At 39.6% G+C, this 144,179-nt stretch overlaps 2 protein-coding genes and 1 long non-coding RNA gene across 4 annotated transcripts in view; 1 reads left to right on the plus strand and 2 right to left on the minus strand.

Moving 5' to 3' along the window:
* Positions 1-2,785: 2,785 nt before the first annotated feature.
* On the minus strand, positions 2,786-112,121 carry LOC109632124 (uncharacterized). The gene is made up of 3 exons (XR_002202891.2): positions 110,744-112,121; positions 18,854-19,002; positions 2,786-2,920 (listed from the first exon to the last, which is right to left on the minus strand). It is a non-coding gene; the product is annotated as an uncharacterized lncRNA (long non-coding RNA).
* Positions 112,122-123,264: 11,143 nt separating this feature from the next.
* On the plus strand, positions 123,265-130,261 carry nrsn1 (neurensin 1). 2 transcript variants are annotated; one of them, XM_020091069.2, is made up of 6 exons: positions 123,265-123,415; positions 126,266-126,381; positions 126,630-126,722; positions 126,845-126,963; positions 127,270-127,457; positions 127,609-130,261. In XM_020091069.2, the coding sequence occupies exons 2-6, from the start codon at positions 126,283-126,285 to the stop codon at positions 127,710-127,712; spliced, it is 603 nt and encodes a 200-aa protein (XP_019946628.1). In that variant the 5' UTR covers positions 123,265-123,415; positions 126,266-126,282; the 3' UTR covers positions 127,713-130,261. The 2 variants fall into 2 exon arrangements, with proteins under 2 accessions (XP_019946628.1, XP_019946629.1); XM_020091070.2 differs by having other exon boundaries at positions 123,276-123,415; positions 126,263-126,381.
* Positions 130,262-133,514: 3,253 nt separating this feature from the next.
* The window catches only part of LOC109632123 (doublecortin domain-containing protein 2-like), a 21,037-nt gene continuing 10,372 nt past the window's right edge, over positions 133,515-144,179 (minus strand). The window contains exons 8-9 of the mRNA XM_020091251.2: positions 135,803-135,873; positions 133,515-135,031 (exon numbers count right to left, since the gene is read on the minus strand). Coding sequence (XP_019946810.1) covers positions 134,123-135,031; positions 135,803-135,873 — 980 coding nt within the window. The 3' untranslated portion in view covers positions 133,515-134,122. The remainder of the gene's footprint in view (positions 135,032-135,802; positions 135,874-144,179) is intronic.

The raw sequence follows: 144,179 nt of genomic DNA on the forward strand, positions 1-144,179 counted from the left end.
ATGAAATTATGTCTGTCTTCTCCCAGTACAGTAAGTACAGTACGTAACATGTGCTGTGGAAAAAAGGTATAGCTGTTGTCAGTCCTAATTCTACCTCTCTCTCTCACACACACACACACACACACACACACTTCCTTTTTCACCGTGTCTCTGTGCTCCAAAGGATGACCCTCCTGGTGTGTAACAATTTGTGTTGCCACTAACAGAACCTCCGGGGTAATGGAGAGGTAGCTGTTGTGTGCCTGTGTGTGTTGTATGAAATATATTCTGTGTGTGTGTGTGTGTGTGTGTGTGTGTGTGTGTGTGTGTGTGTGTATGTGTGTGTTTTCATGCATCTCTTGGGGTACCCCAGCTGAAGCCAGCTGTATATCACAGCAGTCTCCCATGTGTAACTTCAAAGTCGCAGCTTGCTCGGTTCAGGCTATTTATGACTCAGTCACAGGAAGGACACACGTGTTTATGCTGGGCTTTGTGTAACAAAACCTGGACATATATAAAATACTGTTCACCTTCCTACTGTCTCCATGTTCTTCCTTCAAGGATATCATGTCAGCGAGTTTTTTTTTCTCCGAGATTTCTGGATGTAGGAGTCTCTCTGGCTTGGCACAGCAGAAGCATGCATGCATGCCATGTGTCCTTCACACAACTTAAAACTAAAATATCCATGCTCTGAAAACTGCCTCGCCACAGAGATTTCAACTCTCTCAGTTGTGTTCTCACATTGTGTTTTCAGTTCTGCCTGAAAACTTCAGGACTGCTGTAACTTGGGAGTGGATGAAAAGAGAAAAAAGAGGACAAAGGAAACAGAATAAAAAACATATGGAGCAAAAAAAGAAAAAGGAAGAATCTGTAAATAAACATACAGCAAAGTGCTTTTGCGTCTCTACAGAATACATTTCCACAAAAACACAAGAACAGTTTGGTTCCTAACGGGCGGTAACACGACCTCTTCTGCTTATTTTATTCATCCTGTGTGTGATGTTTACATTGGTCTCAGTTGGTTTCTTCCAGACTCCCATGTTCTTCTCGTTGTGGCCGTCCATCATGAGGTGTTGCCTTGAGATGTGTATCTGTATAGAAGTGTTATCCAGCCAGCTCGGGCCTAGTCTCAATGTTCCTTTGTATATACAGTAGTTGATGTCAGAGCCAAGTGCTGGTAAAAGAGCCTGGAGAGGGGCTACTCAGTCATGGGCCAGAGAATAATGTGGAATACGTCAAGGAAAGTTCCGATTTTTTTGAAAGCAGAGACAGTTCAGGTTGCCTGGTTTTGGATCTGCAACCCAGCTTCCACAAAATGCATTGCATTTATAAAACTGACTATCAATTTCCTTTGCTTGGAGTTAAATGTCTGTCTGAGCTTTTAAAGTATGACAAACTATTTTATATTTATGTTTGAGTAAGTCCTTCTATTAATAAATGACACAATTGGCCATCTGTTAAAGCAGCTCATTAGCTATAGAGACATTTTACTTGCAGTCCAAAATAAAATGTTGATGTTGTTAAAGCAACAAAGTTCAGTGGTTGCCATAGTGTTTATTAAAAAAGCAAAGGAAAAGATTTTATGAAGTGAAAATGAGGTCAGCATTGAACTTTAACACGGGAGACGACTGTTCATTTTCAACTTCAAACTGACATGTTGGTTTTGTTCAACCATGACAACAAGCATTCAATAACCTCAACCACATCTTAATCATTGAAACCATGATGACAAAAGTGGTCTAACCTTATCCAAGTGTTTATTTTAATCCAAATTCTAATTAATAGTTTTGAGCCAGAATCTAACTAAACCATTATTATCTTATATTTTATAATATTTTCCACCTGCGGTATTTAACAGGTTATCCTTGGTATATCTCCTGTTGCTACTCTAATTAATATGCATTTTGAAAGAGGGTAGGGACAATTGACTGAGGACTTCAGATCATGGTTACGTAGAGTGGGTTGAAAAGTACTGAAAAGTTCAATGCACAAGATGGTGGGTGAGGAATTCAATTTCAAAGACCACTTCCCTACAGTGTCTTTGTGGTAGAAAAACCTATAGGAGATAATTGACTTCAACCTGAATCAGGGATTGTGTTCCCCTCAACACATGTTTGGCAGAAGGAATTAGAAATAAATAAACATAGATTGTTGGAAACAGGGTTGTGGACTGGTTAGTTCCCACAGGCAGCTTGTGTAAGAGGTGACACGGAGGAGGGATGATATTCGAGGAATTTGGGATGCTGGAAACAATGTGGCTGCAAGATGGATGTTTAAGGTTGAACCATTCCCTAATTCAAAGCAAATTACAGCAGTATTTAGAATGGGAATGTATCTATCTACAGTGGATCCAATCAAAAAAAAAACTTGTCAAGAAAAACAATCAGGTCACAATTTGAGTCATATATTTCTTCTGGTATAAAACATTTCTTACAAGCTGCAGAACCCTGATTGTTATTGTAACATGTGCAAACTCTAAAATCTAACACACTACTGTCAAGCTCTCACATTCTCTCCCCCCACCCTCTGTCTCTCATTCTGTCTGTTCTTGTGTGACAGAGTCAGTAACACCACAGCAGGAGGTGAAAGAAGAACTGGAGGCAGGAAGGAGGAGAGGTGAAGGGAGGGAGAAGGTGCAAAAGTGCAGCGCGCTCAACAGTAGAACAGAGCAATTCAGAAACGTGTGACACAGCAAAAAGGGGGACAAAGAGGGTCAACATTGTCTGCATGTCTCTGTGTGGGACAGAGTGTCGCATGCATGTGTGCGTGTCATTGTGTGAATATGTGTGTCTGTGCTTAATAATGTGTGGTTGTGTGTACACACTGAGCGGGGTGCCAGGCAGCAGCAGCTGGGAAGGCCTTCCTCTGTTCTCCTGTCATCAATAAATGATCAGAGTGGGCCATCTGGAGAGAGGGAACCACCAACCACCAAGACCTGGCACTGAACGAAAGACAGAGAGAGCGATACAGAAAGAGAGAGGGAGAATGTGAGAAGATGAAGAAGTGGGAGGGAGAGGGACAGAGGGACAGAAAGAGAAAGAAGGGGGAGAAGAGAGTAAAATAAAGGAGACAGAAAGTCACTGAAAGAGAAACATGGGTAGAGAGTAAACCAGGGATTCTGGGTTTGCTAATCCATCGTGGAACTTGTTTTACACTGGTTTTCTCCTCTAAATTAATTGAGAACAAGTACAAAAATCCATACCAATGTAACAAACCTGTATAAGAGGTAACACACAGATCTTTCCTGCGATATTACATTAGGAAAACAGTTTGGGGCAGTTTGAATTTAAAGCCTACAAGAGCAGATGAGGGAATACAACAAAAAGGGGAGAGGAAGACAGGAAATGCAGAGAAGAGGACAGGCAAGAGAGGATGGCGTGAGATGTCAGGAAGCGCTAAGGGCACTCTCCTGATGTTAGACCTAAAGGCGCACACACACACACACACACACACACACACACACACACACACACACACACAAGTATATTTTTGATTTCTCTCATTTCTTGAGCTAACAAATTAACAGTCTACAGTATAATCACCTAAACAACAATAAGACTACAATAATTTAACAGTGTGATTTTAAACCAACATCCAAAAAGATCTGTGGAGCTTTAATGTTATTGTTTATCTCAATCCCTTACTTTAACAGTGCATCACAAGTGGCTTTCTTGCTCAAAGCCCAACGTGCTAATCTGCACCAATACACACACATTAATGAATATCAGTCTGATTATTTTCATCAAGATCCACGACTTATTCACTGAGGAATAAAGAAGATGTTGAAAAGCACCTATTTCACGATGTTAAAGGAAGTCAAATAAAAATCTTGAATCTGCACCAAAAAATTGTGAAGTCCATTCTCACAAAAACCAAATCGGGTTTTATGGAGTTGTGGAAAATCAGTTTAATTTTTAAAAATACCCTTATATGTTTTATTCACAAATATTATTCATCCATTCCTAACTTTTTTTCCATATTTGCTTATTCCTATTCAGGAGCAGTTAGAGGCTGTTCCGGAAGACACAGAGGAGGGGACAGCAGGGAAACCCATCATGCACATTCACACCTATGGATAATTCACAACCTTCTATTCACCCAACCTGCTCCTTTATGACTATTGGAGGACATCTCTATATTTGGGCTTCCAAAAATAACAGTCTTACTGTAACTTTATCATTGTGTTTTCATTTGATAATTGAGAAGCACCTGACTTTATTTTCTTGTGAAATCCTAGGATCATTAAACTGTGTACTACTACTACTCCTTCTGTAGCCCTAATTTGCATTACATGTTTAAGTTAATGTACAGTCCTCAGAATTTAAGCAAAAACACATGCAACATCAATGATATGATGATGATGATGATAGAGAGAAAACCATTAATTAAAGGAACAAGAGAAAAAGTTTACCAACTTGAAGTTCTAAGTGTCTAATGCAGTAACACCCAGTAGACTGCCATGCAGCGAAATGTTTTGACACTCCCTTGGCAGAACAGCTTCATGAAGTCTCAACAACAACTGAGCCGAGTGTGTCAGTGGCCGTACATCTGTGCTTCAGTGTATTCAGGAGGACGATGACACATATTCAGCACACACCAACTTGTACAGTGGAATTACATCAGACTTGTGTTCTTCATCATTTTTCTCACACATATAATGTTTAGAAATACACTAATATGCAAATTGTTGTATCCCATTATTAATGTATTGAAATATTCATACAATATTGGCATCATCAACTATAATTACTCGGTAGTAATCCTTAGTATGAATGATTATTTTCTATTATTATGACTAAGCAAGTAAAACTCAAGTCATTTTGTCTTACTAAGTTATAAAGTTAAGCAAAAATTAAACCCATTTGATTCGCAAATTGCTCTATATTGAAAAAAACATTTGAGAAAAGAGTTTTTACATGTGTAAAAAACACAATTATGCTCCACCATTAAGGTCTTTTCTATAGCAACACCACCTAATTTGTTGATCACATTTCACAATATACATATATGTGGCCATTTAATTTTCCAAGCCTTCGCTGGAAGATGTATTCAGCTTCATTTAACAAATTATTGAAGTCATAAATCAACATTTATTTTACATTAATAACATATTGTGCATATTGGAATATTTTATTGCCCATTAATGTGTTATTTTATCTTTTTAATATGCACATTACGTTTTTTTTTAAATCACATAAACACACTTGGCTGGGCAAATTATTATGCTTTAATGGCGAAATGTGGATATTTGTTCCCTACGTCCTCGTCATTTTAACATAATAATTTTACAGTGGGCTACCTCTTACCCTGGAGTTAAAACGCTAAATTAGGAATTCATATTAAACAACCCCCAGCTATACTTTTTCTGAATGTGTGTCTGTGTGCTTGTATATGTACATGTGTGCCTAAACACATCCCTAATTTGAATATGCATGGTCATTTCAGATTTAATTTGCTTCATCGTGAGACTAATTTGTGCTCCAATAAGTAGCATATGCCCCAGGATATATAACCTAGCAATCCTTACTTTCTAAATAAGCGTTTATCATTCTCAGATGCTACAGATGTGTGCAATGATTAGCTGTTATAATTCAATTAATCTATTAAAGGTCAGTATGAATAAGGACTATGTAAGTCACACAGCCTGTAACAAGCATTTACTGCAGGATTATGAGATGGAAATGGGAAAGAATAATCCTAGTTTTGTGGATACTTTATGAAGTGCAGGCTAGAGAGAGGTAAAGGTTGCCACTTTCTTGCCTACAGCTTCTTCCTTTAAGGGAGGCCTGTGTTTCCCTTAAGAATGTTAAGTATGTTTTGGTAAACTGGTGAAAAGTGACAGATTTTGGTGCACGCTGCTTTAGTAGTGAGACAGATCTTCTATATGCAGCATTTTATCTCTTACTCAAACATCAATGGTACTTTAATGTCATTTTCCGGAATTCTGGCACTTTTTCGTTCCGTGCCTTGTTCAAGGACACTTCCATATGCAGACTGGAGGAGCCAGGGATTAAAGCACCTCGCTTCCAATTACGTGAACACCTAAACTAACTCCAGGGCCAAAGTCGCCTACTGGGTGCATAGCAAGGTTATCAATGTTGCTTTTGACTGATATATAAACATGTGAGGTTAATTCTAAATGAAAAGAAGAGCTGAGGAAGGAGATGAAGGATGACTGGTGGAAAGACGTTATGAATCGTTTCAACTCTTCATGTGCATGACTCAGTCAAATCCAGTTAACAGTGGAACATAGATCTCACTGTAATGTGTGGAACATAGTGAGGGCAGATTGGCTGAAATATCCTGAATCTGACCCGAAACGCAACCGCTGTGTCGCGTCTCTAGCTAATTTTACACATATGTATTAGTCCTGCACGTCCACATCTACAGTGATTCTGGTGTTCTACCATTCCCACAGTTATCTGTCTGTTATTTGGTGTGCCATTGAAACCATTGGAACATACAAACCAAAAGGGAGATACACCTGCCTTGACAACACTGTTAAGTAAACTACAGATCACCTCTGTAGTTTGTTCTATTTACTCCACTAAATAATGTGTAACTTACTGATTTAAATTTTAATCTTTTTTTCTTGAAACTTTGTGATGGCAGTTTGTCACATCGACACACCCCAGAATATTCTTCTTTCTATTAATCATTCTATTATTATTCTATCTTTAACAATCAGTATTGAGAAGTAAAAAAAAAGTAATGGAAACCTATTAACAAAAAAAGTTTTTGGGTGATTATGGTGATGTTTGACATTTAAATCAATTCACCATTTTATATTTCAACAGTGCAGTAACTCTATGTCTCCACTAAAAATACAACACACACCCACACACACACCCACATGCACACTCACATGCACACACTCTGACACTTATCCTAGGTACCAGGAAGAACATGATGAATTGTCTTAATGTCTTCATCCCTTAGTCTCTAGAACGTGTAATACAAAGACAGACGTCGATCCACTGGGGATGAGCTTCATATAATTTAATCCTCTGTGGCTACTTAACCTGTCACTGCTGCTCTGTGCTGTGTGGGTGGAACATTGTGAAGCCCTCTAACCTTGTAGTCAGGTATTGAAGTCCATCAGAAAGAGGCCGTATGCCATGGTGCCTTGTAAAATACAATGGTGGCCTCAAAGGACAAAAATTAAACAAGAGAGAAGAGAAACACTGACGGAAAGATGCTGAACATACAAACACATTGCAAATACAAAAACAAATTTGAGAGGAAATGGAGAGGAAAACCCAATTCCAAATCCAGAAATGCATCAGCTACAGGACAGCAGAATCAGTTAATGTTCAAATTGTGTTCAAATGGTTGTTCCCAGATGATCTGGTTTGCATTGTTCTAATACTGCTGATCTCCTGGGACTTTCACAAGGGAAACAAAAACATCCAACGAGCAGCAGTTGTGTGCACAGAAATGTCTTACTGATGAGTGAGGTCAGAAGAGCAGGTGAATTGCCAGACAGGCTTGATCTCAAAAAAGGCTACAGATAACTCAGATGACTTCACAACTGCAGTGAGCAGAAAGGCATCTCAGAAAGAACATGACGTTGAACCTCAAGGAGGATGATCTGGATCACGTCAGGTTTTACTCCTGTCTGTTGGAAACAGCAATCTGAGGCTGCAGTGGATACAGGACCACCAACTAGACATGTGGAGACTAGAAAACGTAAGTGGATGTCTGCTGAGATTACAGATATCAGAATTTGGCATCAACAGCATGAAACCATGGACCCAACCTGTCTTCTGTCATTTGTCCACATTAGTGGTGGTATAATGGTTTATGGAAGGTTGTCGTAGCACATTTTGGGCCCTTAAATACCAGTTCATTATGGTCATGCACATTCATGCTGCAACCAAGTCAACATGGAGCAAAATCTCATGTTTCCAACATGTGGTGGACTCTGAACTGTTTCAAAAGCAAAAGTAGGCCCTACACAGTATTTACATATTGTTCCTAATAAAGTGCTTATTAAGTATATACGTTTTTATCCGAATGTGATGATTTATCGAACATTTAAGAACCCGCAAGTCTGCCGAGGCTGTGCTGTTCAATAAACCCATGTTTCATGTTTAATGCTGTTTGCACCGGGGATTAGAGGGAAACGCTATTTCAATTCTCTGTATGTCCTGCACATATGGCATTATTGATAATAAAGTTGACTTGACTTGATATATTTATTATATTTTCAGAGAAACTGGCAGCAACAGAAATTCCAATTCTTTGACCAAACATTATCTTGCGAAGAGAATTATATCAACTATTAAACTGTCATAAACAACAGAGGCAGAGAGAGCAGGCTGACCGGTCATCTCGGGAGTAGAACTCATCGAAAAATTCTCAAGAGGCAATTTTTGGATAAACTATATTTCAAATCAAAACACTCTTGCCTTGAGAAATATCACAAAGAAAACACGGTAATAAAAGATAAGGCTCTTTATGTCTGTGCCTCTACTCCTTTCAATGACTATATTGGTTGCTTGTCCTTAACGTTGAGTACAACCCATAGGAGTGTACCAGCAGCAGGGGTATTGCACCTTTGTCATATGGTAACAATAATACGCACACGGCTGAGGTTGTGGAACAGTCATGGATAAAAGACAGAATTTTGACAGTTTCACATTTGTCAACCCATGCACCCTCCAGATGGGAACTTTGTTGCTCTATACACTATATCACCAAACTATGGGTCACAATAACCTGCTTGCACAGATGATCTATAGGATTATTTTTTACAGGGGGAACAATCTCTGTTTCCATCAATCTTTACACTTTGATACTCACATCTGCAATGTCTTTCACAATGGAAAAAAAAAAAAAAAATCACATTATAAATTCAACATCATGTGATTTACTTGCTTTTCATATGTGAAAACTATATACCCTGTTATCATGAAATGGACAGATTGTGTAACTACTAAACAATGACATGTAAACATCAACATAATGTGAAGTGTGCATTCATATGAAAGTGTTAGGTGAAAACCTAAATTATGTCATGTCTTATCGTGATTATGTTTTATGTGATGTTTGTGCTATAATTTCTACCCTGTGCCACTGCCTGATGTTTAAAGAAAAGAACCGTTGTTCTTATTGTTCGCACTATTCATCTCCCTCATCATCCAGACCTCCCCTCATCCATCTCCCTCTGCATTCATCTCCCCATCCTCCTCTGCTGTCTTTCTCTCACAAACACACATCAGAAACGTGCCATATGCACCAGCAGACGCTGCTGCCACAGTGTATGCAGTCATAAATCTCCTCCCAGCAGGACGGCCAACTGTACTGTATGTTTATTAGTGAGAGCATATCACCTCGATATTAAATTCATTATTTATTTAAAGCCAGTACCTTCCAAACTGTCTGTCAGCTCTTGCAGCAGTGCCACTTGTAAGGTTTTAAGAAACTCTTTGAACAGTGTTGTGGTGAAGGGATCATGTTTTTGTTATCATGGTTTTCCTTCTTCTACTATTTCTTCTTTTCCAGGGTATATTTTTCCTTTCTCTCACCTTGCTGGGTGTGATCACTGACAGAAAGTGTCACATTTTTGGGCATTCACATGTAATGGAGACCACCTGCAGAGATAGAGCAGCAGCTCTCTCTGTCTCTTCCACACGCACACACACGCACACACACTTAGACAATCTGTGATGTAACCTCTATCCCTCCTTGTCAAGGGAAGTTATTTTATATAAATGTTTATGCAGGATAAATAGGTTCCCGCCACCTCCTGTTTTTCACTTTCTCTTTCAACAGGAAACAAAATCCAGGACATTTAGAGCAAATCAAACTGCTTCAGATGCTTATTTCCGTCCTCTGTGCTCTCAGGGGGATTCAGAAGACTTTAAGAATTCAGTCTTTGATTAAGTATGTTTAAAAACATCCTGTTTAAATGAGAATGTGTGCAGAATCAGCAGATTAACATGTTATTAAAAATATATATTTTTTTAAGTAACCTACTTACAGTAATATAAAAATCTGTTTTATTCAGTTAAACATTATATGTACAGATATCACTAACTTTAACATATGGGACCAAAACAAATGGTTTGTCAGCAGGCTGTGCCTCATCAAGGGGTCCTGTTCCTATCAATGTCGATGAGTCTCTGTGGGACAGGCCTGCTTGGCTGATAGAAGTTAGTTAGCATGGCAAGCATAATTAGCATATCCATTCCACGCTATTTGTAGCCTGTAGATCATAAACGGTGTCTCAATTCAGAGATCTCCATCTCTGATTTGCTTCACCAGTTGTCCTGGCCCTTCTGTCACCTAGCAACACAGATGCAGTGGGACACTACACTGATGTTTTAATGCCCCTTGGTTTTTTGAAAAGGAATACTGTTAGTTGTTGAATTTTACATTCAAAATCGTAAGCATGAGATGTTTTCATGTCATCGTTGCTGCCACCATTATCTCTTTGATAAAACAGTTCACCACTGAAACGCAATGAATCCTGGGATAGGTTGGCCTCAGAGGTATCCACCCATTGGAGCCTTTGTTGCTCAGGAATAAAAGAACGTATTTGTCGGCCGCATTTGAAGGAGCCTTCGAAATGTGACAGCCTAGTTGTGCTGCTGGGATGCAAGTGGCCTTCAAAAGCAGCCTCCAAATCATGTGACCCTGAATTGAGACACAGCTATAATATTTCTGCCTCAACAGCACTGTGGTGAAGGTGTGTTAATATCATTTTTTAAAAAATGCCCTTAAACTCTCTGTGATAAAGGATGTTGATAAAACAATCGATCTGATCCTTAAACGCTTTCTTTTTTTGCAGTCCTCCACAAAGTTGGAGCAGATCAATATTATATATCTGTAATATTACTGACAAATAAAAAGACAAAACAGCAAACAGACATGGGTAAAACACAACCCTACTGCTAGAGGATATCTGGGGTTTACTGCACAAGCTTGTGTCACACTTGTCCATCAAGGCAATCTTAAACTGACACATTGTAGCGAGCTGACAGTTGCCTACATTGCATTTCTCTCAACCCAGTAACCAGAATGGTACCTGCAGGCTGCACGGGAAGCTTGTTCTGACAACTGTTCATGACTATGAGATTCCTAAGATGCCAGCTTTGTCTCCCTGCTGGAGAAACTCTGTGGACGCTTCAAACTACCCCAGTCTGATCATGCAAAGCAACTGGAGGCCACTGATGCAGCCTTCAACCTCCAACGTAGGGTGTAAAAGGGAGTTTAGTACGATTTCTTTCTTCTGTTTCTCTGGGATCATCACATAATGTTAGGAATGATTGGCAGCGGAGTAGTTATACATAAATCAACCCTCAGGGAGGCAGACGCCGCTACACAAGTTACAAAGACTGGCGCACAGCATGTAACTGTGGAGCAGTTATCGGTTCCCTTTGTTCTGCATAGTCCACGTATTTGGGAACACTGAACGCGGGAGGTGGCCATCTTTCCAGCGGGAATCTGCCAGACAGAGAATAAAATCTGAACATGCAAGTCATCACTGCCATCATCTCTGCATTACTGTAGTCACAATGCACTGCTCTTATTTTGGAGTGGATTTGCTGACAGTGGGGGCAGGTTGAGAAAATGCAAACTCAGAGATTTTATCATTTTAATATCAGACTCACAGAGAAAATCCACTTAAAAGAATATTTCACGACTAGTTATTCTTTCAGTATCTATCTTGAATGAAAGGTATACACTATCTTTTCCACATTTGGTAACTTTGCATGGTCTGTGACAAAATGGACATATCATAGCAGTAAAATTGTAACAGGATTTAATATATTGATTACAAAACCAAGTTTTTATTCCTTTTAGGACAGTAAGACAGGTTTGACACTGCAGGCCTGAAACAAAGAGTGACACAGCTCATCTATTGCAGTCTCTCAGGAGACTCTGTACGAAATGATGATTATTTTGAGAAAAAGCCTCTGAAAAGCCTCCTCATGAAGGTCAGAGACCCTATTATGTCAGCAGGGAACCGTCATTGAGATGTGGATTGAGTAGTCTACATTATTTTGTGTGTGATTGTTGTTTCAAAAAACAGTCATACTTTACTGGAACTGTGAATCCAAATTAGCCTCATTATCTGGTGTTCAACCTCTTGCCAGTAACTACCATAACATCATCTTTGGATATAATTCATTCAAATGTGTTTGTTGCTGTGAATTTACTTGATAAGCCTTTGTTTGTATTACAACCAAAACAGCAGGATTTAGAACAGCATGTATTTTATTGCAAGCCATTGAAATGCCAGATTATTTTCAGCACAAAATAATTGTAAAAGAATTGCAGCCTGTGATGTAAATGAAGCAAAATAAATAAATAATAAAAAATCTGCCTTTGCTGTAGGCATATTTTTAATAGGTAATCCTTGATTGTGTACAGTACGCGTCTTTCATTTTCCTGACATTTAGCCGACCATCTCAAGCTCGATGGGGCATGAAGACAGAGTAACAAGCACAATAATTTCCTTATTTTTTCCTTCCCATCCTCCCTCTCTCCCTGCTTCCTCTTTCTTTCCCATTCTTTATTTGCCACTTACATTTTCACTGTTAAATGGAATTATGATCAAAGTGTTTGTGGCTGCGTATTGTGTGTCCTAACGTTAGTCACACATCAGTGAGTTGAATTTTGATCTGCCTGGAGCGCCGCAGACTAAAAAGCAAGGCAGACGGAGGGAGCAGTGAGGAAGTGGAGGAGGAAGAGGGGGTAAGAAGTGCGAAAATAGGAAACAAGGCAAAGAGCGAAAACAATGTACTATGGTGCCAGGATCCTTTTGGTATAACACTGCCTCTCTCTACCTCCTTCTCTCTCTCTCTCTCTCTCTCTCTCGTGCCATCTCTTTATCTCTCTGTCTCCCTTGAAGCTTCTCAGTTTGAGCCTTGGCTGCCACCAAGGGAATTGGAGGATAGAGGGTGTGTGTTGAGGAGTGGAGGAAGGGTAACATACAGAGAAAGTGAGATGAAGAGAATGGAAGGAGGGAGAGAGAGAGAGAGAGGGAGGAAGAGTCATGGTTGGGTTGAATAATGAGGTAATGTAATAATGTTTGAATGTTTGTCTTCTCTTTGTGATGACACTACTGAAACATAACTCTACACATATGCTAAAATGTGCAAATTCCCCTGTCACATGTTAAAATGTAGCTGGAAAATGCCATTTGGCCAATAAATCCATCCATATTATTACAGTATAATACAGTGTGCAGCTTCCAGGCAGCCTTAAAAATCTTTTATTTAGATTTTTGTATCCACTCAAAGGTAATTCCCTGAACCACAGACTAATGAATTGCACGACATGTCTCCACTTTCTCTCACTATCCAGAAATGAAGCCAAAAATACCAGCTACGAACGCCAACATCTTGCACACTGAAGTCTGCGCAGTGATCGGGGATGGAACCACCGAATCAAGGTTCCACCGATAAAGTGGAACTGTCAAATAACAGAAAACACTTGAACATACATGGATTTAACAGAAACTATATCTTACAAAAATATATTCAATATAATTTGAGTTATTAGTTTGTCCCATCAACTAACATGGAGGAGACTGGGTTTATGATCTACACTGCAGCCACTAGGGGGCGGTTAAGATGCTTTGGCTTCACTTTTTGGGACATTTCGTCTTTTTGATCAGTCTATGATTTGACCAGAGTAAAAAAGTTTTTCTTCGAGCAGTAATCTTTTTCTTACAGAGTAATGTTTTTTAACATCCTGAGCAGACCACAATAAATTATTCATCACATTTATTGAAATTACCTTCCTGATGTTAAAGCTGGAATTGCTTTTCTTTGTGGAGGCGTCTGATTACAGATGGTGATGATGAGGATACTACTCACAGCTGCTTTCAGTCATAACAACTTGCTCAAATAAATCATCACCTTTGGTAGTACCATGCGTACCTCACAATTCCTCAGAAGTAATAAAAAACAGCAGTAATCCTTCATAAAAAATGTGTAATTGGGCATACATTTTCAGGCCTGAGAGAGAAAAACTGGATATTCCTTGTATTGTAGTTTAATTTAATTTAATTTAATATAATTTATCAGCAATGCTCATTAAAACTGAGTAACATTGTGTAAGACTGAAATTCCTGAATTTCTCTTGTGCGCAGAGGGATAGCGTAGATGTGAGATTTCTGAGGAATACTGACGATATTCAAATCAACAGTTTCTGTGTGTTGCATGAAAACAACTACCCGCGGCGTGCTCGGCCATGTTACACATTTAGTTGAGTCATAAATGATGCCATCACGGGCCCTTTTGCCCTCCAGACTGATTATTATTAGCCTTGCCTCTGGTTTGGAAGCGCCATGCTGTTGCTCAGGGCTCTGTTTGCAAAGTGAGCAAGAGGTTGATATACTGTATTCACTAAACTGTCCTGTGTTAGTGCTGTACTGAATAAGGAATTGTTTTTGAGCCTTTTTTGATAAATATGGCAGTTTACTGATTTGTTTCTCTTGGCTTTATTCTTGACAACTTGCCTTGCTCACTGACACAGCAGATACTTGTAAGTGCTCAGTTCAGCTCGAGCTTTTGTATTTTGAAGGATTCAAGGGGCTGCTATGTCACAGCACCAAACCCGAGCTGTCAAAGAGCTGGTGTTTATACAATATAGGCTTGCTAAAAAAAAAAACTTCTTAGTAGACGTGATGAATAACAGTGACCACTTGTTTTCAGACTACTGTAACCAATACACTTAACGTGCAAAAAATGTATGCAAGTGCACACACACACGCTCACTATTTCACCCCTGCATAACTCGTCCTCAAGTCCCCAGAGATTTTACTTTGAACCCCTAGTGAACTCATTATTTTGCAAATGCCTGTGCAGTATGCTTGTGTTTGTGCATGTATTTGCATGTGTGTGTGTGTGTTTGGACTTACAACTGTCTGTGGGCATTCCACAGGCAAACATAACACTGGCTGGTGATGAAGAGATACTGAATTTGAGGGATGCGAATGATGATGGGCTGCATGTGTTGGTTCGTATGAGTGTGTGTGTATGTGTGCCTGTTTTATTCTGCTCTTGCTCGTACATCTTGCAAAGACCATGACCCTCCCCAGGCCCACTCCTCCATATCTCTTCCGCAGAGGTTCCGGGGGTCCCTGCCTGGGGAAGATAATTGGGAGCCATAACACAGACAGGCTAAGACAGAAATGCCATGGCAGTAGTTTATCATGGCTCACAAGGGCCACATCACACTCGAAGCCAACCTGGACCCATAGAAACCTAAACCCATGGATGAGTTCAATCCTGTGGTTATCCGCATCATTAAAATGTTCAAAGAAATTAGCAAACATTACAAACACTGCAGCAATTATGTTTTCCTCTTCCCAATTGTGCAAAACAGCTGTGTGCACTTGTCTCTCAATATTCAAAGATGACCCACAGCAGAAAAAGTTGGGTATTGGCCCAACTTCACATGACACTGCGTTTGTTCATTCAAATACTACGAACAGCCGCAAGCAGGCAGATGTGCCATCCCTTACTGAAGCAATACTGACTGTGCCAACCTTCAATGACACAACTACAGCACACATGGGATCATCAAGTCCATCCTGGAAGAAGAGAGTTCAGGGGTCCTGGCTTGGGGAAAATAATTGGGCAGCAGACAGACAGGCGCTAGTCAAGCTGGGGCCAAATTTATACAAGCAACAGACAGACAGACATAAACCAGGCAGTTAGAGAGTCCAGTGAGGCCAGAGCAGCACTGACCGGGCCAACCAGTGTGTTGACATGTTCTCACATCCACAACACACCAGGGGATGTACAGGGTCTGCTGTGAGATGGATGTGTGAAGCTGCTCTTAGAGCGGGGGAGGGTGAAGTTTCACTCATTCCTCTTGTACCGATACGTCCAAAACATACGGTTTTATCAAAATGAAAGAAATAAAATGGTGCACCTGTGTTTAATAGCTTAAAATAACAATTTGGTATGAAGGGCATAATTCAGTTTCTTCATGAAGAACAGTATTCTAGCTTTCAGCTCTGTTAAATAAAACAACACACATGGCAAAAAGAAAATAAATCATGCCCTTCTTTCCTGAGCAGACTGAAGGGTATCATTTGGAAAGAATACATTTTCAATAAATTTTGTGAGGGCAATTTTAAATACAAACCCCCAGACACTGGCCAGAAGACAGACTGACAACATTGTCATGGAAATAAGTGCAGTATTATTTATGGATAGCTTCAAGAAACCCTATAAAACTGGAATGTTTCACAGAGTTTAAAATTTTAATTTCAGGCAGGTACTGTTTTGTCAAGGCAACAAGTCTTTATTGCATGTCATGAGCTCTTAAACCATTTTTTTACTGCTCTTTTAGCACAAACAAGGAAATAAAAGAGTTGTAAAAGTACAACATTTAAAGAGTCAACCACTAAAGGATTAATGAAAGTCTTTAAAAAATCACTTTATTTAGATTCGGTGGCCAAAAGCCAGTGTGCACGCGCTCCGGCCAAAGCATGAGTAGCTGACCGAGCCAGCCTGTCGGATGACATATCCTCACCATGCCTTCATATCCACAACACACTGGGGCTCCGTGGGGACAGCTGGGGCAGACAGGGTGAGAACCTCTGTTCTCCGTGCTGAGAGAGATACAGTAATTGGCCAACAGGCAGAGACAGACTGCATACCTTGCCCAACACAGATTTCCACTAGAGTAAGTCCACTGTTTCTGTCAAAGACCTCCCTCACCATATATCTGTAGCGCTGAATTATAGCCTCACCCTGGGAATCTTTTAGATACAGAGGAAGCTGTGGTCAAAACTAATTCAGTTTAACATTCAGATGTAAATTATAGATTTTTTTTTTTTTACTATTAAATTGTTTTTACTTTTTCTGCCAAGGTGCTTAAACTGGAACGTTTGACTTTGTGTCAGTGGCAGTCTACCACCTCAGTCTAGACTGAACTATCTCAACAGCCATTGGATGGATCTCCATAAAACTTTGTTGGACATTATTGGTGTCCACAAGATGAATTCTCAAGACTTTTCCATTGCAGATTATTATTTACATCTTTAACTGCAGAAGATTGAAATGAACCATCGAGATGTGTCTTTTAATTTTTGTTTATAAATTGCAACCTCTTGCTCTGTTTTCACAACACTTGGCTCTATTGCATGTGTTTCCTCTTAATGTCATTTTGAAGAACACACCCAAATATAGAGTAACTAAGTAGATTTGGACCAGGTTTGAGTGGGTGAGTGTGTGTGTTGGTCATGTGTGTTGTTGGCTCCAGGGAGCCCAGCTCAGACCAAATTACCTGTCAGGGGTTGACATCACCTACCCCCAGGCCAACCATACACAGAGGACAACTGGGCCCTGCTCCAAGGCTCCTGTGATCTGTCAGCTCAACTAGCCTTTCCTTCTTTCTCTCTCCATTTATCTGAAACTATGCTCTCTTTCTTTCTTTCTTTTTTTCTTCAGTCAGTCTTGACAAAAAAGGTGCCCAATGTCTCCCTTTGGTACGATTTACTGCTGCAGTTTGCTGACCCCCCACACACACACGCATAAATGCTGGTGTCTCTTTCTGACACACTCACCTGAAGGCAGTTGTGTCAGGGGTCTTTGTATCCTCGGGTCCAAAGGCCCTCGGCTGTCCCTCATCATGCCACTATCATCGGTTGTGAATGGATGCCCTCAACACACAGATACTCATTCAGGCACAGCGATGCACCACAGAGTGCCCCAAAACACGCCAACACACACATAACTGAAAATGAATGTCACCTACGGTATAAGCCATAATACACAGTTTCCCAAACACATCTTTCCCTCACACACACACACACACACACACACACACACACACACACCCTATGACCCCCCTCCTAGTCACAAGAGAGCGAGAAAACGGAGCCTGAACCAACATGTCTGATTGGACTGTACTTGTCAAAACAGCATAGGACGCATGGAATGAAGCTGAATGTTCTCAAGACTGTTCTCTCAAGGTCACTGATTTTTCAACTAGACTTCCTACAGGGAAAATACTTAACTGCCTGCAGATACAGTATATAATATGTATAATGTATTTTAAACCCCAATCGGCCAAAGTTAGATACAGCTTTTTGTGTGCAAAAATATGGAAGCAACCCTGTGCCACGGACGGTCAAGAGTCATTTTTTCAACCCAACCATTAACTAAGGCAGCAACTTTCACAAATCACACAAAGAAAATGATCAAATTCTTAGGAGAATAATGCAATTAGACTTATTCCTGTTTAAAGAAATAATAAAATAATACAGGGATCCGCTGGATTCAACAGCAAAAGACCCTTTTCCAAGACTTTATTATTCCAGTTACTGGATAAATCCTTTAGTCTATTGGTTTAGGATAAAATCATAAAACAGTTTTTCAAATATGGTTGAGTCCTATTAATACTCTTCAGTGTAAAACTAAAGCAAAATGCCAGAAAAATATATCGTAAATAACTGTTGAGAAAAGAAGTTGTTAAATTTCATGTTTTATATGCGCGGTGGAGCAAATTTAACGGTTATAATAAATCTAAAATGCCTTTTAGCAGGTTGCAAAAATAATAAACGACTAAACAGTAAAAATTTGTTATAAAAAGTATAAATTTTCAATTCTTAATTTTTATATAATGAAATGGTGAGGTATACACACCCTTTAATGACAGAAGGAAAGATTATTATCATCATTAGGAGGCAAACTCAGTGCAGAAAAATAGAGATCTTATTAGGCATCTGAGGAGCCTCTGAAATGATGTGGACATGCACTGCAAGCTGCAGCCGTTCAGTGAGGTAGCCACTAGACAAGCAAGGTGATGCAAAAGGTCCGTCAACTCATTCCTGCTTATCATATGATTGCTGGTCGTGCCTCTGGGAAATGTAGTCGTGCCCACCCCTGACTGATCTTACCTTTTTTAGCCTGGCAGGAACCTGGTGAAGTAAATTCTGGAAGGTGTTGCTTGGTAGTGGTATCTGCCATCTCACTTTATAATTGTGGTGATCGCCAACAGGTTCACAGCGAGGGAATCACATGCACCAACATGCATGCACAGCTGGAGCTGCAAACAGAACAAAGAACAGAGAAGCTTAGGTTACAACAAACATATTTTCTACTTAGGAGCCATTACTCCACTACAGTAAATTGTTGTTTGCTACTTTATTGCCAACATTTAACATATACAACAAGTACACAGAAAAGAATATGATTGTTTTAGTGGTTCTTCTGCCTGACACACATGACTATTTTTGATATAATCCAAAAGTGGGGTAATGCCTTTATGATCATATACACTTATTTGCAAATAATACATATAATTTTACTAATTTTTATAAAATAAAAAAATTTAACCTGTAAAACATTTTATATGAATCTAAAAGTGAGGCAAAGACTTCTTCAAGGCAGTAGACCAAAGGATAACAAACACCTAAGCTTAATAGGGGATTTTTTGCAATACCACTGATATTGCCTGATAAATCAACTCCTGCATGCACACAGAAATGCATCATCTGATTTATCCAAGCACCGTGAAAGACTGAAATTGCTTTTTTTTTTCTCCCTGTGTGACAACACTCTCGCTACATGCTGCGGGGCTTCTTTTAAGACCTAGGAGCTTCAGCCAGTTTTTCGATGTGTCAGGATTTCTATTCATTTGGAGTCCAGGCATGTAAAAACACCACAGGCTCACCCTCATGTAAATGCTCTGAGTACAAGTCAACATAAACCCATTTCCAGTCTGGGACAGCTGGACTTAAAGTTATTTAGTGATGCTGTCAGGTGATTTATTCCGACTTGGTTTAATTTACATGGAGCTTTCTCCGTCTTGAGCTACGCTGCTTCCTTGGTGAGATTGAATGTGTATGGGAAAGATCTGTCCTTTAAAGCAGACCGGAGTTTCAGAATTGAGTCTAAGATTGACTAGCTGTCACCAGATATTGATTTCCTCTCGCCTACTTAGTTCATAGCAATAAGCCAAGGGTAAATCCCAAGGTACGGTTTCTGTAAAGACAGGAGCCTGCAATTCACTAATGCAGTGTTTTGGTCTTATTTTTATCCTGTAATGTAAAATCTATGTCACACTAAGTAACTCTAAAACGTCGTCCATGCGGCAACAGTAACGACAGAATCATTCAATTTTATCTCCACATGCATTTTGTTAAACTTTTCAGGAAGTTATCAGGATAAAACTGAGTTAGAAAAGAATGAATGTGTGTTAACGTGAGCCCGAGACATAAACAAGTTTTATCGTCCAAAGCAGGTAGTACATGATCAATTAAAGTTTTATTATTAAAACGTCATCAAGACAAACGAGGCTTACAAGTTCCTGAATTATGATGTTGTGGAATTCATCGGCTGATTAGTGATCATGATCGTTACGATCTCAGTAGTTAATCGGCCCTCTAAAAGAATAATGAGGGGATGCTTGTTAGCAAGCCAAACACCTGCAAGGGCAGACACTCCGTCTCTCCGTCTGTGCACGAGTGTGTGTGTAGGTGTGATGTGTGTATAGCTGGATGTGGTCCAAGTGGAGTACTATTACCCACACTTGTTGCCACTCTAATAAGAGAATCTGGCACAACTCCATTCATCACCCACAGCAGAGCAAACAATATCATTTCTCTCCTGCATTTGTTGCTTCTTTTTCAAACAGCAGCGCATTTTCAAACTTTTTTCTTTTATTCCAATTTGTTTATCATTTATTTTCACAATATTCACTCTGCTCACGTTCGCTTTCTTTTCTATAGGTTCTTCACAAAACCATGAATATCGAACCTACAAGAGCAAAAACAGACAGAATACAATAAATCTACGTAACAGATCCATTCCCACTGTGAATGAAGCTTTTTCTCTATTAGGACAATATAACCTTTATGACACTCACCCTATTGAGCTTTTTACTGAGAATTTATCGGAAAGGTGTTGATTCAATTGCAATGAATATAAGGTGATGGATTCAATTGTCATGTAGTTTGTGCTGCAGCATATTGAAAGGTGATTCTTGTATTATACATTAACATAAATGAGGCTGAAGCGTTCAGCAACACAAACTCTAACAGAGTGGGATCACATGCTGCAGGAAGAGGAAGATAGATGTAGTAGATGGAGAGAAATATTGCAAACAGTGTTTTCACTGTTGTGGCAGCTCAGCAGGAGAGCAACATTTTTCCCTGCTAGTGTGAGCCCAACTAATAAATGTTACATACAGCATGTGTGTGTGTGTGTGTGTGTGTGTGTGTGTGTGTGTGTGTGGTATAGGGTGGGGGTGGCAGTGATTTTTGTGTGTGTGTGTGTGGTGAGGTGATAGTAATGTATGCAGGACCACAAAGTCAGATCAAATAGAAGTCTAGCATCCTCCAGACCTTCTCAGCATCTAAGCAGCATCTATCTGAGGTGACCAGCAGAGGCCTATATGCATTGCCCAAGGAGAGACACAAAAGTCTATCTTCACTTGCAATTACATCTCGCCGCCCTGGTTTCCCCCAGATTTGCTGCTACACACAGTCCAAGCTGGTTAGCCTTTCATTTTCCCCGTCCTCAAATTTCTGGCAGCACAAATATAGTAAATACAATAAATAAAAAAACTGCTAAAATGTTAAATTTATAAAGGAAAGGAAAAAAAAAAATCTTTAAATCTGATTCATTGAGCACGCCTAAGAAATGTTGCCAGGAAGGATGGAATGGAATGAAATAATCCGAAAAATATCACTGTTGATAAAACATTTTCTATTTTCTCTTGATCGATTATAAGCTAACGTGTGTCAAGGTTATTTCTTGAAATGATCTGCCAGAATAGAACAATAAATAAGTCACAATATAACCTCGAATTTTCCCACTTGCCATGTTCCTCAGTGTCTCACTGGATTGGAGCATTGTTGGCACATAGTTTCCTAAGGAAATCTCCTTTTCTGCATTGTTTCCCAGCTAATGTCATATGAGATTAGGGCCAATGCAGAGGTACAGTGGAGGGTGAAGGGGTGCGTTTGACGTGCATCATGGGTCGAGGCAGGCAGACCCCCTGCCTGGTGGCCTTGGCTGTCGTAACCTTTAATTACAGCTACATTGACAGGGTTGCAGATGGTCCAGCTGAAGAGGGATTAAAGACACAGGATAGAATACATCCTCAGTGACTCCACCGCTATCTTTTTTCTCTGTGCATTCTCCCTTCCTGTCTGTCTGTGCTTTAGCTTTTATTTATGTTGCACTGACTCTTCTCCTTCTAGATCTAGAAAAGCTTTATTATCTGACATTCAATTTCACAAATATCATTTTAAATTGCAAAGAGTAAGATCGTTCTTTGTGAAAGAAATGTTATCTTCAAGTGATTTGTAGGCTCGTAACCTTATGTAACCTCCATTCTGTTTTATAAAATGCAGTGTGATGTTCGTATAGTGAATAAACAAGACAAGGTCAAAACCTAATATACTGTATGTCTGGACTGTGTTGTCAATGTGTAAAACTGAGGATGTGGTTTAAGCCCTTTGTGTGAGTGCTGTAACCAACTACTTTTAATGGAGAGTAGCTAAAGCCTCCTCACATAAGCCCCTTTTCCCCGGTCAAAAGACCCACTAACACCCGCTAACATCAGGCTTTTGTCTGAAATCGCCATTCACACTTGGGTCAAACGACTCTGCAGTAGACCAAGCTCTGGCTTTGATTGACAGTGATAAAAACATGACAGCCTGGTAAACATGCCAATTTCCTTTTTTTCTGTACATGGTTCTGTATTTGTATAGTGCTTTTCAAGGCTTGACAATCTTTAAAAGCTCTTTACAGTGCAGATTGCTGCCAGTCATACATTGCATCCATGGGCAGCAATTCGGGATTCAGTATCTTGACCAAAGGACCTTCAGCCTGTAGATGAGTGGTATCGAACTGCTGACCTTCTCTACCCCCTCAACCACAGCAGCCCATAAATATTATTTAGCAGTCTCGATGCTGATGCTGCACCTTTTCTGGCACATTGTTATGATGCGTAAATAGACATGACCATTGGTGAAATTAGTGTGGAAAAAGGTCTTCTTTCATATTGGGCAAGATGCAAGACAGCAAAGTGAAAGAGCTTCTTCATTTCTGATGCGTACGTGACATAGAGCAAACACTTGACCAAACAATAATCAATCGGTCATATTCATGTTTCTAGGGCTGGCCTCACTGTTTCACCAGTCCCACCAGAAAGCGGATCTTGGTGATGGATTCAACACTGCCATTACAAATATAAATACTGAAATGTAAAATATTTAACAACCACAGTGGGGGTTCCTACCAATCCACCCCTTACACCAATGGTTCTCAAACTACTTCTCCAACTGATGAAATGAAATTCATATCTTGAATAACGTTAAAGGAAAAACTTAACATAAAAACATTTAATGAAACAGTGTTTCTTTCAATTCTCCATTGCATTTTTCCCCTCTTCCTGTATTAATACAAAACCAATTCATGCTCCTGAAAGCCCCTCATGCCACATTCATACAATCATTAGTTGTGCTTTTACTTCTGTGGGATGTTCTAAGGAAAAGCTTTCAGTAATTGATGTCATTACCATGCATCACCTGTCATCGCCTCCCTAAATGCACAGCCACAGAATTCACCTAAATGGCAGCAAGAAACAGTCGTGCTCTGAGGAAGGTGGAACCAGACAATGGAGTGCGCTTGGATAATTGTATGCATTTGTGCCTGTGAGTCACATACAGATGTGAATAAGGACAAGGAGAGAAAGAAGTAAAGAAGGAAAAAAAAGAGAACAAAGATGAGGGAAATAGAGAGGAAACACTAATGAGAGAGAAGAGAGTAATCATTTCTTCAAGTGATTGCATGGATGAGGGATAATTTATTATGAATGTGTTCCTAGCTTCCTTTGACTTAGATGCATTAGCTTTGCCCCACAACTGTTTCTCAAGAGATCGCTGCAATCGCAATTTAGTCCCCCAGTATTATGCAAATAGAACCGCTGGCCAGCTCCTAATTCATAGATTGCACTCAGTGGCCCCTCGCCAAACCATTGTCCCATAATTAATAGCTCTTTTCCCGGTCTTTCCTCCGCTAAGGTTATTGGTATTTACAACATATAAATCGAAGGGGAGAAGAAGCGAAGACAAACCTGTACACGATCAATACAACAGGGATTTAAAACTTTTCAACAAACATTGTATTAATAACATGTAGATGATACTGAGTGCAACATGTAATTTACAGATTGTCACAGCAGTTAGTGTCATGACAACGCCACCTATCATCAGCACATGACAGCCCGGTGTAATAAACGCCATTTTAATTCAACACAAATGAATTAACTGTTTATGAAATGACGCGTCTAAGCAGACTGAATTCTACCATCTGGGGTTTATGTGGTTTTCAGGCTCTGGGGACAGTTTAGTTTGCTATTGATGTGGAGCCATTGTGGCTACAGTATATCCGTATTGCTTTACATCTATACACGCAAACACATTAACACAAACTCTTACATTACATGATGAAACGCATGAATCATTCAGGAGTATGTTTTCATCAACTCCTCCGACATTATGTAATGCTGGTTGAGCTATACTTTTAGTGCACTACCACAGATTGATTTGTGTCGGCTACTGAAAGTATTTCATTTCTTCTCTATCTTTAACAAGCTTTTAATTTTTTCTCCCCAAATGTGTTTGCTGTGCTTTACATACTGTATGTGCATCGTCTGGCCTGGGCTGCCTCACATATTTGCAGAATGTGAGAAACAACGTGGAGCCTACAGTAGGAAATGGTCCAAGCAGAAATCAGATCTGCCCCTCTGAATAAATATCATCTTCCCGTCTGAGACACATCGCTCTGAGATAACCTGTCTGCTGAACACAGCTGCTTGACGCACAAACACACGAGCACACACATAAAAACAATAGTTGTTGCCTGTATATATTCGTGCACACTGGCATACACATACATGCACACATGCGCGTACACACACAGACCCAGGGTGAAAAATCAGCCTTGGACATGACAGGAATGCAGACAGACAGCCATGTGTAAAAATGCCTATCCAACCATCCATTCACCCATCCACTTATCCAACCATCCATTTGTTCATCCGTCCATCTGTCTGCCAATTCGTTTATCGGTCCATCAATCGCCACATCCATCTGTCTGCTCATCCATCCATCACACTTTTGAATTAGGGTCTGAGGTATCAGCTCCAACCTGGAGGCTCGGCTGATATAGACGGTTCATGAAAGGATTTTAGAGATGTGAAGAAGGTGAAAGTATTGACAATTTTCCTTAGCCCCACACTGAGCGTACTGAGTGTAATAGCATTTAGCAAAGTTAAGGAAAGAAGATGGAAAAGAGAATACGTTTCTGACAAGGGGTCAGAGCAAAGTTCATGTATGTAAGAGCAATATGGAGGAAAACTGCCACTCGATAACATTATATTTCATAAATAAATGTCATCGGTTGAAGTATCAAGTAAGTCTTAAGAATTGCATCCCAAACACTGCATGAGCAGCATGGAGTGGGAGTGAACCACTGTGGAGATCTTTTTGGGGTGTGTTTGTCCAGTTTGGCAAATTGTTCCGATGCAATGTGAAGTACATCTCTGGCTTGTTTTTACTTTTGCAATCTGTATTAATTGGCCAAACATTTAATGGATGAGTTCTCCAACTGAGGGTAAGGATGTAATAAGACTGTGAAAAAATAGAAAGAAGAAAAGTGTTTCTCAGATTTCCTCTGAATACACAGCTAAACATGGGTTTGCTCATCCTGACACTTTTCAACTTGATCAGGCAGTTGTCTTTTTACACCAGTCTGAAGGAACTAGAGCACATCTTCTATTTACATGTGAACGAATTGATTTGACTCCAGCCACGGAAATCACCAAGATTTCAAGTTCACACACGTTCACACTGTAAAGTAGGGAATACAACTACCAAAATTGATTTTTGATTTGTTGGCAGATTTTTGATTTCTTGTAAACTGTTAAAAAACATAAACTGCAAACCACAAAAATAGGTTACAGCAGCTGTGCAATGTTTGGTGCCCAACAAGCAGCTTCATGAGACCACATTCTGACAGACAATGTTAGGCATGTGAGTTTTGCGGTGAGTGAGTTAATCACCAAGAGGCTGAAACCTCATTCAAAATGAGAATTTATGAAGGAGTGCCTGGTTGCAGCTGCAGGGCTTCCCGTAACTACTCTGCAAAACCCCTTCAGGCCTTTGGTGAGAGGTTTCACCACATGAAAAGTAAATAAAGGATGATGATGTCCCTGACCACACAATATGAGATCATTGTGCTGTGAAACTCAAAACTAGGTACCACAACCTATCTCCGCTCTGGCTCTTTACAGTCATGAGGATGTCCCCCATTCTGCAGGGACATGCAGTGAAAGTTTGCATCTGTTTGGGACGACCTGGTGCTGAGAGCAGTAATAATCAAAACTGACGGATCTAAAACCTGTAACTCTGAGGCTCAGGTCCAGTCATTGCATTAGAGACCTCAGAGCAATGTGACCTAAACATAATTTCAATGGTAATTTTTACATTTTGGAAAGTGATTGTATTATATCACAGTGTTACTTCATCCTCCATGATCCTGAATCAGTGGCAGTAAAAATGGACAACAGAAACTTTTCTCTCCTGTGGCTGCCTTGGTGTCCTGGTCTGGTTCTGACACTCCCCAAATCTCTAAGTTTATTCGGCTAATTTTGATGCTTTATACTACACACCTTCCATGAGGGCAGTGGTTTATATAGAAAGTTTACTCTTTGCTGAAACAAGGCTGTTGATTATGGTGATGATGGTACTGAACAAGCCTTTGTGCACAACCTCACTGCTGATAGCGTTGTACTTCTTACTGATAGCAAACAAGTTCCCAGCACCTATAGGTAAGCAACCAAGTACTATCAAGCAAATAGCTGAGACCTGGTGTATTTGGTGCCAGGACTTAATGTACTCATTCAAATATATTAATGAAAACTTAACATTGAAATGTGTTTAAAGATTGACTAATCAGCACATTGTAAACCCTTTTTATTCTTACTTTTATGTGCCAGTGACAAAAAAGATTAGTCATGCACTTATCCCTTATAAAAAATAACAACAAGAAAACCTATTTGCAGGTTCAAAGTTTAGATCACACAGCACATATTATTACATTAGCTGCATGAAAGCAACATGGAATATGGTAAAATACATACATTCTTGGTTTATGGTCTAATATGCAATTGAGCTGGAAAAGCATTTGCTTAATAGCAACTATTTCGGACAGTCCCCATGGCAACCAGCAGTCATTTTGTGCTACATTTTATAGATTGCAGATTATTTTAGTGTAATAGCCTGTTTGTAACCAGCAATTTTTGTGAAGGTGGCCTCCCCAAATCAGTTTGCAGTATGTTAAAAGGTTGAAAGACTGCATTTACCCTGAGATTAACTACCTGCGCCTGTCGTGCCTGCACCATTCATAGGTAGACCAGCATTAGCACCGATGACAGGAGCTATTAAGATCAGACTGGTTCAGCCGCGGCCCACCTACACACACACAAATACAAATATAAATGTATTCTGCACACATGGAATATGTTCACAATTAGTGTGTGTGTGTGTGTATATATGCCTGCAATAAAATATTTGCAGGCTTGAACAGCTTGTATTCTCACACACACATCCACATGAACTAACCTGCCCAAAGCCAAGGTCAGAGGGCTGCAATATAGATGAGCATATTAGATCAAACTAGGAGAGGTTATGCAAATAGGATCCCTGCAATTAAACCAAATTCATGCATAATACATCAAGCCTCTGCACTGGTCTGTCCGTGTGTGTGTGTGTAAATATCAGCCTGTCTGCAGCTGTATATCCTTGGGACAAAAAGGGGTGTGGCCACTTCTCATTTCTCCAAGAGTGGTAACAACACGATAGATGAATCACTTGGAAACCAAATGTCAGCAAGTCAATGGAGCCTGACATCCACCTCTCACGTGCACTAACAAAGTGTGTGAATATGTGAGTATGTCACATCACCTCATTGGGTGAACTAGAAGCAGACGATGGAAGCCGGAGTTGGTGTCAAGTCAGACAGAAATTAATAATACAATATGATTTGTATTTTCATGTTTTCTGAATAATGTATGCACACATCAATTTCTTTTTCATGCTACATTCTAAGTTTTTCTTATTTCATATCTAAGTAAATATTTTTTTTCCCGCATAATGCAACTGCAAAAAAACATTCTGACAGAAAACGGATGATTTCTGATAAAATTGATTTATAAGAAAAAGAAAGACATGACTGTAATGTTATATAACATACAGTATCCCTGTGTAAAGTGCTTCCTCATTGTGGGAACTGTTGGGCTTCACTATAATTATTAAGGTCTCAATATGTAAAGTGCCTTGAGATAATGCATATTATGATTACAAATAAAATTTAATTGAATTAAAAGTAGAATAGTGGAGCACTTCAGCCTCTGGTGGTCATAATGAGTATTACAAAAACAGACAAAATAAAACAAACCAACTGTTCAGAGTGCATGTGAATGTATTGATCACTAACATGTACTTTGCTTGTATAAAGGCGGCAGAAGAAAAACCTGCCTATATTTCCACTGCAGATTCCTAACATGAAATCAACAAACTGCTGTTTTGCCCAGTCGAAATTTGTCAACATATAATTGTTTGATATGCATATATATAAAAACAAAAGCTTCGGCATATATTCTATGGTGGTTGAGTGCTCACATGAGGCCATATGCTGTGCCTAAATCACTTTCACTACACTGAATACATGCCAAGTCAAGATTAAAAGACATCCTAGCTGTTAGCTCTTTTGTGTGGTTAACTTCTGAGCAGACCGCACAGATAAAAGCATGGATCAAATGCATTCATGTCGTTAAGTGACTCTGCAGAGGGTGATGCTGTAAAAACAAACAGCGTGATCAGCAAGTGTGCCTGCACAAATAGAAAGTTACTGATATTCAGAGTGGAAACAGGGCAGGGAATAATGCCCACTAGATATGTGTGTATGTAAAAAATACTTTCCAAACGATATGTGGATTCCTCCGTCATTGCTGATATTTGCTAATAAAATAAAAGTACTCAAACATTGTGATGAAGATATTTAGAAAAATACATGTTCCATTGGTGTATTGCAGTATCATAATATACTATATGGCAGAAACTGTTTGAAAGGGGCATCAAATATATTTCGGCATTGAATTGTAAGCAGACTGTACAGCACAGTATCTCTCTGACTGGGACAGTTGCTTACAGACTTCACCATTCCCCAACTGTCTTTCTATCACACTGTAATTATGCTTATCCTCTTTTGGGGTGACCCCCACCCTCTCAGCCCCATTTGCCCCTGAAATCTTTATGGCTCCTGATCCGGTTGTCATGGAAACAAGAAGTACGCCAGGCACATGCCCCCCCTTGAATACAATTAATATGCAGCCTGATTTATCCCTCTTTCTTCGGATGGGATGCAGGGAGGGGTAGTGTGGTGGGGGGTGAGGGAGGGTCTGGTAATTGGGCTGAGAAGAAAAAAAAAGGAGGGGTGGGTGAAATGAAATTAGCAGGTTTTTTTTCAAATGCATCTAAATTTTGGGGTGTGATGGTGTCGGGATGTGAGGAGGACGGTTGCGTGGATGGATTGATGGGTGGGGATAAAATGGGATAAGGGTAAGGGAGACGAATGAGGTGGCTTTAAATCAATCTTTAGCTCCCAGTTTTTTTCCCCCTTTCATTTTGGAATTGTGACAGCTGTGACAATGCAGGGATGTAAGGGTCGCACGGATGGTGAAATGAATGTAACTGAAAGAGGAGTGACGTGAGTTGTCATCAAACTGTGTAGCCGCTATAAAATGTGACTTTTTAACCATAATTCCTAATTAGAAAAATTAAGCTGCAGAAATAGCTAGAGTCTGGTGGACAGAAAGCTTACATAGCAGTCAGGTGGACACAAATAATAATAAAAGAGAGGAAAAAAAGACAGGCCATCTCTGAGACATTCCTGGTGTTTTATGGGAAATCCACCATAAAATTGTTTTGTTTTATCTAAGTCAAAGTGTCTCTATACCTATATTTCAATTTTTGTCATTCTGTCTTGGATTTTCTGTCCATCTATTCTGTCTCCTATCCATCAACCACAGCCGCACACATTATCCTCCCTCATTAGACACAACGTGAGAGTCCTCCAGCTGCAGCACAGGGCTTGATCTTACAAGGGGGCCACGACACAGAGAGAGCAGAGAGGGGTGGGTGGTGGAGGGGAAGAAAAAAGGGGAACATAAAGAGGAGTGTGAATGAGTGAAAAGCATAGATGGGGGGGTGTGGGGGTAAAAGAAAGAGAGATGAGAGAGAGTGAGTGAGAGAAAGAGAGAGAGAGGCGAGAGCAAGAGCCAGGTGACAGCCACACAGACGCAGTCGAGCGGAAAGAGCCAAATGCTGGAGCCAATTAATTCCCTCTACATGTTTTGAGACAAAAGCCTGTGCACTTGACCCTCCTGCGAGCCGAGGGAAGAGAGGGATGGGTGTAGGCATGGAGAGGAGTGAAGGTGACAAACTGTGGACTGCAGGAGGAGTAAAAGGATCAAGGGGCTTGAAGAGAGGGATAGAAGAGGGATACAAATAGAGGAGAGCGAGAAAAAAAATTGGGGGTGTGAGCGTGGGTAGTGAGCGAGTTGATGTGAGGGAAGGTGAGGGATAAAGGGGGAAAACATGAGCATGGAAGGAGGTGGAGATATAGACGTAAGAACACAGGAAATAGGGCGAGAGATAGAAAAGGACAGCAGGAAAAAAGAGGCCTAGATTTAGGGAGGGTCAGGGTTTTTTTTGTTGTGTACGCTTGATGCAGCATTTAGGATGGGATGTCCTATTAGGACAGTGTGCAACACACAACAGCTGCACATGGCAACGTGGCACTGAGGAACCCACTGGGTTGTTTTCTGCCTGCAGGACACTGGGCAGCTCCACCTCAGCTAGCCTTCAGACAGAAGACAGAGGACACATCAGGAGGTTTTAATAGAGAGTAAATATAGTAATCCCAGAGAGGGGATGAAAGCCATGTTCATACTGGTAATCACTGCAGTTGGAGAGGTAATGGGCCCCATTGGAATGGCCATGATGCTACATGGCACAGTAGATTAAGTGTCCCTTTAAGCAGAAGTGTATTTGTAGATAGGGTAGTTTACTGACTCAACCTCCTCCTCATCAGCTGACTTTAAACAGACTACATGAATTTTGTAGTAAATGTGAAATGGATGTAATACTACTCTAAGGAATTTCAACCTAGACTTACCAACTTTGTATACAACAACTAAGATGGAAACATTCGGACTAGATTTATCTGACAGTTACTATCGTATAAAATAGAAGCACTTTAAATGCTCATTTATGCTCAATGTTAAATGCATATACAGAAACATATGGAGCGTTCTGACTTACTCTAAGTTAATGTTGTCCATATTTGTGTTTCTGTCTTCTGAAAGCTTATGGATATGGATCGAACAGCCCAAATGGAGCAGTACAACCAGATATCGTAGGGGGCAGTATAGCCAATAGTTAGAGAGAGACAACGATTGGAACAAGGAAGAAATTGCAACCATGCAAGTGCAGAAACTATAGTCATTAATATGATGCTACTTCACCCAGACAAAGGGACAAACAGCTGCTTTTGCCTCTTTTTCTGGAGTTGAATGACAAACTCCTCCACCGTCGCTATGTTTGCTGTTGTCAGCAACTCTCAACTTTTCTCTGCCCTCTAGTGGATGCATTGCTTAACACCCATTCCAACGAAAATGATGGCAGTGGTGATTGCATCGTTTGAAATGGAACCATCTCTTTTTCTACATGAATGAGCCAGTACTGCCCAGTACGACACAGTATATGAAATAATTATAAGTAGCTCCACCTCAATGAACTACATCAGGAGAATGTTGCCACAACTTTAAAGCATTGGTAGTAAAATAAAATGCCACTCACGTTTCAGTGCACAACTTTTATGTATATACAAATAGTTTTCTATTTTATCTGTGCTATGAGTTTCTTCTTCTAAAATACCTTCTCCCAACATTTAACACACAATCCCACATCTGCCAGTGTAAAGTTGTTACCTAACATTATGTTCACGGCAGCTTCCGGAGATCTGTCTCCCTGCAGGCTGTTGAAATATTAGGTGTAATCTTAACCAGATGTTTTTGTCTGCTCGACAAGTTTAAAAGTGCATGGATGTGCGTCTGTCTGCATTAGTCTGAACAATAGACTAACCAATAAAGATGGACATGAGGAACATTTCTCCAAATTCCCCCCACCATCCAGAAATTTAATCCTAAACATCCTGGTTACAATGTCCAGGTGGTACAAATGCTTGACCAATCACGAGTGAGTTTCAGCGGTCAATCATGATGTTTCATCTAGATTTTATAGCATCAAAAAAACAATTACAATTAAACTTACCCAAAAAGATCAGGGGTACATCAATGTATTAAGAATTACCTATCATGGAGCCACCTTTGAAAAAAATGTATTTGACGTGTTCTTTCACTTTTTAATTTAGTCCATGTCCCATCCACTAACATTGAGGAGGCAGGGTTTATGACAGCCAGCAAAAAGTTGGTGATCAAGATGTTTTGGGCAGTCATATAGTCCATCTTTTTATACAAGCCATGATCTGAACCAGGAGGCTGATGGAACCAAGGGGGTTGGGAAGTTAGTTACTTGAATCTTTTCCTTGCCTGTCTCCCCAACTTGGTGCAGTTATACTGGCGTTCAATCGCCTGAGCTGAGGCGCTACCTTAAAGGCTAAAGTCAGGAAACTGAAGTCAGTTTGTAAAAACCAAATCAGAAATGGGTTCTGCAGTGCAGCAGCACATTGACTTTGAGTTTGAACTTGTGTCAGCTGTTATAAAAGCTGTGTTAGGTGTAACCTGGCAACGGCTCAGGAATCATGTTAGAGAAGTGGTGGTGTCAGGATGTTTTGCAATAAAATGGCATTAAAGGTTCAGTGTGTAGAATTTAGTGACATCTAGTGGTGAAGTAGCATGTTGCAGCCGAACACCCCTCACCTCACCCTCCCCTTCCAAACATGAGAAAGAACCTGTGGTAGCCTTCAGTTGTTATGAAAACTCAAAATGTTTGTCCAGTCTGGACTACTATACATAAGTACATAAAGAGAGGACCCGCTCCTGATTTAATCATAAAGGGCCCATTCTATGGTAAAGAAAACACAAATATATACAATTTAGAAGATTGCACACTAGTGAAAATATCACTATAATTATTTTATATAAAATTGCTTCCAATAGATCCCTCTCACCTCAATCTTACACACTGGACCTTTAAATCAACATCAAAACAAAAAAGATTTATTATACATTGTGCATGAAATTATTAGATCCATAAACAGATTTGCTTATATTCTCCCCACCTGGAAGCACTCTGGTAATAAGCGTAATGTACTCGCTATTGTACTGCGTAATTGTAAAGACACATGGAAAGAGAGGACGTTAGGGGGTTGATTCACATGACTGATTGCTGCCACCAGGCTTGTGTGTGTGGAACAGCAGCTGGAGTGGCGAAGGGAGTGAGGGAGAGAAAGACACATAGAGAGAAGGTGAAGAGGGAGAAGTCTTTGTGTGGCTTTAATCTGTCAATGAATCGCCTCAAATCAACAATTTAACATCACTAGGCATTAGGTGATACAGAACAGAGGAGTGGAGAGTTTTCCATGATTTAATAGGAAATACAACATTTAAAAAGATAAAATAAATATGATAAAAGCCAACCTTGATATCTAAAATGGAGAATCTGTACTAATGTGCTGTTCAGCCTTTAAAAAATTCTGTTGATGCAGACTTGAGTTTACCTCATTTCCCTTCTCCTCTCCTCTCCCATCCATTTATTTTGCGGTGGCTTGTGCCTGCGATGCCACCAGTGGGAACAGAGAACGCCTGCCGCTACAGGTTCTGGAGAAGGCATTGCCGACAGGAAACCAAACTTCATTCAGAGTTTCTTGAGTCAACCGGTACAGCTGCTGGAAGTGCCAGTTACTGACCTATTAACAGGCACCGCTACGTCCTGCCACATTTCTTGCGGCAGCATCACTTTTACTGCGTCCTCAGAGAGGAGGGAGAACAAACTATGCTCAGGAGTAGGATCGCCCTCTTGCCATTTTTTGTGTTCAGTATTTTTCTGCGGGTGCTAAAGGTTTGGATTAAGAAAAATATTCTGCTCACCTGAAGGTAGATATAAAGACTTTTTTGACTTTTTTTATAGGTATTATACAGATACAAAGTATTTTTCATCTGCCGAACCTCCAGGATTTGCTGGTTGTGGATAAAGGGAAGTGAGGCACTGGTATTAAGATTTGGGGAAGGAAGAAATTAAAGACTGGATCAAGATTACTCATCAAAAAAGGACAAAAATGATCTTTATGGACATGATGGAAAAAAGAGAGAACCGGAAAGTGCATGTTTCCTTTTTTAATTTTTAATCCGTATCCTTCATTCACAGAGAAGAGGAAAAAGAGACAAGCTATCCAAAATGATTGGAATAAAAAATCCTATCATTTGATTGTCTGACAGACTGCGTCCCCCCTACCACCACCTCCACATGTTCAGCACCCCATGTTAGGAACAGCTCTCTGGGACAATAGACTGAAACAAGTAGTCTAGTGGGGGATGCAATCTGATGCTGGAGATGTCATTAGCGGGGACCTAAGAGCAAGCGATTGAGCAGAGAGTGCTTCCCCGGAGAGACGGTAAAGTCTGTTCTTTCACTGAGATTTCCCCTTAGCACCCCTCTTCATCCTTTCTTTCTGGCTTGCTTCTGTCAAACATGTGATGTCTTCACAGATTTCATAAATACATTTATCCACATGAATGCATTAATACTACAAGAGTGTATCTGTTCGAAAAAATGTGGCTCTTTCACTAGAGAGAAAACAACTCCTGTAATACTCCAGTTCTGTTGTATAAACTTGTCTAATAAACAGACTGCTCATGCATAATGACTGATCAGTGTTGTCTATCTTTTAAAAACACAATGTCACACAGAGAGACACACAACGTACAACAAATATTGCTCAGTCATTGACAGAAATGTCAGTTGTACTGATTCCAACATGAAATCTGCTGCATAGAATGAGATCTTTTGTGGTTATTGTTACATTTTGTATGTTAAGATAATACATATGGTAACAGTGTAGTTACAAGTAAGGAACTCTAATTACATATTGCCTGCTGTAATTAAAGTCTGCTTGTTCTGACTGGACCAACATGAACTGTCCTGTTACAGTCATAGTTCAAACCCAGAGAAATACCCTTTGTCATAAAAAGTTTGGATAACCAGGTACACAAGTCAACAAAATGTATGTTTCAGGTCTAATATTTGGGGGAAATTTTACATCTCTAACGTCAAGATTTAAGATTTTCTGTAGATCACCACACATTTTAGTTTTTCTAACTTTCTTTTCAGATCAAGTGATATAACTAGATTCCACCTCGCAATCACATCCATCCTTAATCAAAGTTTAAAACGCATGTCCAAGTATATACATCAAAACCAATTTCCAATGCCATATGATGATTCCTGTGTAATAACATTTCCAAATGATAGCTGAGCCTTTGACCAGGGACCAGATGGTGTGTACATTAACCATATCACACACTATTTTATTACTGATTACTATCCCCTGCTCTAACAAGAGGTTAACTACTTAGAGCGAGCAGGGCTCTGGAGTGTGTCCCTTATGGCAGACTGTCAGAGAGTCTGTGGCCAGAAATATGTCTGGCTGATCTGCCTTCTCTCCAGCCACGTAATATGTCAATGTGTCACTTTTAAATTGAGGTTATTATGTCTTTTCTAAGGTTGGGGAGACGCTCATGATATGAACTGGAATACATGCGACCAACTGTATGCAAAGAGCGGAACATATTCGGTGGCAGGCAAACACAATTAGAGACAGAACAAACAAAAAAAAGACCAATTTACAGACACTATTGCAAGCATGAACACACACTCATCAGACAGCTAGGCAAGTCAGGTCAGCAGACCGTGGCGTTATTAGAAATGCAGGCCTGACCTAGTTTAAATTCCCTTTAAAGTTAGGATGTGCCTGTCACATGCAAACACACCAAGACAGGAACAGACAGATCACAGATAAAGTAATGCAAGAAAGAGTCATATAGTTAAGGGAAATGGGAAAGAGGGTGTAGTAAAGATAAAGAGGAAGTAAAAAATAATTTAAAAAGTATGGGGAAAAAAGGTATACAGGAGAGATTTGGAGAGAGGGAACAAGAGGTGAAAGAGAAGCCTGTAGAGAGACTGATGGGACAGAGGAGGTCACACAGGAGGTTATGAAAGGATAGGCAGCAATTGGCAAGAGAGGGGAGTTGGAAATGGATGAGCGGAGCTAAACTGCAAGTGAAAAGAAAAGGGTAGGAATGAAGGACATGTATACAAGAAAAAGAAACTAAACCTGAAGTAAGAAGGGCGACTGCAGAGAGCTGAAGTTTAGGGATTTATCAATAGTTAAAGTTGTGGCTCTTTACAAGGGTGATGTAAGAATTATTTCTACCATAGCTTGTATGTAAAGATGGACGATGTGGCACTACCCCGAGGTGACGAAATCACCTCAATGGCAGCCTGGTTGTTTGATTCATTATTGGATGCTATAAAAACAGGGTGAAATGTCATGATTGACAGCAGAGACTGACTCATGATAGGTCAAGTGTATGTATCACAGGGAGTTTGATACCTTGGCTTGACTGGGATAGGATGGGATGGGATAGGGTAAGGTAGGACAGGATAGGATACGGTAAAGTAAGGAGGCAGAGATTGTGTGAAATAGCGTAATTATGACAGATGAAGATGCTCTTTCACCCAATTTCAATTTCGGCACAACACACATGAAGACACAAACATTTACCACATGCATATTTAGTTTTTTTTATCCCCCTGAAAAACAGGCTGCAGACACAAACCCAATCAAATTGTGGAAGCGCAAACATCAACCTGCGTGACCAGCAATTGTTTTGGAGTTTTTTGCGACCACAGGCGCTGTCACAATCCAGGTGCAATCACGCTCAGCTGGGTGTAATGTGGAAGAGGGGCTGCATACATTATTAATAGGAGGAATACAGAATCAGCAGGTGGACTTGGGGCGAGGACCAGTAATGACTAATCACATGAGTTCCTCTCACACAAGCAGGATGGGAGGGAGGAAGACTGAGGTCACTTGGGGAAAAAAAAAATACAATAAAAAATAAATAAAATACACAACACCCGAAATATTCTGTCAATGGAGAATGAACCGGATAATTGTTGTGGAGCAGCTGCTGGGATATCAGCATGGCTGGATACTGTACAAACAGGTTACAGGCCAATTAATTTTAAGTAAAAAATAACACTAAGACAAGATAATTGAAGGGTTTGGACATTTTTAGGTAGTATTTTGACAAATGCACAAGGTCAGTTCACATTAAATCCTTGATGATGGTAATATTTAGTGAAAGTATCTAAACTGAGTCAGCAGGATTTTCAAGAGCTGGTTCTGAGCAGAAAAACAAGTGAACATGCAACACTGAAATTAAGGAGGGTGTTTCTACCTCTGCATTAATAGTCATATATTTGTATTAATAATTTATTGCCTTGACCATCAAGTAAAGCATTGAGCTTATATCTGGTTGAGTCTAGATATTTGCAGCTCATAGATCAGTTCATGTTAAGTTTGCCTAAAGTTTCTAAAACTGCATGATTCTGCTCCAGAGATGAAAACATCTTTTTTTATACCTTTCCTCCCATGTCATATAGGTTTTTTGTGTATATTCTACCCCACATAATAACACTGATCCTAAAATGCCTTGTCAGTAGTCCAGCAGAGACTTCATCATGATATCACAACACTTCACAAAGCCCCACAGTTGCATAATGCATGCATTGCAGCTAATCTGCTACACCACCCTAACAAAGCCAGGTAAAGCGAAAGCAGAGGCTGGCAATTCAGTTCAATTCATAACAACTTTATTTGTCCAATTCTAAGTATTCTGAATCTCCTACACCACAGGAAGGGGATGACCTCTGACAGCTGGCCAATCAGAGCAGACTGAAGTTTATTTGGCAGGGGGCCTTAAAGAGACAAGAGATAAATCCAATTTCAGACATGGAGTGCCCTTCGCCAGTATTATCCAAACCGAGAGGGAGAGGTCAAGAAAAAATGTTCCCCTAGTAATTGAAATTTTGCAAGATTTCATAGTTACATTTATGAGCATTTCGTGTGCTGTGGTCACCATCTTGATTCACTTTGTCCGTTCGTAAAGCACTCATGAATTTCTGTCTGCCCCTTCATATTCAGTGGGGCTTGAATTCACTATGGTTGAGGGGGTGTTTGAGAGGCTAGATGGCCACTACCCCAACCTCACATGGAGAAATGGGACAACACTACCCCTTCATGGCCACGTGCAAAACAAAGGGGTAGGGCTAAGGGGTGAATTGGTACAGGGCCAGGTACAAGTGCTCTAGACAGAGGCTGAAAAGAAGAGCTGCAACAGTTTGAGGAAACTGATGTGTTTTCTAAACAGAGCATGAAAACCTTTATAAATAATAACCCAAATTAACGTTATCAACCTAAATATGGGCATATGTCTTATTTTAAAATCTTTTGCTAAAACATTTATTTTTGTTTCATGCATATGGGATATTGTTTTGTGATGTCACTAATGACAAAGATAATGCTTTTTCTTGTGTGTGCTACAACTGCAAATATATAACAACTTTGTTTTCACCACATTTATGACTTTTGACTTGAATAAAAATGTCTTCTGAGGACAGATGCATTAGTGATTGATGATTTTACTGTAAAAATGGGTTTTGCTCCGAACTGATTTATTTTAGTAAAACAGCTTATTTAAGGTACGTCTGGAGATTTGACTTGACATATTTATTATATTGCATTACATTTTCTAAAAGATATATCTCTTCGCATATGCCTTGCAAAGAAACTCATGTGATTTACGTAGTTGTATATTCTCTTTATTACCTGCCACAAACTTTGACCGGATACATTATTTTAGTAGACTCGTGGTTTGGCCTGAACCCAGTGATTTCTTAGGCAGACTTTATTACATTACCTGGATAATTGTGTCCCCATTTTGGTTCTCGTAGTATCAATCAACCACCAATGGTCACCTGTTTCATGACTTTCTCTCTATTGTCTGTCACTCCCTCTCAATGTCTAATTTAACCATTATATTACTGTAGCACATCCATATTTCTGATCTATTCTCTGGGTATTTCTACTATCAGATGTGACACATCATCCATCAGTAGCACAGGCAGCTTTACTTCCAAGATGGACACTCTATCACTAGGCCACCATCAAAAGGGGGGGGGGGGGGGGGGGGGGTCGGAAGTAGTGCACCCCCAACCCCCTATTTCTCACAGACACACACTCACTCACACACCTTTTCCCCGGCAAAGATGTCTTTCTTTCTTGGCTATGACAACTTGCTGTGGAAACGTTTCCTCAGCATAGATCAAGGCTTCATTGGGGCCATATAAATCATCCCGTCAATGCAGGGTATGAAAGATGGGCTGACAACCCTTCATCCACGAACTGATTCTTTAAAAAGTTAGAGGAGGCTGGTCTTTGAGAACAAAAGAAGTGCAAGAGGGTTTGTACCGTGTCTAAAAGATGATGAAGTACAAATTTAAGCAGACAAATATCAATTGCAAACAACACCAATTACTCAACATGCACACACTACAATTTTTTTTTTTTTACCTTAATTAAAATTATTTTTCAAAGTCAAGTGAAAAATCTAGCACAAATTGCACTGAGTACCTTGGATGTGCTGTATATGCGGCAATTAATTAATATGTTGTACTGGCACAAATGATGCCACTTATGCACTTTGTCTTGCACTCTGGATTTCTCATTTCTGTATTGTATGGTACTGGGTTTTTGTCCCTTTCATCTGTCCACTCTTTGTTTTTAATGTTGTATTTATGGTTTGAATGTACTTTACTTTTTTTTAAACCTCTGGCTGCAACCCAGTATCCCTCAGATGGGATAATAAATTGTCTTGACTTGACTTGTTTTTAATGTAATACCTTTTCCAGTCTAGTTTATTTACGTTCCTACCTGATATGGCTTTGTTGTACACACTAAACATGCCACAAGTCAACATTAAAATTGGTCGAGCCATTTCAATCGACAGCTGAATTCTAATTGTGTATTAAGATAATATACCTGGCTTTGTAGATTGATATAACCGCTTCCAATAATATCTTATGTGGCCCTGTGCTACTTTTTGGAGAGAGAACCAACTGACTGTTAATATTACAGGTTAATTTTCTAAGCGAAAGACAGTGGTTCATGTTCAAAATTTGCGTTAATATTACCAATACTGATCAATTAAAAAATGCATTGATCAGTGCTGAAGACATCAATGCCCTCTATTCCCTTTGTCTTCAAACTACATTTCTGTCATCAATACGTCAATGCTTTCATTTAAATTATGTATGGTATTCCTTTTTTCTTCTCCTCTTTCTTGCATTTTTTATGTTTTCCTGAGGACATTGATCTTTTCATGATCAAACTTAATGAGTCAATATTCTAATTTAAAGTACCTGCTTGTCAAATCCTCATCATGAAAGAGGTTGTGTCAGTGCTGAACTTGATTTGAACTTCACCTTCACAGGGACCACCTTCTCAACCGCTTTACATATCTACACTGAAGCTCTGTGAATCCAGCTGTTTCCATTCTCGGGACAATCACGATGTCAGTGGGCCACTACTGCAAAAGGTAGTCTGCAGTGTGTGAAGAGTAACGCCAGATTTTTTTCCCCTTCTTTTTTTATATGCAAAATTAATGTACTGGATATCACTTTCGCTCACAGTTAAATGTGGCTACAATGGAAGATAAATTAATTAAGTCTAACACTAAACTAATTTGGGGAGACTGAGTGGAAAGTGATTTAGTGAGTTACAGCTTTAGACCCTTTTTCCAGTATAAACACAGGCCCTGTCAGGACCAGTAGTCCTGATTGGGACCAAAGCCTGGTCCTAATGAGGCAAAACATTATCTCTGAGGTCCTGGTTTAGGAGTTAGATGTGAATTGTGGTTGGGCAAAGGTTAAGGTTGGGGATGAATTGGTCATGGTTATGGTTTGGGATAATGTTTTGGTACATTCAAAGTCCTAATAAGGATAGCTATGCAAACCTGTGTGTGCGCATGTGTTTGGGGTTGGCTGACTGACTGGGGGGGGGGTTATATATTGTTGTGTATGAGACCTTAGGACAACATCTAGAGAGAAAACAGTTGGCTGATATCCAAGTTCTACAAACTTTTTTCTTTGCCGCGGACAAACTCACTGAACGATGAACTCCAGTATAATGTGCAACATGCTGCCAGCAACCATGTTGTGTGTTGTTTGAATAATACAGTGTCTTGGAGCTCACCTTGAACTTTGCATCTTTTCAGACCACTTTTTTTTCACTTTTTGCCTCCACTGTGTCTACAGAGGGTGTCTGTGCAAGTGTGGATATACACAAGCTGAGAGTATCTTCTGATCGTCTGAAGTCCGCCAGTACACTATAGCGCAACAAATGCTGTTTCAGCCGAGCATTCTATTTAAACCCATTGGGTGCGTCAACTTCCCCCAGTTCCCCATTGGAATCACAGACATCGTGCTCGTTCTCCTATACTTGAAACAGGTTATGCTGTATTTCATTAGGCCTGCAACAACTAAATTAGAAAACAATTAGTCAGGTCTCTTGAGGTGGGGGGCAGTAAATCAGCCAATCCCTTGTTTAGCTCGTGTGAAGATAAAGTAAGTTTGAAAATCTGTTGGAGACAAACACCACTAATAATACAGAGACAAGACGTGAGAATGAGTGTGAGAACACTTTGCATTAAAGCCTTCAGAGACTGTTTCCCGCAAACTGTGTAAAGCTGATTTCACATGGAACAGCAGCACAACATCACTGTGGTATGAACCTGAAGAGAAAATATGTTGGAGCCATTCTTATTCATCTTCTTCTTCTCTGAAGAACATAACCACAGTGATGTTGTGCTGCTGTGTCATGTGAAATCCGTGATTTTCACTGGCTTTAATGTAAAAAAAAATTCACATTTTTAAAGGCTGATATTTCCTTTAGAAAGGGTAGCTTTTGTCTTTTAATCCGATTAATAATCAGGAAAATTATCAACAGATTAATTGAATATAAAAATAATTGTTTGTTGCAGCCCTGTACTTAATCAACTCCCCATAACCCCCATAGAATGAATAACTTCCGCCATCCATCCAGGTGTCACAGGGGAGTGGAGCCAATCCCAGCTGACACTGAGCGAGAGGATGGCTACACCCTCAACAGATCTATCACACATCTGACACATAGAGACAAACAACCATTCACGCTCACATTCACACCTACAGGTAATTCAGAGTCAGCACTTAACCTATCCTCTGTGTCTTTGGACTATCGGAGGACACCAGTGAGAACACGTAACCTCCATACTGAAGGGCCCCGTCCACCCAGTTCATAACTGCCCTCAACATCTACAATGTTTGAGAAATCACCACCATTTGTTGGTTGTATGCATGATCTCCACCAAGGACAAGTCATTACAAGTCCATTACGTAATTACAGCCATCCTTAGTTACTAGTTACACCAGCTCTTGTGTCCTCTGCTGCCAATGCTTATTTTCTTGATGCTGCTTCTCCTTTCTATCATCCCTGTCCTCCACTGGCTTCGGAGTTGACCAAGAGGGAGCAGACCTGCTTACCTTAACCTTCAATAATAATAGAGGTAAATAAAAAAAAAAAGGAGATAATTTATAGAAATGTGGAGAGCATATGTCTTTTATAACTTTCACATTCTGATACACGGCCAGGTGCAGAATGACTTTGTTAGACTTCTGCTCAAAAATAATTTTAGTAATTTCATGCTTTCTCTTGTTTTTAACCAAACTTTCCATCATTATTGATGACTTCGCACAAAGAAATATCTCAGGTTTAACTGCACCTTAAGCTAAATGCATTTAAAACCAAGTTTAGTTCCATGTGGTTTGTCATTGAACAAGTCCACGTACTGGCTGTGTCTACTCACACCCTCCCATGTACAAGGTGGTGGCCCGACTAGCACTGTATTCAGTACATGTTACATAGTATTTGGTTGATGTAACTTTCCATCACTTGTCTCTTTTTTGATCCATTGAGTGAGAGGATGAGGTACCAGGGGAAATCTCCCATCTAACCATTAGTGCTTTGTGCTCCATCTAGCATTCAATCACTCTTTGGAAGACTGGACAGCAACAGTGCATGTTCATTCCGTGCATGTCTCTGTGGCTGTGTGTGTTGGTGCATGACTTTCTTGGATATATGCACTTAAACTGTTCTGCTCATTTTTAAGTGAATGACATGCATGCTTGTTTTTGTTAATGTATTTTAAATTCAACAATTCACATTCCTCACTCACGTTTGCAGATGTCAGTGAGTTTGCTGTACAATATATAGTGTGTAGTGATCCCTACTGATTACCTAAGAATTGCACAGAATAGAGAGAATGGAACTAATCATTTTAAGCAGTTTGTTTGTGGTCCACTAAATTGGGTTATTGTCACACTTGACGAGTCCGAGCCGATATAAATGTCTTTGTTACATTGTTTACATTGGATCCATTGCTATTCAGCCAGTCCACAAAAGACATATGACATATGTGCGTCATGTTGTCATCATTTACTTCTACCTATACTTTATACTGATTGGTTTGTCAACTGGCTTGCTTCTGACACAATAGTAGTCTTTTCATTTGAATTGAGAAATCAAATATATCATTATGACATATTCCTACCAGCATCACTACCTTCAGGCGGAGAACTCAAGATTACTTTGAATGCCCCAAATAAACGTTCTCATCGTTCAAACATTATATTGACAGAGGCGATAATATTTAGGGCGAAAATTGCAAGCGATCCTGTAAGCATCTTGTATTTTTTCCTCTTCTTTTGTTTAATACCGTCTTAATCCTCCAATCGGTCCATAAGCCTGGACTATCCAAACATTTGTTTTTACTTTTAGTCTTTTAGTTAGCCTAAATTTTGGTCTGTTGGCTCAGACCTTGGTCAAATACACCTTTTACACCTCTACACCTTTACACCTGAACTCAACTGAAAAATCTAAAGATCTGGACCAAACAAGGTTAATGTTTGGTGAGAGAACATAAGAAAGAAACTTACTCTGCATACAGAGAGATAAAATACCTCTTCGTAATATTACTACTTTATTAGACACCTAGTGCACATGCTTGTAGGAATTTACACTATCTGTATAAACATGTTAAGCTTTCCTGTTGACACAAACACTCACAAATAGATTTTTCATCACAAGCTAAATGCACTGAGGGAATGTGCACACTCTCACACATGCACGCAAGCCCGCATACATCCACAAAGCCATCAGAGCAAGGTCAAGCCTGACAGCAGGCAGATGAAGAGCCACTTAAGAGACCTGCCTCTTGTCTTTATCCTGTGTCTCCCCTTTGAGAGCTCTACGCTCAAAGTGCCTATTGATAGGGAATAAACGATGAAGTCATACTTACTCGCAATGTCAGATGGAAGAGAAATGAATGGAATAAGTGTTAAGGTAGCATAGAAAAGTAGAACATAATGGTGTAAAATTACAATTAATCAATGAATTAGTGTTGAATGAATCATGTTAGGTGTCTTTAGGAGATGCTGCCTAATCAAAGTGCCATATAAACCAGCCATTAAGGGGAACGCAAGTATGAGGACATGTCCTGCAGAAAGGATAGAAAATGGAGCATTAAGGAGACCAAAGATAATGCAATTAATTTCATTCCCTGCACAAAATACAGCACAAGAGAGTAAAGATATCTAATTCAAGTCTGATTTAGACAAGGATGAAAAAGAATAAATAATGTTTGACCGCTACATGAAACCCAAAACCAACCTTCCACCACACTCGAGACACACAACGTCAGAAAAAAAACTAAAGTTTGGAAATGAATGCTTTATATCATCAGAGCTTAGAGGAGGGGGATTGGAGATTCAGTGTGTGTTCGATATTGTTGATTCTGCTCCACAGAGCAGGCCTATCACCTCTGAAAACACTGGAGACCCACTGGTTCAGCATGGATTATAAATATGCATGGAAATCAATACATATTTGGCAGTGGGGGAGAGAGAATTGAGAAAAACACAGGAAGAGAGCAGAAGCCCTGCAATGTTCATCTTCATTTATTACACTCGTTTATTCTCTTTCTCTCTCTTCCCTCTGCAGCACATGTGCACATATACTCACTTCCCCACCCGTGCACATACACACACACGGGCACACACACAGAGCCAGGCACAGACACACATATGCATGCACAGCAAGAGAGAGGGAGAGAAAGAATATGTCCAGATCAGCAAATTATCCATTCTTTTCTCTCCGACCGTCCCTGTGGGGCTGTGCAGTGTGTAATAGCAAGTGCACTCCTCTGACGATTAGCCAGACTGTATATTTGTCATTTCTGGTCCATGAGGGACGCAGGGGAATAGTCTGAGACACAGGTTCATTCATCCATTGACTTCTATCATAGAAGTTATAGGCAAATTGCACAAGTCAACAGAATTTAAAAGATTTATTAAGTTAAATTGTGAAATTATAAAAGAAAAAAATGATGTTTAACTTGCAATGTGTCATCTTCAATTGTTTTGATTTTTAATCCATGCTCTAATATTATTTAATGAATGTATATTTATTTATCTTACAAATATAAGAACAACCTCCACAGGTTTGCAGTACTTTAAGTCTCCAGTGTGTGCAGTGGTACTGTGAGATGCACTGTTTTGTAACCAGGCCGACTGAAAGTAGACCATAAGGTGAAATATCATGGTAGTTACCTTGGCCCAAAAGGATACATCTCACCTTCTTACTCCTGTTTTATGACTAATAATGATGGTCCTACTTGTCTTGCTCCGGCACCTCTCAGCCATTCAGTCAGCGCGCAATTTGCTGCATTTCCGTCCATCAAACGCTACAATACAGACTCAAAGTGTGCCCAAATGACCTCTATGCAACATTAACATTTGACAACAGACAGTATAAATGCACATTTGTGATATTACAACTTATCTTTGTTTAGTAATTGGTGACACTGGGTGGTTTTAATATAGCCCAGGGGGTCATTTGATACTGTAATGATAGCAGGTTGTCATAGAGGCTGGATCATTGTCACTCCTCCCTATCAGTCATGTCCTAATAGTGCAGAGCAAAGTCCCTTCTTTCATGGTCGGGTAAATGGAACTTCAGTCCACATGTTCTTGGTGGATTGGATATTGAATTTATGTTGGGGGGTTTTCAATCAGAATAAACTAATAAATTAAATGTGGCTAAAGATAAAGAAAAACAACTAGAGATATAACTGGAAAATATTCTCTTACGTTTTGAACTGTTGCATTTCAAAGCTGCTTAAGATTTACAAGTCTCTGATAACCAGACTGTAAAGAAGAGCAGTGATTAGATCATTCACTCGTTTTCTATCCTGCTTATTTTTTTTAAATTTCTAAACTAGGTAATGAGGGAAATATAATTTTGTGTCTGTATGGCTCTGACGTCTTCTTGTAAAATATGGGAGATAAATGTTTCCCCTAATTATGCTTCTTTATTCTCTATATTGTGAACCCTGCTCTGTAATGGATTTTAATTTATAGCAAACCCAACACAATGGTCTTTGTGATGATAATAATATATGCACTGTAGAGTGTATCTGATTATTTTACTGTACTTTCTGGAAGGACTTGGGTGCATTCTCCTGTTCTCCATCCATTCTTCCCACCTGCTGCCTTCTTCCCTTGCTTTCCTTCTCCATCCCTTTCACGATTTTTTCAATCTTCTTTCGTTTTCTCTCCTCATCTACTTATTTCTCCTCTCTTCATGATTTCTATCTTCCACTACCCTCTTCTCATTCTCTCCATCTCTGGCTTCCTAATAAGCTCTAAAGCATGCGAGCCATTGGCTTTTAACATATACTCCATATAGACGAAACAGGTGCATCATTAATCTAAGCCCTTTATGGTGCGAGCTGTGTGTAATGGTAACTGAATAACACATTGTTTCCTGTGTGAGCTGGGGCATCCATATTATCTGCCATCACTCCCTTATAAATTACACCTGGAGATGTGGCATTTTGTCTCCATGAGCCTGAGCATTGTGTTGCCGGACGTCCCCAGTGGATGAATGAATATAATACAAGTGTGTTCTCTAATTAGCCCTTCATCTCTCTCGCTAACACCTACACATACTCTCAGCTTCCCTCATAGGTTTTCCTGTGGTTACACGTGTAAAAACAAACAATTGACCTGAATATCATAGAAAATATTGTAGCAATGTTCTCACAGTGTTAAAGTAGAGAATATTGTTGAGCAAACGTCAGCATCTTCTAGAGTATCTTGTGTTTGAAAAGAAAATTTGCATTCAGTTTGTATTCCTGTTACAGTTTATCATAAAAAGCCTAACAGACACAACTAACTGACTGACCCCTCTGTGAAGAGATACTTCAACATTTAGGGAACTGCATCCTCAATCATCATTTCATTTAGAGACACAATCTGTGGAATTGATTTAGATCACTTTGGGGCATTTTGCACTTTAACTGTCATGGACATCCTGTCAAATTAACAGTTGGTAAATACAACAATCACAGTAGAATGTCTCACTTTCAGGTTGAAACTTCAGATTTCAATATCTCTTCCTGATCTCCCATCAATGGTCCCGTACAAAATCTTTGAGGTCTTTAAGTCTAAAGTGACTAGTAATGCTTAAGGTACTTATGTATATCTGATGCAAGATTCACATAATATAACACAATAATATCATATCACAATGTAATATTCATAGCAAGTTATATATAAATACCACCAGAATTAATTTGGTCTACAGAGGTAGGACGAGGGGCACGTGCACACGTAAGAAAGTCGCTCTCGTGCAACTGATTCTGGGTGAAAGGAGCAGTTATGAAGAGAGTAAGAGTGAAAGACAAGTTATTGCATGAAAAGAGGGAAAAGCATTACATGCCTCTCGTTGATACGCCAAAGCTGTAACTATGATGTCTGACTGTCTGTGTGAATGGTAACAACTTTATGGACGATTGGCATGAGTAAGCATGCAACAAATGCTGCACACAGCTATGAACTGATAGGATATAACTAAGTTTTATATTAAAAGAGTTTTAAACATTGACACACATTTTAACAAGTCCAAATCCCAAAACGTATTTATAAGTTGTATCGTGGAAACTAATAAAGGAAAAACACTAATATTTCTAAAACAGCTTTACAGTTATTAAAAGTCACCTTTGATGGAGGATGGAGCAGTTCAACACTTTTTGCAGTCTTTGCAATAGGCCAGGCTAAACACGTTTTGGAAGACCTGTCTCTCTTCTGAAACCACGGTGATGAAATCGATATTGATCTCATCCAGCTCATGGTAAGACAGCAAATCTATTTCCCCAAATGAAATTCCTTTAAAAGGCATTGAGAAGGGCGTTATGTCAAAACCTGCAGTACTAGCTGTGATCTAAGCAGATTGTGTAATAGGCTTTTTAACCTTGCAGTCTTTACAGCATTTCATTTGTCCCAGGGCGCATCACAGAAATATTCTCATCAGCCATGTCATCTAACCACATCGCTCCCCAGAAATAAATAAAAATTCATCAAACACCATCTGGAAGATTTTGGTTCTCAAAGTGACCCCAGTGAAATGGGAGAAACAACTTTTAACTTCTGTCCGTCTGCCTCTTTCCTTCTTTCTCTCCATCTTTCCTTTTTTCTTTCTCAAAAATTTGGATTGGTGATTACTGTCACCAAACGGCACCCTGTGGCTTTATTTATGTGGGGCTTGATAAAATATAGGGTCTACATTCCCATGGTAGTGCCAAGATGTGGTTGCCACCTATTAATCATTGTCAAATGCACAGTTAGACGTCTGAGGCACGTGCACACACACTTGAACGTTCATACATACTTACTTCATACATACTAGATGTGGGCACACACATCTAAATAGCACAAACCAGTGTATTACTGGGCTCCAGTTGTGAAAACAGAGAGAGCATAGATTACGGGCTTGACGTCTGAAGGCATTGGCCAGTGTGACCTTAATTTAGAATTGTGTCCGTTATCTGAGAGAGGAGAAAACGTCGGCTGAAAACCTGACATGCTCCCAGTATTTATAACCATGTCATTAGGCAATAGGAACATGTAAACATCACCTGATGAGCTCTGAGCTGAAAAAATCAGTTCATAAATCAACGTATTATGAGGCTATAGCCAAACTTCAGCAATACAATGAACTATTCTTGTTTTGCTTTATATCTGATTTAATTAGTTATTCGAAATCAATTAATAAAAATTGTTGCATATTAACTTTCTGACTGATTACTAATTTTGGCCGCCAAGTGCCACCTGACTTTGATCCACTAGCAAACCTTAAATATTTCTCTACTCACACATACACAGCCTCAAGTCAGCTGCATTAAACTCATCTATTTTATACAGTTATTTTACCTCACACACCCACTGCAGTCTGTCTGTCTCTGCAGCCCATCAACAATACACACAGACAAGCACGCACACATTGGCACACACACACATCACAATGATACAATTTGCTGTACTAAAGCCAAGTCCAGGCATAGCCTGAGGACGGGGAACAGTTGGCTGCCACATTTGGCTGGTTCCAGACTGTTAGTCAGATATGGGCTCAAGTGTACGGTGGGAATAGTCTCTTAAATGATACCTACCCCACCGCCTGCGTCTGTGGGCTCACATGTTTATACAATGTATTCATATGTGTAAGACATACACATACTGTACATATTTATAAATATGCATCTGTGTATGTAAAGGATTGCGTGTTAGCGTGTGTGTGTGTGCATGTGTTTGTGTCTGCGTGCACTTGCATTAGCTCGTCTCATTATGTGACAAGTTTTTCTGAACATAAGCAAGCTGTCCTGTCCAACTGGTCCATTACGCCTGCTAGTGGAAATGCGTGTGTGTACTCATGCAGACTTAATTTCCTGATTTTCACATCCTCTTTCACTGCATCTTTTTTTTTTGTAATAGATCTGTTAGGCATCTCAAAGAAAATGAAAATGTGTGTTGATGTTCACTGCTTTGCAACGACCACTATCATTAGTGAAATCTCTAATGTGTTGTTAAAACATTCTTAGGCCCACAGCACGCACATATCGCCACATTATTACCTTGCTTCATTTGAATATTTTGCTGCCATGCATGGACATCTTTTGTTTTAGTGCTACAGTGGTTTTCTGTGCTTTCATGATCTTTTGTCAGAACTTGTCTTCCCCATCCATCTGGAAACCATCACAGGCTCATTTTACTGTTACAATTTGACTAAACCATACATTTCATGTCACTTCACAGGTTATTTATTATTATATTATTTCAAATCACCTTAAAATTAGTAAAATCAGCATGAACACAAATTTTGTGGTTTCACCAAACTAAAAGGCAGCAACCTGTGCATAAACATGTTTAAAATCCTCACATATCAATATAACATGATATATAAGAGGTTAATATTTTACTTAGTGGATGAAATGTTTATAATATCTCTCTAAGTGTAGATATCTATGCATTCTCTTTGTTAGGCTTTGTTATGCACTTTATTGCACAAAACTGTAAGAGTAAAGCACTTAATTGTCCCATTTAGAAAGCTTGACCTTGCTGGAATCTAATTAATTAGTGTGGTATGAAGGTTAATTAGTAACGAAGGATGTCCATGCATCATAAAGCCCCTTGTCTTAACCTGCGGTGGCAGTCGGGCAGAAAAAACACTCATCCGTCATCGCCTTAGTGAGGGAAAATATCGGAAGTGATACTCACACGTTTACATTGGAGTTCATTTCTGCCCAGCTCTGACCCCGTCTGCCACAGAAAGGCAAAGACTCTACCAGGTGGGATTCTGTATTTAAATAATCAATAGGTTAATGGGATGCCCCATTGTATTTGATGGATGAGGTTTGTGATGCACGAGGTGAAAGTTGCAGCCATATTCACTGCAGAAAGCAACACACAGAATTTACAGTGTTGCTGGAGAAGATTTTTAGATCGTGGCATCATTTGAGAAAACTGCAATTTAAACTAAAACTGAATGGATTGGAAATATTGGGGAAAAAATAAGGCCAGTAAGAACTTGAAACAACAAATTACTTTTGTTGAATAGTTGTCACACCATAGTGTCACCTCTGGAAATCAAACTCTTTTTACATTCACATCCTCAACCAACCAGAGTGGCACATCATAAACATTTCTTGTTCCTTCATGATGTGTAAATAAGCTTTTCAACTGGATTGGTTATTATGACTTAAGTGGGTGTGGGCTTCATGTCGAGCTACCCATGGATTTTAAATTATAAGTGAACTTCATGGGTGGTGGTGGTGGTGGTTATGTAGGGCTCTGCTGATTGTTGCTACCACACAGGGCTATTCATAAACCCATAATTGATTGTCAAGTAGTGAGGCAACGACAGTTGAGGGCTGGGCTCCAACCTCTTCTTGTGAAATCAATGTCAATAGGTTTAAATATGCAATATGTAATACAATGTAAATATGGGTAAACTAAAATAGCAAATGGACAGGGTAATCAATCCTCAGTTGAAGTTAGTCTTTTGGACAGTCGTATTTTTGACGTGGAAAAAACATTCATTCATGTTTCCCGCTAGTCTCCTGTTTGCGTTTCCTCCCTCTACTCTCCCGTTGATCTGCACTCACTTTACACTTTAACAATTAACATACAAATCAGAAGTTATTCGGACCTGAACTGTACTGAAGTTTTACTTCCGAACGATACGGATTCATGATCCTACACCATTGATTAATAACTTAATACACAAAAGGAAAATCAATTTCAATGAAACACACATGTTTTTATTAACTAAATAGTTCTTTTCATTTAAAAAAATGTGCTGGTAAAATTCAATTTTTAGTTTTTACAATATAAATGCATTCCCTCCTTTTTCTCATCTCTAGTAAGGCTCTCCCAGGGCTTCTCCAACTCCAGGGCCTTGTTATGTTCAGTTAGGACTTATAGGCAGCCGTTTGTATGCCCTCACATCCCACAGGGAACCATCCTCAAAAGCCACTACCTCAAGCTCTTCCTATGATTTTGCAATCAAAACCTTGGGAGACGCTTGAGTCGGGACGACTCTGAAGCTGCTGAGATGTGCAGTTTTACGTCCATCTGTGAAGCGGTAATTGACAGGAACGGTAGGTGAGAGGAAAGCGGAAGGGAGGAAGCCTTTTATTACTGTCACAGGTGTAGGATTGCACGCCTGTCGCTGAGTCTGCATAGTGGGTCTGTGATTGGGGTAATCCAACACAGGGAATTGGAGATTTCAGGGCATGTGGATGCATTGCCTGTCTGTCATGGTGTCTGTGTTGTACATGGAGGAGCTTTGATTGGGGAATTTCAAATAACACAATGATTTGGAGTGGTGTGAAGTGGCACAACTGGCTTTACATTTGGGGCTATTTTTTGTAGATTATCAATTTTTCTCTCACCTTTTTTATGTTTTAGACAGAGGCTGAAAACTGAATGTTATTTTTGCAATCTTGTATGCTTTATATCAACAACCTACGGCAAAGTGTGTTTATACCTGGACTTTTCTCCCCCAACACTCCTGACTATTCATATTAAGCGCAATGTCATTTAGCAAATGAATTATAAGGGGGAAAAGTGCATTTGACAAATGAAGATTGGATCAACATCAAGTGATGAGGATTTGGTGCTTCTTCTACCAAGGATGTCCAGAAAAGTTTGTTTGAAGAAGTGCTGCATCAGCTGCCACAAAGACCATAGTTTCTTAATTTGAGGAGGGGCCCGTTCTTTGTCAACAGTCTCATTCGGTTCATTCATGTTCTTCGACAGGAGTTGGGCCACCTGTTGATCCTAGCTTCAAATAGGCTGCAAAATATCTGTTTAAAGACAAATCTATCACCAAATTAACTTTTTATCACCTGGGTAGAAGAGGAAGTTGTTCTTTTTCTACTACTGCTGCGTCAAAATGTGACGTTGGCAACAACACACATGCAAAAGGGTGAAATCTCCCTCGGTCAGAAATAATAAAAAGGCGCAATATGGCTCAGAAAAATCCTGCTGTTGTTAAAGCTTTTATCGATGTTAAATAAAATGAAAAATATTAATAACAAGAGAACTAATCACACGAAAGAAAATTGCAATGGCTTTAGGAATCAATGCAACTTAGTGGTCTATTATCTGTAACCAAATCACTGAGCATGGGGTATTGCTAACAAATAGTTATCATTATCTAAGCATAAAAAATCAATTGCCACATTCTTATTGAATTATTAAATTAGATTAAGCATGGGAAAAGACTGGATGCTTTTTTTTGATTTCTAATGATGCCACATCCCTAACCTATCCCATACTTCTCATGTTCCCCTTGATAGTATTAAAGCCATACTTGTTGACACTGCATATTTAGTTTCCAAAAACACTTCTCCACCTCCTCTAAAAATATTATCCTCCTCTCTTCCCTCTCTGTGAAATAGCAGTCAAGGGAGAAAGGCTGTAATAAAAACTTTAAGGGTAAGAAATTAACTATTCATACAAGACTAATAACAAGAAGACGTAATAACTTTAAAAAATTCAGTTCCACTATATGCTGTCTCATCCTTTTTTAGCCGTTTTAGTCAGACAAAGTTAATTACCTTTGGAAACAATATATGCGAAAAAAAGAATATCAATAAAAATTTTCAAACCCCAAATTTCATATCAAATAAAATACAGTACATCTAGTACATCTAGTACTCTAGTGCGGAAGCACACTCTAGTATACATGCACCACTTATGGCCAGAATTCCCATAACACCTAGTAATCATGCAAAATCATTTAGCTGATGATGAACACAAACAAGGAATACTTTTTTTGAAGAATTGCAAAGGCTGTGCATTCCAACTTAATGTTATCCAGTAGAATGATGAGGATGTGTTTTAGTAATAAATACTACACAAGCTAAACTACACGGCTACACTGCAGAAGTGAACATATGATGCAGACAGTACATACACCATGCGTTATTTCTGTTCCATACCCTGAGGGGAGGTTGTTTATCAGATTGTTGTGCAATGAACAAACTGTGTGATGTTCATTAAAAGAGATGTAAACTATTTAATCCTCACTGTTCTTCTTTAAACTGTGATTTGCAGTGAAACACTCTCCAGCTGGGACAATAAATTGTGTTAACCAATAAAGACTAATGTTTGGTATTAGATGATTTTGTCATGACTTATCTAAAATAAGGCTTCTAATGGATACATCACAGATATTATATCTAGTTAATTATAACTCAAAAGAAGATTAAGTGGCTCATCAAGACGAAGAAAGTTTACAATTACTTGAATTGGGTCAAAGGATTTTCCTTCGAAAGCACTAGATAATCAATTTATACTAAAAACAAGAATAGTTCTTTTTTCTTTATTTTTTTTTATGTAAATCTAGGTTTATTGTACTTGCTTAGGTCTGCAGTTTTTACAGTGCAGTTTTAGGGCATAATAGTTTAGAATTAAGAGTAGGTAGCTATATGTTAATCATCAGTTAAAACTAATGATAAAAGTATCACAATCCAAAACCTACAGGAAAATAAGGAATAAAATAGTAATTAAAGTAAGTAACCCAACTCTAAGAATATTGTATAAAGTTTAAAGTGTCTCCTGCTCGTTTGGTCCATGAAGTGAATATAGTAATAGATTACCTTTTCTTCACTAAATAATGCAGGTTTACATGTTTTGGAGCATAAACTGCTTTGCAGACAACTCAGACAGTCCTGAAGTTTTATTAAAAACTCCACTTTATGGACTTATACTAATTGTTGTTTGAAAAGTACCAGTAATGTTTGTTTCGACTCAACTAGAAAAGTACAAAAATCCTCTATAGAGTAACAGAGGCTGTAGGCCAGCTTTATGAACTCTACATTATGCTTACATTGTTAATTCTTATGTGACATGAGCCTAACAAAGCCTTGGATAGTTACAGTTTAATTAGTGCACAGTATCCATATCAGTCAGTATTTGTTCATAGTGCACTTAAAGGTGCATACTTGGCATATCAAGTGTCAGCTCAAAACGGTATGTGTGCAAGCATGTATGTGCAGTCAGCTATATTTGTGTTCTTTTTACGTTGCCTAGCGTACCTGTTAATGTGTTAGTGCTTGCGTGTGTGTGTGGAGGAGAGAGAGGGAGAGAAAGAGCGAGAGAGTGTGTGCAGATAGAAAGCAGAGGTAAGCCGAGAAATTGCAGAGGACTTGCAAGTCTTGCATGGCAATGAGAAAAGGGACACTAATTTTTTCATTTGATGTTCTGTAATTATGGTGTCCATGGCCTAGTCTGGCACACTATCCAGATTTATGTTCTCCTTTGCTGTGTGTGTCTGTGTGTGTGTGTGCGAGTGGAAAAAAGAGAAAAAGGAGATAAAGCAAGACAGAGAGCAGAGACAGAGAGGTAACAGGGAACGGGAGGAAGGGGTGGGGGTGGAGGGGGGAGTGAGCAAGAGCAAGAAATTTAAAGAGTGTTATAAAACAGTCTCCTGTCTTAAATCACAGACCTTGCCCCGGTGGAGTTAGGCTGTGATTACTATGATATAAGGTGTTGGCTGAATACATTTACATGTTCTCAATGACAAATTCACCTTGTTGGGGCTAAAGCCATTGCGATTTTAGTGTTATGAGGAAAATGTGCGTACACTACATCTGTTTTCATTTTTGTCCTTCTGTGCTCCCCTGGAACAAAGCTTTTGGTTGCACTTTGGAGAATATCAGATATATAAAGACAGGTTTATTTTGAATGACTTACAAACCTTAATCAGTTATATCAAACCATTCATTTTAGTCCTTTGTATATCTCTTAGATGTTTGTTTTTTAACTCAACTTTGAGGGCCATCAGCAAATCATTCTTAAACCACACAGGATCTTGAACCGCTAATGTCACTTTGCTAATGGCATTTAGCTTTATTGATTTTCTATAAAAACACAATATATCAGTTTGACAATGGTATTGATCATCTTTTCCATATTGACAAAATCAGTAGGTTTCTAATGGATTCTACAGTACTCATGGCGTTTTTCTAAATGGAAACCTATGGCTGTGGTTGTGATTTATACAAAGACAAAATATTAAACTGTTGAAAGGACAGGAAGGAAATAGACCATGAGAGAATAAATAGAAAAATAAATGCATAAAAAATGAAGAGACTGCCCCTGTCTAAGTTACCCTAATGTAGCTGTTGTCCCCAACTGTTGTTTGAAGAATGCAGTCAATGGGTCAGATTAATGCAGTGACCTGTGAAGGTGTCTCTTCACACACAGTTCCCCAAACACCAAGGGCAGCAGCTTTCAGGTCTCTGCTGAGCCACATCTAACATGCTCAGCTAACTCCAGGTGCATGGCCTCCCCGCCTCTTGTTTTTCCCAGCATGCACTGGTGGGAGTTGACTTGAGGGAAAGAAAGAGCAGCCCTCCAGCACAATGTCCTTGATCCTGATAGATATCCCATCTAACCGTCTTGATTGTTTTACTGTGTGAACTCTCATCAGACTCTTTTCAGTAACGGTCAATGTTAATTAAGATTGACAGAATCTGGAGCCAGAGACAAGTACACAGTGATCATAGTGTAAATCTTTGGTATTGAGGTCCCGTTGATACTTGCTGTCGACCAATGGCGAGGCAGTCTTAGCTGTCAATCATGACGTTTTATTAACTTTTTATCGAATTAAACAACTACTTAAATTTAAAAAACCCAAAGAGCGAGGAGCGAGGGTCGTTGACTTACACTGCAGCCAGCCACCAGGGGGAGACCAAGATGATCTGGCTTCATTCTACAGGAGCTGTCATGTCGTCCATCTTCACAGTCTGTTGTTAACAGTGTTCTCCTACTTCATTTATATGGGAATCCCTTTTTTCATTAAAGGTCCATCACAGGAATTCAAATGCACACTAAATTATGTGAGAAATGCTTTTCGCAGATATTGACACAAAAGCCCATTTGTTCTCTGACCTTTGACCACTTGCATTTCGCACTGACTTAATTGATAACCCTTTAAAAATACATCACTTTGAAGTTTCTATTCTGTGGTTATTCAGTTTCCTTGGCATCCATTAAGCTCACTTGCTTGTTACTATGGAGAAAAATAACAATCGTTAAAGCCGTCCTCTGATGTCCTTAATGACTGAGGAGATATAACAGCCTGTTTGTTGATATTGTAACCTACCTCCCAGGTGACCTGTGGGACTTTTAACCCTTTTAAAGATGATTTATTGCAAATGCGCATTCTTTTTAATTATTTCTGCAGCTAGGTGTCCGACAGATTTGTAAAGCCATTACTGAAAATCAATACTCGGCTTTTAGGTGATGAATTAATTAATGAAGTGTGAAGTTTACCCCGAGTGAGGGCCCATTGATGAAGAGAGTAAGAGACACAAAGGAGGAGAGGGAGAAAGAAAGAAGGAGATGTGGTTGTGGTGACTCCTAATGATTCCATATCAGTCTGTTTGGAGCATTTTAGCACTCCGCTAATTGCACTTAATTTGTGTTTTGATTGAAATAATTTGAGGGCAGGGCTGGGAAACAAACATTTCTCTGCTGGAGACGGGTGAGTAATTTCCCCCTCATGCCTTTGGCAGCCAATCTCCCAGACTGGCTAAATGGATCATTATCCTAGGACCAATTCAACTGAAAGAATTTAGTCTTTGAAGCTCGACTAATTTTTTTTTTTTTCTTCTCCCCCCCTTTGTTTTCTTCATTTTGATCTACGTGTTATGCTTGTGCTCCTTCTCTAAACCCGAAGCCTGAATGTTAGCAGCTCCTTGACAATCTGGTAATGAATACCACCTTTTTTGCAAACTCTTTAACCATCGTGACCTCAATTTAGCATCTGAGTCATGGTTGCTGAACTTTAACAATGGTCTGTGATTTATTCATTCACACATCTAAGCCACTGTAGGGTGATACAGAAAACACAACAGTTAACTTAGTAACTGGTTTAAAAAATGGACTCTGCGTTTCTTGTTATAACAAATAGCGCCATTACTTTGCATTGTGAAATGAATGGAGGTTTAGAAAGTGCAACAGGAAGAGAGCAAATGAAATTCAGTGTGAACCTTTGGGACAGATTTTGTGACCTTTTCTACATATGTGGCTTTATTATATAATTTCTCGCATATGCAAAACATTTGACAAAATGTCTCATTCCATCCCATGTCTAAATTAAACAGCCCTGCGGCCAAAATGACTACTTTTCTCAGAATGCACTACATCGCAACTAATAGTCCCCATTATTCATGGGCCTACAGCAGAGGTCACTGCCATGGGGTTTACTTTTTTTTTTTTTTACCTCTCTAAATTGGAAGTCAAGAGAAAATGAATCGAGACACCCACACATGGAATGAGCTATAGGTTTGACTTTGAGTTGTCCTCAAACGGCAAAGTGAAAAAATAGTTTCATATATGTCATGTGGACTGTTGGAGATTGTGCTGGAGGTCAGTGTGGCTGCTGATGTCAAAAAGGAGTGTCAAAAAGGATTTAATCCTTCCTTATTTATGTTTAACTTGATTTTTGTCCTGAAAAATAATGTATAATTTCCAACAATTTTTTTGTAAAACTGAATCCATTTTTGTAAAACTGAATCAGAGTCAGTGTTTAACACAAATGAAACTGGAATAAGCTACTTTGTGAATCGGTGGCCTCTGGTATCTGATCAAGTTTGATAAGTTTACCACATCAAGCAACATTTGCAAAGATACTGATCACTGTTAAAGAATTAGTGCAACTTTATTTTAATGCAGATATTCAGAATATCTCCACCATGCAATTAACAGGTCGGACTCTTATACCATTAAAGTGAATGGTAGGAATTATTATAAAGCAAATAAAATATTTTTGAAAAGAAATGTTAAATATTTAGTGTGGATGTGATGTTGGAACAGCAGAATTTTGACCATATATCAAAATAAAATTTGGTTTCAGTTTTGTAATAGTCCATTGCTCTCAAACTATAAAGATGATCAGCAGATAAGGTGTTTTTCTGCAGCAGCTTTCACTTTGTCTTAAAATCTGATATATTTCGATGTCGCCCAGAGAAGCTTTATGAAGAAATTATTCACCTCAAGCAATAGACTGACCCCACAATCCAGAGCAAGTCTTCAATTTTCCAGTTGCCAAGAGCAAGTTATTTCTGATAACACATACATCTGATAAATTGGTGATTTTAACAACCGGCGGTTGAATTAAGGTGATGGGTTGAAGCCTGGAACTGTTTGTCACCTTGCAAGTTCAAGGTCTGGCTTTTGAAAATCGAGACATTTTGCCATAAGATTGAAAAATCCTCTTAAGCTGATACACACTTTGTTGAGCTTGACCTTTTCATCTTCCAGGCAGGGATATTACATTCTTACAGAGAAGGACCGAGGCCGTTTGCAGTATCTCTGCGACATGAAAACACAACCGGAAAATTATGGTTTTCATGATTAGGTGCAGGTATACTTCTGTTTGATAAACCAATTTATATATTCATTCATACTTTCACTTATTTAACTTGTATATTCAGATAAAAATAATCTGATTTATATATATATATATATATATATATATATATAAATCTTTTAGATTTTAGTTAACGCTGCCCATATTCTAAACAACTGCCTGTAGTTGGTTAATTGCACAGACATACAAAAACAGCACAATATAGGGGCCCTATATGCATACTTAACATACAGAGACACAGATTCACAAACCACAAACATATATAAACATGCCAAGCCTTCATATAAAAAAGAAAAACGGATACCTTCAGCTGCAAAATGCATCACTCATAACAAACTATCTAGCATCAATTAGATTCCCATCCACATTTCCTGCCCTCGATATTATTCAAATTTGCCTGTTTCATTATTTTTTCTAATTACAGGCAAATGGTGGAGTCTGATAGGATTTTATGTCTTTCACTAGCTCTATTGTCTGTCAGCCAAGATGGATTCCCCCACGGGTTGAGCAATATATCAGCTTTGCATGTCCATATATTGTCTTAAGCATGAGGTAATGTAGCACTGATCCATCCAGATACTCCGTAATATCCGCATGTTAATTTATGGGGCCATTCAGGAATTTCAACAAGGTATTTCCTGTTTATGGGCCTCTCGGTCCACTCAGTATTTTATGATATGCGCTTTTTGTATATTAAGTAAATTAAGGTTCAGGGTTTACTGAATTGAGATAACTATACTATAAACGGATTTGTGGCCATGTGGGCCTCTGTTTTTCCAAAGGATTTTTACAAGCAAGATAAACATTACGCATAAAAACATAATTTTACATTCTAAATGTGATCAGCTTCAACTCACAGACAAGGAGATTTCAATTTTGCAGCAATAACACATGATGTAAACAACTCTTTATTCAGATAGGATCAAGACAATATTTGAGTGTGAGATGCATGTAAAAATGTATTTTCCCACTTCCAGAGCTATAGGCTGATAATACCTTTTTTTTTTTTTTGGTTCAACTACATGTGCATTTCACGCTTATATACTTCTTTTCACAGCACCTTGATTTGACAATATCCCGGCACTGCTCAGAAGAGGGATTTAAAGACTTGAATGAATAAGTTAAGGGAGCGAATGTGCTCTCGAATAAAATCTGTCACAAATCAAAGAAGACAGATTAATGCTGAGAGGTGTGAAGTGTACCATAAAATGTCAGAGAGTGAAAGACCATTTAAAGTGGGCTGTCTTTTGCTGGAATACATCTTTTCAGGAATTTGTGGCGATATACTGTAATTTCAAGGTACTGTAAGTCAGCAGAGGCGAGGAGGCTATTAAAGTTCATGAAGCAAACGTTCACTGACAATGCTTCAGTTTCAAAACAGCAAAATCTTTCCTTTCTATAATGAATGCTGAATGCAATTTAATGTTTTTTTATTTTAAACCTTACAGTAGATTTAGTGACACCACACCACCGCAGAGTCACACCCAGAAATGTCTCTGCTTTCAACTGATGGGGATTAGGAGGAGTGAGGAAGACCCAGTTTATGTCAATCATGGTAGGTTCTAGTTATTTCAAATTCTTAGTGTGGAACACATAAAAATGAAATGAAACATATATAAATTAACAAATAAGTGTGGTTTCTCAGAGGGAGCTTAAACTGAATAAACTAGTAACCGTCATTTGACAACCTAATCAAATAGAAATCTATTCAATACTATAAGTTCACTACAGTTCACAGTCTGTAATCTGCAACACCACATATGTTTATGTATTTGAATTTAACCTTATTCACCCAAACCGTTTCAAAGTTGGAAACAAGTGAAAATTGTAGGATAGGATATTATATTTTGAGTGTACAATCTTTTGCCTGGATATGAAAGAAATTCTCAAAATCTCTTGAGCGAATCAAACAAACACAAAGTAAACTTCAGTTCTGTTCAGGTCCTAATAGCTTATGGTGAGTGTCAGTGTTTATTGTGTAAAGTGAGTTCATGTCAGCAGGAGTAGTGTGTGTGTGTGTGTGTGTGTGTGTGAGCGTCAACTCAACAGAGGAGATGAGACGAGGAAGCGACACGACTCGATCAAATTCGGAGACACAACAGCTAAATGTTTGGCAACCATGAAAAATGTTCAGTCGCACTTCACCAATTGAATTGGCCACATTGTGGAGCACTGTAGTTGTATAATAGTATTGCAATAATACTATTGTACATTAAAAAAACTAAAAATCCCACAGCACATTTGGGAACCACTGATCTAACAAATATACTTGTAGGAATATAAAATGTATAAAAGAGACAGGGTTGTGAAAAGACACAAACATTTTTAGTTCTGACTTGTTGCACCAAAGATTTATCATTTTTAATATAATCAGATCAATCAGATACTGGATGACTGTGGTTTGTCTGACAGAGGTGGAGCAACATCAACTGGCATAGTGAGCTCAGAACCATGTCATCATGTCATCTCTATGTAGAATTCAAACCAAAGAGACCAAACTGGAAAAGTGTGAAACCCAAAGTTCAGACAGGCTCTCTGTAATCTGAGAGTGAATGACACCAGAAGCTCAAAGGTGATTGGAAGATATGAAGGGATAGAAACCAGAGGATTTTTCTGTTTCACACCATGTGATCATGGTCTTGAGTCAATAAGTGGAAATGAAATGACCGTAGACATTTGTCTAACAGAAGCAGTACTTTGGCATACATTATACAATGTTGACCTATAAAACACTTACTTTTGAAGAATATCATATCTAATACAAACCAGGATTTCTTGTGGTATTACATTATTTGTCATATATGTCAGAATTGCTGATATATAATTCACTAGAATTGACTTATTTATGTACTAAATTGAGCAAAAACTCCCTAACCTGGTTTACATTTTGTCAATATTCTCCCTTATATTTGAAAACACACACACTTTTTTCAATATTCGCATTGTCTTCTTATTATTCCCACCACTCATATAAAAATGATGTTGATGGATGGATGGACAGACAAAGGCAAAAACACAAGAAATGGATGAGGATGAGGAAGAGGAGAGGAGGAGGAGGAAAAGGGATGAAACAAGATCAAACTGACCAAGTGAGATCATTCCCTGGGTTATTCCCTGGTTTAATATCAGCTCTGATTCTAATATATATTTATGAAGCTCTCCTCTGCACACTGACATCCTAGTTACCGCAGCAGCAGGTGTTCGGTCGATGTAGAATGCAGCCTCGGCCTCAGACAAACACACACACAATGGAACACCGGGATAAAGCCGAGCATATTACCTCAGGACACACACATACACACTTGTTTCTCAAGCAGGCGTTTCCTGGAGGTTGACGAGCTGCACTTCTGGTGCTTCCAAGGTCAAAAAGAACTCAGTGTCTCATTACGATCCACAGGTGCTCGTGGAATTCCAGTGCTATTGTGTGTTTATGTGTGCATGTTTGTGGTTGAAGGCAGTACGTGAGCACATTGAGTGTGTGTTTGTGTGTTGGAATGGAAATAAGCCCTCCGAGTATGGCTAAAGGGCTCTCACCATCTCTCGAAAGATAGATAGGATCTTAACAAGCATGAGAGCAGAATGGATGAGTGTGAGGCTCCAAGTGTGTGTGTGCGTGTGCGTGTTTGTCCTCTGGCTACAACATTTTTCGGACTTTTGTTGCATCAAATCACAAAGGTGATTCCCTTGATTTTCTGACTTGTGGCATGGCCGGTGGTGAGCGGAGAAAGCGCTTCGATCAAATATTTACCAGTACATATCCTGGCTCACATCACAGAGACTGAAATTTATGTTTTTGGCAAAAGTAAAAAACTTTTTTTTTTTAAGGATGAAAACTGCAGTTTTTCAAATTAAAATTTCAATTAATAGTTTAAATAATAGATTTTAAATACATACAAACAATTGAATTACACTGAAACAACTTATACCAAATTTGTTGGTGCAAAGTGTATGGCTTGAATCTCTTTTCCATAGACCTCCACTTCATTCAAACCCTATTAAAATCACATTAAAAAGCCATACCATTGCATTCTATCACACATCATTCTGACATTTTGCACTTTATTGTTTTGGCCACACAAACTAATCGTCAGTGTTCTCATCTCAGCTGGATAATGAGTTTTCCTCACAACTTACGTACATAAAAGCCTGACTGGATCCATGTTAAAAAGAAGTTCAACACTTTTGTCTTTAACTGTGCCACCTGTTAAATGAGAGTTGTTTTACTCCATTCCATATCAAAACACAAACTGTTGATTTTAGCTCAATACTGCAGATATAGTGCTCATAAATAAAATTATCAGTTAAACAATTTCTCCTGTGGTTAACTTAGCATATATGTTAGTTAGCATTAACTGGATCTCTATGGTTTTCTACCTATTTGCTGACAACTAGTCATAACAAAAAACCACACTTCACCTGAGTCATACAGCAATGCTTGATGAATATTAGAGCATTACATGCTGTTAAATACATACATTGGGATATATTTTGAAAAAAAAAGTATCCTATACACTCAAGAGCAACATTGCAATTATTTATTAAATAGGAATTGTTAACGGAAATGCATTTTATTGATTATAATTTTACCGATCATTATGGCAGCGTAAGTCAATTGTACGAAAGTGTTATTGATCCACGTTGTTAAATATTATGACTAGGTTTTCTCACATACTCTTCACCTAATTTATAATACTGTCAAAAAATGGAGACTGAAAATATAAAACATAGTAATGTTCACAAAGCACCAGTTAGAGAAATGACTGAGATTCAGCCACAGGGAATCACCCTGGAATAGTCCAATTAATACAGTAATTTGACTTTATGCAAATGTGGTGACTCACAAGCTTGTGCATTTCTATAACTCAATGTATTAGATAGTGGAAGGAGTTAAATGAGACATTGTGTGGAACAGAAACACCATGCAGTCTTGTTCAAACAACAGAAAGCAGAATACTTTGAGCCTCTGCTATACTGTGGCTTCAACTCATTAATTATTATCTATTTTACAACTTATTTAGTTTGCTCATGGTTTGGTTTGGATGGTTATACATGCATAATGCACATGTATGATTCCAGGCTTTGGGTTTTATAATATAAAATATTGACAAATGGTCTGCAGTATTTAATACATGCAACTTAAAGGTACGGTGTGTAGAATTTTGTGATATCTAGTGGTGAAATTGCGAACTAGTGAAAATATCATGAGGATTATTCTACATAAAATTTCTCAAGAGATTCCGGTGGCATTTGGAAATACTTAAAATGTTCAATCCTACAAATATTCAATTCCAAGTTTACAATCTATTGTTTTGAAATGGAACTACCTTACAGGACAGTAATCCCACATTCAATTTGGGCAATTTTCTCTACTGAAGTGAATTTGCAAGAGGGATGGAGCTCATACAACTCAGTGCACCCTGATGTTCACTGAAGTGGCACAGTGCAATGTGGATGGATGAAATGATGATGATAGGCGAAGGGGGTATGCAGTGGGAAAGTGGAGGAGAGCCGATATACCCAGGATACATTCACCCTTCATTTGACAGGCAAACTTACAAGAAAGTATGAACATACCATATGATTTGACTTACATGACGTGATTTCTACATGCACAGAAAAAGAGGACAGCATTTTTTGTATTCTGTCTGCTCCACAAATGTCTTGCTACAGTGCTTGTTGGAATTGTGTTATATTTCCCCTGTGCATTAGCTCCATTTCACATTTTTGAGAACTGTACTTGGTGTGTGTGTGTGTGTGTGTGTGTAAATCCTCACTGGTGGTGAAGTGTGGTGTGATGGCCAGACGGCATAGTACTGGTGGTTCATTGCACAGTGAAATAGCAGGGCCAAATGACAGCCTGGATTCCAGTTGGGTAAGGATGTGCAGCTGCTGATGCATTCTCACAATCTATTGCAGATGTATGGCCTCGAACATTCAATGACCCGCTCCTTGGATCTGGGATTTTGTTTTTCTCTAGTAATAGGTGTATTGTATATTTTGTGTATATGAAAAATCTTTTCATAAAATTTCTAGAGCATTTTTACATCTTTATTTGACAGCAAAATTGAAGACAAGCAAGAAATGGTGGGGGAGAGACCACCAGAATGACATGCAGCGAACGGTGGCTCAGGCTATTTGCAGCCATGTGGGACGCATGCTCAACATTCGGCTATTGTGTCACCCCTGGGACATTTCATATTGCTTGAAATCTTTCAAATAATCCAAAGTTGTTAAGCCTACTTTTTAGTTTATATCAGTTCACCATATTTGTTTAAATTTTTTACACTAGACATCATCATCACTTCTCAGGGAGACGTGTGGTCAGTGACACAACCTGGCTTTTGAGAGGGTTAACATTATTTTGGCAACGGTCTTGTGTCCAGCATATGTAAATATCCAACAACTCTGTGTCTGTATTTGACATGTTATTTGGAAGTCATGTATATTTAGATAAAAACGTAAAGGTGCAAATGAAACTTCCAACCAGAGAACTAGTTCCAGCAGTGTAGGGTCAACAAATGCAATAAATATAACGGGAACCCAGAAAACGCTTGTAAAGATGTTACATAATGAAGACGTAACCATAGATTGACTCATTCGTTTGTTGGCCGACAGAGCTCATTGCACTGTAACTCATTAAGAAAACACATTCAAATAGACAAAAAACTATAATAATAGCAAAAATTAGGAAATATCAATTCGAAAACCTGGTGCTGCAAAAACACACAACACAACAAAGTACAGAAACGCATATATATATATACACACACACACACACCACATTAGATCAACTATGGAAGACTAAACTAAGCAGCACTCACTTTTTTCATCAATATAATACCTCACCAGATATCATAACATAACATTTCCTTTTCCATTGTTTCCTGGTGAGAGACTGTTCACTTATTTCCCTTCACTCAACTGATCTACTGACAATTGCAAACAACATTCAAAAAAATATGTCAATAGATGTAAAAGATGCATCTTCACAGACTCCACATCTCTCCGTTCACCTCTGGCTGGCTCTTGAAAAACACTCATCAGGAATTACAGTTCTTATTCCTATTTTCAATTATTCTGGCTGAGGGCAGTATGTTTTAATGATGAGCTGATTCTCTGAGTGCAGTCTCCAGCTTTGCCAGCCCGAGCAGTGATGCCTTTTGCACATGTCAGGGTCGGGGCCTAGTTGTAATCTGAAGCTCATTACAGCTGGTGAGGCCAAGAGCAGGAACGGAACACAACTTCTCCCTGCAGCGCTGAATTACTTTTCCACCACCGGGTTCCCCTCTCCCTCGTTCAATGTTTCTCTCCTTGTCTCAGCTGCTTCGCTGTTTATCTTTGATCTCTCTCTTCCCTGTCTTATTCTCTCCCTCCCCGTCTCTCTCAATCTCAATATCTTGTTATCCCCCCCCCCCCATCTGATTCTCCATTTGTTTCTTGAAGTCAGTGTCTTGCTCTCTCTTTCGTTCTCTCTGCCTCTCTCCCCTCGTTCTGTCTCGGCACTCCTCGGGGACCTCGCATAGTGCAGTGGGTTTGGAGTTGGAGTCGAGTTTTATTGAGTTTGCTCAGGGTCCTGGAAAGGCCTATTTACCAATAAGGTCATGATGAGGTGCATCAGGTCTAAGAGCAAATCCTCAAATCCCTTTCAAACCAGCATGTATGTGTGTGTTTGTCTGTTGTATGTTCTCATATTTTGCCTGTGCAGTATATTAGATTTCTGGATCCTTCATAGAAGAGGGCTTATCGTGCATATTGTGAGGTAGGAGCAGTATTGACAGAACTGTGAATAACCTTGATAACCTAGTTAAATGTATCTGACTCTGAATCCAAAGTACTGTACTTCAACCCTTATCATACATAAACTGGAGGCAATCATTCACTGTGTAGCTCCTGCAGATTTCTTGCTGGAATCTCTCTTTTTTTCCACAAACTACCATGGGTTCTAACTTATCATACATTATATGTAAATTGTTTGTATTATCATCTGGTGCAGTTATGCTGAGGGTAAAAGTAAATGTTCATATGAGTTTGCTGTGGAATGCAGATAATCTAATATTATATTATAAGGCTTTGATTCTCTTCCAGTTAAAGGATACTGATAAAATATTTACTCAAACTATTCAATGCCCTGATCGAATTTGTGCAGCTCACAAATGATGCAGCTCATTGTTTGAACAGGGGACAGACGCTAACCACTGGTGCGCTCACTATGGTTATTGTATTTTCAACATTAGCGGGTATGAAGATATTGCTTCTTTCCACCAGGCACTGGATGTAGTCTATAAAGTCTACTCTGATCAGCTTTCACCAATTCTCAAAGTGAACCATTAAACACAAACAGAACAGTCATTATCAGTCTGAAACACACCGTGACTGTGTGAGCTGTCTTGCTCTAAAACTGGCATTCATTCCTGACATTTCAACATGAAACCACACACAGATTGCAAAATTGACCAATTAGTTGGAACGAGTTTCTGCCTTCGGACAATAAAACTTTTCCATTCATTATTTTTACAATTCACATCTTTTCATGTTGACCTCCTCATTAGCTATTGCTACAGTAATAGTAATTGGATAAGATTAAAAAAGTATAATGTAGGGTTAACCGACACACAAACTGGTGGCACTCCATGATAAAAACTCATTATGCTTAACCCAGGCTTATTAAAACCTTTGACGTTATCATTCAAGATTCTTTTCACAGATTTCACTGTTCATACTTGTTTTACTGACCATACAAGCAATACAAAACTTCATTTAAAGTTATAGCATGTTTGTTAAAAATATATTTCTAAGACAAGAAGAATGAGTTAATAAAATGACCTCTTCTGAGTAGCTGTATTGTAAGTGGTGTGCTCCTTCATTTTCCATGAGGAATATTTAAGGAAACTTCTCTCTGTGTCTGACAGATAGAAATGTAGGATTATGTTAAAGAGAGGAAACTTTTCTTCACTCCTCGGGGTATATACGGATAATTTATCCTTTACAGGGATTTGTGTCTATCAACCAAGAGTGAATTGTTATATAAGAAAAGTATATCTGGGAGGAATTTATTCAGCTGTAACTGATCCGTTCTCTTTCTCAGTCATTTTTTTTTTTTTGCCCTTCTTTTGATATAATAGAAGAGCTGAGGAATTGACTGGTGTGGACAGCTTTTGAATGTTTGAATGCATGAGCCAGCATGTCAGAATAAAGATACTAGACTTTGTTCAATATTCATGGAGAAGAGAAATGATGGACTATTTGGAATTGAAAAGCTGGTTGTATAATGAAAAGAGTGTTCCTTGTTTTCTGAGATGGGAGCTCATATATTCCTTTAAAGGAGACTGTACTCTTCTTTTCTAAAGATATTACCAAGGCTTTTTGAGAGATATCAACATTCTTTACCCTTGGATTATACTTTGTATTGCTCAGCAGATATTCCAAGTTTTAAACAGATTCAGTTTTATCATATATTCAAGAAAATTATTTCTTAAATGAATAAAATACTGACATTTTAAGACTTGTATGTCTGAACAGTAACAGACAAAGTACTAAGCATTTTATTCTCTTTTCTACCATAGTTTGACGCAATGAGCAGAGATACTTCTTCAGCATCATGTCTCTCCTTTCAGTGTAACTGAATATCACATTACAAAGCTTTCTCTAAATAGCCTTACCTTCCAAACATAATCAACATCTGTTAATCTTGTAGAGTGTTTTAGGCATGTAGCTCTCAGACAGCCGGTCTGGAGGACGTTACTGGAATAATTGTTGTAATGGTCATGCATGTGGCCCGGAGTTCATCAAGGTTATTTTTCTCTCTGTGGGTTGAATGTCTGAGTCAGAACTGGAAACGCATACAATTGCCATATGAACTGACCTTGAAAGACCAAGAGCTCAGAAAGTTTAGATGAGGCGTGTTGGGTACGAGGGAAGAGATGTCCCGAGTGGACTGAACAAAAGACTGATTCAAGGATATTTCAATAGATTAGTATCAATATAAATGGGTGTATTTCATTCTTACGTTGCTTTACTCTACTGTGTTTTGTTCATCTCTACTGGACATAGAGCTGATAATTAAAATAATTATTGCGATATAACTTTTAGAAAGATAAGACATGGTCGATATAACGCCGACAGAACTCACTCCATCCATGTTTTGACAGACAACATGAACAGCCAATGAGAATAGGACCGCGCCGAACCAATCATGTGGCTGGAATAGAGTTACAGCCACATTAAGTTACGCACAGAGCACAGAGCAGAGGAGCAGCAGCACACGTGCTGTCTTAGCTCCTGTATAGAGGTGGAGGACTTTGCATCGATGCAGTGACCGAACATAATGGATTCATGCTTTCTGCTACGTTCAAGTCTTATCTGTCTTTTTTCTACTGGCAAAACAGGTAGTATCTTATCAGCTACAGCTATACCTGTTAATTCAATGTACCAGGTACATAATGAACTAGAATGACACTCAGCAGAGCACGAGGCCCAACAGTCCCCTCATCCAGGTACATGAATTATTCCCTGGGATAGTGGTGAATATGTTTTTTAAAAATGCCTTCACTCTTAATTTCTAAGAAAGTTAGAAAAAAATCCTGCTTTCCACCGTTTTCCATCTGGATTTGAATGCCTGACCCATACATCTTGATTACAAACAAACTTACAAATGAACAGGGGCCAAAGCGTAACCTCTTGTGGAGGTAATCAATACATTACTCAAGTTGCTGCAATACATAGTTACTGTATAATGAGCTTCTTTGGGACAAAAATATATTTTTATATATTAAATACTGTGTGTGTATATAATACACACACAGTATATACACATACACACACCATACAGCTCTTGGTTTTAGGGGGTGTCTGTTATTGTACACATGTTTCTGGTTAAGTACATATTGTCACACTCTGTTTACATCAGTGTCTATATCCAAGTCTGTGCCCCAGATTTTTTCCTCTCACACACCCTTAACCTTTAACCTGATCTCTCCAGTTCTCTGTCATTAATGCTGAGTCAGTGGTTTGTCCAGAATTTGTCCTAATCTGACACTCAAATTGACATCCTCATGGCTCAGGTGGCACATAGGATTCATGGAAGCTGTGCAGGGCTATATGTCAACTCAACAATAATGGTTTTATTATACAATGCTGCCCAAGTCCAACAGACAAGCCAAGCCATATATACCACCAAAAATATGGGAGAGATGGGGATCCTGCCTGTATGATATATTTTCTGGCTTTGTGTTGATGGCACAGTTTCAGTTTCACTGTGTATCTATAATGCAAGGGGTACTGCAAGCAGATACAATGTAAGGACTGGAGACAAGCAAACACAGAACAATCCAAAACTTGGAGTAGCACTGAATACTAACACAGGAAACACAGAATTTATAATACGGAAGAAGCCAACAAGGTGTAGGTTTCAGAATATACAATATGTTTTACTACTTTTAAAGAATTACATTATAATTGTTATTATCAGAATTCTGCAAAGTGTATAACACTGTTCCTTTGTATAAATATATACACATAGATGTGAGAATTCACCTATTTCTCAAGCATTTGGTCATTCTCAGTTTGTATGAACAAGTCAGATTCAGCAAATGCCTGTAACTTCAGAATTCTGTGTAAATGATCCAAGTAAATGATCCGCATAACACAAAAAAAGTATTTGAGCAAACATGCATATTGGATAATTTGCATAATTAACACCCCAATACCAGCATAAGGCTTTGGTTCCTGTCTATATGTCAGAAAGAGTTCATTCCTGAAAATAGTATCAAAGTTAAGAGTTAAAACACCAACTTTAGGAGTTCAAAGATTGAAGTCCTGCTTTCAGATATCCGGAGAGGAAAGTGGATCATTTTTAGCAGAGTAAGCAGTGGAATTAAGAATTCTCAAAGCAGCGCTGTTAATGCTGTGTCACCTGTGGGTCGCAGTGTCACTGAAGTAAGGACGAAAAGGTTGGATATGAAAATGCATTTAAAAAAACGTCTCACCACAGTAAGGGGATTGATGACTGCAGCAGGAGGAGGCAAAGGGGAAGTCTCTGTCACTGATATGGATGAAAAATGTTTCGCCAAAATAGTTGACTGGCATGTTTTCTGCTGGTGCTGGATCAGGCAATGGTCCCACCTTTGTTCAATGCAATGGTATTCAATATGCAGCATGCTAAAATAATTTGACATGCCTTCTTCAGCTTGTAGAGCAGCCAGCAGCTTTGTCAAGGAACATCCACCTGGCCCTCACAACACCAACTCTGCACTTTCATGCCACTAGTGCACATGTGGGCACTCCTGTCTCCTGCAGGGGGTTGACTAGAGATGTCATGAGTCAGAGAGATTAAACTGTTTAAACCATAACTTGAATATTCATTGCATTGTGACAATCAACAACTGACAGGTCAAGCCATTCATTTCTATACACACCTTTTACAAAACTTAGGCCAATGGCAGAAAAGTCCCATTTTGCTACACGAAGGAGTTACATGCTCCCCTGATCCTCGAAAACATTTATTATCTCCATGAAATAATTTACAACTGTTACAATTCATATTGCAGATCTAAACAGAATAATATCAACATAAGCATGAGGTGTAATTTATGTTTATTTTCAATTGCTTCACACTATCGAGGAATGTAATCCTTCACTGAAAAACTTAAAATAACAATAAACAGATTCTGACATGTCTGAATCACTGAATACAAAAACATTGATGAATGCTGCAGGTTCTCCTAAATCACTCATATGTACCATCAGATCACTGAAGGGTTTGTATAATTTGTCTTTAAGTATTATGGAATAGATCTGCCAGCATTGATCTACCTCCTCTGCCTAACCTAAGACAGCAGGTGAACCAGTATCACACTCTGTACAAATGTTTGCCAGAAATATATTCACACATTTCCACTTGTGCTTCACTGAGGTAGTAATTAAAATATAAATCACATCAATACAGGATCATTTCTTCCAAGTAAATGATGTGTAATTGTACTGTTCTCCATGTTTTGCCAAGAAGACGTATTCCTTTTTCTACCTTTCCTTCATGTGATGGTCTCCACTTCTCTCTCTCTATTTCTTTCTTTCCATCCCTCCAGATCTCACTCCCTGTTGCTTGGAGGATTGAACAAATCAAATTACTTGTTCTTCCATGCTGTTAATGTCATTAGATTTTGAAGGACAATCACATAATGCATCACGGTTATAGTAGTACCTCGAAAAAAAATAGACATTGCTGTAATTGTTTCTATAATGCAGGTTTGTAGCTACATTGTCTGCTTCATCTCTGTATGGCTGCATGAATGAAAATAAGAAACTTTGCTGCAGGCTTTTTTCCACCCTGTTTCTCTATTCATTAAACTGTTAGATGAAAACATGGAGTCAATTTGTTTCAATATTTTTTTATTTTTTACCTCCTGTGAAAATATCCATGTAATAATCTTTGGTCATCTCTAAAAACACCTCACAGGAGGTGTATATTTGGAGAGGTGCGTTTTATGGATGTGTTGCTGGAGGGCCCAGCAGAGTGATGTCAAATGGGTTTCACCACTGAACCCGAACAGTCACTGGAACACTCATTCCAGTCGTTTGTCAGTCATTCGTCTCAAGGATCAGATATGCCTCACTTATATAACCAATACAACCATCTACATTGACTGAATAGCAGTTGGGTTGACTGGGTTTACATGTACAACCATGACCTTAAGTGTATTTTTATGCTTTAAGTCTATTTTCTTTCAACTTGTGTGTGTGAAATGCACAGCCAAAATAAATCACCTAGCATCCAATGAGAATCTCTGGATGTTATTACAGCTCACATGAAATGAGACATCTCTGTTGTACGGAGGATGGCACTGTTAGATTTAAAGCTGCTATAATCATTGTTTTTACATGAAAAGTACATTACTAGTTGAAACATTTTTCAAATTCTCAGTTTCATGGAGTGTATTATTTTCATTTTTGGTTTCCCAGCCCACATTTTATTTCAATTTAGTTCAAACAAGGAAAGACAGATTCAACAAAAATAATCTGTTCCGGGTTTTATTGCCGATCTTCATAAATCAACAACTCAGGAAAGTAAACGCAAAGAGAAGCTTCCCTGTTGCTTCAATAACAACAGCATTCAGGTATAATATAATATATACATAATAATAGTTATTCGGTGTTGTGTTTGGAGCCCCAAGTGGCCAAATAGATTAGAAGAATGAAGGTTCAGGTAAGGTTTATTTTTGTGTTATAATTTATTAATCGGATTTGCATAAGAATTATTTTTTTTGTCTTTGGTTTGTGGTTTTTTGGAATCTCTCTTGGTTACATCCAGTTTATTTAGTCTTAAATTTCCCATAGCTGTAGTGCATCTGTCTCAATAACATGATTTTTAAACCATGTCTCTTTACTTGATTCTCTGTGCTTTGAAAGGAATCTAATAAATAATGAATTTCACCTTTCAATATGATACAGTCTGAATTAAATCAAGCGAAACCATCCAATACTACAAACACTACTATAAACACCAGAGAAATCATAACAGAAAACAAGGTTGTTAGTATTTTCCTCACACCTCTCCTATAAGAAAGGCCACTTTATGCTCTATTTCAGGTGGACCACTCCCTCTGTGGCAGAGAATGGACCAGAACAAAACAGTTGTCTGGTGCTTTGAGCTCCCACCCTGTTCCTCCACAAGCCCATATTCCACACAGCAGGCTGTGAAATCATTTTTGGGCTCCCTCGGAAGAGAGCCCCCCATGCAGAAATCCATAAATTCATGAGCATCCACCATCCACACATGAAAAGAAAGGATGTGGTGAAAACAGAGTGTGATGGAGAGCAGAGGGAGAGAGAGAAAGATAGTGTGAGAGACCAGGAAGGAAAAAAAAAAGAGGAGAAGAAGGGTCGGTTAACAGATAGATAGACGAGGATGGAGAGAAGGAGAAACTGGACAGGCAGGAGGAGAGGAGAGGAGACAAATGAATGCTGAACAGCAGTGCAAGCGCTTGGAGGGACCCAGCATGAGACTGGTCTAACCCCCAACCGATTTAGCGCCGGAAGACACAGACATAGGAATATCAAAATGCTTTGGTTGCTTGCACACACACGCGCACACACAGGCACACGCACACACACACACAACGCAGGGTGTTACACTACTGTAACACACTTACACCTAAACACATTAATGCACACTTATGCATGCACCCTGTTTTTGATATTCATACACGTTCTGATTCCCACACATACTAAACACAAACATGTGCATGTACAACACACACACACACACACACACACATGCACACACACACACACACGCACATGCACACAGCTGCTCCATTCCTTCATTCTGCTCATCCCAACTTCTCACTCCCCCTCTTCTCCCTTGGAGCTCTCAACCTGTCCGGCCTTGTTGCAGCTGTCCCATCTCTTTACATTTCTCCTGACTAAGACTTCTCTGCTCATCTTTTCCCTACTTCTCCATTCTAACATGTAGCGTTGCTAACCCTGACACTTTACAAAGTGCAGTAGGAAAGATAATATACCACAAGAAATGTCACATTGATCATCGATTCTTACATAAGATGTCACAAAGCGAATCGCCTAAAGCTACATCTCTGATGATGACAGCTTTTCATTTATCTGCAGCCGATAGACACTATCCAAATTGCTGTGTGTCATTAAAACACAAAATATTTTGTGATACTAATAGATGGTCATTGCATGTTTTATTAATGTTTCTTGACCTTGATATGATAAAATACTTGATATTTTTATTGCATTTGAATGGATTTCACCTGTTAAATATGAATGAATCTGACTGGACATGAGCTATAGCCCAAGTGCACACTTTCTATAAGCAGCTCAGAGTTGCACTCAGGCAGAATCATTCTATAGCACTTTATCAATATAGACTTTCTGCAGTAGCCTAGCACATAACACATGACATCACTACTTGAGTTTGCAAAGTGGCAAATCAAAATGACCAAAACCAGCATCTGATTCTTCCACCTGAGCACCAAGCTGTGATAACATCTTGGTTCTGCTCATTACCTACTTAATACCATCTGTCCAGCAAATCATAATGGTGGGAGCAGTAGGCCATAGGGATGTAAAGACAAGGATGGATTAAACAATGAAGAAAGACAATTATACAGAATTATCTTTGAAAAGCTTCTCCGGAGAGCAGGCCACCTCAGGCAGACAAAACCAACAAACACAACAAAATAGGAGACAAAATTTTTACTCCGAGAAGCTCAGGGCTTAGACAATGCTGGAGTGGCTTTAACACAATGCCCCCTGCTCTTCAGTGACCCAGCAAATGCCTGCAGTTATACCCCAGCGATCTTGTCTGAAGAGACTTTAGGATAACTGTTGACAAATGCTCAACATCCAATCTGACGGGGCTTGAGAGGAACGTCCTGGAGGAACTAAAGAATCTGCCCCAAACTCCAGATGTGTACAGCTGGTGGAGGCATAGACAAAAATATGGAAAGCTATAATTAATGCTTGTGGTGACTCTGCAAAGCATTGAATTCAGGGTCTGAATATTTAGGCATGATATTGATGCATTTTGAATATAAATGAGCAAGTTTCTACAACATGTTTTGAGGTTTTATCGGTGTGTATACCCCTGTCAATTTACACATAAAATATGCCATGATCAATAACTCTTGAATTTGAGTTATCAAATTGTAAAAAAAAATCACTTTATATGTATTTATTTATTTATTGGTGTTTTTGTTGTATAATGACAGCTTATAAATAAACATCATTCTCATGGAGGATCAGTTTTTCTATGGCCATTGATACTGTTACAGTGCATGCATGTTTAGACAACTGCAGTTAGGTTGAAACTTACAAATGCTCATACTGTGAATATTCTGTGCATACCACACTGTTATCACCTTAGGGTTTGTGGTTGTTGTCATGCTGTTCTCTCTGTATGTTGTGTTCTATCTATAACTTTAATTAAGACTGGGGCTCTGCTACTCAGTAGGTGCTCTGTAGGCACCATGTGACACATGCAACCATGTCATCGCCCAGATTGCACACACATCAACAAACACACACACACGTTGACTTAGGTTAACAGGTCTACCCAGGTGCACAGGCAAGCCAGTGTAGAATCATGTGACATCTGCTCACAGTGTCTTTGAAATCGGTTCATATGGTTTGTGGCACAAAGATGACAGATAAATAATGATAATGAGGGTTGAAAATAATAAAATATGCATGTTTCTTTGGTGATGATGGAGGTCATAAGGACAATACAGCTGAAGATGTAGAGACAGCTAACATTTTAAATCCTTGAGAAGAAGGAGAAGAAATGTAAAGGAATAATACAGGGAGGTTAGTGAGGGCATTTACAGTGTGTGTTGACTGACACATGAGAAGCTAAAAGCACACATGGAGTCACAGTGTGAGAGAGAAATAGATAGAAGAATAATAAGATCACTTTAATCACTGTGTATACATGTGCATTGATTGACTTAAAATAGATAAAGGCAGAATAAAAGATTAAGTGATTAATGAAGTGTAATGACTGATTCACCATGATTCCTTCTGAAAAGGGCGAAGATATAAGGAAGAAAGAAAAAGGGATGAGTTAAGATTTTAATTAACAAGTCTCGGAATTGGTTCATAGAGTTAGGGCAGCACGTTGAGAGAAATAATGAAAAGAAAAATATTAATAAGCTGTGCTGTGTTTATGATAATGCGATGATTCTATTTGCTTGTTCAAGAAAAGGACTAAACACAACCCTGACTTGTATGACAAGTTGGTATAAAAAAATTAATGGAATGGATGGATTTTTTTGCTTGTTTTTCAAGTCAGAAGAAAAAAGAAGTGGTATAAATTAAACTTCAGCATCCAACATGTTGAAATGATTCTTTTATTCTATGCCTGCCTGCTTCCAAAGGTCTTGTCTGCCCCCCTCAGGCTGCCATACAAACAACATGCATGTGAAGTTATGAAGTCAGTCCATTGTCTGGCCTCGTGGCCACCATGATGTCATGGCAAATGACTAGGGACGGATGATATTATTAAATTATTGGTCTGGTAAGATGCTACGGTCATTTTTCCTGGGGCCACTGTAGTAAGTCATTGCAGACAGAGAATTACAGGAAAGATAAAACAGGAAAGAGAAGAGCCTGCGTTTCATGCTCCAGGGAAACATCCTCTCACTTCCTTTTGACACAGCATAAAGAAGGCTGCAAAGTTCTGACTCTTTTCATACAAACACTGAAGACTGCATGCAGGGTAAGAGCTTGCAGGATTTGGCTGAGGTTAGCTGCATCATAGCCGCTGGCACTGAAAGATACCTTGGAGTATGCTCTTTTTTTAATCTCCCATTGCTATTAACACATCAGTGGTCTTAAATTATGGATCCTCTATTGAGACTTTTTCTTCACATCACTTCATTTGTTGAAACTCAATATCTTTTTTTAGCTGAGGTCTCTGGGGTTTAAGGTGGCAGCTTTATTTCACACATTTAAGGCAGTGGTAGAAACACTAGCCTGTTTTAGATCTTGCCTGTCCAAGCTTTGCTGCGCTGTTTGCTTAACGTTGCCTGTTGTTGATGTTGCTGTATCTGTGTTGAGTCAACACTTTTCTATAGGTTACAAATGGCTGAATATTATGAGTGCCATTTAAGCAGTTGCATCACGCTCTAGTAATAGCATCATAGGAGTAGATGATCCTGTGACAAAATATGTGACAAAGCATAAGAATCTCTATAATTCTGCCTAAGTAACTGGATTTCAAAAGTGTTGAGCACTAGCTAATTGATTGCATAGCGCATGGTAGTGCTGCAGGTACATGCTAATTAGAAATTAAAGTAGAATAGCACTCAGAAGTGGGCATACTTCTGCCAACAGTCCCCTTTCATTCAATTGAGCTGCAGCAATTTAAACTCATTCATAACTATTAGTCCCCTAAATCTGCCCTTTTACCATCAAGATGCACGGATTATTCCCCGGAAAATCTGTGAAAATGTCAAAAAAAGTTACGTGGATTCGCACAAAAATTTAATTGTTTCTTCCCTGACTCATTACACAGCCTTCCACCAGGTTTTGTGGAAATACGTGCAGTGGCTTTTGTGTAATGCTGCTAACTAACAAACAAACGCAGATGAAAACAACGTACTTTGTGGAGAAAACAAAACAAAACATCTATGTTTTACTTATTGGAGCTATGATCGCAGCTGAGAAATGGTTTTGCACATTACTGTTGGGCCAGTTTTCATTGTGAGATTCAATATTTTTTGGAAGCTGTTGTGGTGGTTATTTGTTGCAAATACAAGTTTGCATTAACAGAAGCCTAAGTGTTATGTATTCACTGAATGGCTATTTGGTTTTCAATTCAGACGCAACACTGCCTTTTAGCCGAGGGATCACAATCTATCAGTGGTATTGTACATGAAGGCATCTTGCAAGGAGAGCGAACCAGTAGAAGCAACAATCCCACACACCATTGTTTATCTACTGTAATTTCCGAATAACCACTCTTGTCTCCTTTGGCCTTTTGGTATTTATAACTATAGCAGGCATTCATTAAATAATGAGGTGCTTTAAAACACATTCTTATGCTATAAAACAAACATAATTAGGTCAGATACACAACTCTGAGAGGGGTCGGGAGGAATTACACAGAGAAGAGCTACAGTGGTTTCTGTTGCCAAGCTGAAATGTCCTTTTGTTGAGAAGTGCCAGTGATGTCAAAGTTATCATAGATTTATGATCAGTGCCATGACTAAAACCCAGGGGTGAAAAGAGGTACTGGGAAAATAATGCTTGCTAATGGGAAGGGGGTGTTAAATTATGCAAATCAGTCTCAGAGCCATTAATGGACATAGTATTTTTAATAAATTGTGGCATATCTGTCTTTTCCTCTTTTGTCTTATTAAGGCCATTTGGCATGGGCCTTGAATCTATAGGGGAGGTTTCTGCCCTAATGAGAGATACATTATTGCAAACTTCTTGGAATGATAGCATTTAATAGTGAACAATAAAGTACATTGGGGACACGGTATCTGATGTGACAGAGCAATTAGGACTATGTTTTATGAGTGTCCTGCTGTCTCGAAGTGTGGCCTACACTGTTGAGATTTGCTAATTTGGAGCAGGGCTCAAACGTCCTGGGCCATATCTTGGGCGGTGGGGCTCTTGAGAATCACACGTGAAATGCTGGCAGTGTTCTTGTGCTGCTTCACTTTGTTTTAATAGATTTTCTGCACATTTAGCAAGTGGAAGAATTTGGAGGTAAATGTGGCCAAATTGGATAATTCATTATGTCTTTTCTCATTTTAAGATGAAGCCATTGTAGCAGAATGATTTTTGATGTTGCCCTGCTGTGCTTATGCATTTTTTTGTTGGCGTTATTTCACTTTGCACTGCCAATTATGAGTGAGTAGCTGGCATTTAATTATTTCAACTATTTCTCTTAAAATTGTTTGTCGTGAGCAAAACCTGTTTAAAATAAATGATCACATTAACAATATGTCCATAATAACATTCCCCAAGATGTTTTAGACTATAACACAGTATAATATGGCCACATGACAAAACAAAGCAAATATTTTGTGATGTCTTGTAACTTCAGTACTAGCTGGCAGTATGCTTAACTTAAATGTCAGATGTCAACATGGGGGAGTTGTTATCAATGGTAAAAATTACATAAGTTATATTATGGAGGAATTAAAATAATTTTGATTATCAATATCACATTGATTGGTCGCAAAAGTGAATTGGATGTTTAAATGAATAAATTGTCCAAATAAAATGTTGATTGCCAGAACACCCACTCAACTATGGATTCCTGTATGGCAACGGAAATGTTTCAGCTTTACAGAAGTTCACCATACTTGACATCGTCACTCACCCATTTTCATCCTGGCCATACGTTTAGGTGTTACCTTGTTAAGTATGCTGCTCCTGCGAAATGAAAACTGTAACCATATTGGACAGTACAGTATATGTCTGTGATTGTGTGTTCCTGTACTTATATCTTTGTGAGAACCATTTTAAGCATAGATCCCACAGAGTGAGGACATTTTTTGTAAACTGAAGACATCTTGGCCTGTCCTCACTTCGTCAAAGGGCTGTTTGAGGGTTAAGTCTTGGATTTAGGGTTAGCATTAGGTTTAGGTTAGGCATTTGGTTTGGATGCTTAGGGTTAGGATAAGGGGTTAGGGAATGCATTATGCCAATGAGTGTCCTCACTAAGATAGAAGAGTGAGCGAGTGAGTGTGTCAGTGTGTGTGTAAGGATCTTTAGTCAATACACCTCTTCTTAAGCCGCTTACAGGCCGTGTGAGTGTGTGTGTGTTCAAGTGTGTGTTTTTACAAAACTGTCGCTATGTGTGCTTATGGTTTTGTAGTGTCTGAGCATTTGTGTGTGCAACTAACCCACACACATCTTCTGCTGAGGTGTCATTTGGCTGCTCTTAACGCAGGGGAAACTGTTGATATATGATGCATTCAGACTTAACTCCATAATCGAGCCATGGCAGAACAGACCCAGTTGGACTGTGGGAGGCTGAACGCAGGAATCTGTAATCCTCTGTCCAATAGACAATCAATCCCTCCACTGGCCCTTGGATGACTCCACAGAGAGCCCCTACTCTCTTCTTGTTTGAGGGGGACTGATGAAATGTCCTGTGTCTTTCTGGTACATATCTTTTAAGATGTAACAGGCATTTTAGGATGTTGGGGGATGATTGCTCATTTGCATTGATTAAATGAGTCTGTGGGTTAATGCATGCTTCTTTCAATTTTAGCTTTTGATTGTCTGAATTTCAAAAGAAGAAAAGACCATGCTCTGACTAGAATAACATTTTTCCTCATTGAGTTCAACACAGCTGAACTTAGATCTGTGAAATAACAAGCCGTGCTAATTTTCCAACACGTTTTTGAGAGTTAGGACATTATTAAACAACACAAATTGAGGAAATTAACAGTAGAGTCAAGCTTTTTTTAGCCATTTATATAAACCGCAAATTTGTGAAATGCTTATGGTAGAGCTGGGAAATCACAAGCCAAAATAATTCAAATCCCTGTTGAAGGCTGTTGGAGAAAGGCCTGATCTCACGGGAAATGTTTGATTAAATGAAGGTCAAACTCTACACGAAGGAGTTGCAGGTAAAGTTCACCCTGTTCTTTCTGGTCTGACCACACCTTCTGATGCTGCTCTGTTCTCACAGTGTGGTTTGTGTGATGCAAATCTCCAGGTGTTCTGAATAGCCAACAAATACCCTGTTTAATAACTTTGCAGCATGTTTATATTGATGTGCGATGTGTTTGGAGTATTGGTAATCTCCAATGTACGCAACCCACATGGTCCCTACTTTGTTATTCTCATAATCCTGCCCACTATGAAACCATCGTACAAGCTGCTGATAGATCTTGGCAGGAACATCTGGTGGGTCTGCCTGCCCACAAACTGATAGGAGCAGGAAGGGAAAAGAGTTGCACTGATTGTAGTCTGAATTTGTAGTCTGAGGTATCAGCAGGGAGGGTAGCATTTGAAGGACAGGCAGAAGTCACAACATCCCACAGAGCCCGATGTGATTTTTTATTTTTTTTATAAATGACCATTCTATATTCAATAACATATAATTCAAACAAATTATTATGTCAACAAACTAACAATTATCTTGTAAGCACACTCACTAGCTTAGCTTGGTAGCTATCAAGTCAATAATTGTTTTCCAGTTTATAGGAATGTTCTGATACCAACACCAGCCCCTGAAATGCCTGTGATTCTGCAAACAATGCTTGGTCAGTCATTGCCGTGTATACAGATCTATGTACCTTATCCGATACCTTTTCTTGGAAATTGTCCAAAACAGCAATAGCACTGTGCTGCCACTGACAAGTTCTCTATTTAGAGTGACAAAGAAAAAGTGACTTTTGGTATTTCAGCATCAACCAGAGCTACTTAAAATGTCAGCAATCAGGTCATATGTTATGCTGCAGAGTTCTGTTTTTGATGTTCTTTTTCAGCACAGAGGGATGCTTCCGTGTATTGTCAGATGTTCACATTTACTTTCCCATGCAGAAACACATTTACTTACAGTAAATCCACTGAAATGAATGAAATCATTTGTAAATTTCACAGTTTCAAATGGTTCAATTTCTAACTTTTCAGTATCTTGATAGTTTCTACATTTCTCAAACTGTTTCTAAGTGCTCATGTTGCTGCTTCCCATTTTCTTTTACCAGAACAGTCATACTGTCAGTTGCATATGTATTTAAACCATGCATGTAAGAAGTTTAAGAGAAGATGCAGAAACTTGCTCTCTCAACAGTATCTGCTTCTCTATTGATTTCTTCCACCCTGGGCTAAGTAAATGCCTAGGCTGTGAAATTAGTAATGCGCGTCGTCACGCATCCCTCACAATCATCAGGAGATTGGGATATGTGCTGGTTGTACCTCCGAGCATAACACATTTGCATGAGCCCTCATGCGAGTTTAATAAAAGGCAAACTGTAAGATCAACTACTCCGGAAAAGTATATTGTGCAATTTGGAGGGTACCTTCGTGAAAACTGTGATGTACTGTGAAAAGCTTTGTAACCTAGACATCGGTTTGTGGGGGAGTTTTTGTTTTTGAGATCCACTTTTCTTTATGTGCCCTAACTTCCTATGAAAAGATTTAGTATTGTGCAAGTTCCAAGTCATTTTATTGCAGTTTAACAACACATAAAAAGGAAAGAAAAAAAACATAGTGAATAACAAAGTGCCGACCTGGCAAGTTCATGGAAATTAGCCTCTCAGAGATGTGATTATGTCTGTGCAATCTTCACTGGTCCTTAAACCAATACCGAATGACTCAACCTCATTAGGTGTGTGGATGTGTGAGATTTTCATGATGAGCCTTTATAGCGATGAGAAAATAATTGGCATTTCAGTTATGATCAGGCTGGGGGCTTACAGCAGGAAGATGGCTTACAGTCTGATTTACACTTCAAGAAAGAGTGCACAGACAGAAGGAGAAAAAAATACACCATGTCTGTTTCTTTGATCTGGCTCATTGACGAGGCTCCGGGAGGGCGATTCCCACAGACACACAAGACAGACATTTCACTTTATGGGTTTGCTCAAAATGAAGTCAAAGCTGAATCAAAACTGAGGGATATTACATTTTGTATGGCCACCAATCCCATGAATTATAACAGAACATCCATTTTCTATTTGGAGTATGAATATAACAGCAAAATTGGTACATTAACATACATTACATGTAAATGCACATTACTGTACATTTCCTATATATACATTTATGTTTACAAGAAATATTAAGTTTTAACTGAAGTGCACATCATAAAATTGATATCGGATCATCATCATCTGAACACCAAATTATTGTGTTGATGCACACAACACAAATTAAACACGATCAAAATTCAAATCTCCATTTCACATTGATGAAGATCTGTTTAAAAGTCTTAGGAAGGCTATAAATAACAACTCAAAATGTTCAATCAAGCAAGTGAAGTAACCTCTTCAATCACTGCAGCATGAACAAACTCAAACAGATGCTGTTGTTATTCACCGTGCATCATTGTTTAGCGATTCCTTTTCCTTTTGATCAAATTAGGCCAAGCACTAATTGACTGTAATGGAAATGAGTTGACCACTATTGTCATAAGCTGCCGATGCCGCCTGCCCCCAATCTCACTTTTTTTTACCCTGATGGCTAATTGTTGGTCTGATTGCCTTGGCCTTCCAGTGCTGCGGTCGCCATGCTAATAAGCCAATTATTGAACAACAATGTAGTCTCAGATAATTCAATCACTGTAGACACTAATGAACATAGGGTCCAATAACACGCGCTTGATATTTCAATTCCACTTGCGCCTGTTCTTGACAGTTGGGGTCTGTATTCACTGCTTGGTTGGCTGTATATGTGATTTTATAGGACATAGTGAGGTTAGAGACACATGCCCTGTAGTCATATATGCTTTCATCAATTTGAGAGGATACTGGCTTTTAAAAAAGAGCTCAGCTTTTATCCATGTGGTGTAATTCATGTCTTTTATTTATGTACAGGTTATAGTGCTAGTCTCACTTCTTTCATTTTTTTTTACTGACTTGGGCAAAAAGAGTGTTTCTAGAATGAAATTCCCGCTTTCCAACTTTTTTTTCCTCCTTGCTGAGCCACGACAGTTGAAAAATGATACAAATGTGAGATTGCACTAAAAAAGGGTAAATCTGGAAGATCGCCAATTGTTTTATTGAACCAAATCTGCTGAATGCTCAAACTAGCTTTTGCTGAAGCTTGGAAGAATTTCTTGCACTACTAAAGACTGTAGGTTTTACCTCCCATTACTTACATTGACATTGTTCTAAGAAGGGATCTTAGAGAGAAAAGGAGAAGGGAGAAACAATAACAGCAAATAAAATGTCTTGTATTGTTTTGAGACCGGCATAAAATTGTAGGGGACAAGGACAAGCCTTAATAAATGCAATGCGTTTTATGTAATTGTAACTTTGCCAAAATGGAACCACAGAAGGAAGATTCATGTATTTTAAACAGAAATAATATTCAATTTTCCAGAGCAACCCCTGTAGCATTTCTTTAGGCCATGTTTGAAATGCAGCTCTCTCATTTATTTTAATGGAGCATAGGGATTCATTAAAAAAAAAAAAAAACAGGATTGTTCAGCAGAAAATGTTGAACCAGGCTCAACTTTTTCCACAGGGCAACAAGATCTGGCAAGATGCTGGCAATCAACAACATTTAACTGTACATTCTAGCCTATAGCCGGTGAATTGTTGCTGCCGTGCTCCACTTTCCAAAGGTGTATAATCTCAAATATGTGAGTAAATCATTGAGCAGTGTTTTGGTTTCTGAAACGCCTTTAAACAGATTAATCTGTTGCTCTAAGTGGACTTACTGCATCGTATTTCTGTCTCACTGGTACCTGAAACAACATGCCTCCACCTACCCAGCTCTATGTGTTGTTTTAATGCAGGGCAGTTTCCAGTCTTTATGCCTGCATAGGGTTACAGCTCATAGTTATCTTTCCCTTATGAGCAGTTTTACACTTGATGATGGTGGAGAAGTAAAACATGTTTAGTCAAAAGTATTTGTGATTTCAGTTACTATAAAATGATATATCTTGGCATTGCTCTTCTGAATCTGATGGAAGCTGCATGCTGTGCAATAAACGGCAGATCACGATGTCCAAGCACATACTCAGTATTTACCACTGATGTATTAGATGTAATTGATGTAATGCAGATATGTTTTAAATTTGATTTTCACTCTAGAATCTCCCATATAACACTGCATATTAAGGAAGAAAGGGTCAAACTAGAGTTTAAAAAGGGATAAAGATTCAGGTCCTATCATAAAGTGAACACATCCTCTAATTCTGCAAAGCAGAGCACTGCACAGCGAACAGAGAAAGAAAAAGGATTTGAGACATGAGGGATGTAATATAAAAGTTCTGGTTAATATTAAATACATTTATTTCCAATTTCCTGGCACAGAAGGATTTGGTGTCACAGAGGTTCAATTCATTGGCCTTTTGACATGACTAAATCAAATGCTGAGGAATCCATTTTAGTGTTATTTGATGGGCAGACGGTAATCACAAGGCTGGGAGCTGCCAGCTAAGGCCAGTCAAAGCTTTATCCCTTATTTAATGTCTGCTAGTTGATAGTAGACAGAAAGAGGGAGAGAAAGAAAGAAAGAAAGAAGTATGAAAGTTAGAAAGCAGAGTGCAAGAAGTTCTGCAAGGATATAAGCCAAACCAAAGAGCAGGGCCAATAGCAGTATTTATAATGAAAGCAACAGAAAGGGAGTAAGAAAGGATCTCCAGTCTTAGATGATGCCCCCACCTCGCTGCTGGAAGCCAAATGAACATTCAGATTTTTTTTAACCATAAAATGGACGATTCTGAAGCTTCACTCTGACACAGAGAGATTTAAGCTGGTTTGACTGGGCTTATAGGCTGAGTTATCACATTCCCCAGCCGGACACTATACACACAGCCTGAGCCCAGCAGAGAGGACAGAGGAAGAGGACTTGAAAGCAGGTGCGGGATTCCTATGGCATAATGCTGACTTGAAAAAGACTAGCTGTCTGTACTTTAGGCTTTATTGGTCTCCGTCATACAAAGCACAGCCAGAGGCAGTGTATCAGAGGTGGGAGAGGAAGGGAGGTGGGAGCAGTACTTACTGTAAGATAGTCGGGAAGTTCTCAGTTGGAATCCATGATCCGGTCTAAACTGCAAATACTTTCAACTTCCTCCACACTATTAGACTCTTTCAAACATTTTCATGAATGTTACCTATGTTGTATTTTGACATTACCATTAACTAGAGTATTTCAAACCATTCACATGCAGGAATGGGTTATTGTTTTTTTACTTTACTATATTGCCACATGAAACATTAACTGAGGCCGACAATTCCATTTCTTGTCCATTAATTGCTCCATTAGTGGTTTTTCTGGTTCTCACAGCTGAGGCTCCAGCTTTTCGCCAGAGGCAAAACAATATCTCTGTGAAGGCAACACTTTTATTTCATGTCATGTCAAGTTCATTCATATTTCTCTGTTATTGTAGTGAATGGTGTCCACACAAATGCATGCATGCAAATGCACAACACTCACCCACAGACGCATGTGAATGCCTGCACATACATTAAGTACTTGAGTAAAAGCAAAAGACACACATGTACGCAAGCACAAGCTGCAGTGGTGGGAAGAGGAGGTCAGGGTGTTGGTGAAGGCTTCGTAAACAGCTCTGTAAATCATTAGTCTGTCTTTTTGATAGCCATTCAAGGTTATTTTATCTCAGATTTGAGCTCTGTATATGAAGGCTGAAGTCTCTCACACACACACACACACAAACACACACACACAGTTGAGTCTCACACTGTTGTGCGACACATAAGCCATAAACATAATCCATTTAACTACAAAACCTCTGCTTTTCTGCTTTTATCTCCACAGCGCTGGCACTTGATCTGAGATGAAATTTTCTAAACCTGCAACACCCACATCTCGGTGCTCTGCGCTTCATAAATCAAGCCCTCTATCATTCTCACCGGCCCAACACGTTTTTTCCTTGGAAATGAAGACATAGTAGAATCAATTAGGTTTGATGGACCTGACGCCGCTGTGGTCTTTCATGTGCTGTGCAGTTTAGAAGGTTATTGCTGTGAGAGCAAAAAGGAAAGTTTTATTATCACCGGAGTGTTCCATAATGTAATATTTGAGGAGACCCAGTACTCCTATGACTGCCTGTTTCAGTACGGTCAGTGTCTTCAACCATCAACTTTACACATGTCAAAAATAGCTCAGTGAAATGTATGAGGATAGAGTGCACTTTAAATTCCTATTTCGACCAATTTACCTCTCCCCGTCCTCTCCCTCCAATGCGGTTAAGATTGTGTCTTTTTGTGTGCGGAAAAAGCCCCCTCATCTAGAGAGAAGATTTGTCGCGGCTCTTCCACACAGAACTGTATACCCTCCACTTATGGCTACTGATTCACCGTAATAGAAAGATCTATCGACCATGAAAATATACAAACCGTACCCACATCTGATATTGTCGCTGCTTTTTGTTGAAAGCTGCAGATATTAGGCAGGTAAATCAAGTGTCAGGGACAATCAAGAACACCCCTTAGGGTCGAAAAGTTCCTAATGTGCCCATGCACACATCTTCTCTGCAGAAGAAAGCATGGGCAACCACTGATGTGCACATTCCACATACATGTACTACCCTGACGTCCATGTGGTTTCTTTGTGGATTGTTTGATAAACCTAGCAGCTGAATGTGTAAAGTCAAACTTAAACTGGATTAAGATAAGATTGGAAAGTGTTTTTTCATTTGTTTGTCCAATTCAAAATTTTGATTAAAATGCATTGCAGTTGACGTCTTTTGGTTATTAAGTTTGATCATGATACACTTACTGGAGAGGGATCTACCACAGACATGGTTTTCAGCCTTTTGGCAGGTGTTAATATGTTTAAAGGTGGTTGTGGTCCAGCCTCTGGGTTCTCATGTAATGATGCACTACTGACTATTGCGTATGTATTGGTTGAAACATCAACATGTTAATGGCTGTGTGATGGGTGTGATCCAACACTGTCAACATGAAGGCACCCCAAACCTTTCAGTCCAAGAGTCTCTATCACCACAGAGTTGCTTGCTGCAGTAACGGACATAAACCTCTCTTCCTCAATTTTAGCACAGGGCATCTGGGCCACACTAAAAGTCAAAAATACACTGTAAATAAAATGTTCTCAAAATGGTTTCTGTCATGATGCTATTAGCACAATATGGCTGCGTTCATTTCCAGGATATTTTAGCTTCATTTCTGGATACAGAGGCAGGAAGAGGAGTTGCTTCTTTTTTAAAGACATGCTTGACTTTAAGAATATAAGATGTTGTCTTTCAGTGTGTCTTCCCTTGGCAGAGTTACTCGCCTACAAATGCTTGACCCATCCTTCTCCTGTAATTCTACTCATGGGAGAGTGCACTTAACTTTACCAAAACTTTTGCTGGAGGTTTTGAAACGTCTGACGCTGAGACATTTTTCATATACATGTATATACACATACAGTAGTGATATCGGCTCACCATCGTAACAGTAAAAAGACAGTGGAGCTTCATACACTTCACGAAGGAAAAATGATTATGGCACAGTTGGTTTACTTAAACATTTTGCACTGTTAACATATAAGAATGTTTGCATATTAGAGATGAAGCCATTTGTTCCCTATTCTCGACTGGTCTCTCCTAAATTATCTGATGATCTATGGGCCGGCCTCAAAGCCACAGTCACATTATTCATACGCAAACCAGAAATTATGACTCAGAGTGTATGTCTCTGTAATATCGCGCACTGGGGAAATTATGAATTTTTATTACAACCACAGTCATATATTTGATTAGGTCATAAACATTACTTCTTTGTGCTTCTAGATCTAAAAATGATTCACTTCCATCGTTGGGGCATTAATCATACAGTTAAAACAGTAAAAATGATTGCAGAACAACAAGAAGAAAGAGACAGCTACTAATGACTTATAATCTGTTGTGAATCTTAATTTCCACAATGATCTAAATGGGCGAAAAATAAATCTTGGTCTGGAGCTATTTGTCAGAAAATGTATCAAAGAAATATGTCATAGGTGCGTCAGACAGAACAAAGGTCTGATTTGCCCAATTTCTTGCATAAGAACAGAGCAACAAAGGGTTTGACAAGAAAAGTAAATGGAGTATAAAGAGAATAGAGTATGCAGTGTGGTTTGGTGGATTTCAGTAGGCAATCCATGTAAATTCAAGTAAGTATTCTCACCACTCACTTTTTTTCCACATACCACCTTAACAGTAATATTCTTCCAACTCAGATAGTCCGGAATATAAATTAAAGATTTACTCCAAATCACTCATGGAGATCTATTCAGCCACCCATTACCTTTTATTCAAAAAGGCCAGATAATACCATCATATGCAGGGGTGGCCTATACTTAAAGATAGCCATCCATGTGAATCCTGCCTATACTTAACAAGCCCCAGAGAGCAAGAGATGTGTTGAAATAGAAGGTGGTCTGAGAGAGATGGGGAGAGCGAAATAAATCAGGAGAGAAGGAATGGCATAGAGGAAGATAGCAAAAGTAGAAAAAAAGGCATAAGGGAAAGGAGGGAAGAGAAAAAAGCAGCATATGAGAAGAAGAGATTTGCAGGTGGGAAGAGAAAGAGAAGGAAGGAGAGAGAGCAGCACGCATATGACAGATATACTTGGATGAAGAGCTTCCAGCCAAATCCATCATGATGAAACTCTCCTTTGCACCAGGAGGCCTCCCCTTCTTTAAGGTCTGCAGGCTTTGATGTCTATCATTTTAAAGGTCTAAACAGCTTATTCTCAAAACATGTGTAAAAATGGGAATGGGATTTTTGATGTTGGGGAAGAAATGCTGGAGAAATTAATAAAGGAGCTGAAGCTGATGGAATTTTCTGTGCGGGAAATTGTCAGAATTTAATAAAGTTATGGTCAATGCTTCTTTTTAATGACACATCCCTGGATTTTGACTAAATTTATCTTTTTGGAAAATGTATGGATTATTTTTTAAAGGTTCCCTTATAAATCTTTACAGATTTCCCTCATGTGTGTTTAAACATCAATCACCAACAAATTGTTTAATAATAACAACTCTTATTTTGTCTTGTTCAAAAAGCAATGAGAGCGGAAGGAACAGAAAGAAATGTTCTTTGATGAGTTTTTCAGTGATTTGTGATCACTGGTTATGGATATACTGGATATACTGGATCTAGAGATGTTACGATACAATTTTTCTATGTTCTGATACCAATTCTAATACCTGGACTTTGCGCATCTGCCGATGCAAGAGTTGAATCCGATGCAATTGCAAGTTCTCTAAATGGGGAAACATGCACTGAAGTTAGAAAAGATAAACTAAAGAGATGTATACAGTGTGCAGTTGTCAGACAGGAGCTGATGGTAAATACAGTCTGTTCCTGACTGATTTCCTGGTTAGTCAACTAGCACATAGTCAGTTCTCTAGGACAGAGATGATCCAAAAAGCACAGAAGAGTCTTTCCTGTGGTCTGGAGCCACTGGTGATGATGGGTGTCTCACTTGCAATGACTGTTTGTTCCCTGAGTAGAAATAGAATGGTGGATTACTGAATGAATGTTATTTTTATTTTATTCTTGATTTAATCTTTTTTATGTGATACACCTTCTGTTAAAGGTGTATCACATATTCTTTATTTAGGCTATTTATGGAAAAAAATATGACTTTTATATGTCAATATGAATCAATGACATTACAAATATATTTCTTATGAATTTCTTTATAATGGTTTTTAAAAATTGGTTATATTGATCTTGACATGCATACAGCAAGGTGATTTGGGCTTTCTTAAAGCCGAATACAAGTGTCCCAGATTACAAAGTGACTTGTCCCAGATCATCAGATTCAGGCAGGATTTTCTTTTTTGGGAAACTAAAAGCTGGGCCATGTCTCTTCTGAGTATGATGTTTCTAGCCTGGCTCCACCCCTTTGAAAAACAAATACATATAGAGAATGAATGCCATAAAACTTTTACTATCTAGTTTGACAGGCATAGCTGAAAAATAAATATATAAATCTCAGTATCGAAACAATTTTTTATCTTTAAACCACTTAACCATTTTATTTCATGAACTTTTCAGCGTGAAATAGTGCCTAATTGCTGACATATAGCTATGGCAAATGCTACACTACTAAAAATCACTTCTTCTCGCTCTAAAAGTACATGCTGTTTTGGAGCAGCAAAGAAGGAGAAGTGATTTATTGTAAAGAAAACTGCAGTTTTATCTGGGTGAAACTATAGCTAAAAAATCTAAAATATACTTGATTATTACTCAAGTCATTTCATTTGTCTGTTTTCCATGTTATGCTGTGTTCAGTGGACACTGCAATGTTTCCACAGATGATTCCTCAAACAAGATCAACATCCATGTTGTATCCTAACCTGTCCTGCACCTGACCTTGACCTTTGACCTGAATGAGGCCTTCAAAATGTCCTTCAAAAATCCATAAAGTGACATAATAGATGCACACATGAGTGTTTGAGTAATTGTGTACATGAGTGCTTTACACAGAGAGGGTGAGAGGGAAAAAATTCAGACTGTGCGACTCTATACAAGTCAGGTAGTTGTTTGTGGGGTTATTTTGAAATATCACATCATACACACATATACAGTAGTAGGTACTTTGCAATCAGCTTCTCACACCCACACACACACACACACACACACCCACACAGCTGTTATGATGCTGTTGAAGCCAAATGCCATTATTCTAATTCAAGACTCAAGCAGTCCTGGACCACTAGAGGCAGTTGTTGGACAGCCATACCCTTCAAGCCTGTGACACTGTGTAACACAAACACACACATGTGCGTGCATGCATATACACCCCCCACCCCATTCCATCTCCTCACCTTGCCCACAAAACACCCTGAATCAAAATTTATTCATTCATTTATTCATTCATCCAATCATTTTGGCCTCTTCACTAGTTGAGAGGAGGTGAATAGGCCCATTGTGCTGCAACCTGTGTACCTCAACCCCTCAAGCACTCTGGCCAATTTTTGCTCCCATGCTGTCCCCTTAAGAGGAGAGAGCTGAAATGAAAAGCCTTGTCCTTCTTTCTCCCTCCTGCTCTCCTCCCCCCTGCCATCATCCTCCCATCCTCCTCTCCTCTCCAAAAACAACCCATAATGGGGGACTGGAGGCTGTCTATCTATTTTTCTGCCAAAAGAGGGGAGAGAAAAGCAGAGAGAGTAAGCGAGAGAGAGAAGGAGAGAGCGAGACCAGCAGTGAGCTCATCATCCTTGATTAGGCCTGTCACCACCAGGTAGGAGGCAGCAATTAGCCTTGGCCAGGCCTGTTCCACTGAGACACACGTGCACACATGCCCACACGTGCTCCCTCGCACACACATGCATAATTACGCAGACACAACAGACACTCATTCAGACACACACCCATACACTTGGGACACCAACTGAATGAGTGTGGCATCTGTTAGAGAGTGATTTGGCTGGTGGAGTGAAAGGAAGGATGGATGGATGTGGGGCGAGGAGGAGAGGAGCAGTGGCACACTGGCATGGAAGGATGGAGGACAGGAAGAGAAGTCATAGTGAAGGACAGATGAGGGGGGGAAAGGGCGGTTGAAAAAGTAGCAGACAGAGGGGAGGACGGGTGTGAGAGGACAACGGGTGGAAGAGAGGGGGGACAACAGGAAGTAGAGATATGGGAAAATGTTAAAACTGGTAGAAGACAGGAAGGAGTGGAGGAAAGAGATGGAAGCGCTGACGATAGGAGAGTAGAGGATAAATCAAGAAATGAAGGGGGGATTAACAAGAGGAGGGTGGCTGCATGGGCCGATAGTTTGTGGTGGGACAAAAGAGGGGAGGTTGGGGCCAAGACGCGGAGGGAAATGAGGGATGAGGAGGTGGAGAAATAGTGCGAGCTAACTAAGAAAGAACAGGGGGGACAGATGGGGTGAGGAAAAGGGAAAAGACGGGGGGGGGGTACTGGAAGGAAGCAGTGGGGTGCTGAGATGGACGGCGGGGAGAGGAGATTGGCTGTTTGGTTTTGATAGCATGTGCCAAATCGATTGTGGCTGACTAATCCAGTTAGTTATGGCAGAGGCATGCAGAAGAGGCGCTTATGGGGGTGTTAGGTTAGGGGTGTTTGTGTGTGTGTGTGTGTGTGTGTGTGTATGTGTGTCTGTTTGTCTGTCTGCAACTGTGTGTCTGGTGTGCGTTCCCTGCCCAGTGTGTCTGCATGTGTGTGTGAAGCATGTCCAAAGCTGACATGAGGCAAAGCTACCGCCATGCTGTGAGACTTTGCTCTTGGTAGAGGAAGAAAAAAAAAAAAAAAAAAAAGAACACAGCAAACATTAGCCAATCTTCACTCATACATGCACAGGATAAGCTCTCAAACATTCTGCTAAATCAAATTGTCTTTTCTAGATATTTAAGGACGATAACGACAACTAACTTTAACACGCTGTCTAAATGATTTTGTCTGGTTAAATATTGAATTAATTAGATACTTTTAAGCACACATTTTAAAGTCCACACTGATTAGGACAGATGGAGTCTGCTGAAGTTGCAAAGGGGTTTTCTTCAGCTGAAAGTGGAGCTGTCTGTCTACTCGCCCTTTTATATATACCATGCAAGAAATATGGTACAGAATAAAAATTCCCTTTGTCACATTCCATTTAAAGACATTGTCAAAAATTATTGCTGTGGCCCCAGTCATAACGGCAGCAGTGCTATAGGGTGCTTAGCATGCTCTGGCCCCTTAGCCTGCTCTTTACAATGAGCCACTTATGTAGAAAAGGGACGCTGGCATGTTAAATCACTTCATCTATAATTGCCTGCATTTACGTCTCCTTAGAGGGCCAAACATAAGAAATTCTCCCAGGCCCAATAAATGCTGCCGCTGCCCGTATTTCTGATTAGGGGCTGGGGGGCGGAGGGAAAGGATTTGACGCTCATTTTTCACAAACAATTTTTCCATTTTTCTTCACAGGCAGACAGTTGGCATTAGATTAGGGCAGGCCTAACAGAGGCAGGGCCGCTAGCAAATTGTGCGGCTTGAAGGGCAAATGCCCCTCTGAATTTATCAACTTATGGCTCCAGTGAGCTGCGAGGGATGGTGATGACCTTAAGATACCCTCCTAAGGATGCCTTTTACCATCACTCCATGCTACATACAGAGGCGCTTTACAGGGCCATAGGCTACTAGTCTGAACGAGCACAGTGGGTTTGTTTGAAGTTTCATTTCTAATAAATCTGTGAGTAAATTGGTTATACATCGCTGTGGTCATTGCATGCGTTTCCCCTCATGACTGTACCACTTAACTATACAGAGCAGTATGCATCATTTTTCCATAAATATATAATGCTTTTACCATTACACATAATGTTGATGGATAAGGCCATGTGGGTTTCACCTATATGATACAACATCAACTCACTGTCGGTATACAGGTTTCAATTCTAATGAATAAACAGCGAAAACAATTCCCCATTTTTACTGATTATAATGGAAAACAAAAATTATTTTCAACTGATTTAGTGATTTTTTTTTTTTTTTTTTAATTTTGGAAAAAACACAACACACACTTTGGTTGTAAATGTGTCACTGCATGGTCCAGTCACTATTAATAGCATCATTACTTATTATAGTGGTAGCTAGTTTATGGGCCTACTTAAACATTTGAATTTTAGTTGGGAGAGCATGACAAAGACTAACATATGTGCACACTACATGCAAACAGTCATGTGTAAGTATGTGCCATCATGTGTGCAGAAGTCGTATGTTTTGCCAAAAACACCATCACTCACTTTGTGTCAGCTCCCATACAAAGAAGTGTTGTTCTCTGATCGTAACTCAAATGGACAGAGAGATAGACTGGGGGGAAAAAACTCCTGATCTCAAAGCTGTTCCAAAATATACTGTCCTGTACTGTAAGAACATATTGTATGGCTGAATGAATTGCAGCTCAATGAATACATTGTGCCTTTTAAACACGCAGTGAATTATACATCTGGCCACAAAGTGGACAAACAGACACACACACTGGAACAGGCAGACAGAGGATCATTGAAGTAAGCAGAGAAAATGTTTCCAGTAATTCTGTGCAGTTTTAGTGCAGGTTAACCTAAATGCACCTGATTGCCCAACACTGCAAATAACACACTCACTTTTCTTCCTCACGTCTGTCTGATTATGTCATCGGTGCCTAATTATCTTGCAGAAGTTTTGTATTGTGTCATCGAGTTTGCTTGTTGGCTTGAAACAAATTCCCCCAGCATGACCACAGCATCACAGTCCATAAGTTACCACTAAAAAGACTGCTAATAGCATTATGGGAATAATACATGCATTACCATGGGCATATTACAAGGGTATGATTTAATGCTCTTACAGAGTCATCTATTCTTGCTGTAATTATCGTGCAATCTAGATAATCAAAACTGCCGTTAGTGGTTTGGAGTGAAAGGTCACCCTTACTAATGCCTATTAAATGAAAAATGAGGGGTTTCATTGTATGCTAATGTCATAAACAGTGGCAGCCACCCCCCAGTGTGGCACTGACCAAGCCCCACTTCATCATATGATCTTTACAGTCATGTTTGAGCCATGAAAAGAGGCTTTAGAGTAAAGGCTCACTTTTTTCACCAGCATTGTTAGATCTGATTAAATCTGTGGTTATAATAAGGCTGAGGCTAATATTATGTTATATAGCATGAATGCAATCAAACATGTTTACAGACAATGTAAAGTAATAGGCAGAGAGCAAGTTAGTAATGATTTAAAGGTTTTACCTCAATGCAACATTCGCCACTTGTTTTGAACTGGACGTTTACTGAGTCAAACACATGTTGTTTTTTCCTCTATGTGTTTATTCTATCTGTCCCCAGGCTCAATTTCCTAAAGGAGGACTGACTTACAGCATGAAAGAGGGCCTCAATCAAAACAGGAAAGGGACTGCCTCAACTAGCAGTCAACCACACTGAAATAATCACTTTGTCAGCAACGTCTACCACTGATAATCTCAGCTCCTGTGACTTTCTCAAAGGAATGCGTTAATGTATTTGTATATAGTCTGGGGTTGGTGCGATTTTGTGAAATTAGATTACCACCTCCTTTTGTGTAGTAACACATTATCTGTTTTGACTTTAAATATTTTAAAATATTCTCATGAACAGAATGAACATTGTGGTTGATACTGAGTTGTACTTAGGCCAATAAAAATAAATAAATGGGCAATATTCATTACAAATCAAATATCATTTAAATCCATAGGCTGATGTGTAATTGCAAAACTTGCATGTAGGTGGCGATACCCCAGCAAGAATATGCAAAGGTTATTAAAATGATCCTCCCTGTTTTAATGCTGATGGAAATAGAGATAATTGAGACTCAATGTAACCATTAATGAATCTAACCATTAATAAAACAAAACATTACCTTAAAAGGTGAGATCAGGTTGATCCACGAGATCCCTTGGTGCCTAAGGCAGGTTGTACTTTTTTTAGCATTTGATGAAGGGAAATCTATTATGAAAGTGCAGAATGTAGCCATTCATGGTGGGACTTTTTATGGGCCACACAGAATAAGGGAGTTTGACCTATACTTTCTGAACTAAATCAATGGAAACCCTTGCATCATGCCTCTAAATTTGAAATAATATTTTTCACCATCAATCATTCACTTTTGGTAAAAAATATATTATGACACTGTGTTGCTGGATATGTGCCAACAGACAGCTGAGTACGTTAAAAGTGGCTCAGCATGGTTTTATGGAACAGTATGTTTCGTAGAGCCTAATGCATCTTTCAGCTCTTCCTACTTGGGATGCATCATCTCTCCAGTGTTTTCTGGCTCTGCCCTGTGGTTTGCTTCAGGTTAGAACTGTTTAAAATAATTTCACAGAAAATGTCAGGAGGGGATCAAATACCTGATCAGGTACTTCAGCTACTTTCTCTGCGTGAGAACAGGACACTTAAAATATCCTAAGCAATGGTACCCTGCACTTGGACTACTTACTTATTGATCTGCTTAGTGAATCATCACCCAAAGTTTTGTTGGTTAGAGGTCGGAACACAGAGCAGATCAAATTTGGCTCCAGGCTGCCACGAGAGAACTGCTGTCCTATTGATCCCATACTCTGTACCACTCTCACTCATGCAGAGGACCTCAGGGTGCTTCAAGTCTTTAGCACCATCACATTTTAATCCCAGATGGGATAACACACACACATTTCTACAAAGAAATGATGAATGGCCTTCAACACGGAGGCAGCGACACCGCAATGAGGGTCCCTTCATAGCTGCTCGACACCTGCCCCAGTGTGCACTCAAGATCAGACTTGATAAAAGATGAAGGTTACAGAGCTGTGACATCAGCATAAGTCAGCTGTACAATCTTCGGAGCGTAACTGAAGCAGGGCAATCCCGACGTCTCTGTCCTGTTCAGTCACTAACAGATGCATAACCACTGGATGAGCCCAACATCCACTGATAATTAGTTACACTTGACCTAGTGCTGAGTAGAAGCCCAAAGGCCCTACTCCTTCATTTCACAGTTCACGCTCCCTGTATGTTTAACTTGACCATGTGTGGTCATCAGAAACCTGATCAAACTTTAGTGTGAGGCAGTGACACTAATTTAGACTAATTAGGTCGGCATATAATCAAAATGGACAGCCGTGCCTCAGACAGAGGTGCAATAACAAAACATATTGAGGTAAGATGTTCCTGTCCATAATTCACCTCCATTTTTTCCTGCTTTCTAGTTGGCAGTGGGGGCCCTGAAAGCTAACTGTAGAATCGATGTGTTAGAGTCCACAGGTGGAGTGTTAATAAGACCCCCGCAACATGCATTAGCATTGAGGTGACCTTCTCACACTGGACTAACTCCAACACTGAGAGCACAGCTGGGGCTTTCTGAGTATCCTCACCACCTGCTCGATGCCTTTCGTCCTGAACGAGTCCAGAAAAAGGAGCGAGTCCAGCCTCTAACTAAACGGCAGTGGTAAGCTCAACTAGAGCCGATGCCATCGATGCTATATATGGGAAAACCTCTATCTTGCAGATGATGAGCCAGGTTTGTGCAAGAAAATAAAACGCTGCATTTTTAAAAAGAAATGAAATGCAAAGCTGCTCGTTGCAATGTGTCAATCACAGACTGTTGTGGAATGTGTAATAATGACATGTCTGGTCCAATCTTTGTTCTTAAATGTATTAAATCACATAAACACTACCTAGATGCAATAAGGAAAACGAGGATCTTTTGGAAATCAATGCAATTACTGCAATCAACAAAATCAAGCTACTGCCATGGACCTCTGGGAAATGAGTGAGCCAAACAACACGATTGCCTTCGCTTTTGCTGTTCAAGCTGTTGCGGCTGCATTAAATTATGAACTGTCTTTCATAAACACAGGTATTGCAGGGCTGAGCAAAGTTATGGCTGATTCAATTCACTACATATAAAAAGCCGGGACACTGGTCTGTAATCAATGGGTAATTTCCACGTTACATATCCTGTGGACTCTTGTGGTGTGAAATGCAATCAAAAGTGTCAAAACCTGTAAACTTCCTCTCACACTGTGTGTATGTGTGAGATTATGTGCGTGTGTGCACACTGAAGGTCTGTGCATGTGTGCACCTTATCTTGCCAGTCAATATCCACCCTATCGCTCACTGCTCTTTGAACAACAAATGGAACTAACCACTGTGGTGTGAATCCAATTTTCAACACCCAGTAGGTGTCATTCTGCACCTTATGTCAATCTTTCTACTTCGCACATTTCACTTACATCATTATAATTAAAACATTAATTTCACTAACAGTGGTCATACTTAATACCAGAACACAGAGCGTTTCAACAGAGCTCCAGATTGCCCCCCCAGAATTTAACAGTACCCTGTTATCTTAATATATTCACATGTATCACATGTATGCATGTACAAGTGAAACCACCAACAACATATACTGTTGGTGGATGGTGCACCAATGAACACATAAGAGTCGGATGATTGGATACGTGTACATTTCTTTCAAAAGCAATTTCTAATCTTGCATTAAAATTGTCATAAGTAGTGCTGGGTGATGTGACTTCAAATCAATATTATGATTATTTCAAATTTACCTGGATTACGTTTAATTAATAATTATTTTATGCAAAGCTTTATGCCGGCAAATTACTGAGCACCGGTCAACAAGAAACTCTGCTTTTTTCTAATCACTCACACGTAACACTGATCTTTATAAAAACCTGCTGAATTTATATTGACATTCCTGGATTAACTGGACGTTGCGTTTTCTGCAGCAATGAAGTTAAAACACCACGTTGCTTCATAATCCACAGGAAGAACTTTTACTCCTGTCTGCAAGAGTGTTTGTCTGTGTGTGCTCTTCTCTGTCACTCTTCACACAAATACACAATCGAATATTTTTAGTAATCCTTGGTGTTGGATCATTATTCCCTCGTGGTCACTTTAACCCAGATGTCCTGGCTGTGAGCGACTCGTTTCATGCTGTGCATAGCTGGTGAACTGTGTGCGCTCAAAATGTTGGACTTTTTTCCCATTGATTCCAATAAATGGAAGTGTCTCAAGTATCTTTCATTTTTCTGTTAATTGCCCAGGCCTAGTCACAAGTGTTATTTATTGCTGCAGAGCTCTGCTTTATAGAAAGACCTCTTTCATAACACTGTATATCACTAACACGTGTTTCTTTGTGATTTACTGGGTTCAACACTCTGATAAAATAGTATGTCAAGGATTTATAACAGTATTAGTGTTTTCAACATTCTTCACACATTTAACACATATAGTAGAAAAAAAACACAAAAAAGAATATCCAGAAATGTAATCACCAATGGTAATAGTATACATAGAGAAATATTACAGCTAGTTACAAAGTGTATCTTAACGACTCTAGTCTCTTTAGACTTGGGGAATAAGAGAAATGATTAAATTTCTCCCCTTTTTTGTGCTTGCTAATGGCATTACATCTCTTTGTTATGCCTCGCTGGTGCAGACAGCAGTCCCTCAGTAATTAAGTACAAATGCTATGGAGAGAAAGAGATGGAGAGAGGGAGGGAGAGAGAGAGAGAGAGGGAGAGAGAGAAAGAGGCAGGCTCAGCTGGTTCCCTGAACATGAAAACAGGTCTAATTAACAGCGTTGACTTCACACATGAGATTGACTCAAAGGGGAGTGAATTGCAGCAATTACTCATACAGCAGAAACTTCTGCCTATTTATTCCTTTTGAGCACGAAGCAAAATCTAGACAACGTAGAGTTTAAATGTCTCAGGTACGGTAATATTTACATTGGTAATATTTCCTTTCCGAGCTAATTTTTTAATGATTTTCTCCCTGAAAAGAATAGTTGTCAAATGATTTGTGATTTTGAGAGGAGCTATTTCCAAAATGTGTTAGAATTTAAACAAAACATGTCTGAATGGTCATTATACTCCATACATGATCCACATTGTCATTACTCTCTCATGCAACCAAGTGCATGTACTCGTGTGAGGACAAAGGAACACATCTATTTCTCCTCATATGTAGGCCAATCACCAACCCACTCCCCCCAACTCTTATTTTGGTTTTGTATAAAGTTGTTCCAATTTCACAATGGGGAAGTTACCTGGCGTGTGGATACTGCTTGGTCATCAGCTTTGTCTGACAAGAGACGGAAAAGAAAAACCCCTCCACCCCTCTCCTCCCGCCTTCTTTCTTTTCACAGTGAGGTGTGATAAATGGCTAGTCAGCGTCCCACCAGAAAATAATACTACTCCAGCCTTTGCTGTCTGTCCATGCCTCCTGCCTCTACCTCTGCCAGTATTTTCCATTTTTCTTTTTTCTTTTTTACTTGCTGTCTCCGTCAGACACTCCCCACCTCGACCAGCACACACAAGCACACAAGCACACACACACCCTCCCTCCCTCCCTTTCCCCACCCATCTTAACCCTATCTCTCTTTTCGGTCTGGAACACTCTCCTCTCCCTCATACCTCCCCTTCTCCTCTCTCTCTCCATCATCCCCCCCAGCCCCCCAACAGAATAGAGAGAGAAGCCAACATTATTCTAGCAGAGGAGCAGGTGAGGGTTAAAAGGCGACCACGGCCTAGTCTTCCAGGAATTAAAGGGAAAGAGCTCGGGGAAGCAGGGGATAAAGACGGGGCCTGTTTAAAATTCTGACACCTCTTCGCTATAAAGTAGGATTTCTGAGCCACTTGGGGCACAGGGAGGAGGAAAAGAGACTTAAGCAGATGCAGAGGGTAAATGCGAGGCTTTGTTATTTCTGACAAGCCCACAGAATGGAAATGTCATTAACCGACTGTAAATATTCAAACTCCATCTCTCTCGTGCTCACTCTCTGATGGAGGTTTTTACAATGTTGTTTTGTCTTTAGGCGTATGCATAGATAATCCACGATGTGCATGGAGAAGAAATTCTCAGAGACTTATATCAATAATTCAGGCATATAGGTAGAAAAAGGAAAGAGAGGCGTACGTAAGTCTTCCCACGTAGAATTATTCATTTTCATGTATTTCATAAGTGAGAGCCTTTTGGAATTATAAAACGTTGAAATGGGAATAATGTCTTGCATAGTACAGAGGGTGAAGTTTATGAAAATGGTAGATTTTGTCTGCGTTGGCAGCTGCATGACATTATGCTGAAATTGATTTATTAGAATATTATTTAATTTCTGGAGCACACTTTGACTTGAAGACTTTTCCAAAGTTTAGTGTGGCCTTTGAGGGTATATATTTTTTTCTGTATATGTGCTGTAACTGTAGCAAACAAAGAGATGTCATCCGCTGCAGTGATTTGTTTCTCTTACTGTACAAGCTTGTACAGAAATGTAGTTTTGTCTGTCTTCCTCAAAAACTGTACTGGGAAATGTGATCGAAATATTAGTCGTAAGCAGGGGAGGAGTAAAGCTCGGATGGAAGACAGACAGTCTCCTGGAGAGTTAAAGAAGTGAAACTCAAGTCCAAGTCGAGGACAGGAGAGATTTAGAGTAGGTAACTGCACCGGCACAAACTAGGCACAAAAGACAACCCAAGCAGATGACAACATTTTCAGCCAACATCTTCAAGGACAAATGGAATAGTGCTGGCAGCCACAGAGCACCTTAGGGCAGCCAGCAGAATCACTCTCCACCACCAACAACATATATTTGTCATTTAGCCCATGGCAATTCAGTCCCCCCGAGACATTTGGAATGCCTCATCAAATGATGCCGATGTTCCCTTTCGCTGGTTTTGTGTTGTGTGCCCAAAAGCTGCAAGGCACATTCATCTTTGGAATAACCCAATCCCTTTCTTTCTCTCTCCCCTTGTGGCTATGTTGAGAGGCTTGCTGATGTGGGTTATTTGTCCCCTCATGCTGAACACATGAAGTAAGTATATTTGAGTTGTTGTTGCGGCATGCTCCACACTATTGCAGCAGATTGAAAGACTTACAACAGATGATGCTTTATAATGTTTTTTGAGGGCAATGTGAAAGTGTCGATCGGTCATTCAGTTCATTTCTTTGGGCGTGCTGAAATTTCTCAAAGACTATATTGTGGATTACCAAGAAATTTTGAAAAGACAATCATGGTCACGAGAAAAGTGAACACTACCATTCAGTTAGCTTAGCATTAGAAATGTTTTGACACAATTTTTTCTTTCCCATCCCAATACCTGGAGTTTGCGCATCGGCCAACACCATGTGCTGATCAGATACCAGTGCATTTAAAACAAATCACAACATATAAAATGTATTTTGACAGATTTATGCTACTAACCCTGTATGGAAGTGATAATTGCTGTCGTTGTTTGGTCTGGCTCAGGTTAAACCCTTTGAAAAACAAATACATACAAAGAATGAACGTTATTGAAGGTATTTTATTATCTCATTTGATACCAGAGACCTGGACTTTATTACTGTGTCAAGTAGATAATGGAGAGCTAATAACATGGTGAACACAAATAAATGCTGTGAGGGTACAGACACAAAGGTGAAACGAAGGTCCTACCTAGACGTTCTAGATTTACAAAATAAACAATCAAATTAATGAATGTAGAAAAATGATGACTCAGCCCCGGGATAATGGTTCCACTTTCAATAACCTAAATTGGTGCAATATCTTAAGTGACTCCAAATCTGACAAACAAAGGTTAAAACAATCCTCTATCTATAGCAGACAGACACACTACTGCAGTGGAATAGTCATGCTCATTATCTGTCCATTTAAAGTCAGAGAAATCCATTCTACACACTATTCTGTGCAGACAGCTCGTTATGAAGAATGGAAAGGTACTGAACATCAATAGCATGCATGACTTATTTTATGAGCCTTGCACACAGTTAAATTGGTGACATTTGGCCTTTAATGGGCTGGCTGAAAACTCATATCCCTTCTAACTACTGAATGAGGACTTCTAATGAACACCCAACCAGCTAAGAGAGTTAGTGGCCAGTACTCACTGAACAGAAAAACCAGGAAAGGCAATTATAAAGGTTCCCAAACAGCACTAATCGAGGATTCTTGCCCAGAGCGATGTTTTTAACCTTGGTTTTCTAATGCTGGTTTTACTGCAGCCGCCCTGCAGCGGATTTCGTTATTACACAGTTGACATCACGCTTTTTTTGGGGACATGTTTTTCTAAATCTGATCGTCCAAAGGAGCTGTAAATCATAGGTAAAAAATGAAACACTTACAAAAACTAGCCTCCAACACAGGCTTATCCAAAGTTCACATGCAAGCAGTTTTGAGTACTTAATCACAGCCTAAGCAACCAAACCTCTGGATCAGCTCCTTCGTGATGATCTGAAAGGCCACACCGCAACTCACTGACCCTACCAGCTGTAAACTTGCTGAGGGGGAACATACACTGTACCGCCACATGTTTTATACTTCAGCATCACTTTTCATGCCTTCTTTTTTAGCACGGGCCAGCGCTATTGATCTACGAGCGGCGTGATTGGACGTTGCGATTAATGACCTCAGATGAAAGAAGTATTCCTCTGAGGTCCATTCCCTGAAATGCCACTAGATTACCTTCCACCTTCCACCAAAGCTTTATCATCAGTGTGAGTGATACAGGGGCAGGAGTACTGAACAAATGACAGCCCCTGAGTCACAAGAGACCTGTGTAAGTGTGGCGGTAAGGTAATTTTTGTAATGAGCAGAGTCTCCATCTTTCTCTGTCATTTATTTATTCTCCCCTTCTCCCTCTTCCTCTTCTCCCTGTCCCACATCCTGAATGCCTGGCTTCACTCACCCCTCCCTTTGCTCTAGCTCAAGTCCTCAATTATTTTCAGACTGCCAGGCAAGGCACTGTGGGGGGCGCAAGGGACCATTTGGACTTAGTACATTAAAGAATTCATGATTTGAAACCACCACAGCCCACCCTGACGACTCTATGATATGACTTTTCAGTGCCTGAAGCTCCTTCCTTCCTTCCTTCTTTTTCCACCAGACTGGCTTTCATTCCCCCTGACGACTGACATTGATCTATCCTTGAGTCTTTTAGCTCCAGGACTCCCATACCTTAAACTTCTGACTCCTGACCATTAAAAGAAACAGAGCAGCCGATATTTATGAATCTGTCCGTAATGATTTCCTTGTCCGTTTCTCGTGTTGCCATCTGTAAATTGGCCTGTTGGTATCAGGCACATATAGCGACAGACATGACAGCAGACTGCTGAAAAAGAGATGAAATGTCTCAGTGTAACACATGATATCAATCTATAAAGAAAGTGGGGGGTGTTGTAAGAGAGAAAAAGACACAACACAAAGTAGTGTGTGTTCGACTTTCAATAGTCAGGTGTATTTGCAAACTGTTGTAAAAAAATAAGCTATTAATCGTGAAAGAAGAAAAAAACATTGCTAAATGAAAAACATTAATTTGCAAAAAGTATGCTTTTTCAAAATTATGAAGATAGATGTTTTTCTGGTCATGCCCACTGGGTTTTGATATTCTATGAATGTCAAGTCAAATTCATTTAAATATCCCAGTGCCATTTATCTTGTCAGTTATGCTGTTTATGTTGCTAAAGAAGAAGCAAGTTCCACTTACAAAAAAAAAAGTCCAGCAATGATATAATAAATTCAATGCAATTAAATATATTGATGTTGTTCTAAAGTCATTAACAAAACACAGAATAAACTCAGTCATCATCTGAATGGGAGATGCGGTTCCTCCAGGCTACTGATATGCATTTATCAGCAGTATTATGGTTAATCACTGCCTTCACAGGGAGAGACACCTTGGGCAGAAGCGTTATCAATAAACACTAAGTGCAACGTGATATGCAGAGATATCACGTCTTCGCCAGCCAGCACCTGTTTGCACTTCAGTCGGGGAATGAAGACACAGCAGACATCTACTGTGAATTCTCTACTTGCAGTGACTTCATTCATAAATTTCCATCAGCCACATGTGCAAGAGTAAAAAAATAATGAAAAGAAAACTGGAATGATGAGCACTACACCATAGAAAGCAAAACAGAAAATTACTGACGCATCCCTGCTGTGCTTGCTGCTTTCTAAATTAAATTTTCGCCTGTTGACTTAATGTTCAATAAGTAAATAAGTTGCACACAGAAACCTCTGAAATGCAACATCGCCATCTAACATGAATCATTACGTTTTCTGTAATTGGTTAATTTTTTGACGCTTCAGAAAGACTGCCAACACTATAAATGCCAGAACTGTAAAAAGTCAACCTCTTCATTCAAGCCTCTGCATCTAATCTCTGATGTTATTTTGTGAAGAGTCCTGCCTTTTTCTATTACTACATTGTTATAAGGCATGGTGTTTTCAATACAATGGGAACATAGTGCCATCTTCTGGTCCACATGGGTACTGTCAATTCTTGGATGGAAATTGGCCCACTGTCTGAGACATCTGGCTGCAGACACATAATGTTGCTAAATCCCTGGAGTCTCAGTCCTTCCCTCTTGCTCCTCTCCTGTCCAACCTGGTGTTTCTATTTACTTGTGTGTTTGTCAGGAGCGAAGAGAAAGAGAGGAACTGAGAGCGAGAGTGAGGACATCCCTGCGGCACTCTTCTAGTCAAGAAACTGAAGGTGTTAACATGTGTTTCCAGAAAGCAGGGACATTCTTCCTCTCCTTGGCTACGACGCCCAACTTCAAACGAGCCCTGCTCACTGTGGGCGGCGTGCTACTCTCAGTGTGAGTTCCCTAATGGCCTTAATGGAGAACAAGACCATTTATTATTACTGGTGGGTGAGGTATGTATACAGCTACAATTAAGGAGAAAAACATTCCGGTGCTTGTAAAGGGCAGTAATGTGACTCTGGGAGTGATAGATGCTGGGGGAATGAGTCTCGCAGGCCAGTGGGAGTATCTTATTATCTGAGGCATGTGGGGGATCTGAATTGAGGTAAATTAGAGGAGAGAGAGGGAAAGAGAGAGAGAGAGAAGGAGATGAAAAGGATGACATGCAGGACATAGAACGGAGGGATGGATGAGGAGAAGGACCAAGGTAATAAGAGATGCCAGGTGAGAGAAAATATATTGATAAGACAAAGATTTTCATAGTGACAGTAGGTAAGCCTTATTTTAAAACACATTTATCTGTTGTGAAAGGTAATTGCAAATGTAACGTAAAGAATGATTCCATCACAAGGTGCCCCAATGCAAAACCTTCCATTTTGCATTGACTACATACTCCACTGGGAATTACATCATTGGTGAAATGATTGTAGATAATGTCAGATTGCCAACCACGACTTCCCCCTTGTTGCCACGGAGGCAGCCATGTTTATACTGTATGAGCACATGACACAGTGAATAAAAGTGTTTTTATGCATAAAATATGCCAATGTATATTTATGTCACTGTGCACCTGTCCAAGTAAATTATCAAATTTCTAGTCATCATCATTTTTCTCTGTGTGTGCTTAGGGCTGTGTGTAACTGCAGACATTTTGTTGTTGTAATCATGTTTGCATGTGTGCAACTGTGCATATTTTATTCTGCCACCATGCAGCGACATTATTGTATCATTGCAGGAGCCACAGTCATTAATTTGTGCCTGGAAACATGTTCCTGTATATACATGCACAGAACATGCTTGGACCCTTCTTAATAAATAACTATCCATTTGAATTACTGTATGTAGCAGCATCCACAATCACCATGTTACCCTCGGGAGTTCTGCTCGGGCAGTAAGGGTGGTCAGGAGCAAGCAAATCTCAATTACACTGACAGGTGACAGTGAAATAAGTATATTATCATTATTCCTACACAGTACGGCCAAATGTACACTCGCTGTTTGTCTATGTGTATGTTTGTGTGCGTGCCCGTACACCGTGTGTCCCCTTTTGGGATGAACGGCCATATGCATGAATTCCCTCTGTGGGGCAGCAAATGCCAATTAGTTTCTTAATAGCACCATTAGGTTCTGACAAATGAAAATGCTAACTTACTCCAAAATAGAGATTCATAGGTTTCGGTGCAGTTGCTTTCTTAACCATCAGCCCTGCGTCGGTCTCATGATTATGTATGGCTGTGACATTTTGAACTGCAATTGATTCAGATGGAACATTCATGTCCATGAAGCACTGTCAGGTCAGGTTTTACAAGAGGTGAAATTGTGGAATGTAATGTAATGTAATGTAATGCAGTCTGATTTCATTATCAACGGTGATTGGTAATGTCCGGCACTGAAGAGGGAACAAAGTCTGCTCAAACCATACAAGCAGGGAAGGTTAACTCTGCTCGGACTCAAGACCCCCAAATACCACTATTATATTAAGTTATGATGGACGTGATCAAATTAAACCAAGTTCAAGATGACACACAAACTAGCCATTGTAAAGATGGGCACGTTTACTCACAAACAGTGGTAAATGGCACTCTATGTACACAAACAACTAGGAGTAAAGGCTCCATGTTGTACTAAAGAAATGCAAATATCTAATGCACCTACAAAACAATACGCATTTTAAGATTATTTCTGGGGTGCTGTGTCACAGGATCAGGAATAATTCATGGGGAGGATGAAAAAAATGTGTATTAATATTTGTATTTAATTACACACTGTTATACTTCTCTAAACTATGTATTTGTGCATCATTGAAATACAAGTTGTGTACAGGATAAGCCATATTGCATCACTCAGAAAATATATAATCTCAGAAAAGCAATTTCTATTTTAAACATGCATGGAAACTAGGGGACTAAGGGATATCCCATTTAAACCATGCTGATATGCTGGGTAGGCACCATGCAACGTTTTTCCATCTCATCCTTATCTGGATAATCCAAAATTCCAAAAATGGGAATAAAATGTCATGGTTCTCTATCTCATGTATATACCCGTGACATTTCTTGAGCGTGGGGTATAAACTTTGTTTATCACCGCATCTGTGTGTGGTGTGCACGTGCGTTTACATTTGCATGTGCATGTGTGGCCTTTAGTGAGTTTAATCTTTTGTGTTCATTGCATACAGGCTCTGTCGTGCCTCCGCTTTTGTGACTGTTCCGTGTGTATCTGTGTTTGCAGGTGGACTTAACAGGTAAAATGTACCTTTCGCTAGATGTCCTTGATTTACTGTGTCAGCGGTGTGCAGTGAGAGACAGGCCAGTTTAATGCATAAACAGATAATCCGCCAACTTCATGGTGGATGCAATATGATAAGAAATTTATTGTCATAAGAATATGCTTTCAGTGATATCATCAGCTGCCAAAAGCAGGGAGGGGGAGCACGGGAGGGAAAGAAACGCGACGGCGCAGACAGAGAAACGGCGAGAAAAGACAGACAGCGAGACAATTAGTCAAAATCATTGAGTTCTGCAGAAAGAAGGAATGACAAAGACGGCCAGACGGCAGGAGCAAGAGATAGAAGCAGATGGGGGAAATTAAGTCAAAGTTAAGTAACCATCGTGTGCTTCTTTATCTCCTCCAGATATGCTAATCTAGTGAGCCTCTGCTGATATGAGTTTAACAGCCTGGCTGGTGTGAGTGTGTGAGTGTGTGTGTGTGAGCTTGAGAGTGAGAACAGTTGTCCTTTTTTATAATGCTTCCAGTTACACCAGCTCCGCAGAGCCAGTACTGAGGGACACAGTTATAATATCATTGCAATGGAAAAGTGAGTATAAATTACATCTAAAGGCACTCAGCAAAATGTGACTGTGTGTTTTTAGAAAAACGGTACACATGGACCATGGGCGTGTGCAGGGAGGGAGTGTGTTCAGTTAATAGAGAAAAGGATTAGTGTGTGCTTGCATGTATGCAAATATGTGACAGAGGGATGATAGTATCAGGGTTGATGAGTTTCTGTGCTGCAAAAACTGGAGTTCATCCAATATTTAGATGCACTTTAGTGTGGACTTGATTATTTAGTGTTGACAGTGCAAGACTGTTTCAAGTAAATGTCCCTTGCATTCACTTAATTAGCAATTTCATCTTGTAGCATATGTGGTTATGCAAGTTTGTTACAGGGCAACCAGTGTAGGCGATTGAATTTCATATACAACAGAATATCACCAGCTCCCAAAGACTACAGCACAAACTAAAACTAAAACAGCTTTAACACAACACAACACAAACTCCTGACAAATTACAGGTATTAACTCGAAAGTGATTCACTGTGAAGTCTAAAGCCCAGATCAACAGACTTTTAAACCCACCGTGAAATTCATCAGAGTCTGAGAATGCCCCGACAAACTCGCTTTTCAACAAACTAACTGATAATCAGTCAGACAGGCCCAAAGAACTCACATCCTCCATTCTTCCTTCCAAGTATCAAATCAATCAATCAGATTTTGTTTGTAAAGCCAATATTCACAAGCCACTATTTGCCTAAGAGGGTTTACCAGCATCTCCCCTCAGGCAGACGGGGCACAGGGTTCCCTTCAGCAGGTACCATCTGTCCAAAAAAGCCCTTAACACCACCTAGGCTAGATTATGTTTGTTTGTTTCATTTGTCCTGATGGTAATATTTTATATTGCACCATATAGACCTAAACATTTCATCATGTGTGATGGATGCATGTACGTGATTGTGTTCTTCATACTGCAAACACTGTGATATGGCAAAGATCCCACTGGGACAACAAAGTTTTATGTTATCATCATGCTGCTTTGATTCCACTCATCACAGTTCAAACCATTATAACCAGATCACATGACCGTATAAGTTACTGCACACACATCTGTTAGAATACATACGAACTCACCTGGCTGCAGACATGTGTTGTCAGGGACAGACACATGTTCGGACTCTCAGGTTTGGACACATCCTGCCTCGGTTCGGAAACGACCTTTCATTTCCTCCACGTCTTGTCAGTCACCAGGTGGAAACCGTGCGCGTGTGTGGAGAACAGGTGTGCGCTCAGCTGAGGCCTCCACAACAATCCCCTGCAGATGTTGAGTCGGATGTGTCTGTCTTCCTCCAGATGTTTTGCGCTCTGACTCACACGAAGCGATCCAAACTGAAAACTTCCAAACTTTTGACTTCTCACACGCGAACTGTTTCGCGATCCAGCGCGAAAAATCAAACGCGTACCGCGAACTGACCGCGAGCTGGGCCTCACTTGAGTGACGCACAGATGTGACGTAGGTGACGTGTGACGGAGTTCATCCCCAGCACTGATCCAGGAACAGTGAGGAAGTGGACTTCAGGATTATTTACGAATATTGTCCTGCTGATCACTACGTGGGGGAAAGTGACACAAACTATTTCCTGAGGACCAACAAGAAAAAACAAGAATCAAGACTCCAGTAAATGTTTAACTCATAGCATTCATAACAAGACTTTCTTTCATTGTGGGTAGAATGTAGTTCTTATGTTCTTCTAATATATTTAGAGAAGATAATATATTTTTCATGCAAAATGTTTCCAAAATATACATTCAGAAATAAAAAAAACTCATCCGTGATTTTCTTTAAAGATGTTCAATATAAAAATCACATTTCTAAATCTGTTTAGAAAAAAAGGATATCTTCGAATAGCTTTGTGAAATATAACAAACCCCTGATTCTTTAGTTTTTTTGTCCATGTCTTTGGTAAAGACATGTGTTTTGTTCTCTCTCTAACAAAGGATTGAGGAAAAAGGAATCTCTCCACAGTGACAGCTTGTGTTAAGTACAAGGGGTGAGATAGAATGAATGAACAGACATGTTAATGAACTCAGGTCAGCCATAGGTGTCATGAATAAACTCTATGTAAAGATGGACGACATGACTGATCCTCAAAAGTGACCTTATGGTTGGAGGACAACCGCTCTACCCCCTCAGCCACAGCTGCAGCTGTTCATGTTTTTGATACGTTGGGTTTTGATCAGTTGTTTGATTCTATAAAAATGTGGTGAAATATCATGACTGAAAGTTTTAAAGACATGTTTACTCATGTAGAAGTACGTTATGTTGTCTCCTTCACTTCTGTTCTCCACATTCCCCCTCCTACCTGCCCCTGCTGTTTCCTGCCAGTTCAACCTGTTAGATATTCACCTGTTTGACCTTCTTACCTCTGAGTGCAGCTCTCTCACGCTTCTCTAAGTGTGCCGTTCCACTGTTTTGATTTTTGCCTTGTTACACTTTTTGGGTGTTTTTTCCTGCCGCCTGTCGGATTTGTTTGGTGCTTGGATTGACTGTTTGTGTCGACCTTTGACTCTTTGGATCCTGAGTAAAGAACGTCTTTTTTACCCACACCTGCGTCTCTGTGAGTTTCTCTGGGTCTCACTCTTCCCTGTTAGCGTTACTCTGCTGTGAGCATTTCTGTGTGCACCTGCTAGTCACTTAATCTCTGGGTGGTGGTGCCCTCCTGTGACTTCAGACTAACCAGAAACTATTCTGTGCTGCAGCTGGTGCTCTGGAATCTCTCCACTGCTCCTTTTTCACATGGTCTATCATGACTTCATCGTGTGAGTGGTGTTTTCACGCTGCAACAATTGTGACTTTAAATGCATGTAGCGGATACTTTTACTGAAATACACAAAAACTACTCACTGCAAAACAGCAACAGTAAATATAACTTGTGACTTTCATCTCTTTATATCCAGTGCAGCTCTGGTTGCATTTTCTCTTCAGCCTTGTCTCCTTTCTTCTGCAGCGGTCCATCACTTGGTGAAGCAGCTCTGTCATGGCAAACTCTATGAAATGTTTACATGTAAACTTTACATTTTCAAGGTAATTGAAACTTAAAACTGGCAGCCTTTAGAATGATCAATTTTCCAATCCAACCTATACATGCTGTGGTGCAAGAAAGCAGGTTAACTCAGTGCAATGCATGTATAAGATTAATGTGCTGAAAGAGTCATGATTCACTTTTTCTGAGAAGTCATAATGTGATTACATGGTTTTCAGCTCATTTGAATAAAATGCTCATACCAGAATAGAATTTCTTTGACCTTGACTTTCTTCTGCACATGTATCACCACCTAAAGGTCCAGAGAGTTCCTTAGACAACTCCATACAAAGCACATATAGAGATTACTTAAAATAACCATGTAGGCTGTTATAATTATGACATAAATATCAAGTTTCAAATGCTTTTGTCAACAAGTAGTTAATCAAACTATTGTTTGGCCTGAGGGTGGCTTCAGAGGACAGGGAATTAGTCCATTAAAACATGAGGGGTTTATCCACTTGGGAACATACTGTATATTCTGCCATTAAATTTACTGTCTGTGAGATTATGCCAGAGTCCAAAATATGTATGATTCATCTTCTGGGGCACATGAATATGTAAAAGTAATTTATATGACATTCTTTCCTATAGAGGGATATTTCCTAAGAACAAATTGGGAGAGGAAGATCATTACAGCTCCTCTGGCACACATCTTGGACTTCCTTGTCTCATGTGAGGGGAGGGAAATGTCCTGACATCCCTTTCGGAGGTTGGTGCAGTAATCAGCAACCCAATCTCCACTGGAATTTAATACGTCCCCCAGGAGAGGACAGCATCCTGGCATCCACCAGCAGCAGCAGCAGCATCGGCATCTTTCCTCCCCTTGGATTTGACAACCACTTATAAAACCACTCAAGCCACAATTATGCTAGATTACCTGGAATAATTACTACATTTACAAAATTAATGATCATCTTGTATGTTTGCTTGTATTTGCTCATCCATTTGAGGGTCCACTCCCTCGATTTCTCAGTCCCCTTTGGAAAACTGGAGGGGGAAACTGTTCAACAAGCAGTTTGTCCAGGTTAGTAGGAGGGTCAACAGCCCATCGGTTTTATACACAACATGTTATTGATTACCTTCACAAACGGAGTCGTTGTATACAAGATTACATCAAAGATTACTGGACAAATTACTACAAAACGTGATGAAAAAATCAGGCACATTTAGGGAGCGGGTTGCTCAGAGTTTGTGAAAACTGGTGCAGCTTGATTGAATTTAGGGCAGTGTTGGGCCTTGGTGGAGTATGTGCTCTAGTGAGTGCCATTTATAGCTATTACAGACGTCTCTTACAGGTGTTCTGAATGTCATAAAAACCCTATTTCATGTCAAATATTATGCAAAGTCCTTCTCAAATTTGCATGAACGGGTTCTATAAATACCAGAGGCTTAAGATCCATAGACAATGTAATTACGTGTCGCTTGGCTGTGAGTTTATCTCCCATTCTTGTGGCCAATCAATTGGACATGCATCCTACAATCTCTGAGACTTGACCTAGTAACACATTTAGATTATAATCTAACCAGTGTTTTTCATGTAAGGACATGTCTGAGCAGAGAGAACCTGAGTGTTCCTTTATGTGCAGTGTGACCGATCAGCAGCCACATTGGCAAGTCTGAGTCAAATAAAGCTTGTTTCATTTTCAGTGACACATGTTCGTGTGACCTTGGCACGCCACGGTGAGGTGTATCCAATCACTGCTCTCCTCTGATGACAACAGAAATACATAACAATGTATGAATCCATGTAGACGCGCCCACATGCTGTGAAATCCAGGACACATCCGCAAGCACAGACATGCACCCAGACCAATGTGCAGTGACACACACACACACACGCACACAAGCACACACACACTCACACACACACACACACATGCACACACATGCACACACATGCACACACACACACATCAGAGATTTCAAAACCCTATTCTGGTAAAATGACTATTTCAGGCCCCAATGGTTAAAGTGAATAAAGCTCCATTAACTCCATCCCTCTCTCCTTCTCTCTACACGTCTCTCCATTTTTCTCTCACCCTCTCTGTTTATTTCCTTTCTTTGCTCGCACTCTCCATCCACTCTCTCTCTCTTTCTCTCTCCCTCTTCTCTTCCTTGCCCCCGCCTTCTATCCATCTAACTCTCCTTCTCAGCCACTCTCTCTCTAATATCTCCCCTGCAGCCATTTTCAGGATTCTACAGGGAGGGAAGCAATCTTAGATTTATTTTACCTCCAATTTCCAATTTGAGAGACCCCTGCTGCTGGAGGCGAATCTTCAGAGGGCCTGATGTGAGTCGTCCTGTTAAATTAAAGTCTGTAAAAAATGGCAAAGAAATTTCAATGGCTCCCCATGTTTCTTGCAACAAGACCAGAACACCACTCGTTTTCTGTACACAGAGTCGTATGCATCACTAACCTTCATGGTTTCTATGGCTTTGAGAGTCAGGGCCCATTACCACTGGTCCCCAGAAATATGACCGGAGCTGAAAAGTCATGAAAAACCCTGAATTGGATGTAACTGAACAACCCTTATGTGACAAGCAAACGCCTTTAAAAGGCACATTTAAGGGATTTATATTGGGACTGTGAGATTTGAACTCTCTTTGTGGTTAATGCCTTTTGTGTAACATTATTTGTTGCATAATGTGTCTGAGATACTATATATCTTCAGTCAAAAAACAGACTTTCAACAGTTAGACTACGTCATATTCACAGTACAAAAAAAACACTCCTGATCTTTGGGTTACTGCTAATCTGACCCCCTGCAAAATAAAACTCTATCTATCTCCAACATGCCCTTTGATACTCCATTATCAGTGAAAAGAATACAGTCTGCCGTGTGGTCTCCATATGTCCACTCTCAAATCCTCGTACAAAAGATCCCCGCACACACTGTTTCTTTATTTTTTGCTCTTGATCTCACAGAAAAACAAACTGTGAGATCCCCTGAAAAACACACTCCCTTCATTCTACACTCAGCCCCATTCACACACTGTACTGACACAGCACACGGTCCTCTATTCCCAGTATAAAGCCTGGAGACAGGTGTTGGATTAGCTTTCTGGAAGAAAAGAGCTCAGCTCCTTTGATAGGAGTTGAGCTGGCCTGGAGAGCAGGGAGGCAGGTGCACCACGAGACGGAGAGAGCAGCATGTGTGTGTGTGTGTGTGTGTGTGAGTGAGTGTGTGTGTCAGAGGATGCAGCCCAGTCATTCCATCTATTGAGAAGAAAAGAGGAGGCCTTTGGCAGAGCTTGCTTCTGTAATTGGAGAGCTTGGCACAGCCAGAAGTGAAGCGTGGATTGGCTGTTGCCACGTGGTGACAGTTGCTCGCCAGCCGGCCTGTCTATGCACATGTACACGCACACACATACACACACACCAACATGCACACAGAAGCACAAACGCACACTCTGGCAGACGGTTAAACTTCTAAGTGTCTTCCATTGACTAATGTTTGTTTTAATCCATTCCTGATTTAGCTCACAATTATTAGCTATAATGTGATTCTTAACCTCACTTCTGCAAAAAAACAAATTCATAGAGACATTTTAAAACCAATGGATTTTTCAATCAGCATCAATCAAAAACACACGGCAATAAATAGTGACATTACAGACTCATATACTATACAAACACACACACAAGCAGTCTGTAACCATGGTAACAGAGAGTGCAAAGGAGGCCTCTTCCAGATGCTTTTGTTCTTAAGGACATCCCCCAGAGACTGTCTGCAATATCACCATAGGACTCTCTGTCTCTCTCTCCAACACAAACACACACACACTGAGGGAGCGAGAGACAGGCCCCTCTGAGCCTCCAATTTGAGGCTTTTTCATTTAAATGGACAATTACAGAGACACAGGGAGACAGAGAAAAGGAGCAAAGTATAGAGGGGGCTGAGGAGGAGAATGACCTGAATGGCAGATGGAAATACAGATTACAAAAAGAGCAGCACTGAAGATGGAGAGGCACCGCTGTGTGTGTGTCATGGTAAAATCCAGCTGGCCCCAACCTCGCCCCCCATACACTGCGAGGGGGCAGGTGCGAGGTGGCATGTACAGCAGCTCAGATACGAGTCAAGTTCAACTCAAGTTCAGCATCTTTGCACTATTCCACAGAACTTCACACAAGGCTCTATATTTAGAAATGAGATAATGCATTCACAAGGCATTTACGCTAAAACTGTTTACACTGGAGGGTCCGCATTTTGCATGGTGAAAACAAAAGAAGCTCAGATGCCAGCAGAGCTCGTGCAAACTGAAAAGGGAAAATCATGAACGGAAAGCCTTTAGTCTTGGGAAAATAGTGGCTTGTTATAGTTCTGTAGTTGTAACTTTACCAGTACACAAAATCCATGCCATGTCAAATTTAATATAAAAAGTACCAGCTTCCCTAAAACACCATCCCATCACTTTACCTGGCAATGTTCACCTAAATGGCCCGAAACACACAAAAGGAAGAAAGTGTGTGTGTGTGTGTGTGTGTGTGTGTGTGTGTGTGTGTGTGTGTGTGTGTGTGTGTGTGTGTGTGTGTGTGTGTGCATGAGAGAGAGGGAGAGTCTGTGGGGTGTGATCCAGAATGATTAATTGCTGTTAAGTGTGTCTCTCATAAGTGATGTTGTGCCTGGAGAGCAAAGCAGAGACTATTACAGCTCGGACCCATACATCAAACCCCATAGACCGGTGACTGATGACCACTCAGCACAAATGTTTGGAATCGTACAATTAAAATATGGGGGTATAGCACCGAGGATCACTGAGGAACAGCAGGCTATAGCCACAGACTACCTGTGTGTGTGCTGAGGCCTGTAGGTTAAGAGAAAGAAAGAGGAAAAAATTGAACTAATCCATTGCCACATGTATGATTGTTACCCCATGTAGAAACATTTACTTTTCACCCAGCTTTCTTTTTGGAAAGCCTAAATAAGTGTTTTTTCACATGTTAATTCCACATTAAGTACAATCCCTTGCATACCCGTATTATTCTTGATTTCTTTTATTGTATTTCTTAACCAAATAACTTGCTAATGCTCAATCTTAAAATCAATATTAATATAAAACTGGACCTGGACAATCTAATAACAAAAAGGTGTAAGTTTAATTTGTATTGGAAGTCCAAGTGTCTAATGCTGTTATCCTTTCATAATGAAGAAAAATAACAAGAATACAGCCTTGAACCCCTATCTGCGAATATTTATGTGACTGATCTGTTTAAGAATCCATAACTTTGGCCTCACCTTCTAAAACCTGATTTTCTGTATCCACCCTCGAAGCTTCCCAGCGTGTAAATAAATGATAACAGGAAACGTAAGTGATGTGTTCCCATAACTAGATTTGCAGAAGACCAAGTAAAACAGATAGCCTTTGGCCACAGTCTTAATATATGGATATCATTAGTGCTGGGGGAGCATGTGTTAGGATTACAATGAAATTTGCATAACAGTTATATATATTATTTTTTTTCATGTAACACAAAAGAGAACTGGACTTTCCTCACTTTTATTCTCCAGAATTAACGCAACACTAAAGGGTCCATGCTGAAAAATAATTATGCCATGTCAATGCTCTTTGATATGATGCCTCCATTATTTTTGAGATAAAGATGAATTTAAACCTATTCTTTTTGCCAAATCTGACCTCTTAAACCAGTTTTTAAAATGTCTGTTTCCTCACATTTCCACCACCATTCTTTGAGCCTGTAAAAATGCTGATATACTTCAATCCCCGTACAGCGATAACTGTGACAGCTTTGTCCGGCAAAGAAAGATCACTTCCATTGTAGCGACACTCCACCCCCCCCCTTCCAGTCAATGGTTTATGAAATGCAGCACGGCCCAAGTGGAAAGTCCGAGCTTCCAGCTCTGGTATGGCAGGATGACAGAGGAATCAATAAGATGAAGAATCAACAGAAACACCAAGGCTAAGGTTCCTGAGATGGATGGATCTGCCGTCCCTCCCTCTCATCTATCATACAATATAACAGCTTGGGGGGCGGGCAAAAGCAAGACAAGCCAAAAACCATGTCCAGAGTACAACATTTCCAGAGCACTGTGTAACTTGGTAGATACAACTGTTAACAGCTTACTATGACTATGATGAATGTTGCTGCATTCATGTCTTCTATTTCACCCATTCAATTAAGTTTTAGAACAAAAACTTTGGCTGTTATCAAACTTGATTTTATTTAAACTTCTTGCAGTTTTTGCAAGGTTTTTATTTCTAACACTGCATTCTCATTTACAATGAATGTAAACAGTGCAGACAAATGCATATTTAGAATTTCCTGTTAAACACATGAGTGAGACATTTGCGTGTAAATGACACAGAATGATGATGTGACTGAACTCATTTTTTACCCAGCATGTATTTACTGTTGTTGCAGATCCCATTACGCCCAGTAGATGTCAGCATTGTTAGCAGGAAGCCATTATCTGCTCCAGGGCCGAAGTTCTCAGTGGAACACAAACAGCAAAATAATGTGCTGAACTGCGCTGAGCAGCTTGAATGTTTTATCAGCTTATCCAATGTGCTGCCAGAATAATATTGTGGCTACTGAATTCATGATAAGTGAACAGGGAATCATGACAACGTAGTTCTCAGAGAATAGGGGGCAAGATTTTACCATTGTTGCAAACAAATCTCAATATCTATCTTCATGATCCCACTCAGAGATAACAATGTAGTTTATACTGTTCTGAAGCCTTTCACTGGACTTGCATGATTAATAATTACACTACTATATATATGTTTTTAACACTTTGCTCGCACTCCATAAAACTTTATAGGTTGTTGTACATGTTTGCACACTGCAACTGTATCTATATAGCGTTCAGACTCAAAAACATGATCAACCTCCTTATTGGAAGCCATTTGGATAAAAGCGTCAGCTAAATGATATGTAATGTAATGTAACTGCTGTATTTTTGATTTGAGTAATAAGTACAGATCCCATACAGACAAACTGACTAAATTCCTTAAACAGACCTACAACACTTAGAAGTTTCAAATTAATATTTCTTTACATTATGAAATAAAGAGTTTGTTGCAAAACTATGCTGCTTTAAATGATAAATCCACAGGTTTTCACACTGCAGTATGACTCAAGTAGCTTGAACCTGTGCACAGGTTTTCGGTGAGTCACATATGTGAATGACTTGTGCAAAAATAAATCTGTAGGTAATTTAGCAGGCAGGGGTTAAAGTCATGGGTGACAAATAAAATACAGGCACACACACACACACACACACACACACACACACACACCGAAAGAAAATATGTCAATAAATCTTAACTGCATGTGGCAAACAATAACAAAAAAATATTGACAATCTTGAATCAAACCCATATCCAGAGTTGTATCACATGTGGAAATTATACTTTTTGACTAAATCTGACTAAATCTGAGAAAATAGACCACACCGACTATTGCAGATTAATTCATCAAATCCTGTTTATCTTCTGGTTAGCGACTGCTCACAGTATCATCATGCACCTGAATCAGAGGGAACAGCAAACACTTAGCAGCTTGGTTAGTTGTATTCATGTCTTCTTGGCTGTGTTAAAGAGTTGTATCACTCCATGTGCGAATAAAGTGAGAACTTGCACAGCTTCGCACATGAATTGTGTTGCATGGGGCGGGAGGCAGCCAGTGGGCCGAACACATTCACACAGCACACAGCACACGTGCACGTGGTGTGTATGTGTGGCTGCATAGCATTAGTATAAATGCTCTATTGTTTCTTTGGTCTATGACTAATAATCTCTCCTCGACTCTACCCCCCCACCCACCCCACCCCCTTCTCTCTCATTCTCTCTAATGAGCTGTGGTCTGTTATCAGTCATTACAGGAAGCCTGATTATCCAACTGGCATTCTGCACACGCTCCCAGAGAACTTCCTGAAGGTGACCTTTCCACGTTGCCATAGGAACCACCTCTCTCTGCTCGGAGATGCTCTGCTCATGCACAGAGTGAGAGAAGAAAAGAGAGAGAGAGCCGCACAGGGAGAGAGAGAGAAAGAGGGAGAGATAGAGAGAGCGAGAGAGAGATAACAGAACATTTTCTTCTAAACAAAAGTGCATTAGTATGCTGCAATGTGATAGCACGTCCACACAAATCATTTAGCGATGCAGAACTACAGATTATTTTGTTAACAAATAATAAATAGACATGAACCTGCCCACATAGGTGCATCCGCAAGTCTCCATTTGTTACGCTTAATTGCATCTAATTCATCTTAAAAAAAGGGCTGCAAAGGTCCATTAGCTCCATCACCTGAAGGCAGATCTCACAAACACAGTCTCTGCAGTCTGAGGTAACTGATTCCCTTTATCTTTATGATGAACTGTACCTTTACCTTATGTTTAAAGGATGGTGGTTGGTGCAGTAAAACAAACGTTTAAACTAAATTGACATGTGTAGAACATTCTGTTGTTTTTTTATAATTTACATTTATTTTTATAGATATTCTTGGCTGTCTAAAGATATTCAATAATACCACTTGAGAAATAGGAACAACACATAAGAGCTTTAAAGGCCCTTGTCAGAAATAGGCTTATTCTGATTTAACAAAGATTGAATTCATTTTTTAAAGCATGTCATGTTATCACAAAAGCACTGTTCGTTTGTTTATTGTTAATTTGACAATTTACCTTTTCTTATTCAATACATGTGGATTTAGACCAATGACAACACACATCAGGCAAAAAGGCAGGGACACACTCAGGCTCCACAGTCCTTTACATTTCATCAAATGTATGTGGTTTCATAGGCTGTACAATAGATATGTATGTTGGGATGTACAGTCAGTGTACACTCACTCACTCATTAGTCTAACTCTATTGATGGTCTTGGCTTAAATAAGTCAAGGATAATAAAAATCTGTCATACATGATACATTAAAATATTAAAATGTATTCAATTTCCTGCACAAACCTTAAAGCTGAGACAAAAATAATATCTTGTCCATGTTGAGAACTTTCCAGAGCAACACAACATGAAATGCTTGTTTAAGCACAGCACAGCACAACACTTCCTGTCCTTTGAGACCTTCTGTATCACCGTCTCGCCTCAGACATCGTCATGGCGACAGCTGCTCCTACCCTCTCGCTGCCTATCTCCTCCCTCTGTTTCCGCTGATGTTTGCCGCACACTAACCTGCCAACACAGACCTGCCCACCAGTTTTGAGTTTCTTGCCACAGTGCGTCATTTGACTGAGTCACCTGCCCTAAATCTCAAGCCTCTATTATTAAAGAGGCCAGTGAGGTTATGCCAAACTTGGGGGGGATATAGTCCCTTTCTCTTAACAGTCATTGAAAATTGATAAATGTTTATGTTGCCTGTCTGGCTATGGGAATCCCTCATTTTAGCTGACACTCACACACACACAAACACACACACATAAACTGTGGAAAAAACGCAAAAAGTGAATAACAATTGGAGTGGAAATTAAAAATTAATAATTATTGATTAATATGATCCAGCCATATTTAAGTGCCTTGAATTCAAAAGCGAAAGAGAAAAGACACAGATATCTTCTGGAACATATCAAACTGTTTCCAAAACTGCAAACTGCTCTGATTGAATTCAAAGAATCTCTTGGGTCGCACAGAGCACAGGCAACACTTTTCTATATATTTGATCCACGGTGGGTTTTTGTATAGAGGATTTTTTGTGTCATAGTTTTAAACAAATGATAACAATTTATATCAGAAATCTTGATGAGATGCGATTTTCTCAAGAGGATGGCTGAGATGGTGACTAACTCTTCCTACAGGAATGTACAATGTACGTCACTGAGCGCGCTAAAAATAGACTGTGATGGAATGTGACTCGAATCCTATATAATGGCGTGAGAGAGTGTGTATGTTCATGTGCGTTTTGCACTATTGTGTACCTGTAGAGGAAGCCTGACTCAGATGTCCTGGTTCCACCCACATTGTGTTTTCTCCTCCAACTTTATTCGTTGTAGATCTTTGACACATTAAAGCCTGGCTTTATGAATACACAGCCTACTGTATTGTGACATGTTATGTTTCTGCAGCAAGCAAACACATGCTCTGTGCATCCATCCATCCCTCCATCCCTCCATCCATCATCTGTCTGTTTGTCTGTCTGTATATGATCTATCTATCTATCTATCTATCTGTCTATCTGTCTATCTATCTATCTATCTATCCATCCATCCATCATCCGTCTGTCTGTCTGTCAAATGTATCTATCTATCTATCTATCTATCTATCTATCTATCTATCTATCTATCTATCTATCTATCTATCTATCTATCCATCAATCCACCCATCTATCTATCTATCTATCTATCTATCTATCTAAGCTGCACTATATTGAATCCCTCCATAAATCCATTCATGCATTATTCCATCTCTGAATGTTGAATGAATGTCCTCCTGTTCATCTCATCCTTCCTCCCTGGTTATTTATATTCGCTATTCAATCATCATATATTGTCATGGATGTGACGCTTGCGCAGTAGACGTCGTAAAAATCTGAATCATCGATGGAGGGAGAGAGAGGGGGAGAGGGAGAGAGAGGGAAAGAGAGGGAGAGGGAGATAGATGGGAGAGAGAGAGAGAGAGAGAGAGAGAGAGAGAGAGAGAGAGAGAGAGAGAGAGAGAGAGAGAGAGAGAGAGGTGAGTGTAGAGTGATGGGAGCCGGCTGAGGGAACAGGAGCGAGTGATCACTCTCCGCGCTGCTGATGTCAGGTAAATGACGATTTTAATGACTTTTGATCATATTTCTGAGCCGCGGCTACAACATCTGATTGTTGCTTTGGTAAATAACACATCTGCGGATTCACATTTCCTGCAAAGATTCTTTCTGCCGTGAGTCATCGGTAGGCACGGTATCAGCCTGCACATCTGAAAGTAGCTTCCATGTGGAGAATAATGAGGAATAAAATCGTCAACTTTGTGTTTCCAACCTCACCCTAATTCGATTAATATAAATGATATCAATATATACGTGTTCTGGTCGTTGACGTCCTCATCAAATGAAACTTATTGATAATCCTAACGCTTTGACCTGTAGACGTGGGGGTTTTCTCAGAGATTGGATTCTTTTAGGTGGTCAGTCGACCTGAGAGTGCTTGAATGCATTAAGGACGTGATCTGTTTCTATTCGCGTCTCTTGGGGGGTTGGGATGACGAACAGAGGAGATCTGTGCTCGGTCACATGTTACGTCTGTGTGTTTTCCTGCTGTGGATGGTAATAATGGCGTCAGCACCACGGACAGTTCCCAGTCCTCTGGTGGATAGCACACTCTGTATCAGTGGCAGTGTTATCACATGCTTCACGTCCATTCCCATCATTGTGCTCATGTATGAAGGTTTTAATCATCCAGTTTGGTCTAGGTCAAGACAAGGTCGATATCTACGTTGTTGTTGTTTTGGCAGGTTCAATGTTATTTCGGCTAAGGCTTGTTTTGTGGATAGGAGGATTTGAATCAGTATTTGATCAACGTCACAGGTCGTTTTGTAGTATTGTTTTAAATTAGACACCTTGCGCTCGCTCTTTTCTTTTTTCTTATTCTTATTCATTTCTGCTCATGTGCACATCAGGTTTAACTTTTTAAATTGAGTGTATCTCTGTGTCCTGGGCCTCCTTGGGTCAAGGTCATATTAATTCAGTCAATTAATGCAACTGCTCGCTCATCCCACTCATATAAAATGTCATTTTCGTTAGTGCACCGTGTGAATTCATGTTCAGTCATTAAGTGAACTGAGACACTGTCCAGATCCTCTTCTCATCATCTTTGTAACCTGAACATCTGTAAGGAGAATTCAGACAGCTAAGATAGAGGGTGCAGAATTCAACGACAACTGTGTTGTCCTGACAGTAATATGACCCACCCCCATTTATTCAGCTTAGAACAGCTTATTAAGGTTTGTGCTGGTTGACATTTGATCAGTCCAATGAAATAAATGAATCTTATAACAAATATCTGAGGATGTTGTGAAACGACTGAAAAGGCTTTTGTAGACAATTTGTGGTTTTGGGCAGTAAACAAATCTGAGCAAGACACTGGGGATGGCCTTTATACTTTAGTTGATACTAGAGCCTAGTTTTGTGTTTCTTCTACAGATTAACCACACAGAGGTTGTGTAATGATATGCATGGCAGTACAATCTGGCAGTTTAAGGTGCTCTTTTGTGTATGGGCCCCTAAAAATCCATCCCATATTGCAATTTCATGTCAAATTATCACTGCGCACCTTCACACACGAAACACTTATACTGTTTACTCTCATACTGATCTACATACACTTGTGTAACTGGTTTACTAATTAGTTGACCTGAAAGCTCTCCCAGATGCACGCCTGATACAAGAGGTGTGTGTCCACTGCTACTTTATTTAACATTAAATAACCACTACAGTAATTCTACTTGATTTATAGATCGACCGAGATGAACCAGAAAGCCAATTAAGCCACTGGTTTTGTTTCAGGGACAAGTTGTTTTTTTTCCATTTGTCACATGTGTCTGGAGAGTGCACTGCTGCTGTAGAGACCGTAATATATTTCACTGGGATGCATGTCCTGTTGGTTCCTGCCCAGACCCACATAATAGCATGAAGAAATATTGCCAACACTAGGATCAATGTTTTATTCCCACTTCTCTAGTCCCCAGTCTATTTCTGCTACAGAAGCAGCAGTTGAGATTTAGTGTCTTCTGCCATAAACTTGAAACATAGTTATGTGTGTTTGTGTAGAGGCACCGAGCTGTGTAATGCCTCGGAGATGTTTATTACTGAGGGAATAACAACTGTGTGTAAACTAACATTTCCTAGAGCAAATTTTTTCTTGTCTTCTCATTTTATTATCAGTATGCTTGGGTTACTTTGAAAGAAACCAAATAGAGAATATAGTTACAGGTATGACAGTTTTTATGCAGCTATATTAACAGAATATTATGAATCTAAAGCATTTAAATTCAGTTTAGAGAAATGACTTTCTTCTGCACAACAGAATTTCTTTTCTTTTTTTTAATATTTGTTAAAAGGCTTTTCCTGTAGAAAAAAGTTACAGGTATGACAGCATGTCATTAGTTTGCATCTTCTATGAAAGCTTTCAACCTGCTAAATATAAAATATATTGTTTAGATTCTGACCCCAGGCACAAACTGTGGGTGTTGATGTTATGATATTTGCATGGAACGGGTTATTCCTGTGCATGTCAGCACTCTCTGCATCTAGCAGACACAATATTGAATCTCAAGAGGAGGAGCGATGTAATATTTCATGGCTTATTTCATAATGGCAGACAAGGAGAATGCATCATTAATCTCACTGTACCGAGCCAGCCTTGCCTTCAGTATGATGTTACATAACTATGTGACACTGTGTGTTAGGGTCAGCGCTTGTGTGGTCGTGGATGTGAATGTTTAAATGTACAGTATTTGCATGCGTGTACATGTTTATGCAGTGTTTGCTCACAAACCGCACGGGTGGTTTCTCCAAGCAAGCGTGCAGCCGTGCATTCATACATTTGTGTGTGTAAATGTGTGTGTGTGTGTGTGCTTGTGTGTGTGCATGCATGTGTATGTGTCCTCAAGCAGGTACACAGATGTGAAGGATGACCTCTTGCTCAGAGATCTGTGGGTCGGAGTACGGAGAGCAAGTTCAAGCCACTGGGAACTGCCAGCAGTATGGAGTCCGCTCCTACCTACACCAGGTACACGACACACACACACACACATGCTCTATAAACTCACATGAAACTAAATACAAGTATAGGGCATCCCTCAGCACATATCAACCATTCTCTGCTACAAACCTGTATCATCACAGTCTCATATCGTTCATCACTTTATTGCTTCTTTGTGAAAGAGAGTGAAAAAGATATTACCCTCTCGTGGGTTTTAGTTTTTTTGTATTTGAAATGTGAGTAAAGCTTCTCCTTCTCTACGATCCCAAACCCAGTTTTATGAGGAGTGCACAGCTTCTATTTGGGAACGTGATGAAGATTTTCAGATTCAGAGATCACCTAGCAGGTGGAGCTCTTTACTCTGGAAGGTAAGATTAACTTTTTTTTCTCAAACAAAACCACACCACAGAACTTTTTATTATCACTCTGTTATCAAGACTTTGCTTCTGTTACAGTTTCCTCCCCCAACATCTTTTTCCCTCCTGTCCAGGTCTGTCTCGTGTTCGGCTCCCTGATCTTGGTATCAGGCTTCGTTGTTGTTTTGGTAGGGTATGCCACTCCAGCCAGGATCGAGGCATTTGGCGAGGATGATCTACTTTTTGTCGACAGGTATAGAAACAATACAGTTAAATTTTAAAAAAAGATATTCTTATATGACTTTACTGTAGATCAAACAGCTTTAATGATGGCTGTATTTGCATTTATTGCCTGCCTAGTGGGACATAAGTTCTATGTAAGGGTAGACACTGTAAAAGTCTTTGATTACACACTTTTTCAAACTCTATTAATTAGCATAAAAAGGTGGAAGGTAACGCTTTTGTCTCAATATTGTAGTTTTTCATCTTTGCCGGTATAAGTTGTACAGAAACACAATGTTACATTTCCAAATATTGCTCTAAACTACTCTTCCTTTAGCCACGCTGTAAGTTTCAACCGCGCACTGGACGTCTGCAAACTGACGGGTGCCGTGTTGTTCTGTGTGGGCGGCACCTCCATGGCTGTGGGCCTCCTGCTGTCTGCCTTTGCCAAAAGCTATTCCAAAGAAGAATTGTATCTGCAGCAGAAGTTTAAGGAGAGGTTGGCAGATCTGCAAGCAACAGTTGGTAAGATTTATTCCCGTTCTGTTTCAGTATAACAACACAAGATGGATTAAACTTGCCAAACTGTCAGTAGAATAAATTAAAGTTCTTTTTAACTGTTAAATTGTACTTGTTGGTGTGGATACCCTAGAAAGCAGATATGCTCTTGTCGCAGGTACCCCCATAATGAAGGCACCCACCCCCGGGGAGGGAAAAGTGCCAGTCACGCTTTCCAAAGTCCAGAACATCCAGCCAGCAAACTCAAAGTTGGACACCTGACAGACGTCCACATGAAGGCATAAAGTGGAGAAGTGTGTATGAGGAATGATTGGAGAGCAGACTATGTGCGAGTGCGTATACACACGTGTGTGTGTTTTGATCTACATGTGTATTTTCTCCTTTGAAAGGTCAGCTTACATGTTACTTATTATATCGTTTCCTTGTCTTTATTTGCCGTGTTTGACACTAAAGATTGATTTCACGGTTATATACAGTAGCTGCAGAGTTAATATGGAGATGAACAAAAGGAACATCAGCTGCGTAAAATTCATAGTTATCTAACAAAGCACATGCAGCTCTCGAGCTCTGCCCAGAAAACAAACCTCAGACACAAATCAATAGAACGCGGCTGCTGAACAACATAATCGTAGCTTCCACAGAGCATTTTCCTGCTGAGAGGATTCACATTATGAAAAAAAGAAAAGGATGGTGTTAGTGCTGGAGGGTGCAGAGCGGCAGATGCAGTGTTGTTTGAAGTTATTGCTGATTGGGCCCTATGCACAGAAATGATCAAAAGACGAACCAAGCACAACAACCATTATTTCTGCCTGGTGTCTAAAAGAACAGCGGAGGACGAGTGTTATTATGGAAGCTATACTCATGTGTGCATACTCTGTGTATTTATCCCTGAACTGAGAGCAAGACCTGTCCATCACGACCACAGAACATGAATACATATGCTTCAGCTGATGAGTACTTCCTCTGATACATGCAACAACATGCCAAGAGAAGTGTGAACAGATATTTCTCCAAGTAGTTCACACAGTCAGAACAAATTAGGCACAAACTGATTAGAACAAACCTTGCGGGTAGATCCCACACTGACATTTTCATCCGTCTTGTTAGGCCTCTGATTTTGTCTTCTCCAGTAAATCCTCAGAAAGGATCGATAAGACGAGACCAGACAGACCGATGAAAGCTACATTGAACCGGACAGAACATGCAGAGCGGCACAGTCTGCCACTAAATCAAACAGCTTATACTTTCTGGACGAGATAAACAAGGCTTTCATCATGTCGTCTGTCGCAAACACGCTCATTCTCTGTTCCTCTCCTCCTGAGCTGGTCAAATGAGATGTTCAGGTACTGTGTGTTAAAGATGGAGAAGGTGCGAGGGTGCGTGAGGAGAGACAACATGACGGATATGTTACGTAAAAGGGGGGGGGTGAGGAGAGCTCACTCAGCTCTCCCATGAGATTGTGTGTGAGAGCGCTCACTGTTTTCAGTGTGATGTGATAATTCACAGACAATGTACAGCCAATATATCACCCGATACCAGATCTGACACAGCCAATATCAATAAGGTTTTTATTTTATTCCAGACAAGCTTGGCACAAGCTCAAGCTCACATACTGTAACTGTAACTTTCAAGCACAACAAGCTGTAAACAGTCATGTGTCGGTACTTTTTAAAACCTTTTCTCTTTGTGTTTCATAAATATGTGGTTTGAATTTTTGTGACCATGCCACTTCAAATGATTATTCTTATTTCTTTGTGTTTATATTTTAGATCCATTACAACACACTGGACTTAGATTTGAAATCATTTGTTACAGTGGTAGTTACTGTCGAAGTGCCATTAAGCTACAGGCCTCAAAATGTGCAACAATGCAGCAGCTCCTTCAGATTCATGCAGCAAGAATTGTGGATACTTATTGTATAAAATAATGTGCTCATGTATCTTGACTTTTCAATATCACAGGCTTTGCTCTCGTCTTTATTGCCTTTCCTCTTTAACTTTGAGAAAGTCTGGATTTTCATTTCAACACTTAAACATATTCGGCTCATTCAGAACAAACTATTGTAGCTTTAGCTGTGAAGAACAACATACTAACAAGTGAGATGTTATAAAGGAACCAACTGTAGTAGTACAATACAAGAAGACTAAGCTGCTGTAACCAAACACTCCAGTGGGCCAGTGTTTAGTAAATGGATAATAAATGTGCTGATTTATTGTTACATGCTGTGAATTTTATTTTTTTATCCTTTAAAGCAACACTATGGAACTTTTTTTCACTTTAAAATAGCAGCTTCGACAATAGTGACGGTTCACTGACTTGGAACAGAGGGAATGTTGCCAGTTTCATTCCTACTCCTCATCCTTTTACTATTTGATTGATCAAATCAGACCCAGCAAGTTCAAGAGTAATTCCCAACTGCAGATCAGTTAAAAAGACTTAAACATTCATTTTAAATAAAGTGTTTATTGCTGTGTTTATTGTGAGGAAACTTTTGAAATATTAAACATGTATAGCAACAGATCGTCCACTTCAGGGATCATTTGTTTTTACATTAAAACCTTAATCACTCAGACACACAACAAAATAATCACCACCTGTGGCTGCAGGGGGCGCTGTTACTCAGTAAAAGTTACATGGTGTTGCTTTAACTGACTGTAGGTTAATTCCTCATTCCAGCCCAGAATCTGGGAGATTTCTTTTCTGTTATGTGTCTGAAAAAATGTTTTTGATCCTATTTCCTCTGATTCTATCTTCTACTGTCTCCTGCTGTAACAGTGGATTCTCCCAGTGAATAAAACAAGTCGACTGTACTTACTGAAGGATGGATTGGATAAAGAACAAATATACAGATGGGTGACAAAGCAAATACCAACATAACGTATCTTGAAGAGGTGTTGAGCCACCGGAGCAGTTTCAGTGTGCCTTGGCATTGATCCTACTAGTCTCTGAACTCAACTGGTGGAATTATCACTGTTCTTCTAAACGATTGAGGGTTTGATGTGCTGATGAACATGTCAGTGTAAAATCTTCACTGAGTGGAGGTGTCCACAGTATGGACATTTTTCATCATAGTATAAAGACCCCCTCTCAAAAAAAAATCCCCCCTGCAGTACAACAGAGGCACAAGATCCCCTCACCGCAGGAGTGAGGCATTCAGGGCCTGCACCGCTCCGCTGCTGCTCTCGCCCACTTACCAATATGATGAAGTTTGATTCATCTGACGGTCCCCCCCCCCACATATCTGTAGATCAGTGTCCATGTTTGTTTTTGCATCACTAAATTCTCAAATGTGATTTCATCTTCTCAACTGGGAGTTGGATCACACCACTCTCTATGTGATCGTCAACAGAACTGTTCTCCCCGACACGGTCCTGCATTGAATCACAATAACTCCCAAGCATCACAAGCATCAAACGTGAGCTGTCGATCCCAATTTCTGACCCTTGTTACTGACGTCTTTCCCATGGATCCAAACGCAGATGTCTCTTAGTCACTGTCATATTGAAGCACTGAGCCTTTTAACTGAAGCTCCTGCCATCTGTGCCCTGACAATAAACCCTCTGTCAAAGCAAAGCTCTTATCCTCCTGGCATCTTGATACAAAACCACATGTTGAGCATCCTCACTTACTACTTACATATACTTACACTTATATATTTCCATTCATTATATTTCTCCACTCCACTTTATTCCAATATTTCCTTTACAATCCCCACAGTCACCCGTCTGTATATCAGTGTTTACAGAGAGTATGTCTATTTTTTAAAGAAAACAATAAACCTGAACTATGTGTAGTTTAAAACGTGTGAAGATACTATGTATCCTCATATCAAAACATTATCACTTAATCAAAAGCACATTTCCATTTCCACTTAATAAGCGTTATCACCAGTACTGCATTATTAAGGGGGACAGTATGTTTAATTCTGTTGTGATATTTCTCTCTTTCCATTCATACTAACAATGTAATAATCTGCATAAAAGCCTAAAACTTAAGCACTAATAATATTTTGAGACATATTTTCTAAGGAATTTCAGTCTAATGTAAATACACTGGGTAGATTTTCATCAGGTACTTCAACAATACAAAATGTATGCAACCTTTTTTCCAGTCAACGATCATTTATAATAGACAAACATTTCTCACCTATGATCTCAATTTAAAGAACTGTGATGCACTTCTTCATTCGGTCATTCTGCGTCTCTGTTTTTCCACGAAACAGTCGGTTGTGTAAATTAGCTATAACCCGCCTCACACAGGCCGGAAACTATAGTGTGATCTCTGATCTATTTTAGTGTGTGTGATGGCCTCGCCGCCCTCTCATCCCTGCAGCTGCTCAAATTGGGATTCATGCAGTCTGTGTGTTTGTGAGTCACCATCCAACGGGAGAGAGAGAGCATGGATGAGAGAGGGTGAGGAAGGAGGAGAGAGCAACAAGCAAGGGACACACAGGAGGTGGGGGCTGGTGTGTGTGTGTGTTTGTGTGTGAGTCATAAAGCCTGACCGGTTGGGGTGATGATCCTTAAGGTGCTATTTCTGGAGATACCATTAATTCTGTCTTACATCCTCCGTTGCTGGCCCCTCACTGTGTGTGTGTTTTTTTTTATTGCATGGAAAACAAGGTTAAAAGTATAAGGACATATTAAAATAAAACTACAAAAAAGAGAAATACCTTTATATTAATATATAAAAAAACAACAGTGATTTTTGCCTTTCAACCTAATGCCCCATGTGATGTTGCCAGTATAATTCGCTATAATGTACAACGATAAAAAACACACTACACTCACTGTATATGATGTGCATTCAACTTAACTAAACAGTTTTGTTTCTAATATGTGCTAACCTTTAGTTGTAAGGATCAGTTTGCTCAGCAACACATATTGAATCATGTTGTTCAACACTCCTGCGACATCAGTGGGTACTTTAAGCTTTAGGACTGAAGACAAGATGTCATGTTGCCATTTAGGGCTTTAAACTGTAAATTAATAAAGCCAAGGCCGATCAGCTCTTTAGAGAGGCTAACTCATTCAATGATGTGAAAACTGCTGATGTGATGACACTTCACAAGGTTCAGTTTGTAGAATTTTGTGGGTTTTTTTTGTGATATCTAGTGTTGAAGTTGCATGTTGCAGCTGAACACCCCTCACCTCACCCTCTCCTTCCAAACATGAAAAAGAACCTGTGGTGAACTTCAGTTGTCATAAAAACTCAAAAGGTGTTTAGTTTGTCCAGTCTGGACTAATGTAAAAAACATGGCAGCCTCTGTAGAGAGGGACCCCTCGATGTAAATATAAAGTATTTAAATATAAAGGGTGTTTTCTGGGGTAAAGAAAACTACAATTCATACAGTTGAGATGACCTAAATCTAAATCACCTAAATCTTACACACTGGACCTTTAAATCTATGACCTGCATCCAAGGGTTTAAAACCAAACCCCCACTAAGTTCCTCCAAATGTCCAGGTGATTGTCATTTACACACTCTGCAGATGTGGAATAGATTCAGTGTGGTCAGTGTTGGAATCAGTCAAACAGTTTATATACCCAGTGAAATAGTGATTATTATTGTAAACATTATAATGAAAACTATTCTGGAAATTGTAATGGCTTCTGATTGAGAAACCATCTGCTTTTAAGTAAATGCTACTATTTCCTAGTATTTCCTATTCTTACTTTCATTCAAAGTTACAGATGCAGATACTTCATCCAGAATCGATATGTTCAGTGAGGACAGCTTTACGAGAATGAAGTTGTAACTAAAAATAACAAGTAAAGAACATCCCGCCTTCACCGCAGTAAACATAAATACTTGTATACTCACATAAAGTAGATTGTCCAATTCAAGTTTTCTTTTCATTGTTGTTTTTCTTTTCATTTTTCAATACAATAGCATCGTTTTCATGATGAATCAACAAGCAGAATTTAGAAGGATTGAGAGGCTCAAAGGTCTGATACAATAAAGCATCATTTAAATATTGAATTTATTTGTCTTGTTTATTTATTTGGTAGAAGAAAAAATAAATACAAATAAAGTGGAACAGCTTTATAAAGAAGACTTCCTAGCTACATTCCTAATAATATAACCTTCAGACACATACAGAATCACATGTAGCTCATTGTACTCACTTAAAAAGATCATATGCGTCACGTGCTCTGGGACAAAGACATCATACATACAAAAAACATATTGAAACAAGCAGCTAACAGAATCATACCTGTGAGTAAACTTATATTATTGGATTTAAAAACGTAATGTTAGTGTGTATATTTAAATTTCCCTGCATCACTCACTACCGTGGTCACAGTGTTTCACAATAAAGCAGCTCAGAGGTTCACAGTACTTGTAAATGGAAAATGAAAGTATATAAGTAGTTTGTATTTGTTGTTTATCTCTTTCAGACATGGATTATGTTTTTAAGGAATATTTAGTTATGAATAAAACAGTTTACCAGAATTTTCTAAAACCTTATTTTTTTTAACTGTTAGCCATTTAGAGATTATATTACTTGCTCTGTGATGTAAAATAATTTTCTTTTCAGGGTGACTTCTTAAAGGCCATCTAGTAAATATGTCTGCAGTCATGTTGGGCTTTGCCTTCCATGTATTTGCTTTTTTACATATTGTAAAATATTGCTTTGCGTCTTCAGCACCGCTCAACCCAATAAACTTTCACATTTTCTCCTTCTTTTCTAATTCTCCTCCTTCTCTTTCCTCCTCTTCCTTCACTTCATCACCCTCCCCTGTCTCTCCATTTGCTGCCGTATCCTTGGGTCCGGCAATATTTTTGTCCTCCGTGTCCAGCTCGGCGTTTCTCTCCACCTCATCATCTTCTACTCCCTCGACCTCTCCGTTCTCCTTCCTCTCCTCTCCCCCTGACTCTTCGGTAGCCCCCTCTTTTGTCTCGCTCACATCTTCCTCCTGGTTACTGTTGCCACTGCTGCTTTTGTCGTTATCGTCGTCCTTTGTCTCGTTATCTGACTGAGTCTTCCCTGGGTCGCTGTCGTTTTCCGTCTCCTTCTGTTCCTCCTCTGCGTCTACATCATTATTCTCATCCTCGCTGCTTTTCTCCCCCTTTTCGCTGACTTTATCTCGCTTCTCCTCTTCTGTGTTTTTGCCCTGCTCGTCCTTTTCACCCTCAGAAGATGCATGGCTTCCATCCTCTTTCTCTGTACTGTCCCGGCTCTTATCACTGTTGCTACTGCTAGACCTCTGCTCCTCAGCCTTCACCTCCTCCTTGCTCTCATCCGTGACCTCCTCCCCTGCTTCTTCTTTTACCTCGTCCTCTTTCTCCTCAGGTTCTGCTGTTGCTTCACCCTCTTTTTCACTTGGCTCTTCATCTCCCTTCTTCTCTTCCCCTCCCTCTGTTTCACCATTTGTCTCCTGGTTTTCCTCCAGATCTGCTTTGCTGGCAGAAGCATCCTCTTCTTCATCTTTGGTGTTTTCAGCAGCAGCTTCCTTCTGCTCTTCCTCCTTTTCACCACTCTCCTCCGCAGGTTTTGAATCTTTGTCTGGAGGGTTCTGCTTTCCTAACTTTTCGCTGTTCTCTTCCGCAGGTTTTGCATCATCATCTGCCGGTTTCTGTAATGGAATAATCCCATGGAAACAATTTAAAGCTCTCAATACTATATTTGAATAGGTATGCATATGGTATAATCAGATTGCTTACAATAATTCTTCCTGTGACCTACACCTCCCTGGAAGAGTGACAGCAAGCTCATGACTAGAGTCATGAGCTCTTACAAATTGAGTGTTTTTCCCTCGAGAGCCTTCTAATGGAATGTCAATCAGTGCACAACAAGTAGTGGAGGAAGCAGAAAGGCATGTGTCCAATGGTATATTAACCAATAGATATTAATTAACATCATGAAATAACAATTATATCATTATATAATAACGGTTAAACATTAATGAGTAGCGTTGTTATTAGTTCTGCATCCTACAATTACTAGAATGCCACTAATGAGAGTGCACCAAATTTCACACTTATTATACGTTTTTCATCAAGACCCATTCATTATTCTCTGAGAAGTATCTGATGATGATCCAGATGTGCACTAAAATTGAACAGATTCTTCCTTTAACCTATATCACACCAATCATCAAAGTTTCTGTCCAGTTGTGTTTTTGCAAACAAACAGACGCAGATAAAATCTGAGAAACCTCCTTGATATTATGTTTTTTTTAAAGATTGCATCAGACTCAGCAAATTACTGTTGATATGAATACAATAATAACACGATATTAACATCATCCGGGCCCATCAAACCGAATGTACACCTGCCTCCAGTCTATCTCCATTAAGATGTCATTACTGAACAGTCTGTCACGTGCACTGCTCTTTGCTTTTACCTCCTCAGCCGGCTGCTCTTGAGGGGCTTTGTCATCAGTGTTTCCATCATCAGCCTTTGATTCCTGGTCATCTGGGAATACGAGGAGAACACAGACTTACTGAGCGTCGTAAACAACTGAGGCTGATTCAGAAAAAGTTGTGATAAGTAGAGAACATGTAGAAAACCATCATCCTAATGTGTGATATTGAGTTTTGTACGGGCTTGTTAGGTGGAATATAAGTCGAAGTGTCATCCCAGTGTAAAGATGAGAATATTTATTCATCTCACACAGGCATAGGTAGACTTGTTGAGGCAGTAATAAAATGATATACACCTCTGCAAAGAATCATTTCATATTTTAGAGGATTCAAAGGATTCATTGAATCAAGCAGAATTAAAAAAAACAACAAAAAAAAACTGTATAACTTCATGCAGATTAAAAATAAAATCTTCATGCTGGAGAACTGTGAATAATTCAATGCCGGCCTTGTTATGTGAAAACCTTCATCAGTTAGTTTTATGTGCTGACGACTTTCCGAGACCCTAAACTCTGAATTCCTCAATCACAGCCCATTACATCATTTCACAAATCCATTAAACCCTCCTCCTATAAATAAGGGAGCTTTTATTCACCACGCAGTAAGTGACTTGTAGAAATTATACAGCTTTTATTCAGCAGCTGTTTTCCCCCCCAGATTTTGAACAAATATAGCCCAAGAGTGACACCTGGTGGTCAAAGAAGGAAGCAACCAATCCATTTTTCAGGCAAGTAAACAACTTGCCCAGACAAAGGAAGTGTCTGGTGATTTTTTATAAGGTGGAGGTTAGAGAACCTACTGCTCTTATTACCTCACACACACGAAAGATGTATTAAAGAGATTCCAGGGCTGATGTTTATCTTCAGGCTCTTAGATTTAACATGAAGGGAGAATGGGACGTGCCTTCTCTTGTTTAGTTTGAAGAAATGCTTGGTTTCCTTCATTGAAGCTTCAATTTGTTTTTACCAGCGGTGCAAGCCACAGACTGAATAAAGCACTTGAAGCTGGTTGCATATAGGAGCATAAAGACGCACGATGAGCCTTTATAACAATCCCCAGATTAGTTTCTGCTATGGAAAATATCCTCCGGTGGCCCCATGAGGAAACACCTGTCTCCATTTGCAGTCTGAACAATTACAAAGTGATACTGTGACTCCCGCTGTTTAAATGAAGACATCACACAAACTCCACAGCAGCCACACACTCCTTTCTATTGGAGCAAACAGCCAAGCGAGGCAGGTTTGTTGGAGTGCAAAATTAATACGGGGGATTTTCAGATTTCATGTGAGCATGTGCATCAGAGGCCTTTGGAATAATTAACCCTAAACATCATAAGAGGAATACAACTATACGCTCTGATAAACAACATAATTACACACTTGTTTTTGAAACACAGGATGAGACTGAAATTTCCAATCAGAAATAAGCAGCAAAAGAGTGGTGGATAAAAAAAAACAAAAAAACTGTGTAATTAATGTCCTTAATATTAGTTTCCCCTTCCACACATACCAGTTAAAGAAGAAAAATGACTCAGGTAGATATTAGAAGAGTTTATGGAGACATTTAATGCATTTCAAATGCAAAACTGATTGAAGTTTAGCTATGGTGGGAGATGAAACGTTATGGTAATAATAACGGACTTCTTTAAGAATATTTTATGGAAATCGGCTGCATTCATTAACGGCGATGGCTGAAAGTGGATGAGCCGCCGCGACTCTAAACATCTTAACGTGATTTGAGGATGAGGCACGGGCTCATGAAAATGCTAAATCAAATTAAATACAACATTTAGAACATCCCCTCCTCACTCCTCATTAAATCCAGTACATTTGGGTTGTGGCTTTGGTGTCACCCGGACAGATTTGTGTGTGTGTGTGTGTGTGTGTGTGTGTGTGTGCGCGCGCACTTGTGTATTAAAAGTGTTTTTTTTCTGTCATAATCAGACAAGAATTACACACACCCCCACGCACACACATTCCTTCATTCACTTACATTGGCACACAAACAGCGACGGAGCACACCCACAATTCAGAGGTAATGCAACATCTCATCCATCAGCGAGAGGTAAAACAAGGATGCAACTGTGAGCAGGTATAATTACTCACATAAATGTCTCTCACTGCCTTTCTTATGAAAGGATGGTGCTGCAGAGCAATGCAATAAAACACAACTGGAGATGAAGTGATAGCAGCAAGTAAATTACAACAACCTCCCACTACTCACTGACACACACACACACACACACACACACACACACACACACACACACACACAGGATTTAAGTTTTAGGGGAATGCCTTGTGTATAAAACAGAGAAAGAAACACTGTATATTAACACAGTGGCACATTTCACTGATCTCAGTTTCCACTTGTGCACATTCACTCTCATAGAGACACTGAAACACAACTGTGAGAAATTTACACCAGGTAATATTAGCAAACAGGCACATGCTCCCATTTTATTCTGCAGGATGTGAGAGATTGTTACCAATCATCTCTTGTTTACTAAAGTCAAAATGATGAGTTTAAACTCTACAGGGGGTTGGACGATGGATGAAATAAAAGAACCAAGTTGTATATTTCATCACAATATTGTTTATGAATACGCAATTCTAATGGAAAAAAGGAATGTGCAGGGTTCTTTTCATCCAATGTTGAATTGCAGTGGGCAGCAGCGCCTACCAGAGAATTGTGAGGTCTAATATCCCATTTAAAAGCTTCTCCGCTCCTCCAGGAAGCATTAATGTGCAAGAGCCACACGGTGCATTCAAGTCCTTGACTCAACAGGAAATCTGTGGCAGACAAGTTCAACAATGTGTTTTTTTTTTCATTGCAAAATTGAGCCGGGAAAAGATTCACTGGGGGTGTGTGATGCTTTTAAATGGCGGAGAAGTGACTGTACTGGAGAGCAACCAGCCTAATACCCATATACAAATCATTCATTCTAGTTGTTAATCTGTCACATAACTTTTCAGGGGTTGAACGTCCTTAGAGCAGTGACACATGAACTTGAACAGAATAAATCTTTCCGTAAAGTGTTGAGACATAATTAATTCTATAATCTAGAGCTGACTGGACTGAAAATGTTAGAATCAAAACACTTAAAATAATAGAGAATGAGTGTTATTTCACAGTTTTGTATTTATTCTTCTTACTGCACAGCTCAGGAGAGAATCCCATGAAAAAAACACCTTCATTTTACACCTAATGTGCAAAGTCTATTGATCACCCATCATCCACTGTGTAGGTAATCACGGTTGGTTGTTTTGCCAATGTAGTCCATGAAAGGAGAGGAATGCAAAGCCTGATGGGAAACACTGTTGTTAATACATCCCTTTTGTAGTCAACAGGCACGATGAGACACTCGGGCATTATTACCTCTGACAGGCTGACATCTGCCTAACAAGCACTGGGAAGACATGTTCCTGGAAATGCTGTGGATGTCATGGTCAATAGTGGGTTTTTTTCTGGCTGCACACGAGCAGAATATTAATTCTTTCGAAACATCTAAATGTCAGAGGTTGCAGCTCTAAATAAACCCCAAGCCGTAACACACAGTGTGTTTATGCGCGGAAAAACTGTCACGTCCACAACACGTCTCTGTAGCCTTGACACACAACTTAATGTTCCTCAATCACTCCACACAACTATCACCATAAAGTACAGCATATTGCTTACGTACTGTATATACAGTCTGATTTACCCCAGTCAGCACATGCCTGAGTTACGGCGGAGTGTAAAACAACATGGGTAGTAACTCGGAATGGTAATTAGGAAATGTTGCCACTCAGCATGTGTGCTCCAGTCACTGACCAGGGTCCTGTTAAATCCTTTAATGACTATATGGCCGGCTACCGTCACAGAGGTTCGGTTTATAGTGATGCTGCACAGAGAAGCTACTGAAAATCTGATGACTGGACTGTTTCTTCATCTGTTTCTGTCTCTTTCTCTCTCTCATGCATACACACAGTATACTCTCATGTAATCATAGGTTTATAAGGCCGACAGTAAGGGTTTCAGGAGAATCATTAGACCCAGGGTTGAAGTGATGTCCCCTGGAGCTTGACCCATACTGCTGACTAAAAGTCATGATATTTTATTTATTTTATTTTATTGAAGGATCCCCATCAGAAGCACATGGGTGTGCCTCTCGACTTCATGGGGTCCATAACATAAAAATACAATGTAGACATGTCATATAAAGTGCAGACAACTTCAAATTAAAAAAATATAGTGCTGCTATTTTTGTGTTTCTCCTTTTTCTTTCGTTTCTCTTGTTTTCACACCCTGGAAAATAGTTCAGTAAAATTCTCAATTTATTTCAATGTTTAAGCTTATCTAAACTGCTTTTCCTTTTAAGGGGGGGCAGGGAGCAGGAGCTAATCCAAGATGACATGGGGCAAAATATGAGGTACACCCTGGACAGGTGGCCAGCATATCACAGGACCAACATACAGAGACAAACAGCCATTCACTCTCACTTTCACATCTACAGGAAATCTCCAATTAACCTAACCCCAACCCGAATGTCTCTGGACTGTGGGAAGAAGCCGCACCACCATGCTGCCCCCAAACAAATCAGAGCAATGACAATGCTAACATAGCACAATGCAACATACAACATGCAGAGAAAAGCTGTGACGGTGAAGCATCAGTTAGTTTAATACTGTTGCAACAGACCCCTCCACATTAGTTACAGCAATTTCGGGCTCGTGATGAAAATGCTTCAGTGGCGTCATCGTATGAAACCTGCCCCATGTTAGAAGTATGGCTTTGGAAATGTGGACAGACAAGAGCACATAAACACAAGCTTGCTAATTGGTCTGGTTTCCAGGCAACTCATTTCCTGAAGTGTACCTATATATAAATATATTCCCAATGTTGCAGTCGGACAGAAAAAAACCCATTACTGCATGCTTTTAAATGCATTTACATTTCTGCAGCTATTCAATTACTGATCAATTACCCCAGTATCATTTGTGAAATATTTCTCACTGACTGAAATTTGGAATTGTACATCCTTTGTTACCTGTGTTCATGTTCTCGTCCGCCCGTACATATTTGAACTAGAACTGGCAGATTATGTAAAAATGTACAACAGCAAACATGAGAAGCCCTCTGACACTCTGCTCCAACACACGATGCAAACTATGGATGGATACAGATGGGAGATATTTACTCTCGCCATTTACTGTGTGTCAAAGTTGTTTCAGTCGCCGTTGCTCTGATCACAGCTTCACTTCAGCTGCACATCTACCAGCTCAACCTCAAAAAAACCCTCCTGAAATGTGCAAAGCAGGCTCCATGAGAAGTGACAGACTTTAGGAGAAATTTGTGTCAGTGAAAGTGTCACACGTTACCCTAAGTTATGCTCTGTATGTCATCGCCGGTACAGTTGTATGTCGCAGCTGAAACACTTGTTAACAGATTAACGTGGCAGATTAGCACAGCTACCCTGCTCTTTAATCCGGTAATCCTGCATCAAAGGGTCATGAAGAACCAGTTTCTGTCGTATAGTGAAAAAGGGGGAGAGATGAAAGGAGACGGAGAGTGAAAGAGGGAGAGGAAAAGATGGTCATGTTGTCTGAAATGTGGCACATCAGCTTGTGCACAAATATAGGAAAAAAAAACACACTCACACACACACACATGATTACTTTAAAAACACTTCTCGCACTTTCTAAGAACTTGGCAAGGGAGAGGAAAAAAAAGTCCTTCAAATGTTGCCATCTCTCATCCTGCACCGCTTAGCCTGTTTTTTGACACAGGCACACGATTTAAGACACACGGCCTCTTTGTGTACATGTCTCCTGTCTCCCAAGGCTGTTTTGAACCCTATTTCACGCTGACAGGCATTATAGAAACATACGCTAACAGGGCTAATTCCCCACGGCAGCATCACATTTTATGACACCAGAGGCAGGAGCTTGATCTGGCTGGATGGCTTGTATACGCACACACACACATGGAGGGATGACACAGTGCACAGCGCTCACATATTCAACAACCCTTAATCCTTTTGCAATCAACTTGTAAATAAAAGGAAGAATCTTTTCTTTTTGAAATTTTGAAAAGTTTTTTTGTTCCGTCTTTTTGAAACTATCTCAACTTGACTTTGAATCAAAGCCCCTTCAGTGACAAACAATGGTCACAGACTGCTACAGTACTCAAACATGAAAAAAGAAGTAACCGGCTATTCAGAACACAAGGTTTTGAGATTTTGATTAATGTGGACGCCCTTGAGGTTTCAATGCTAAACTTAACTATTAATGGATACAGATTTTTAAATTGTCTGAGGGAGCCATTTGTTCTGTATCACTGGGCTGCAGAGACTGCTTGAACATTCATCCAGTGGAAAAACATACTATTTATTGACTTATCTATATTATACTGTATATTGACAGATATTGGACATTTTCTATTGTAGAAAAAATATTCATGCCCTTGTCTTCTCACACCTCGATTTGCGTGCACCAGGCAATTCATGGCCTCAGCAAGTGCAGATTCACATTTTAACACCAAGCATAGGGCCCATATCTCCCCTTCATTGGCTACCAGTTAAATTTCAGAATTATTTTAAGAGTCTTTTAATAACTTTTAAAGCTCAGCACAGTGGGATCTCCAGTTATATCTCAGAGTTAATGACGCCGTTGTAAATATTAGGTAGAGGCGCCGGCTGGTACCTGAGGCTCTGGAACTCGATGCCAGAGGAAATTAGAGGATGCTGAAACCATATTTTAGAAAAGCTTTTTTACAGGAATGCCAAATTTCAACTGGCTTTAAAGGATCTTTTATTTTTAGTACTTTCTTTTATGTCATCTTTCTTATTTTTGATTTGTCTTGTTTCGTTCTGTGTTGTTTTATTCCCATGTATTTTGTGAAGCACTTTGTGCTTTTGAAAATAAATAAATTCTTCTAATTATTATTTTAAAAAAAGCCTATGATAATGTGCCCCCTCCATGTATATGCATAAGTCATATAAGAATTCACAAAAATCAGTCGGACCCCCCACCTCTCCTGTCCATATCTTTCTGTCTGTCCTCCCCTTCTTGATGTGCAAGGCACTTTTGTTGATTTCCGAGCAGCAATTTGGCCCCAGCAAAGGGCAGAGACAAGTAAAATTCTGCTTTGATTACTCTAAATGGAGAGATTATCCAAATGAAAGTCAATTATCCCAACCCAATCAGTCCCTCTCCCCTACAGTATATCCCTGTGCCTTTCTTTACTCCCAGCAATTGTGCTTTACCATTTCAGACTATTCATTATATTCACCTTTTGTTTCCACCTGTGCTCCTTTTTTTTACTTCTCCTCTGCTTCCTTGTAATGTTCTCCTCCCTTCATCGTCTCAACCTTTCATTCCCTCTTCTTTAACCTTCTCTTTAATCATCCCTTCTCTTTGGCTCCTGTCTGCCCCTCATCTGTCGACCTCTTCTTCCACCTTTTATTCTTTTCCTTTTCTTCCCATTGCTGCTGCTCTCTTCTCTCACTTCCTCTCCCCTCTCTTCTCAAGGACCCCATTAAACTGAACTGATCACAAAGGCCCTTTAAAAAAAAAGAATGTATTTATTTCTATTTTGAGGTTAGCAACAGCTGCTAATTGGTTACAAACTGAACATGAGCAACACAACTAGATGTGTTTTTTGGACGAAAATCTAACATTGTCCAGACTGGAGCAGTAATCTACCGACGTCTGTGTCATGTCATGTTTATCGTAAATTTACAGAGAAAGTGCAGATCCATTTTTGACACACAACACCTTCAGTATTCATTGAATTTGAATAAACAGGCCACCAGCGTTCTGTAGCAGTCAGAGTGTGTGAGTTGAACGTGTCTTGTTTTACGGCCTCAGATAAACTCCAGCAGTGATCTGTAACTGGGTCAAACCGTGGGTCAAAATTACCAACAGATAAAAATGATTGGTCTTATTTGATTTTTTTCAATGCCATCATATTGAACTGAGACACATTCACATTCTGCAGATCTCTGTCATGGCAACAACATTCATTGAATCCCATAATGTTTGTCTATATGTCTTCAGAGTAAAAGCACAGTATTTGTTTTGTTGCTGCAATGCTTCATATTAAGCAGAGTTACAGAGCGTTCATTTTGAAAAGTTGGGAAGTTGGGATTGCCACAGATTTTCACTACACATGTAAATGGTAGTAAGAGAATTCATTTTTTACGAAAGACTTTGACAATCGAATCCTCACTGCAGATAAACCAGGTAGAATGGACACAAAGTTTTCTAAGTTCCCTCTGCATCTCATACTGTAAAAAGCTCTGCACACAACGTACAGCGCATAAACAATAAAAACTGACAGTATATTGTAGAACAGTTTGAGGTGGACTCACTAATG

Source organism: Paralichthys olivaceus, chromosome 13, assembly GCF_024713975.1.
Source record: "Paralichthys olivaceus isolate ysfri-2021 chromosome 13, ASM2471397v2, whole genome shotgun sequence".
NCBI lineage: Eukaryota > Metazoa > Chordata > Actinopteri > Pleuronectiformes > Paralichthyidae > Paralichthys > Paralichthys olivaceus.

Bases quoted from the DNA above. Each gene is read 5' to 3' on its own strand.
- nrsn1 (XM_020091069.2), top strand. From the start codon at position 126,283: ATGACCTCTTGCTCAGAGATCTGTGGGTCGGAGTACGGAGAGCAAGTT. The intron at 126,382-126,629 runs GTACACGACACA...TCCCAAACCCAG, and splicing joins TCCGCTCCTACCTACACCAG to TTTTATGAGGAGTGCACAGC. The intron at 126,723-126,844 runs GTAAGATTAACT...CCTCCTGTCCAG, and splicing joins GGAGCTCTTTACTCTGGAAG to GTCTGTCTCGTGTTCGGCTC.